Genomic DNA, 142,839 nt, shown 5'->3' on the forward strand with positions numbered 1-142,839 from the left:
CACTAGATACAGAAAAATCTGTGCGTCACTGAGCCAGAGACTGATTGCATACATATTACATCTACAGTCCCACTTGGGCATAGCGCTATTTCCTTTTCGTTCAGTCGTATAAAATACATAAGCACAGGCTGCTGGAACTGCAAGAAGCTTCAGAGCTGATGTAATACATCTGTACCAGTCGGGGTTTCAGGCAGGAGACAGAAACCGATCTCCTTACTGTGAGCAGAAAGGGATCCATCACGGGGAATGATCAGGAGGGGTCAGCAGCGTGAGCTGGGGCGGGGCCTCTGGGAGTAATTCCCAGGGCCACCCAGCATCGTCTTCTGGTCCATTCTGGGAGGTGGGGAAGTAGGGTGCTGCACTGTGGAGCCCGAGTTTAGGGTCACAGCCTCAATCCAGGGGTAAGGGAAGGAAGACGGGGCAGGGCAGTCCGCAGCCTACTCCACGCCGTGCTGGACTTTGGGGTTTGGCTGTTGCTACTGCCTTCACAGTATGTGGGTGTGTGTCCCTAAGTTGTGTCTGACTCTGTGACCACAGGGACTACATACAGCCCTCCAGGCCCCTCTGTCCGTGGGATTTTCCTGGCAAGAATACTGGAGTGGGTTGCCATTCCCTTCCCCTTCTCCAGGGGATCATCCTGACCCAGGGATTGAACCTGGGTCTCCTGCATTGCACTGGCGACCCACTCCAGTGCTCTTGCCTGGAAAATCCCATGGACCGAGGAGGCTGGTAGGCTGCAGTCCATGGGGTCGCGAAGAGTCGGACACGACTGAGCGACTTCACTTTCACTTTTCACTTTCATGCACTGGAGGAGGAAATGGCAACCCACTCCAGTGTTCTTGCCTGGAGAATCCCATAGACAGAGGAGCCTGGTGGGCTGCCATCTGTGGGGTCGCACAGAGTCGGACACGACTGAAGCGACTTAGCAGCAGCAGCAGCAGCAGCAGCTCCTGCATTACAGGCAGAATCTTTACCACTGAGCCACCAGGGAGGCCTATTGTCTTCACTGCTGCTGCTGCTGCTAAGTCACTTCAGTCGTGTCTGACTCTGTGCGACCCAATAGACGGCAGCCCACCAGGGTTCCCCATCCCTGGGATTCTCTAGGCAAGAACACTGGAGTGGGTTGCCATTTCCTTCTCCAATGCATGAAAGTGAAAAGTGAAAGTGAAGTCGTTCAGTCCTGTCCGACTCTAGCGACCCCATGGACTGCAGTCTACCAGGCTCCTCCATCCATGGGATTTTCTAGGCAAAAGTACTGGAGTGGGATGCCATTGCCTTCTCCGATTGTCTTCACTACCTCCCTGTCTTCGATACCTCCCTGTAACTCCCCCTCGGCACCCAGGAAGCTGGGGTCTCCCTTAGACACACCACACCTATCCCAGCACCTCCGGAAGAGGCAGCTTCCAGCAGCTGGGGATAATCCTCCAAGGAGGGAGCTGTGGCTAGGGTGGCTGTCCTGGCCTCGGAAGGGGTCTGGGAGGGGCTAGAGCCCCATTCTGTACTGGCCGCCAGGGAAAAGACCAGCCTAAGTAGCAGAGAAATCACCCCCTCACCCCCACACCCGTCTGCAGTATCACTCCAGTGCAGCCTCACCCGGAGCTCTAACTACAGTGGAGCCTGGGAAACGGGGGGTGCAAGTTTCTAACTTGTGCAGAAGGAGAAGGGAGGAGGTACCAGTGTTGGTTCAACACAGCAGTTACAGGGAAACCAGACTGTGAGATTCGGTGACTTCTGAGTTGCCTTGAGGGGCTGCCAGGCCCAGACCCAGGACCGCCGGTGTTGCGGTCTGATTTCTGGGATGGTTTTGTCTTGGAACCAGGTGACAGGAGGAACTGGTCATTTCACCGAGAATCCCAGATCCCAGTGATTCAGTGAGAAAACCATAGGAGCCACAGTGCTGTCTCTGGTGAGTGTCTTGGGAGGATGTGGGAGGTTTTCCACCAAAGGCTGCCAGCTTCCAGAAGTTTCTGTGACCGCGGGCTCTGTTGGCGAGGGTCTAGATTGTCAATGATTAGTTACAGTTAAATATTACTGAGACCTGGTTCTGATTAAGTAGGGGTTTTAGTTTCTTTACCCTGGAGAAGGAAATGGGAACCCACTCCAGTACTCTTGCCTTGAAAATCCCATGGACGGAGGAGCTTGGTGCAGGCTACTATCCATGGGGTTGCAAAGAGTCGGGCACGACTGAGCGACTTCACTTCACTTTAGTTTCTTTAATGCTTGTTCTAAATGATGCATTGCCATTGCTGTTTAAATAATGTTGATAGTCATTCCTAATACCAAGGAATGTATATTCTCTGTGATTTTGAAAAGAAATAGCTGTATTGGTATTTGAAAAAAGGAACCACTTAATAGGGACACAGAGGCCACACTTGTTCTCTAAACCTCTCTGAGGGGCGCTGCTTGGGACAGAAAGTGGTGAGCGAATGTTCCCTTATTTGCAGCCCGTGACATGCCTGGCAGCAGTGGTTCCTGCGGACCCAGCCAGTGAAGTGGCAGCCTGTGTCCTGGTCCATGGGGCCGAGTCCATGCCAGCACCTCGGAGTGGGGACGCTGGTGGGACATGTGCTCTCCTGTGTGGGAACCCTGTCTGCCCACACGTGACGTGGGCCGTGTTGCTCCTGCTCAGAGACCCCGTTCATTTCTTCTTCCCCTGCAGGAGACAGGCAGGGAAGCATCGCAGTCCAGGTCTTCCTCCCCATCCTGACATTCTTCCAGCCGAGCCCCCGGGGGCGTAGAGAAGGGGTGAGCCTTCCGGTGGGTGAGTGAGGGGGCCCCTGAGCTGCAGGAGGACAGTGGGCACCGTCTCTCCTGTACCATCTTCCCTTCCTCCCTAAATTCAGGAAATCGTCTGGAAAGGAGTTAAAGATACGTTGACTCCCCAGACTTGCTCTGGAAGGATCTCCAAGTGAAAAGTATCCTTCAGATGTCTCGCTTTCTTTTTTTAAAAGATTGTTTATTGAAATATGATTTAAAATGTTAGTTTCAGGTATAGAGCAAGGTGAATCTGACATATATACATATACATATAGCCACTCCTCTTTTTTTTTTTTTAAGGAAAACAGTTCTTTACAAATTTTATTTTATTTTTAATTGGAGGATAGTTGCTTTACAATATTGTGTTGGTTTCTGCCATGCATCAACATGAATCGGCCTTAGGTATACAGATGTGCCTTCCCTCTTGACGCTGCTTCCCTGTCCCGCCCCTCTAGGTTTGAGCTCCCCAGTCATACAGCAAATTCCCTTTGGCTATCTATTTTACATATGGTAATGTGTCTGTTTCCAAGCTACTCTCTCAAATATCCCATCCTCTCTCCCTCCTCCACAGCGTCCAAAAGTCTGTTCCTCGTGTCTGCATCTCCTTTGCTGCCCTGCAAGTACGAGCATTAGTGCCGCCTTTCTAGATTCCATACATATGAATTAATATACATTATTTGCTTTTCTCTTCCTGATTTACTTCACTGTGTGTAAAAGGCTGTAGGTTCATCCATCTCATTAGAACTGACTTAAAAGATTGTTTATTGTTTTTTTATTGTATATTATTTATATAGTCAAGTAATAATCCATTGTGTATATGCACCACATCTTCTTTATCCACTCATCTGTTGGTGGACATCCAGGTTGCTTCCAGGTTCTAGCATTGTAAATAGTGCTGCGACGAACATTGGGGTAGAGGTGTCCTTTTCAATTACGCTTTTCTCAAGCTTTATGCCCGGGGGTGGGATTGCTGGGTCGTATGGTAGTTTTATTCTTAGTTTTTTAAAGGAATCTCCATACTGTTCTCCAGAGTTGCTGTATCAATGTGCATTCCCACCAACAGTGCAAGAGGGTTCCCTTCACTCTTTTTTTTTTTTAGATTCTTTTCCCATACAGATCATTACAGATTATTGAGAAGAGTTCCCTCTGCTATACAGTAGGTCCTTATTAGTTCTCTATTTCATATATAATCATGTGTATATGTCAGTCCCAATCTCCCAACTTATCGCCTCCACCTCCACCCCCTGGTAACACTGTTTGTTTCTGCAGACGTCTCTTGATATTTCACATGACTTTTCAGCAGGGTCACGTGATAGGTGGGCAGTGAGAAGTTTAGGGCTTCCACGGCCAGAATTCTGATCTGAGCTCTGCTACAAAGCCAGGTTCTTCCCATCTGTCAAATGGGACCATAATCTCACTTAAGAAAACATGACCTATATCTATTTCAAAGGTGGGAATGGTCTTGATGCAAGAGATAACACATATCAAAGCACTGTGAACTGTACCAGCTTTGCAGAAACACAGGTTCTTTCTCAAGCGTCTTCCTGTAAATCTGAGCATGATAACACTTCTTGTTCCCCTTGTGTGTGTCCTGGAGTTGGGACCATTAGCTTCATAATCAGAATCATTATATACAGAATGACCAAAAAAAAAAAAAAAGGATGTAGCCTTTTTTTCTTGCCTTTTCACTGCCAAACTGAGCTTTGGTTAGCCGAATGCCAAGGCAATTTTAATGGCTGGTTTTTTAATATCTGAAAGGGGAGGTTATTAGGAGAAGTCTCAATTCAGAAACTTCAAGAAGAAGTGGGAGGGTGTGGTGAGGGTGGACGGGGGAGACTGCATTTCCTGTTTTCCTTTCAGATGGTGTTGGGAAACACTGCTGGAAAACCATGGAGACCCACGAAAAAAATTCCAGAATTCATTCTCCTTGCGGCCGCCGGGGGCCCAGCCCCAAAGGTGATGAGTAGAAGGGGTGGATTTTTTTTTTCAAGAGTTGGGGTTTGCAGGCGTCCAGCTCCGGGCTCATGGGGTGAAGACAGCCTTCCGAGGTGACATCAGCTTGTGGTCCAGGCCAGAAGCGACAGAGCAGGAGTCTGGTTTTCATTTACAGTGTTGGGGCAGGCCCGCTGGGGAGGGGGAGAGGAGGGGGCGGAGGAGGGAGGAGGAGGAGCTGGAGGGAGTCTTGACTGTATCCCTGGGCCCCGTCCAGTTTGCAGCTCAGTCCTCCACCAAAGGCTGCTCAGTTCTCCCGCGCGCCAGCCTCCTGTGAAGACCACGAGAGCAGCTTTCCGCCCGCCCAGGGTCCCCTCTCCCTGCCCGGGGTCCCCCCTCTCCTGCAGAAGGGAAAGGAGACACAGCCCGTGGGGGAAAACCATGCGTCAGAATCGCACATAATTGAATATCGAAGCCCAGGGACGCAGGCTTCTCCAGGTTTGCTCAGGGTAAGTGCCCCTTCGACCCTGTTCCCCCGGTTTGGGGTTTGCGGCCAGAGGGAAGGGCTTCAAACCCCACTGGCCGCGTCTCGATGGCTCTCAGGTCCGCGCCCTGAGAGTCCCTTTTCGGTAGGAGCTGTGGTCTCTGGAAGCCGCAGCCGGTTTTTCCTTTCTCCGTGTGTGCCACCTGGGTCTCCCCTGGCGGGGCCGAGGGCTGGGGCTGCCCTGAGCCCTGCAGTGCGGTCTGTCCTGTCCATCCATCTCTGCTTTTCGGGCTCACGGTTTATTTTATTTGATGTTGCCTCCTCCTTTGAAAGCTCAGCTGGAATCTGAGAATCGGCTTTGTTTGCAGAAGTGCCTGTGCAGGGATCCCAGAGCCACTTTGGGGAGACTCTCTCCGAGGTGGCTGTTGGGGGGGCTGGTTGAGCGCCTCTGTCGCCCACTGGGAGACTGGGGTGACTTTGCTGTCCAGGCAAGGGGCAGGTGGAGGCTTCCTCAGCTCTCACCATCAGGGCTCCATCTTTTCAGGAATCTGAAGTCACTGTTGGTGCCTTGGTCCCCTCTGGGGTTCCCTAAAGGAGCTGCCAGGGTCAGAGGAGGAGAAGGAATTTGGTGTTTGGGCAGCAGGCCCGGTGGATAAGGCAGGGCCCCTGGGGCCACGAGCTGGCCTGCGTTGCCCAGATGTGTGGTGTGTGCCAAGCCCAGAGGCCCTGGGGCCTGTTTCCCGGCCGGGAGGGTGGGGCCCCGGTCCTCTCGCCCAGGATGCAAAGTGTTCCCTCATAGTCACCAGTCTACTCTGGGGACCTGTGTCAGGGGCTACTGTGTGCGGTGGGCTCCCTGGGAGGGCTCAGCGGAGTCCTGGGGGCTGTAAACAGAGATTGCATTTCACAGCCAGCCCGAGGAGTGAGTTGAGAGGCTGGTCTGGACCCCAAGAACAAACTGCTCTAGACACAGGGGAGTGTCCTCCACCCAGTGGGGACTCAGAGGAGCTGGCCCTTGCCAGCTGCTTCTCTTGCTGAACACAGCTAACTCCGAACGAGAACCACTGGGTCCCACAGCTGCAAGGGTGCTTGGACCCCAAAGGGAGAGACAGTTCTCACTCGGGGATCCCCCATCTCTGTAACTTCAAAAGACTGAACAGAAATGACTTTAAAATCAGGTATTTTTTTGGTTCCTAAGCAAAATGTTATTGAAAACCAGCTGATTGTTGGATGCTATTGGAACTCCTGAGCTCTTTAGGTGGGCTAAAGAGAAAGGAAGAGATTCATGGTCGGGAGCGCTGAGGTGTGGTTCCCTGGCTTTAAAGATGTTCTCGGGCTCCGAGATGCTCAGTTACTTGCAGAGGCCATGGCACCAGTAGGTGGCTCAGAGGGCAGTCCAGTCTTTACCATTTCAGGAAGGCAGACAGTCCAACTGTGGAGGTCCCCGAACTAGCTTGCATCGCGATTTGAAACGTGCCATTTGATTCTGTTCTCCCAGAAGAGAATGCCCTCCTGTCATATTCTATGAAAAGTGATGGGGGAATTGGTGTATGCTCCCCAGGGTTCTCCCAGCTAACAGGGAAAGGAGTGCCAGGCGAGAGAGCTGGTCCCCAGAACAGACCTGGGCTTTGCAACCAGAGCAGCTGAGCAGGCTTCCTGCATTCAGGCCACCTCTGCGGACGGGGCCCAGAGGGATGGGACCTGCATTCTGCTCCGTTCCTGCGTGGGCTTTGCTGAGGGTGAAGGCAGAGGGGTGGGAAGGTGTGGGGTGTTTGTAGGAATTCAAGATCTAGGAATGATCATGTGGTCTCGAGCTCTTCTTTGTTGAGGCAAGGGTTTTCCATTACCATAAGCTGTATTTTTTTTTTTTTTTTTTTTCTTTCTCCACTCACGGCAGTGAGAAAATCATTAAGAAGATCCTGGGTGGAGAGGAGGCTTGGGGAAGAGTCTCATCACAGGGTGGTGAGGGTGGCTCTTCTTTTTCCAGTGGGGTAAATGGAGGGTGTTGCCACCCCCAACTTCCTGGGAGGTGGCCAGGGGAAACCTCTAGAATGTTCGCTCTTGGCCCCGGCTCTTCCAGCACTTGGGAGGGTGTGTGCCCCTCCCCACCATGCTTGTGGCCCTTAGCGGGTGGGATATATGGTGAATATCCACACTGGGGGTCTTCAGGATGCTTTGGATAAAGCCAGACAAGCGTCTTTCTGAAGAGGAATTGTTCTTATCTCTGCACCTCCCTTCATTTTCAAAGTGTTGAGGATTCACTGCTTCTCATTCTCTCATCCTAAGTGCCATCTGTGATTCTGTACCTTAGAACCTAATACATCACTGATGATAAAGTAGAAAGAAACCCCCTCTGTTCAATGGACAATTGATGATGGGTTTGTGGCTCCAAGGAGGCTCCCCATCTGACTTTGATTTTAAAGCCAGCTTGAAATCAGACCTCCTGCCTTTTGAGAGTTAGCAGAGTTTCGCCCTGGAGGCTTCATCCATGCCCTCATTCAACTGGTTAAAGTGGTCTTTGTCATTATCCAGTTTTATGTGAAATTCCACATTTAGGATTTAAAATCCACTGGGAGGTCCTGAATTCGTGGGAGGCTGTCTTGCCCGCACGCTAATCACTTTAGGCCAAACGTTTCACTTGAAAAGCAGTCCCTGTCAGTTTCCTTTTTGGAAGGACCCGGGGATCTGTTATCTCTTGGGGAAGAATCTTGGGCGGGTTCCCATCTGAAGGGGACTTTCTGTCCCAGCAGCCTTTCCACCAAAAGCTACAGGAGCGAACTTCTCACTGTGTCTTTGCTGTGGACAGCCCGCTGTAACACCCACCCCACTGCTACATGAATAGCTGAAGACCCGAGGAGCGACCCGGCATTTAAAAAAACCCCATTAGCAGCTCTCACTAAGGAAAGGAACGCTCACAAATGATTCAGGTTTTCAAGCAGGGAAGCTTAAAAAAGCTCCTGCTTCTTCAGACAGTCTTGGGCTGTCTTTATCCACTTTTCTAGATATGGATTCTCTCTTTCCAAACATCTGGGAGATGATCCTACCCTTTTAAGAAAAAAAACACTCTTTGTCCCCTCTGAACCAGGGGTGATGACCGTCTGAAATTCAGGGAGCACCCACAGCACCCCGATTTACAAAGAGGAGTTCTTCTGGGGAATTTGAAAACGTAATTTTAATACCTTTTGGCCTCATCTGTCTGTTTCGGGAAGGACATGAAAAGGCGAATCAGTGTCTTCCTCCTGGGAAAGCTTTTCCTGAACGTGCATTCTGCTTTCTGTCCCCTAGAGGGCGACGCATCCCTCTGAGCCCTGCGCGGTGCAGGGAGTCTGGGGGTCACAGGCAATCTGTTGAGGTACATCTCAGCAGAGCTCGTTGGGTCACTTTGGGACCCACCTAGAGACTGTTTCCATACCTAGTTTAAAAAAAATGTGACTAATATCTGAAGTAAATGTACGGTTAGGATTTTACTATTTTCTTTTGAAGTGAACGGCTGCTTGCAGTGAAGCAGGCTGTATTCTAAAGTACCTTCATCCAGGGGCGTTAACCAAGTAAGAACTTTTAGAGGAAACGTGTTACTGGTATCTACTGAGAAAGAAAGTTTAAATTAACACGACGGTGTTTCAGAACCCAGTCTGCTGTATCCGGGTAGGATCTTTGAATTTTAGAAATAGAAGGGATGTTAAGACGGAACTAACCCAGTAACTCCCAAACTTTGGCCCATGTGTCTCATATTTCTTTAAGCTTAATAAACCCCATTGTGCTCCAGGGCGGGGAACTCTGGGGTGGGAGGAGGGGACAAAAATGACTAAGACTCCGGCCCTGCCCTCGCCTTAGGGCACATTATTGACTTGGCAGGCTATGGACTTCCGTTTGGCTACTTGAAATATCCCCAAATTACTACCTTAGTGGGTGTTCTGCCCACACCCTTGACACCTCAGATGAAGAAATGGAACCCAGAGGGGTGAATGGCTAGTCTGAGGTCCCAAGAGTATTAGTTGCTCAGTTGTGTCCGACTCTTTGTGACCCCATGGGCTGCAGCCCGCCAGGCTCCTCCGTCTGTGAGATGCTCCAGGCCAGAATACTGGAGTGGGTTGCCATTCACTTCTCTAGGGCATCTTCCCGGTCTAGGTCCCAAAGCAGAATCAGCATTTCCTGGACATGCCCGTGTGCTCTCACAGGTGGGTGTTGAGGACCAGGAATATAGAGAGAGAATATATCTTCAGGAGTGCATTTTGGAGTACCACGAGAAGAAAGGTGCTTTTTTTGGCCATCGGCCAATCTTTTATAGAGTATCATATTTTATTTAGCAGAGAGGTAATTGTTGTTTCAAAAAAAAAATCTGGAAAGAAAAAAAAAAAAAGGCAGAAAAATAGGGCAAGTATGAAAAGTTCTGCCAAGCCCTCTCCCGAAGGCTGTTAGTCTTTCGTTGGGGCCTGGCTGCGTTTCACATCGTGTGATCCTGCTGTTCTCCTGAATTTTAAGATGTTTCATCAAGTACAGAGAAACATCTGCAAGGTAGGTGTGGCTAGGGAAAAGTGTGAAAGAAGTGCTTCTGTTCAGTCCCCCTGGTTCGGCCCATATCTTTGGTTTTCACGGACCCAGGGCATCGAGAATCGGCCACTGGAAGGGAGAGCTTGTGCACTGATTTAATCTCAAATGCAGAGCTGAACAGCAGCTGGAGATGACTCAGGTCTCAAGAGAAGCCATTCCAGGAAACGGGTTTTCTCTTCTGCAATCCTCATCAGTTGATTCAGCAGCCCAGAGCCAGCTCAGCCAAGCCCACAGACACCCCCCAGCCAGCACTTGGTGGGCTCTCTGTTTCTCACGGGGGCAGAAGGAAACCCACCAGCGGTCAGAGCCTAGGGCGACAGATGGAAAAGCAGCCGCAGGACCACTGCTGGTTAGAGCATCGGGAGTAGGCCTCATTCTGCACATAAAGCTGGGGCGGCTGGGAGAGATGAACTGACCTTTACTGACTGAGACGGGAATGCAGTAGATTTTTTCCAGGCTATTGTATTAAATCCACAGTGATATTTTATCAGCTGCTTAAATTTAATTAAAAAGAACTATTTAATTATCTGGACTTGGACATGAATCAAATTAGAAAACAAACAAAACTGGTTAAGATTCCCTTACCATCTGAGGACATTTTAGCCGCTTTGTTTGAACAGTTCTACAATGGAACCCCACGGTTTGGAGAGGCCAGTGGGCCATAGTCCCTGGCCAGGGCAGGCAGGGAGGATATACCGGCACCTGCCCTGGAGCCGACAGCACCGTGTGTCACGTGGCAGGAGTGGAACGGGATGTTCATGCAATTCCTTTTGAAGCGTCTTCTAAGGCATTCTCTTCTCTTATGTTAAATCTGAACTAGTCTCTGCCTAACGCTTATCACTAGCAAGAAAAACCTCACATTTAAAAGGGTAGAAACTTATTTACGTGTGCATCGTGGTGTCTAGTTTTTCCAACCACAGCAAATGCGGAACTTTCTGCTTCGTGTTTATTATCTTGGACCCTAACATATGTCTTTAAATACATTTCTGAATATCTGGGTGGTTAATCTGGAGGTTCTTCAAGGTGCCTTTATAGGGAGAGAAGGAAGGTAGCCCCAGATGGTGCTTGGCAGAGCCTCATGGGACCTCGTTCTGGGAGGAGGGCACAGTCCCACCTTTCTTTTCTGGATTGCTCTATTCCAATGTATGAGCTGCTGAACAGACTTTTTTTCCTTTTAACAGATAGGCACTTAAAAATTGAAGTATACTGTTGATTTACATGTTGTGTTTCAGGTATACAGCAAAGTGATTCAGTTATACATACATGTTCTTTTCCAGATTCTTTTCCATTATGTTATTACAAAATACTGAATATAGTTCCCTGAGCATGCATGCTCAGACACTCAGTCGTGTCTGACTCTTAGAGCAACCCTGTAGACTGTAGTCCACCTGGTTCCACTGTCCAAGGGATTTTCCAGGCAAGAATACTGGAGTGGGTTGCCATTTTCTCCTAAAATAGTTCCCTGTGTTATACAGTAAATCCTTTATCTATTTTATATGTGGTGGTGTGTATCTGTTCATCTTAAAACTCCTAATTTGTGCTTTTCTTCCTTGGTAACCATAAGTTTGTTTTCTATGTCTGTGAGTCTGTTTTGTAAATAAGTTCATTTGTATCATTTTTTAAGATTCCACATATAAGTGATATCATATGTTATTCGTCCTTCTCTGCCTGACTTACTTCACTTAATATGATAATCTTCAGGTCCATTCATGTTGCCGCAGATGACATGATTTCATTCTTTTTTATGACTGAGTAATATTCCATTGGGCATATATACCACATCTTTATCCATTTATCTGTCAATGGACAGATAAAAGTCTACAGATAATAAACGCTGGAGAGGATGTGGAGAAAGGGGGAGCCTCCTACACTGTTGGGAATATAAATTGGTTCGGCCACTATGGAGAACAGCATGGAGTTTCCTTAAAAAGTTAAGAATAGGTCTACCATATGATCCAGCAATTCCATTCCTGGTGTATATCTGGAAAAGACAAAAACTCTAAATTGAAAAGATACACGTACCCCAGTGTTCATAGCAGCACTGTTTACAGTGGCTAAGACGTGAACAGACATTGTTTTACATGACATTACCAGGGAGATCCAGAGGTCTTGAATCTGATACTCAGTGTCTGACAAGGAGCCCAGGCTGACACTCAAGATTAGAAGAGTTAAGTTTTGCTATCACAGGACACACCTTCAGAGCCTGGGTCAAGGAGATGATTGCTTACAGATGTGTATGCGTGGCTAAGATTTTCTTCTGTAGCACAGTTTCATGGAATGGAAATGTGAGATTCAAATTGTAAAATAAATGGTACAAAAGAAGCTTTTGATGCATTTCTTTGGAGGGGGTCTTCTTACAGTTGTTCCAAATTGCTTGCTTTTGAAGTTTCCCCCAAAGCTCTTTCAGTAGCAATAATATGTTAAATTCCCATGTCCTCCCTCCCTAACTGGAGGATCTAATAAATCTCTTTTAGCTTCCTCTCTGGGACCAGAATTTTCCCCAAGATTCAGAGAATAAAGAGAAGAAGAAAGAGAAGAAGGACAAGAGAGAGAGAGAACTAGGGTGCTACAAGCTGGAGACCCCTGGGGTTTAGAGAAGTGTGGCTTTTCATCTCACAGCAGATGGCAGGGCTCTCTGGCTGTGGTCTTTCAGTATTCCTGCAGCTCCCACGTAAAATGGGGCAGTCAGGAGTTAACAGAGTGCTAGAACTTGATAGGAGGCCCAGCCTGGTTTTAAAAAGCAGTGCTTGGAGAAGACTAAATAAATGACTTCAAATTGGGAGCTCTGGATACATTTAAGTCTTTGTTGGAAAATGATTTCCTTGTGTGCATGTGTGTGTCTCTTTCTTAAAAAAGATTTCCAGACATGGAAAATGAAAAAGCTTTTGAGTAGACTTAATGAAAATTAATTTCATGAAATTGCAAAATAGCTTGGGAATGTCATTGGACTCTGAATGCAATTTTGAGTTCAAGGGCCATGGAGGGTAATCTTCATAATGAGAGGTGTCTTTATAAGTTCCAAGTGGACAGCTATGAAAAGGAAAAAGGCATCTCAAATTCTTTGTAGAATGAGACCAGTTTAAAAAAAAAAAAAAAGACTTACTAATGCTCAATAGAAAGAGAAAATTGAATGAAGTCCTATGATTGGATCTATTGCCTTTAGGACATAGAATCTATGGCACAAAGCTGCATAACACCCCATCCAATCCAAGGGTCTCAGGCAGCCAATTCTGACTTTTTCATATTTGAGAGAACAGCAGCAGACAAATGAATTCTGTTGATACAGAATCTGTGGTTTGTCACCACCAAAGAAATTAGGTCTGTTCCCACCCCTGCCAAAGAAAAGACATGGGGAGTTTCCTTGAGATTGGGGCCAAGTCTGGCACAGCCTCTTGGCATTTCCTGCCTTTGGGCTTTGGAAACGCAAACCTTCCTTAGGATTCTGGTTCAATCTTGTTTTTAAGTGGCAATGGACAAAACACTTAGTCTCACCTGGGTTCAGTTTCCCAGCTATAAAATGAAGGAAAACACGGCCATTGGACTGTGGGAGGAGGGCATGGGATCCCACCTCTGAGACAAGGGCTTAGCAAATATGACTTGTGCCCTCCTGCCTCTGTTTCTTGGGCGTGGGAGGGAGGGTAAAAGAAGGACAATGAAGGGCAGGGAGTGGCTGCCTTGTTCCTCCTTATTAAAATGGGCAAGCTGGGTGATCATTTAGGGAGATGATGTTTGACATCTTTTAATAATCTAAATGAAAAAAAAAAAGTCTCCAAGATGGGTTGCCAAGAACTTCAGTTTTAGAAAGTGGGATGCCAAGACATGATAAACAATAGGAGAGATTTAACTGCAAACAAAAACATGAACAAATATTCAACAGCTGGGCTGGGCATGCTTGAGCCACATGACTGGCTCCTAAGCACTGCAGCAGGACGAATGTGGGGGAGCTGAAGGCATTCTTCCCACCTGGGAATTCAGCTCAGCCCAACATGTGAGCTCATTAATCATCCATGGAGCCTGGAGTCCTTACCATCCGGCAGACATATCTTCTGTCTTTTGCTGTCAGGGCTGGAAGAGCATCTCCCCCCTGCCCTCTCCTCTCCTCCCCTACGTGTCTTCCCCTCTCTTTCCCTTTCTTCAACATCTGGGTAGATTTTAGGGAAGGCAACTCAACCACACTGTACATATTTTTCATTTCTTTATGTCCCAATGAGAAGCACTTCATTTAGAAGTCTCCTCGACTAGAGTTTAAGATCTCCGAGATAAAAATCTTTACATATATTTTTCAATCAATTTAAAGCTCATTTTCCCTAGAGAATAACGTAAGTGCTAATTAATGCCTCAGAAGATTCCCTGGTGGCTCAGAGGTAATAATCTGCCTGCCAGTGCAGGAGATGTGAATTCAATCCCTGGGAAGATTCCCTGGGGAAGAAAATGGCAACCCACTCCAGTATTCTTGCTGGGATAATCCCAGGGACAGAGGAGCCTGGCAGGCCACATATAGTCCAAGGGGTCTCAGAGTTGCACAGGACTTAGCAACTAAACAACAACAACAAATCAGACTGGACAATTATTTTAGAATTTGTCCACAGAGACCCCACCATTGTTTAAGATATGGCAGAATACATGGGTTCCACGAAGTTAGATCTGATCCTGCTGTAAGATATAGGTCCATGGAATTCTCCAGGCCAGAATACCAGAGTGGGTGGCCTTTCCCTTCTCCAGGGGACCTTCCCAACCCACAGATCAAACCCAGGTCTCCTGTATTGCAGACAGATTCTTTATCAGCTGAGCCACAAGGGAAGCCCAAGATATAGGTAGGGATGGTAAGAAAAAGCAAAACCAGCAAAAACCACTCAACGCCCAGTTCACCCATGCTCTCTGTCAAGACTGTCTGCAGAGACGCCTGAAGCTGGCCCCATCCCACACCCAGCAGTGGCTGAACAGGTCTTGTCTCATATCCTATTTTTTCTTCATGGATTACACTGTCCAGTGCTTTGCAATGAGGTCCTATACTATTTTCATGCCCTCATTCCAAAACAAAAATACTACTTAAAATCCTGCATCTTGAACTGGACCTCCCAGAAGAGTTGCATCAGATCTTTTTCTTGAAGCAGTGGTGCTTAAACTTCAGGGGGCATTAGAAGAGATGTGGCTAGAATCACAGGTGAGCATGGACCCTGCCCCCCGAGACCCCCACATACACAGAGAATCACAGGTGAGCACGGACTGTGCCCCCCGAGACCCCCCCAGACACAGGTATGATGTGGTACACATTTGCGGGAGGTTCACAAGTCCTTTGAAATCTGTGGATCCATATTAAAAAAAAAGATTCTTGACCTATTAGAATATTACAAGTTGTCTTCGAAAGCACAGGCTATATTTCTAGAAAGAATCCAGTAAAATGTAAATAATGTAGGTGCACAAGTTTCCCATGATGATTGTTGCTGATAAATAAACCCAATGTTCAATTTTAATGGAAAGAATCAGGAATAGCAGATGTACCGCGTACTTTTACATTGCTCTAAAGAAAGAAAGGTATGGCAGGATGGAAAGGTCTGGAAGATTCCCAGGGTTGAGGGCCCTGGGGCAGTGCTGGGACAGCGGCTTGGTGGGCCATCCATAGTGTAGAAAGCAGAGTGACCAGCCGTGCGCGGGTTTCTACGCCGCCTGTGGGGATTGCCCTGAGCACTGAGCAGGACTTGATTACGACTTGGGGACCCTGTGGAACAAAAGCTCCGGATGCTGGGGAAATCCCTTCTTATATCACACAGATCCCTGTCTAACACGTGTCAACTATTTGAAACCAAGAAGACTGGGCCGTATTTCTGGAATGTTACCATTATCCCCACTGGGTGTCACTTCACTGTGGAAAGAAATACGTTCTCTTGATGGCTGGCCTTCTGATCATCTTCAGAACAACTGTTTCTTCTCACTGTTAACACGTTTCCAAAAAAACAGTCGTATTGACGGGAGGTTTTGTATTAGCACTGGTGGTGTGTCTTCAAGCTCCTAGAATTTGAATCACAGGGTAAATGTGTCTTATCACAGGTGATATTTTTGGTCAACTTCCCTGGGACATCCAAAGCAACTGCAGGACTTGGAATCCATTCTCTTGTTTACGGTTTTGTCTTTTTCCATCCCACCAGTTTGGCAGGCTGGACTGGCCTGGGGCCCTCACTCGGCTCTTGCTATTCCTCACAGCTGGCCCCGCTCCTCCCTCTGGGCCTGACCTCAGGAAAACCACGAGGCTGAGCCCGCTGCATCCACAACCTTGAGTGAGAGCCCCAGCAAGGGGCTCTGCTCTCCTTGGCCCTCTGTGCTGTCTTGCTACGAGGCCCATCTAGACACCAGTACCCTGCCAAGGCCACGTCTCTAGCCAGACAGACCTTCCTCTGCTGTCATTAGTTCCATTGCTCTAGAATGCAAACATGAGAACCTGAGACCATCCTTAACATTGTCTTCATCAGCAGTAAGGGACAATGGGATTCCTGAATTATGTATACAATGGACAACCATCAATGGAATCACCCAGTCCACGGCATGTCCATGGCAAGAGGAAAGTCAAGGTAGGAAGATCAAGCAGGTGCAAACGCTTAGGCCTTAAGTGGAGTGGATTTCATAGCTCTGATGACACTATTAACAGTTGGGACAGAAATAACTTTTGTTCCAGGTCTCAGTGTTTATATCAGATTCTTTTTCACTTTCCTGAGATTCAAGTCCTCTTCCCCCAGACTTAACGTTTTGCTGGCAAACACTTCGTTTCTTCTTCCTTTCCAATTGTTTTCTAGTGCCAAGGAAATGTTATGTTATTTAATTATAGGGGCACATACATATGCTTTGAAAAGATGTGTAGTCGTATTGTTTTCTTATTTTAGAGAAAACTTAGCTCTTAAAGATTGGTGGTGGTGGTTTGGTCGCTAAGTTGTGTCTGACTCTTGTGATCCCGTGGACTGCAGCCCACCAGATTCCTCTGTCCATGGGATTTCCCAGGGAAGAACACTGGAATGAGTTGCCATTTCCTTCTCCAGGGGACCCTCCCATCCACGGATCGCACTCGCGCCTCCTGCACTGGCAGTGCAGTCTTCACTGAACCACCAGGGAAGCCCATCGTAAAGACCATCACATCCCCAAAAGGAGATGCCACATTTTCACCATTCCTGTTAAATTGGTGGCTACATTATAGGTGTACAGTTCTGTTCAGTCCTCAGTCCTGTCTGACTCTTTGTGACCCCATGGTCTGCAGCACGCCAGGCTTCCCTGTCCATCACCAACTCCCGGAGCATACTCAAACTCATGTCCATTGAGTTGGTGATGCCATCCAACCATCTCATCTTCTGTTGTCCCCTTCTCCTCCCACCTTCAGTCTTTTCTAGCATCAGGGTCTTTTCAAATGAGTTGGTTCTTTGCATTAGGTGGCCAAAGTACTGGAGTCTCAGGTTCAGCATCAGTCCTTCCAGTGAATATTCGGAACTGATCTCCTTCAGAATGGACTGGTTGGATCTCCTTGCAGTCCAAGGAACTCTCAAGAGTCTTCTCCAACACCACAGCCCAAAAGCATCAATTCTTCGGCACTCAGCCTTCTTTATGGTCCAACTCTCACATCCATACATGACTACTGGAAAAACCATAGCTTTGACTAGACAGACCTTTGTTGGCAAACTAATGTCTCTGCTTTTTAATATGTTGTCTAAGTTGGTCATAGCTTTTCTTCCAAGGAGCAAGTGTCCTTTAATTTCATGGCTGAAGTCACCATCCGCAGTGATTTTGGAGTCCCCCCAAAATAAAGTCTCTCACTGCTTCCATTATTTCCCCATCTATTTGCCATGAAATGATGGGACCAGATACCACGATCTTAGTTTTCTGAATGTTGAGTTTTAAGCCAGCTTTTTCCCTCTCCTCTTTCACTTTCATGAAGAGGCTCTTTAGTTCTTACTCACTTCCTGCCATAAGGGTGGTGTCATCTGCATATCTGAGGATATTTGTCCCTGCAATCTTGATTCCAGCTTGTGTTTATTCCAGCCCAGCATTTTGCATGATGTATTTTGCATATAAGTTAAATAAGCAGGGTGACAATATACAGGCTTGATGTACTCCTTTTCCACTCTGTTGTTTCACGTCCAGTTCTGTTGCTTTTTGACCTGCATACAGATTTCTCAGGAGACAGGTAAGGTAGTCTGGTATTCCCACCTCTTTAAGAATTTTCCAAAGTTTGTTGTGATCCACACAGTCAAAGGCTTTGGCGTAGTTAATAAAGCAGATATTTTTCTGGAACTCTCTTGCTTTTTCGATGATCCAACAGATGTTGGCAACTTGATCTCTGGTTCCTCTGCCTTTTCTAAATCCAGCTTGAACATCTGGAAGTTCACGGTTCACTTACTGTTGAAGCCTGTCTTGGAGAATTTTGAGCATTACTTTGCTAGTGTGTGGGATGAGTGCAATTGTGTGGCAGTTTGAGCATTCTTTGGCATTGCCTTTCTTTGGGACTGGAATGAAAACTGACCTTTTCCAGTCCTGTGGCCACTGCTGAGTTTTTCCAAATTTGCTGTCATATTGAGGGCAGCACTTTCACAGCATCCTCTTTTAGGATTTGAAATAGTTCACCTGGCATTCCATCACCTCCACTAACTTTGTTTGCAGTGATGCTTCCTAAGGCCCACTTGACTTCACACTCCAGGATGTCTGGCTCTAGGTGAGTGATCACACCATCGTGATTATCTGGGTCATGAAGATCTTTTTTGTATAGTTCTTCTATATATTCTTGCCACTTCTTCTTAATATCTTCTGCTTCTGTTAGGTCCATACCATTTCTGCCCTTTATTGAGCCCATCTTTGCATGAAATGTTCCCTTGGTATCTCTAATTTTCTTGAAGAGATCTCTAGTCTTTCCCATTCTGTTGTTTTCCTCTGTTTCTTTGCACTGATCACTGAGGAAGGCTTTCTTATCTCTCCTTGCTATTCTTTGGAAATCTGCATTCAAATGGGTATATCTTTCCTTTTCTCTTTTGCCTTTAGCTTCTCTTCTTTTCTCAAGCTATTTGTAAGGCCTCCTCAGACAACCAACCATTTTGCCTTTTTGCATTTCTTTTCTTGGGGATGGTCTTGATCACCGCCTCCTGTACAGTGTCACAAACCTCCGTCCATAGTTCTCAAGCACTCTGTCTATCAGATCTAATCCCTTGCATCTGTTTGTCACTTCCACTGTATAATCGTAAGAGATTTGATTTAGGTCATACCTGAATGGTCTAGTGGTTTTCCATACTTTCTTCAATTTAAGTCTGAATTTGGCATTAAGGAGTTCATGATCTGAGCCACATTCAGCTCCCGGTCTTATTTTTGCTGACTGTATAGAGCTTCTCCATCTTCGCCTGCAAAGAATATAATCAGCCTGATTTCAGTATTGGCCATCTGGTGATGTCCATGTGTAGAGTCTTCTCTTGTGTTGTTGGAAGAGGGTGTTTGCTATGACCAGTGCGTTCTCTTGGCAAAACTCTGTTAGGTGTACAGAATTACCCATAGTTTTTAAAACCACAGGTAACTTCTGTTTTTTTTTTAGGAATTGTAGTAAAACATTCATGATGTGAATTTTGCAATCTTAATTCTTTTTAAGTGAACAGTACATTCGTGTTATCTATATGTATCTTGTTTACAACTGATCTCCAGAACTTTTTCATCTTGCCAAACTGACACTCTTTACCCATTGGACAATAATTCCCCATTCCCCTCTCCCACCCTCTAGTAACCACCATTTCATCTCTGTTTCTCATTTCTTGATTATTTCAGATACTGCACGTCAGTGGAATCTATTGGTGACTGACTCGTTTTTGGCATCATGTCCTCAAAGTTCACTCACGTTGTAGCGTGTGACAAAGCTTCTTCTTTTTATCTAAGGCTGAATACTATTTCTTTATATATACATGCCACATTTCTCTATTCATCCATTTACTGATGGGCATTTCTTTTATTCTATTTCTACCCTGTGACTAGGTGGCACAGTGGTAAAGAGTCCACCTGCCAGTGCAGGAGATGCAAGAGATATAGGTTCGATTCCTGGGTTGGGAATATCCCCTGGAGGAGGAAATGACAACCCATTTCCAGTATTCTTGCCTGGGAAATTCCGTGGACAAAGGAGCCTGGCGGGCTACAGACCAGGGGATCTCAAAGAGTCAAATATGACTGAGTACGCACACATAGCTGTTTCCATCTGCTGGCTATTGTAAATAACGCTGCGTTAAACTTGGGTGTGAATATATCTCTTCAAAATCTTATTTTCAGTTATTTTGGATACACATTCTGGGTACAGAAGTAGGAGTTACCGGTTATATGGTAACTGTACTTTTAACTTTTTGAGGAACCTCCATATAATTTTCTGTAGTGGCTGCAACATTTTGCATTCACACTGACGGTGCCTAAGAGTTCCAGTACTTCTACATTCTCATCAACACTTGTTTACTATCCTTTTTATAGTGGCCACTGCAATGGGTGTGAGATAATATCTCACTGTGGTTTTGATTTTCATTTCTCTGATGCTGAGTATTTTTTCACATTCTCATTGGCCATTTGTATGTCTTCTTTGGAGAAATGTCTATTCAAGTCCTTTATTTTTAAATCAGAGTTTGTTGTTATCATTATAAAGTTGTGGGTGCTCTTTATGTATTCTTGATGTGAACCCCTTATCAGTTATATGGTTTGCAAACATCTTCTCCCATTCTGTAGGTTGCCTATTCACTCTGTTGATTGTTTCCTTTGCTGTGTAAAAGTTTTAAAGTTTGATATAGTACCATTTGGTCTTCTCTCATTTGGGCTTTCCTGGTGGCTCAGTGGTTAAGAATCACCTGCAGTGTAGGAGATGTGGGTTTGATCCCTGCGTCAGGAAGGTCCCCTGGAGAAGGAAATGGCAACCCTTGTTCCCAGTACTCTTGCCTGGGAAATCCCAAGGGCAGAGGAGCCTGGTGGGCTACAGTCCAGGGGCTGCAAAGAGCCAGTCATGATTTGGTGACTAAGCAACAATATAGAACCATTTGTCCGTCCTTGCTCTTGCTGTCTGTGCTTGTGGTATCATATGGAGAAAATCATTACCAAATTCAATTGTATGAAGATTTTTCTCCTATATTTTCTTCTAAAAGTTTAATAGTCTCAGGTCTTACATTTAGATTTTTAATCCACTTTGAGTTAGTTCTTTGTAAGTGGTGTGAAGTAAGGATCCAGCTTCCTTTTCTGTTGTTGTTGCATGTGGATGTACAGTTTTCCCAGCATCATGTGTTGAAGACACTGTCCCAGGCTCCTCCTCTCCCCTCCAGGCTGCTTCGTGGCCTTGGGCAGGGTTCTCTGTGCTGTGCAGTGGGTCCCTGTTGGTTGTTCATTTTGAGCATAGCCATGTGCACCTGTCCACCCCCAACTCCTTTATAAGAGTTTTGGTTTGGTTGGTATTTGTTTGCAGTTTGAACATATCTACTTGGAAGAATGAAAAAAAAAACATAACCGATAATTTTGATTGGCACACCCCTCTGCTCTAATGCCACTACCCAAGCCTCTGACCAGGGAACCCCTGACAAGACTGGGTAGGGGTAAGAAGAGTCATTGACTCACATGCACAGATGCAGCAAGGACCAGCTCCGGAATCTGTGGGCTTGGTGCAAAGTGAACATGAAGGGTCTTTGCCCTGAAGTTATTAAGACTTTTAAGCAACACCAAACCATTACACCAAGCATGGGTTCCTGTGAGACTGCACAGGTCAGATATCCATGACCTAAGAAAGAGTCAGGGGAAACCAGAGCCTTGGATCAAGGGGAAGAGAAAAGAGGTGACGTCTTGCAAGGGCACCTAAGTGGAGAAGACCTAGGCCTGTTCTTTGGAGGGCTGTAAGGAAAAGCTTAGCCCCTCAAGCTGAGCTCACTGGAGACTGGAGGGTGATGAAGCTGACTTGAAGGTGTCTTGTGGGTGGGGGTGCAGTCAGGTGTGGGGTGGGAAGAAGGTGGTGTTTGCTTGAAGGGAAAAGGGAGGGTGTCACAGGCTACTGGGCCCATCCAGACATGAGCCTGGCTGGCTGGATGGCAAGTTTGCAGGAAGACTACGCTACAAGGCTGTCAGCCCTCAGGACCGGCTTCAGTCTTGCTAATTCAGTATCTCTGGACATGCTCCACTCTGTGACTAGAACTGGGCACACAGCAGGTTTTTATTGGAGGAAAAGTGGTAAATAGTAACGGAGAATAAAGGCAAGATTCGAAACGGTCCCAGCTGCTGTGGTTGTGTTTTTGCGCACACTGGGATTCGAACAAAGCCCGTTCTCTCCATGAAGTGGAGCTTCCCGGTGGGATTCCTGTAGATGTGACTGACAGGCTGGGCATCACCGACCTCCCCTTTGTGCCTCTGGGTGCCCGTCCTCCGCACCCTTTGTCATTCTGCCACATGCTTCATGAGACGCTATGGTTACCTGCCTTAACTTGAGAGAAAAAAGGTTGAACTGCAGAGTTTTTTAGCTATGGCCAAAGTCCTACAGTCACTAGATTCAGAGACTCCGTGTCTCTGTTTAGCTGAAACTATTTTCCATCCAAGGGATAAATCCTTGATTCACTCGTCAGTAACTGGACAGTCAAAACCTGATGGCTCTCATCTCCCGCTTTCTCTCGTAGGTTCTCACGTGGCGCTTAGACACAATCAAAATGAGGAAGCATCGGCATTTGCCCTTAGTGGCCATTCTTTGCCTCTTTTTCTCAGGCTTCTCCTTTACTCATGGTCAACAACAGCCAGGTAAGATCCAGAATCACCTCTTCATTTTATTAAGAGGGACAGTGTTCTCTGTTTTAGATCTCAGACATCGTGAGCTGGAGAGACAGCTTAGATAGGCTTGAAGACAGAGCCAAGCCATTGATTACAGGGTGTTCATTTATTTTACAGACTTTCTCATCTCCTCTTTATCCAAGTGTGAGAGAGAGACTTTTTTTAACTGAAACTTGGGTTTGCTGTCTTGGCGGTGGGTTGCAAGTGGTTTGTTTTTACATTGGGTGTGAGCAGAAAGTTTGTATTGAAAATATTTTACCATCGGAAGAGCTTTTCCACATTTCTGGCACTGGTTAGTGTCCCAGCACATAAATCCTGGAGAAGACAGTGATTAGAGTGAAAATTAAATTCTCTGAAAAAAAAATACGAAGATAAATACTAGTCTGTCTCTCTCATTCTGGACACAGAAAAACATTTTTTATTTAGAATCATAAAATCTTTAAAAAATCAGTTTCCTGAAACTGTGTAAAAATAGATCCTACCTAATCTTATTAAGAACTTGCAGAGTTTTGGAAAAATGAGGAATGGTGTATTTATTATAAGCTTGGAAGGTTTGACTTGGGTCCCTCTCCTTGTCTTGATGGGGTTCTTCCTCCAGATCTGGTAGTTCTTAGCAGGGAGGTGAGGACCACCCCCAATGCCAGGGGAACATGGGTTGGGGCATCAGGTCAGCCCCAGGTAAGTAGAGTCCAGGAGTCTGCCGTGCCTAGCCAGCCTGGCCCAGGACAGGAGGGCACTCCCTAGCCACTCACAGCCTGGAACCTGGAGCCTCCTGCTCCTACTTTTGAGAGACCTGGATTCATCTTTGAAAGGGGTGAATACTGTTCAACATCTCAGAGGGCTTAGATGGCTCTGAAACAAGACTTCTTCACTTAAGATGTATTCATGACATTTACTTTTCTTGCAAATTACCCAAAGCATGGGAGACTAGTTCAGGTAAAAAGTAGTATGTTTCAGTATTCCATTTTGCCAAGGCCCCAGACTGAAGAATGAACTTCTAAGGTGATGTTTGGTTATCTGGAGTAGGATATCCTTCCTGTCTGATCAGGTGGGTCTTGGGGTTCAAACTGCCACAAAGAATCATCTAGAGGTAAAGGACACCCCAGGGAATGTTTGTCCCCACACTGGTTCATGTGTGGCAGTCATCGTATATGGAACTTGGGCCAGTGACGGCACCAGCAGCTGCTGAGTCCAGGTGTCCAGGTCCCTGTGTCTCAGGTAAGTCAGTGTCCCCACCTGCCTCACATGTGAGGCGTAAATTATTCAGTCACAGCACTGTAGAAACTGAGTGAGCTGAGGAAGGCTTTGCACTGATGGGAGGTCATTTCTTGAACAAGAGAAACATCTAAACCAATGTCTTCTTTTAAAGATGTCAAAAATGGTGCCGCTGCTGATATAATATTTCTAGTGGATTCCTCTTGGAGCATTGGCAAGGAACATTTCCAACTTGTTCGAGAGTTTCTATATGATGTTATAGAATCTTTAGCAGTGGGAGACAATGATTTCCGTTTTGCTCTGGTCCAGTTCAACGGCAACCCACATACCGAGTTCCTGTTCAATACGTATCGTTCTAAACAAGAAGTCCTCTCCCATGTTTCCAACATGTCTTATATTGGGGGCAGCAATCAGACTGGAAAAGGATTAGCATACGTAATGCAGAACCACCTCACTGAGGCTGCCGGAAGCCGGGCCAGTGACGGAGTCCCTCAGGTTATCGTAGTGTTAACCCATGGACACTCGGAGGACGGCCTTGCTCTGCCCTCAGCGGAACTTAAGTCTGCTGATGTTAACGTGTTTGCAATTGGAGTTGAGGATGCAGATGAAGCAGCCTTAAAAGAAATAGCAAGTGAACCGCTCAATATGCATGTTTTCAACCTAGAGAATTATACCTCACTTCATGACATAGTAGGAAACTTAGTGGCCTGTGTGCGTTCATCCATGGCTCCAGAAAGGGCTGGAGGCACAGAGATCCCCAAAGACATCACAGGTAATGGCAACGCCACCAACCTGCTGCCTGCCTCGCTCTTCTTCTGGAGATAAGCTTGGCAACCGCTGGCATTAAGGCAATCCTCTCGCTAAAAGGCGGTGGGGTGGATTAGGGAAGAGATGCCTGTTCACAGGCCTAAAAACAAAGGTTTGAGTATTCTCTGTCGTCCCCTTCCAAAATAGAGCATTTACTCCCTCCAAGATGAGTTTTGCCTTTGAAACAATTAATATTCCAACTCCAAAAAATACACATCCTGATATTATGACCCCACAGGCAGTGCTTCTTGGACAAAAAGCCTCAGCGTGGCTGGGCAGGACTTTGACAAAAGTCCCTCCATTTGTTCCTGGGAAAGAGTCCATTTCCTTTAAAGAAAGCTCAGGGTCTGAAACAGCTCAAGGGAGAGGGGAAGCGGGCATCCACTTCTGGGTCCAGTGAAGCAACACACAGAGCTCCTCTCTTTGACGCTACAGAATTTATTTCAAAGACTTGATGGACTCAGAATTGTGAGAAGCCTTAGAGATTTGTTGTTTAGTTGCTCAGTTGTGTCTGACTCTTTGCGACCCCGTGGACTGCAGCATGCCAGGCTTTCCTGTCCTTCATTATCTCCTGGTGTTTGCTCAAACTCATGTCCATTGAGTCGGTGATGCCATCCAACCATCTCATCCTCTGTTGTCCCCTTTGCCTCCTGCCCTCAATCTTTCCCAGCATCAGGGTCTTTTCCAGTGAGTCGGCTCTTGGAAGCCTTAGAGATGATCCGGTCCCAATCTATTTTGTAGGAATTGAGTCCAGGAGCTGAAGTCACTTATGTGTTGGCTCTGGATGGGGTTTTCTCACTTCTCCTCCTCACTGACACCATCGTTGTACCCACAGAGATGCTTCTGATTCCAGTGGTTCTTGTCAGTGTCCTGATGATGCAAGGACTTTGGATGTGTGTTCATGTCCAGTGACATGCAGAGAACTAACTGTCTGGCAAGTTACTTAACCAGTCACCTGCATTAGCTTTCTTGCCAGTGACTCATAGGGAAGGAATTCCACGTAAATTTCACACATGTTGCAACACTGCAATTTTGACCAATACCCAGGGCTAGGTTTCCTCATCAGCAACAGGCAGGGTGGAGGGAATTCTAGGAGAATGGGCAGAAAGTTAGGCTGCAACCAAGGGCCCCTTAACTGAGATGAGCTCCAGAAGGAGAGATGTGCATCCCCCAGGATGAAGGGAAAGGAGAAGAAAGGGGTTGTGTAGCTAAGATATTGAAGTGGAAAGGGAAGAAGCTGGGAGAGCTCAGCTTGAGCTGGCATCAGTCATTTCAATAAGAGATGACAAAGCGGGAGACACAGTGGTGTTTGGGAGTGTGGGGTAAGCTGAGCTAATTTTGTCCCAGAAGTTGTGCATAAGATGGTTTCCCCAGGGGTTACCTGTGATGTCAGCTTTGACAGGGGTGGAAGGACTCATGGCGCTACCAGTGGGTCTACTTCTAAGAGAGGAGTGAGGGACAGTCTGGATAATTTGCATTAAACCTGAAGATCATTCCCTACTTCAAATGATGTGTCTCACCTCTGCGTCGTGACACTCGTGTCAATTCTGCCAGATTATAGGGAAAGGAGGTGGGACTCCGCGAGCACCCCAAACCAAACACTGCAGGTTACAAGGAGATTACAAGATGGCAAGTCTAATGACCTTCTGCATTCGCTACAATGTCCTCAGCATCAGTAATTCACTAATCATTGCATTTCTGAATTCAACTCATCCATGTCAAAATCAATGAAGAGGATTAGGAGCGAAATGGAACATCTTCTCTTTATTGATGTTTTGGCCAATTCAGGATAATGGATGGATGAGTTTGCCTTTATGTTTAACCATTATATAAATGGATAAACAATTAGATTACCACATTAATGCAAAATAAGCCTTGATATCAACATAGTCTCTTTCCACACAGATGACAAAACCTTTGTTTTTATGCCAAGAAAGCATCTCTGTCTTCTAGTGCCCAAGCCACTAGCAGCTCCAGGGTGGAATATTAATCCATTTATATTGTCTTTCTAATTAACTTCACTCTGCAATTTCTCTTGTATCATGTTCCGCTGCGTGTTCCACAGCAGAAAAAAAAATTCCTTTCTTAACGTTTTTGGAAAAGGTAGTCAGGAAGCCATTATGGAGATAGCTAATAAGTTAGGGCCATTCCTTTCCATTTTCTACTCACTAGGTAACTTTCCCCCACCAACATACATATGATCATCACTGTTCTTAATGAACTCTACTCAAGCAAGCCCTGAAAGTTGTGCTTTTAAAAATCTCTTTTATAAATGGACAAAGATATAAAAGCTTATACTATAACAAAAGCTAAAAAGGTGACCTACATTCAGTGAGGACGAATTTTCTTTTCTTTACAAAACAAAGATTTAGAAAACTAGCAAAACCTATCTGCGATTTTGTGTTTGCATAGGAAATACAAATATGATCTTTTGTATTTTTTCTTGAAAAAAGGAGCATCCCACTAGCTAAAGAAGGCATTGTGTCCACACCCGTGTGCTCAGGAAAAGTGTTTCCAACAATGTTGAAAGCACCTTCAATTCTTCCACGGATGTTTCGAAACTTTTCCATAGAAAATGCCACTGAGGGTGTGATACTAATACATGAGCCTTAAAAGCAGAAAACCAGACAGTTTCGTATGTTAAGTGCTAGAGAGATCTGACTCCTCTTAGAGTTAATATTGGTCCCTGGTGTGCCCTGCTGTACACAAGAACCCGTGAACGCGTGTCTGTCTGAGGCTTCGGCTCTCCTGGATAACAGCATGCCCTGTGTGTGTCCCATCACGTGCGTAAGAGAACAACGTTGTTTTTTCAGTGATGACAAATTATCCAACATTTTTCTATGACCTGCTGCTGTTCAGCTTTTTAGAAGACAACGCTCAAGGGTTTTCCCTCAGTGTTTGTTTATCTTATTTATTCTACTGTGAACTGCAATCAAAAAGGAAGTATTAATAAGGAATGAGTCATCCTGCAATTTAGGGGTCATTTTTCTTCTATTGATCTTAGGCTCAGAGTTAGTCCTTCCTGAAAAGGTCTTGCTTTGGTAATTAAGGGGTAAATCTTCCTTTGTCCCTCAGGGTTATTGGCTTAGGTCCGGGCAGTGTTGAGGAATTTTGTGGTATGGTTTGTGGAGGCTGGAACTCCTGGGACAAAGTGAGCCATCACTATAGTCTGCAGTGTAATTCACACTGCTGGAGCCACATCCTCCCAAAGGTCCCTCGGGAACCTTGTGGTTCCACCAAAAAGTAAAATGCTCTGGAATTCTTAGCAAAGGCTAAGTTAGTATCTTATACGATCTTACAAGATATTTCCACACTAGTATCTTTCCCTATGCAAGGAATTCCTCTGCAAAATTGTTGTTAGGGGTTTTATGCCTGTAAGCAGAGAAAAAGACCAGTTCTCATTCCAGTAATCCTAATTCCAGCCATTCCTGGTTCAGTTTACCCAAGCAGAAAGCTTGGACAAGAACATCTCATGAGACAAGAGTTGCATTTTGTTTCCATTTGGAAATAAAAGGAATTTTGTTAGTACCAGGAAGAATTAATTTTACATATAAAATGTTCACTGTCATTACAAATATCAGAATGAATGAGTTTACATATAATACAATTATACTCCAAGTATAGCTTCTTAAAATCCAAACTATAAATACTGTCTATGCTTACATAAAATCTCTGCCTATTCCTAACACACACTTAAGTTATTAAAAAAACACTTGCTACAATAATTTTGCTTTTCCTGTGGTTTAAATCAGGCTGATTTAAACGTTCCAGCTGAGGCTTTGAAATATTCCACCCAGGTTGGTAGTTTATTGATTGCAATTCCTTGCTCAGTGCTTCTGTGAAACCCCCATTCTCAGTCACAGAATGGACGTTTCATGTTTGCCATCGTGAGGAGAAAAGAGGTCTCGGTCAGCCTTTTTATGTCCATTTGTCCAAGCCCAGAGCTGATTCTAACTCTGGGTTGCCCAGATCCCCATGGTCCTGTCAGGCACTTGGTCTATGCTAGGTCTAGGGTGTCATAAAAATAAGGTTGGATAATTATGTCATGACTGGTTTCATATCACTCTGCTTAACATTGTTCTGCATTTTGTGATTGAATATAGAGGCAAAGGCAAAAATCAATGAAGAAAACATTCATCCCAACCCCAGGTCTGCATTTGAGTTTTACACAATGAAAACATTATTTGAGAAAAAAATTAACCCAAACGTATCGAATATTTTTGAATAAAAACTGGGGATGTAGTTCTTTTCATATTTCCAAAGTGGAAGGTTCATAGCCATTTTGGTTTCTAAAGAAAAGCAAAGCATAAACAATGGTTGCTCGAGGAATCAAGTATTTAACATACTGGGACAATGAGTCACCGAAGCCTAAATCTGAGATTCTGTTTTGTGCTGTGGATTTATTTGGACAAAGAAAATTCTTGCGATCATTTGAGGATTATAACAGAAATGTCCTGAAATTCAAAATCATCTTTCGACCTTTGTTACTGTAGTCCTTTATTTTCTCCTGTAGGTCAGGTAAGACACAGTTCTGTGCATCTATGGTTCCCTCCAAATTCAGTAGAAAATTTCAGAATATACCCAAGACTTCTCCCAGAAAAGTAAACATGATCTTTTGAAATTTAACTACAAAGATGGTGCAGAGGAAACTTTGCTATTAAATAAATGCCCCTACTGAACACCATCATTTCTGTTAAGAAGCTGCCTCTTATCCATTCAGAATGCAGAACTAAAAGAGAATTTCACGTTCCTTAATCAACATGTGTTTGTTTGTCCATATTTCGTGTTTCTTATTGGTTTCTCAAGAAACATGTCAGAACACCGAACGATGCATGTGATCACTTGTTCTAATGCTTTCACATTTTTTGCATTTCTCTCTTTTAAAGCACAAGACTCTGCTGACATTATTTTCCTTATTGATGGATCAAACAACACCGGAAGTGTCAATTTCGCAGTCATTCTCGACTTCCTTGTAAATCTCCTTGAGAGACTGTCAATTGGAACTCAGCAGATCCGAGTGGGGGTGGTGCAGTATAGCGATGAGCCCAGAACCATGTTCTCCTTGAACAGCTACTCCACCAAGGCTCAGGTTCTGGATGCAGTGAAGGCCCTGGGGTTCATTGGTGGAGAGCTGGCCAATGTTGGCCTTGCCCTGGATTTTGTGGTGGAGAATCACTTCACCCGGGCGGGGGGCAGCCGAGCAGAGGAAGGGGTTCCCCAGGTGCTGGTCCTCATAAGTGCTGGGCCTTCTAGTGATGAGATCCGAGATGGGGTCGTAGCACTGAAGCAGGCTAGCGTTTTCTCGTTTGGCCTCGGAGCCCAGGCCGCCTCCAAGGCAGAGCTTCAGCACATAGCTACCAATGACAACCTGGTGTTTACTGTCCCGGAATTCCGTAGCCTTGGGGACGTCCAGGAACAATTACTGCCGTACATTGTTGGCGTGGCCCAAAGGCACATTGTCTTGCAACCGCCAACCATTGTCACCCAAGGTACGTATGCTTTTCTCACCATCTGTGTGGTAGTGGGTGTTCTGTGTGTGGTTCTGTAGGAGTCAGGCTGGTGCCTTGCTGAATGATTCGCCTCAGGAGAACCTGTAAGTACCTATGGTCCAGTCCTTCCTAGATGAGCTAGCTCTTGGATGTGGTGTCTGGGATGGTTGTCGTGTTCCAGAAAACCCCCAAAGATCTGTGAGTGCATGGAAAGCTCTTGGTGGAACACAAGTTGTCAAGAAAGTGTGCTTTCATGGCTAATTCAACAAACCTGTTACTTTGAGGTTATTCAACACCATCATTCATTCATTCATTCATTTCAGTCGCTCAGTTGTGTCCAACTCTTTGCGACCCCGTGGCGACATCGTTATACCATCTACTTATCAAGAGCTTCCCAGGTGGCTCAGTGGTAAAGAATCCATCTGTCCAGTGCAGGAGACAGGGGAAAGACAGGTTCAATCCCTGGGTGGGAAAGATCCCTGGGAGGAGGAAATGACAACCCTCTCCAGTAGTCTTGTTTATTTAAATGAAACAAGAATTCCATGGAGAATTCCATGGACAGAGGAGCCTGGCGGGCTACAGTTCATGAGGTTGCAAAGTGTCAAATACGACTGCACGACTGAGCACACACACGCAGGAGTGATCTACTCTATTGCACTCGTCTGAAAAATGGATCTCAGTGGATCATTGCGATTATGAGAAAGTTACTGCAGGATAACAGGGTTGAGCGCTGAAAGTCAGACTGTTAGACTGTGCTGGCTTCTGAGAACTGTCTCCCCAGAGTCACTTTAGTGACGGGTAGCAGCAGTGGCACTTCTGGAAGTAAGAAATAACAAAGCTCTCACTTGGGGGTCTTTATGGAACTTTTTTCCCCCTCCTCTTGTTGAACTGAAGAGGAATTCTGTTGATGGAGAGATTCTACACTGAGATGGCGGGCCTTTGGCAAAAATGTCCGATTGGAGTCATGTAACAAAATACATTTCACAAATGTGGGAGGGGGGAGGTATATTTCAAAATTTAAGTAAGAACCCAGTGGCTCTTGATGCAGTGGCAGGTAAAAGTCTGACGGACTCAGGTGCACCAGCTCCCTCCACTGGTAACCTCACCTGTCTCAGAGACTGTATTGCCAGTGGTATTAGGCATATTGTTGGGTGGGGTAAATTAAGATTTGGTGCAAAATTACATCCTGAAAATTCTCTTGATATTTCCAGACACCTGTCTGACTGAAATACAGTATGTTAAGGGTTTTCCCTCAGCTGGCATGCTTTTGGAAACAAATGAACAACTTCCATAGGTTTTGTAAATGCTCAGGAAGTGCCACTGCAGCAGACTGGACCTTTGGTACTGGGTCTTACGTTACCCAGCTGCGTGATCCTGGGCAGGCCACACAGCCTCTCTGGGTTCCAGTTTTTTGAACTGATGACAAAGGATGAAAGTTTGCCCAAAGTTGCCCAAGAGTAGCCTTGAGTCACCCTAGATGGTTGCAGAGGAAGACAGCAGCAAGGAAGGGCTGCGGGGACTGGACATTCAAGGTGACTTTGCTTAGGAGCAAGAGAGAGATGACCACTTCCAGAAGAAGTTTCAGGTTCGTTCTTATCCATGGCAATCCAGGCCCTCATCTCAGCTTTCCTTAGCTAACTCTCACTCCACACTTACAAAAACATCTTTAGTCTCTGCAATTCATTTGTAAACATTCTACAAATATTCTTGGCGATCAGGTATGTGCCAGACACCGTGCCAAGCGTTGGAGACCCCAGTGCTGGTGGACCAGACTGATGTGGCCGCTGGTTCATTACAGTGAAATGGGGAGACAGATCACAAAAGATGAAAAAACTACTCCCAGAGTATGCCAGAGGAGGACATTAAAGGGCGCTGTCTTGGAAAGAAGGAGGGAGAGAGCTGTAGGAGAGTGCCCAAGGAAGACTGATCAGAGAAACTGCAGGACAGAGCAGAAAAGAAGCAGAGGGAATAAGGTGCTAGGGGAGGTGGTCGGTCCTGCAGCGAGAGGGAGCCTGGCCCCACCCAGAACTGTGGAGAGGAGGTGGGCTGGAGTTCCCTGATGCCTGGGCGCCTAGAGAAACCTTTGGTTTAGGGGGTGAGCATCACCAGCTTGGCTGAGTCTTCCAGGGGCTTCTGTTTTCTCAGTGAAGCTCAGGGTACAGGAGCATCTGCTTTATTGGAGGTTGGGGTCCCTGAGTCACTGAAAAGAGTTGCCCAAGAGTAGACTTGAGTCACCCTAGGTGGTTGCAGAGGAAGACAGCAGCAAGGAAGGGCTGCAGGGACTGGACATTTGAGGCGACGTTGCTTAGGAGCAAGAGAGAGATGACCACTTCCAGTCCTGGCTTGTGAGGGCAGAAGGGGACTCGACGTCCTGCTGGATGTCAGTCAACAGGGAGCTGAGGGCTACAGCCGACTGGCTACAGGACCTTCAGGGTCACCTCGACAAGGGGGTTGTGCACAAGCCCCAGCAGAACCTTGTGAAAGAGGGGAGACAGAGCTGCTGGGGCCCTGACTCTCACAGCAGAAAGAGGAAGTCCCTTCCTGGAGCAGGGGGGAGGGGAGGAGATGGGATATAGTCAGCCCGGTGACTGGCAGATGAAGGCATCTGCCTTTCTCTGCATCTGTTCACATGTTCATACATCTCAGTGAGGACAAGAAGCTCTGCATTTATGGTTTCAGCACCTGCACCTACAGTATAGACGGGGCGTGTGTGACAGTGCATGTGTTCAGGTGTGCTTAATGTCTGCGTGTGTCTAGAGGCACACACGTGATTACCTGCACAGCTGAAATGTGGCTTTTATGTACCTGTGGAGAGAGGGAGAGGAAGGAGGCAGGGGATGTGGCTTCACGTGTCTGCAGCCTCCACGGAGAGTTGGAGGACTCGGGATACACTGCTGACACCACAACTTAATGCCAAAGCGGTGGTCCTCATGTGCCTATCCCTGGGTGCTTTGTGTATATGGTACTTTACATGTTTCTTTTAAAGAAGAGACTCTAGACCAATAATGGCAATGCAGTCAAACGTTAAGTAAACTAGGATGTTACACACCATCCACCTGACTGCATGGAGCAAGGAGGCCTCCTCACGTTCAGATAATCATCCAGGAAGCTGCAGACACACCTGCCTCTGCGGGCACCCTTTACCATCTTACAAGTCTCAGAAGCCTGCTCCGGTTTCTGGATCAGGTGCTGAGGTCTGATACGAGCCTTGGTTCCCGAGATTCAGGCAAGTTGCCTGAGAGCTGATACAACAGGTGGACACAAGTTCATAGTCACTTTGAGGCAGTGATCTTGTTGAAGCATTTTTGCTTTGTGATTTGTCTTTGAGTTATCCTAACCTTAACACGTAATGTGGGAACTTCACAACACAGGTCTCTTAAATAAAAATACTTCTGGGCCACTTGCTAGTTTTGACACTTATTTCCTTTTGACATTGATTATGATGCTGAATAATTAGTGTTTTTCTCCTTGACTGCAAACATCAAGGCACAGACCAGAGAAAAGAAGGGACTAGGGTGTTGGTGCTCTTCGAGTTTTGTACTTGATGATAGGTGTTTATGAAGTCAAGGTTGTGAAACACAAGGCCCTCTGAGCAGAAATGGATCACTTCTTTTTTTTTTTTTTAAATTTTATTTTATTTTTAAACTTTACATAATTGTATTAGTTTTGCCAAATATCAAAATGAATCCGCCACAGGATCACTTCTTTAATTACTTGAGCCATGGCTTCATTCTCGCCTCTAAAGCCCCAGCAATGGATTTCTGGCAGAAAAGAGCTTTCTGCCTTTTTTAGTGACAACATACTAAATACATGGTGAATAAAACTACACTGATTTTTGAACGATTGTTTTGTAAAGCATACTAAGAGAAGGTAGGGGGGTTGGGGAGCCCCACCTGCCAGCAGTTGGGAAGGACACGGCTGTTACTCATGTGTGAGTTAGGATAAATCCCTCAGGGGCTCCCATGGACTTGACATTGGCAAGAACAACTGGAGCTCCCCTTGGGTGGAATTAGCTATGTAGAGGGTCATATTGAACGTGATGGGCCAGGCCATTCCACTTACCTTGTCACGTTGCTACCTACAGTCATTGAAGTCAACAAGAGGGACATAGTTTTCCTGGTGGATGGCTCTTCCAAACTGGGACTGACCAACTTCAATGCAATCCGCGACTTCATTGCCAAGGTCATCCAGAGGCTGGAGATCAGACAGGATCTTATCCAGGTGGCAGTGGCTCAGTATGCAGACACAGTGAGGCCAGAGTTTTATTTCAATACCTACCCCAGCAAGAGGGAGGTCATAAACGCCGTGCGGAAAATGAAGGCCTTGGATGGCTCAGCCTTGTACACGGGCTCCGCTCTGGATTTTGTTCGGAACAACCTGTTCACGGAGGCGGCCGGCTACCGGGCTGCCGAGGGGGTCCCTAAGCTTCTGGTGCTGGTTACAGGCGGTAAGTCCCTAGATGCGGTCAGCCAGCCCGCCCAGGAGCTGAAGAGGAGCGGCATCCTGGCCTTCGCCGTCGGGAACAAGGTGGCTGACCAGGCTGAACTGGAAGAGATCGCTTTCGATTCCTCCCTGGTGTTCACTGCCACCGAGTTCCGACCCGCCCCTTTGCAGGGCGTGCTGCCCGGCTTGCTCGGGCCTCTCAGGACCCTCACTGGAACCACTGAAGGTACGAGGCTGGGGAACCAGACACGCGATCCGGGGAGACACACACGTGATAGGGCGGTCTGCAGGGTGGGGGTGGGGAGTCAGACACGTGATAGGGTGGAGACAGGCACGCGATAGGGCGGAGATACACATGTGATAGGGTGGTCTGTAAGGGGTGGGGGTGGGGAGTCAGGCACGTGATAGGGTTGTCTCCAGGCAGAGCCTTTGGGGAATAAGCAAATTTATTTCGTGTTAGACTAAGATCAGACTCTTAAATGATGGAAACTGAAGTCACCAACTAGATCTACTTTGAGTTTCATCATACCCTGACTTGACAAAGACAGGACTTAAAATGCCCTGTGCTACAACTGTGTGTCATAAACTGTCATAAAGTAAGAACGTGTCACTTAAACTGTAGGACCAGGGGCCATCTGTCTTTGGCCAAAGCTTTTGGCCGAGGCGCTCACTTCTCAGTCCTGACCCCTCATGAGGTCCCAGTGTTCTGTCTGCACTGGTGACTCTGGTCCAGCCCCCCGTCTCCCAACCACCAAGCTGTAGCCTGGCTCCTCCCTTCCCAAGCAGATGGTCCACTTGTAAATGGTCTGAAGCTGACCAGTTGTAGAGCATTCGCCCTTTCCTCTCTTGAAGGAATTCCTTCAATGGGGAACACAGTAAGGGGATGAGTATGCAGATAAAAAGCAAGTGGTTCTCCAAACCCCTCCTTTATTACGGTTATCAGTGAACAGTTATTTTTAAAGACACAATAGTGAAATATGAGCTTACAAATTGAATGAGTGCAATTCACCGTCCTTAATGAAGATGGATATCATGGAAACAAGCTTTCCCGGCTCACAACCTTTACCACTGGAAGAATGTTCGATGCATGACCCACGGTGCATGAACGCATGCTCACTCATTAAGCACTCTGGTCTTCCAAAAGCCTCCCTCCCTCTCTCTCTCTCTCATTTCCTTAAAACTTCTAATCTACACTTTCATAGCTGAAGTTCAATTTGATGCAACAAATAGGCTAAAAGTAGTTGTTAGGTCCCAATTTTAGAGAAACATCAGGGAAGAGATGGGAAATAATTTTTTTTTTCCAGTGGCTTGTGTTGGGGAAAACACTCTGATTTGAGAAATACTTTTGATTCTTCAGGCTTCCCTGATAGCTCAGTTGGTAAAGAATCCGCCTGCAATGTGGAAGACCTAGGTTTCATCCCTGGGTTGGGAAGATCCCCCAGAGAAGGGAAAGGCTACCCACTCCAGTGTCAGGAGAATTCCCTGGACTGTATAATCCATGGGGTCGCAAAGAGTCGGACATGACTGAGCGACTTTCACTTTTATTCTTCATGAAGGCCGCCTCGGCCAAGCATAGCAAAGAGTTTCTTTGCATTTTAATGTGTTTCAGTCATCCCGTGATCTCACTCAGGAGGAATCTTCATGGGCACTTGCTGGATTATTGCCTGGCAAGGCCACGACTCCCCGTAGAGGAGTCTCAGTAGAGAATGAAAAATGTACCTTCCTAGGAATGTTTCAAGATGAGAGCAACCTAATTTTATTGCCTTTTTTTTTTTTTAGCCTTAGGGAACTCGTGTTCTCAGGTTAACGTGGGCTAACACTTCTAATCTGTCTGTAAGTGAAAATCTCTGTGTAGATGTGTAGGGGGAATCCTTGGGGGACCCAGTCTCGCCCAGGTAAACCTGTCTCTGTCTGTGGCTGTAAACTGACCGATGCTGAAAGACACAGCACCCTTGTAGCTTTCATTTCCGCAGAAGGAACGCTCCGTTTCAAGGACTCTGATCACTGTGGTTGGTTGCAAACGTTCTAGCTTGGGCACTGTATCACTCTGTGACCCACTTGGGTTTCGTAACCTCGGCTATCAGTACCCCTCACGATCACCAGCCCCCACTGGAGGAAAATATGCAGCCTTCTGCCATATTTTATGAGATGGACGTGCTTGGCCTCACTGGTGTTCTCTGTATTCTACGTGTTGGCATGTGTGCCCATGTGGGCACACATGAGGAAGCCCTCTGCGGTTGTGTGTGTCTCACTGTGTTTTCTGTGCTCCACTGCAGTTCGCGTAAACAAAAGGGATATCATCTTTCTTTTGGATGGATCGTCCAACGTCGGAGAGACCAATTTCCCTTATGTGCGGGACTTTGTCATGAACCTAGTTAACAGCCTTGATGTTGGAAGCGACCACATTCGGGTCGGTCTAGTGCAATTTAGTGACACTCCGGTGACGGAGTTCTCCCTAAACACCTACCCGACCAAGTCAGAGTTGCTAGCTCACCTGAGGCAGATGCAGCTCCAGGGGGGGTCGGTCCTGAACACGGGCGCGGCCCTGAGCTATGTGCATGCCAACCACTTCACCGAAGCTGGCGGCAGCAGGATCCAGGACCACGTGCCGCAGCTGCTACTCCTGCTCACGGCCGGGCAGTCTGAGGACTCGTATTTGCAAGCCGCCAACGCCCTGGCGCGCGCGGGCATCCTGACCTTTTGTGTGGGCACTAGCCAGGCCGATAGGGCGGAGCTTGAGGAGATTGCTTTTAACCCGGGCCTGGTGTATCTCATGGATGATTTCAGCTCCTTGCCAGCTTTGCCTCAACAGCTGATTCAGCCCCTAACCACTTATGTTAGCGGAGGTGTGGAGGAGGTGCCTCTTGCCCAGCCAGGTAAAGCTCTGCGATTGCTCGGGGCTCCCTCTCCCCTACCCCCAGACACCTCTTTGGTGGGCAGGTGGCCCGGGCTGAACTCCAGAGGCTGGCGACGAGCTGTGCAGAGATGATGGGGTCCCTTTGGTTCATGGATTTTTGAAGGGAGGCTCAAGACACTGTACCAGCAAGCTTAGGTCCTCTGTCTAAAGGGTGTTTGTCCTTGAACGTCTAGAAAATCCAGTTTATGTTCTACCCAGGTTATCCCACCCTGGATTCAGAAGCTTTTACTTACTTATTTATTTTTTTTGCCCCAACGTCTCTGAAGATACTGGCGTGCAAATCCGGATGGAAATGGGAGAAAAACAGAGAGAGAAAGCTGGATCCCCTTTTATACATGAGTATACATTGGGAACATTTAAAAGTGGAATTGATTTTCTTGATAGGATGTTTTTATATTCCAAATCTGCTGTATCTAGAAAAATTTTTGTCATAAACCCAACAAAGGCTGTGTCTTTTTGTGATGGTAAAGTGGTTTCCAAAGGCAGCCTAGGTGATGATGATTATGGTGGCAAATTAGTAAGATGATGAGTTATGGACCCTTACTTACACCAGTTGCTGATATCACGCAGATGGGTAGCTAGATAGAGCCCACTGAAGCCTAATCAAAATAGTTCTAAGAGTGGTTTGAACAGAAAATAATATTCACGTGACACATTGTAGCCCCTGACTGGCTGCTGCTGGGTTTTCTGTAGTCTGACCACAGCAGACTGGAAGTCACTGACAGAGATCCTTATCCACAGAGTCGTGATAGACACTATCTTGGGTTCTAACCCATAACCTCAAATTTAATGGAAAGAGAATCCAAATAGAGCATTGATGACACCTGATTATGTGTCAGTTACACTTGGGTGGATAACCCATAGCAGCCTTTGTCACTAGAGACAGAATTGATTTTTAAGCACAAGGATGATAAGTACCATGTTTTCAGAAGTTGGTAACAATTTGAAAACACCATCTGTTCTCCCAGAATGATTGGCACTGATGCTAGAACAGACCCCCGAGGCCTTTCTCTGGCTTGCAGCGTTGAGGAAGCAGGGCACTAGATTGGGCAAACGGTCCAGTGGTCCCAGCCCTGTGCACAGATGCACTGCTTTGAGAGGGGGCATTTGAATGACAGCTGGTGTGGGTTTTCTCTTCCCTTGCTGGTACAGTGAGCATCAGGTGAATTGCCTGAATTCCCATGACTGAAAGCTGGCAGTGCTGGGCTGAAGTCGGTTTGGAGCCTATTGTGTTTTTGTCCCTCACTGTGCCCCACGACCCACTTTTGTTGCAGAGAGCAAGCGAGACATCCTGTTCCTTTTCGACGGCTCAGCCAACCTCATGGGCCAGTTCACTGCCGCCCGTGACTTTCTCTACAAGGTCATCGATGAGCTGGATGTGAAACCTGAGGGGACCCGGGTTGCAGTGGCTCAGTACAGTGATGACGTCAAGGTGGAGTCCCGTTTTGACCAGCACCAGAATAAGCCTGAGATCCTGAATCTCGTGAAGAGGATGAAGCTCAAGACGGGCAAAGCCCTCAACCTGGGCTACGCCTTGGATTACGCACAGAGGTACATCTTTGTGAAGTCCGCTGGAAGCCGGATTGAGGATGGAGTGCTTCAGTTCCTGGTGCTGCTGGTGGCGGGAAAGTCATCGGACCGGGTGGATACACCCGCACTCAACCTGAAGCAGAGCGGGGTGGTGCCCTTCATCCTCCAGGCGAAAAACGCGGACCCTGCTGAGTTGGAGCTGATCGTACCATCCCCAGCCTTTATTTTGGTTGCGGAGTCCCTTCCTAAGATTGGAGACCTGCAACCACAGATTGTGAACCTCTTAAAATCAGTGCAAAATGGGGCACCGGCACCAGGTAAGGCACAAGACATCTGGTTGCTTCTGCAGTCCAGCTCTCCCCAGCATGAGCTGACTCTAGGCTGCTGGCTCCAGGTCTGCAGGTAGAAGCCCTCCTTGGTTTCCAAGAAAGGTCAATAACTTTTGCAGTTGTTCTTTGTTCAGTCCCTAAGTCATGTCCAACTGTTTGTGACCCCATGGGACTGCAGCACGCCAGGCTTCTCTGTCCTTCACTATCCTGGTATTTGCTCAGATTCATGTCCATTGGGTCAGTGAAGCCATCCAACCATCTCATCCTCTTTCACCCCCTTCTCCTTCTGCCTTCAATCTTTCCCAGAACCAGGGTCCTTACCAATGAGTCATCTTTTCACATCAGGTGGCCAAAGTATTGGAGTTTCAGCATCAGTCCTTCCAATGGATATTCAGGGTTGATTTCCTTTAGCATTGACTTGTTTGATTTCCTTGCAATGAAATATGACTTTTTGTTCCCAAGTTGGCTCTCTAACTTCTCTCTAGGGAAAAACAGAAGAATCAGGGTGATCACTTTTAAGGACGTTAGACTGTTTCATCCTAATATGCATTATAAAGATTTAGACATATCAATGATGAAAAATATTTATTTTCCCAAAACCAATACTTTTATTATATGCATAATAAAAGGCATGTAACATGGTTCCATTAGAACTAAGAGTCTTCTTCTTCACATATTTCCCAAATATCTTAAGTGGAGATCACTGTTATAATTCATTCTCTAGTTTCATTAGAAATAGAAAGCATGAATTGAGGCAGGCGCATTCCCATTATAAATGCTATATTAAAGTTTCTGAGTACTAATCTTCGTTACCATGACTTCATGTTTAACCACTTTCCACTGGGTGATAAAAACGTAGTAACAAGCGTAATTAATTTCACATATAATCCCTTTGATTTGAAAATGCAGAACCTAGAGCCTCTCTTCAATGATGATTGGGCACATTTACTGTTGGTTTTGGGTTGTTAACTGGACATCTGGGTTACATTTCCCTCCCTTGACCTGCTGTGACTTGCAGCAACTCATTTGAAATCTCTCATCTATAAGGTGTGATGGTTATGCAGACTCTGCCAACCCATGTCTCTCCCCGCCCCTCAACATTTCTTCTTGAGTACAGCTTTGAATGTTAACGATACTGTTCAAACATACAAAAATTCTAAAATAAGTTTTGATATTTTTATTATTAATAATTTCCTATGCTGCTTTAAAAAATTATTGTGATTTTTGTTGTTGTTGTTAAGTTGCTCAGTCATGTCTGACTCTTTGTCACTCCATGAACTGCAGCAGGCCAGGCTCCCCTGTCCTTCACCATCTCCTGGAGCTTACTCAAACTCATGTTCATTGAGTCGGTGATGCCATCCAACCATCTCATCCTCTGTCGTCCCCTTCTCCTCCTGCCCTCAATCTTTCCCAGCATCAGGGTCTTTTCTAATGAGTTGGATCTTTGCATCAGGTGGCCAAAGTATTGAAGCTTCAGCTTCATCATCAGTCCTTTCAATGTTTATTGAGTTGATTTCCTTTAGAATTTAAAGCCACCAAATTTGACTTAAATGACAAATTCAATGGCTTGAAACAGAATGATTTTACTATCTTAAGTTTTAGAGGTCAGAAATCCAAAGCCCATTTTATTGGGCTAAAATCAAGATGTCAACCTTCCTTTTGGAGGTCCTGGCTGATAACCCTTTTTCTGGGGTCTAGAGGCCACCTGCATTCTGTGACCCACAGCCTCTTCCCCTCCATCTGCAGAGCCAGCAGGGTAGCATCCTGTCTTGTCTCTGACCTCTGCTTCCTTCCTTACATCTTCTCTCTCTGACTCTAATCCTCTTCTCTGCCTTTTAGAGGACATGCGGTTGATTACAGTGGATCCACCTGTATAATCCAGTACATATCCCCATGCCCCTGATCCTTAATTTAACCACCCCTGAACATTTTCTTCTGTACAAATGCCAGGGATTCAGAGTTGGATATCTTTGGGGGCTGTTACTCAGCGTACCACGGTTGGTATGAAATTGTCCCTTTTCTGCCTTGAGTCACAGAGGCGGTCTTCCTTGTAGTTTCAGTTGAAAAGGATGTGGTGTTCCTGATTGATGGCTCCGAGGGTGTCAGGAGCGGCTTCCCACTGCTGAAGGAGTTCGTCCAGAGAGTGGTGGAGAGCCTGGACGTGGGACCAGACCGGGTGCGCGTGGCCGTGGTGCAGTACAGCGACCGGACCAGACCCGAGTTCTACCTGAATTCCTACATGGACCAGCAGAGTGTAGTCGGAGCCATCCGTGGGCTGACCCTGCTGGGCGGGCCAGCCCCCAACACAGGAGCTGCCCTGGAGTTCGTCCTGAGGAACATCCTGGTGGGCTCCGCTGGGAGCCGCATAGCAGAAGGTGTCCCCCAGCTCCTGATTGTCCTCACGGCCGACAGGTCTGGGGATGACGTGAGGGGCCCCTCTGTGGTCCTGAGGAGGGGAGGGGCCGTGCCCATCGGCATCGGCATTGGGAACGCTGACATCACCGAGATGCAGACCCTCTCCTTCATCCCGGACTTCGCCGTGGTCATCCCCACCTTCCGGCAGCTGGGGACCATCCAACAGGTCATCTCGGAGAGAGTGACCCAGCTCAGCCGCGAGGAACTGAGCAGGCTGCAGGCGTCTGTCACCCCCTTGACGACTCCGGGTAAGGAGCCAATTCTCTGGCACTTCCTTCCTTAAAATATCTGGGGCTATTGGGACTGCGGGTTACAAAGGCCTCTCAGTTTTGTTTCCTCCTCCATGGGGTGTGGAAACTAGGCTTACATGAAGAATTAGGAGCCGCTTGGCCTTGGTGGCCAGAAACGACTTGGGGAGAGGCCGAGAGTCGTGTTTTTAGCCAAATTTAAGTCTCAAAAGAGAAGTGGGCTTGGTTTACAGTTCAGACCCCTAACTCTGCATGAAGGCTTCTGTGCTGATAACTGAAGAGAGGGGCCATCTAGTTGATAAAACTCCCATGCAATGCCGGGTCCTCGTTACCCTTGGGGGTTCAGCTGGCAGCCTCCGATGGTCAGGGAAGGTGATCATCCCAGTTGCCTCTGTCAAGCTTGGGCACCGTTTCTGAAATGTTGGTATTCTCAGAGCCCAAGTGTGAAGATGGCATTTGAATTTGCTCAGCGCAGAGAAGGGAGTGTCTGAACTGGCAGGAGGGCCGCCTGGCTCTTCTGACCTCGGCTTATTCTACTTCCTGTTCCGCTTCCCCAGGCTTGATGCAGAAGAAAGGGGGCTTAGATAGGCCCACCCTTCCAAGAAGGCCCACAGAGGAGCTCCTCTCCCTGGGGCCTCGGGTTGGGAGGGCACAGTGGAGAACAGGCACACACAACGTCACCCCTGCGTGGTTCACATGCCTCACAACAGCATCTGCATCCAGGGATGGGGAGGCTGGGGTCAGCAGGCGGGGAGGCAAGAGTGAAAGCAATCGAGAGAAAAGTAGATGCAGGAAACCATTAGGGCGGGTGAGAGAGGGGGCAGCGTCCCCTCGCTGGTGTCCATGCAGAACAGCACTCCCTGTGAGCCTTCCTTGGAATGTTCTACAGGGCTCACCATCCAATAAATTGGGGGAAGCTGTGGGATAAATGCAGTGAGGGTTTTGTTGGCTGTTCCCTAGTTGAAGTGTTTTATGTGTCCCCCATACAATAGGGGAGCACTTTCCAAAACTTGTTTGGCTGCAGGAATCTCTCTCTTTTTTTAGTTTTTATTTTATATTGGAATACCATTGATTTACAATGTTGTGTTTGCTTCAGATGTACTGCGGAGTGATTCAGTCATACATATACATATATCTGTTCTTTTTAAAATCCTTTTCCCATTTAGGTTATCACAGCCTACTGAGTAGAGTTCTGTGTGCTCTATAGTAGGTTCTTGTTGGTTATTTTTTTAAATATAGTGGTGCGTATATGTCAACTCCAAATTCCGACTTTATCCCCCACCCCACCCACCACCTTTTTTGTGGTGCATTTGAGGCAGTGGCGCTCCCAGGAAGGCACTTTGGAAATGCTGGTATCGCGTGTGGCAGCTTCTTTAAACATAAGCACGTTTCTACAGCAGTGTGGCTCCTGGTCCGTTTGCTTTCCCCCTCTTCAGGATAACTATTTTCTACCTTTTCCTCATTCTGCTTCATCTACACCTTTCCCTCTTCAGTTAACTCTGAGCTGGTGATCTTGATTTCCATTTCACTGAGAAAGTATAAGTAAAATCAAAGAACATCTCTGCTTCCTCTAACAGTTTGCCTCCTCCCTATTCAAGAGTGCCTCCTGCAATTCTCCTGTCTCCTGCATCATTGATTCTCCGATGTACTGCATAGATCCTTTCATGATATGTACGCAGTGCCTTTTCTTCTCTCGTAAAAACCCCCTGGATGCCCTGCTCTCCCCTTCAGGAGGGTCCCGGTCTCCTTTTTTTTTTTAATTAAAAAAAATTAATTTACTTCTTTTAATTAAATTGTATAATTTATACAATACTGTGTGGTTTTTGCCATACACTGACATGAATCAGCCACGGGTGTACATGAGTTCTCCGTCCTGAACCCCCCTCCCACCTCCCTCCCATCCCATCCCGCTGGGTTGTCCCCATGCACCGGCTTTGAGTGCCCTGTTTCATGCATCGAACTTGGACTGGCGATCTAGTTCACATATGGTAATATACATGTTTCAGTATTATTCTCTCAAATCATCCCACCCTGGTCTCCTTTATAAGCATCATCTTCACTGCCTATAGTTCTCTCTGAACTTACCCTAGCCTGTTGTTAGCTCTCTCTGCTCCACAGAAAGTGTGCTGGGCAAAGTCCCTCCATCTGGCAAATCCCAGTGGTCAGTGTTGGGTGCTGTTACGCTTGACCCATGAGTGCCATCTGTCACAGCGGTGACCCCCTCCCTCCTAGAATGCCATGCTCCCTCGGTCCAGATTCGGCTCTTGTGTGTCTAGGTTCTTCCTCCTGCAGAGTCATTCTTCCTTATCCTCTGCTGGTTCTTCCTCTTCTCTCTTCCTCTTCTTCTCTTCATCACTGAATTCCCCAGGATCCTCTCCTGGGACTGGTGTTTTAACTTGAATAGTCTGAATTAGGACGCCTCGCCTGCCAGGTGGCAATTCTGTGACAAACTGGGAGGCGGTTCATTCGACACAAAGGCTCTGGTGCCAGTGGAGTTGAAGCCCTACGATAACATTTGATTCACAGTGGTCAGCGGCAAGAGGGACGTGGTCTTTCTCATCGATGGGTCCCAGAGTGCTGGCCCTGAGTTCCAGTACATCCGAACGCTCATCGAGAGGCTGGTCGACTACCTGGATGTGGGCTTCGACACGACCCGGGTGGCAGTCATCCAGTTCAGCGATGACCCCAGGGTGGAGTTCCTGTTGAACGTCCACTCCAGCAAGGACGAGGTGCAGAACGCCGTGCGGCGGCTGCGGCCCAAAGGCGGGAGGCAGGTCAACGTTGGGGGTGCCCTGGAGTACGTGGCCAGGAACATCTTCAAGAGGCCCCTGGGGAGCCGGATTGAGGAGGGTGTCCCTCAGTTCCTGGTCCTCATTTCCTCCGGGAAGTCGGATGATGAGGTGGAGGACTCGGCCATAGAGCTCAAGCAGTTTGGCGTGGCGCCACTCACGATCGCCAGGAACGTGGACCAGGAAGAGCTGGTGAAGATCTCGCTGAGCCCCGAGTACGTGTTCTCAGTGAACACCTTCCGGGAGCTCCCCAGCCTGGAGCAGAAACTGCTGACACCGCTCACCACCCTGACTGCCGGGCAGATACAGCAGCTCCTGGCCAGCACGCGCTACCCGCCTCCAGGTGAGACTGGGTGTTGGCTATTGCTCTTTTGTTGTATCTTCTAAAAAAAAATATATGTGTATATATATATATATACACACACACACACATATGCTGCTGCTGCTAAGTCGCTTCAGTCGTGTCCGACTCTGTGCGACTCCATAGACGGCAGTCCACTAGGCTCCCCCGTCCCTGGGATTCTCCAGGCAAGAACACTGGAGTGGGTTGCTATTTCCTTCTCCAATGCATGAAAGTGAAAAGTGAAAGTGAAGTCCCTCAGTCGTGTCTGACTCTTAGCGACCCCATGGACTGCGGCCCACCAGGGTCCTCCGTCCATGGGATTTTCCAGGCAAGAGTGCTGGAGTGGAGATGTATATATATATATATATAGGCTCAAAGGCCATGGTGCTCAGAAGTAAAGCTAAGATGACAGACACCTGTGATGGAACCAGTTGGGACTGTGGCTTGTTGCAGGGAAGAAGGGCATCAGGAAGGCTGACGGCAGGATTTGAATTTGCCAAAGGTGGTTTTGTGGAAGGCTTGAGCAAATGGGACTTTGCCCTGGACTGGATGTTGTTGAGAAGGGGGAGTAGTCCTTTGGGTGTCTTAGTAACTCTCATGGCGTAAGTTGTAATTGGTAGAGAAACAGTGGTCACACCTGTGATCCAAGATGGGGGGCGGTATTTGGTTATTTTGTCTTCTTTTCGTCAGTGTTCAGACACAGAAAGAGCATGGCTTTCCCTGATGTTGTTCTGTGAAATCTTTTGTGTTCCACTGGAGAACCCAGGGCCTGGCTGTGTGTGCTGGGGCAGCTTTTCTGTTCTCAACAAAAAATGGTTCTGTTCCACGACTTGCTCAGCTTTCGCTGTGCTGTTTTTCCACTAGAAGTGGCCAGTGTGTTATGAGGCAAAAGGTTGAATTTGTTGAGAGGCAAGATGTGAGCTATTTAATAAATGACATCCAGGAAGTACCTAGAAATCCAATTAATAGGAAGGTATGGTTTATCTTTCCTGAAAAGTGAAAATGTTAGTGGCTTAGTCATGTGACCGCATGGACTGTAGCCCACTAAACTCCTCTGTCCATGGAATTCTCCAGGCAAGAATACTAGAGTGGGTTGACATTTCCTTCTTCAGGGGTTCTTCCCACCCAGGGATCAAACCTAGATCTCCTGGGGTCTTCTTTACTATCTGAGCCACCAGGGTTCCTTATCTTTCCTAGGACTTTTGTTTAATTGTATAGTGAAAAAACTGATTCATGCAAAGAAGACAGGGGAATAATAGCTAAAATGAAAACTTTGTATAAATGCTAGAGATATGTGAGGAAAAAGAAATACTGTGAATCAAACACCCTGGGAGAGAGTTGGGTTTCTCCTGGCTGTCACTAGCTAAGTGGTGGCCTTTGTCCTCAGCTGTCTCTCTTTTCTTGCGTAATAATAAGAGATGTTGGTCTGGGTGATCTCAGTCTCTGCTGGTAGTAACAGGTCATGATTCATAGATTATGGTCACCCAGGATTTGTTTCTAAGCGCTATTGATTTTGAAAGAAGTTGTAACCCAGACTGCAAAGCCACCATTAAACTCAGAAAGGGGAAGTTTTGGAGAACTAACAATATTTCAAGAAGCAGAAATTGTTTTGATGCAAAAGGCCCAATATGTAATGATTGATAGAAAACCTGGGAGACAAAGACATGCACGTTGGCTGGTAGTTTTCACGTTTAATTAGCATGATGGTGTAATGGAGTGCGAAGTTCAGAAATGAAACCAGATGCGCGCCAGTCCTGTGCTGAGCTTTCCTTTTCCTCACCCGCAGCTGTGGAGAGCGACGCTGCGGACATTGTCTTCCTCATCGACAGCTCTGATGGCGTGAAGCCGGATGGCATCGCACACATCCGGGACTTTGTTATCAGGATCGTGCGGAGACTCAACGTCGGTCCCAACAAAGTGAGAATTGGGGTCCTGCAGTTCAGCAACGACGTCTTCCCAGAATTTCAACTAAAGACCTATAAATCCCAGGCCAGCGTGCTGGATGCCATACGTCGCCTGAGGTTCAAAGGGGGGTCTCCTCTCAACACTGGCAAGGCTCTGGAATTCGTGGCAAGGAATTACTTTGTCAAGTCTGCCGGGAGCCGGATAGAAGATGGGGTGCCCCAACACCTGGTTCTATTTCTGGGTGGAAAATCCCAGGATGATATTTCCAGGTATTCCCAGGTGATAAAATCTGCAGGAATTGCGAGCTTAGGAGTTGGAGACCGAAATATTGACAGAACAGAGCTGCAGACCATCACCAGCGATCCCAGGCTTGTCTTCACGGTGCGGGAGTTCAGAGACCTCCCCAGCATAGAAGAAAGGATCGTGAATTCCTTTGGGTCCTCCGGGGTCACCCCTGCACCTCCGGGAGTGGACACACCCTCTCCTTCAAGGCCAGGTATGTGCTTGGGCCCTGGGACTACAAAGTGGTTATTATTTTATTTTTATTCAGTTTTAATTGAAGGGTAATTGCTTTATAATATTGAGTTGGTTTTTGCCATGTATCAACATGAATCAGCCATAGGTATACACACAGCCCCTCCTTCTGGAACCTCCCTCCCACCTCCCACCCCGTCCCACCCTTCTGGGGTGTCACAGAGCACCGATTTGAGCTCCCTGCTTCATACAGCAAATTCCCACTGGCTGTGCATTTTACATATGGTAATGTATTTGTTTGCTACTCTCCATTTGTCCCATCCTCTTCTTCCCCTCCTCCGCCCCGTGTCCCTCTGTTCTCTGTGTCTGTGTCGCCATTGCTGCCCTCCAAATAGGTTCATCAGCACCATCGTTCTAGATTCCACGTATATGCATTAGTATATGATATTTATTTTTTTTACTTTCTGGCTTACTTCACTGTGTATAATAGGCTGTAGGTTCATCCATCTCATTAGAACTGGCTCACATGTGTTCCTTTTTATGGCTGCGTAATATTCCATCGTATATACATACCACAGCGTCTTTATCCATTCATCTGTCAATGAACATCTGGGTTGCTTCCATGTCCTAGCTGTTGTAAATAGTGCTGTGATGAACATTGAGGTAACATATGTCCTTTTCAATTATGGTTTTCTCAGGGTATATGCCCAGTAGTGGGATTACTGGGTCGTATGGTAGTTTTATTCCTAGTTTTGTAAGGAATCTCCATACTCTTCTCCATAGTGGGTGCATTAATTTACGTTTCTACCAACCATGCAAGAGAGTTCCTTTTCCTCCACACCCTCTCTAGCATTTATTGTTTGTAGATTTTTTGATGGTGGCCATTCTGAGGGAACACGAACTATTTTTTAATTGAAAAAAAGCAATCAGCATTCATTTTAATGATTTTCTTCTCTCAGATTTGTGGCAGTGATACTGTTAGAAATTAAATGTTTTTTTAGTTGCTAAGTCATGCCTGAGTCTTTGTGACCCGCCCTGCCACCCCCCCCCGCCCCCCCGCCATGGACTGTAGCCTGCCAGGGTCCTCTGTCCATGGAATTTCCCAGGCAAGAATACTGGAGTATGGTGCCATTTTCTTCTCCTGGGGATCCCCACTCAGGGATCGAACCCAAGTCTCCTACATTGGCAAGTTTATTCTTTATCACTGAGCCATCTGGGAAGTCCCTAGAAATTAAATACAAGAAGAATAACTCAGTTGAAATTGTAGGAGGAATAGAAGGAACCATTTCAGAAAGCAAAAGGTCCTTGCTTCTTCCATGAGTTTCCATGAGACTAGCTGTAGCCCTATTGAGATGCTCTGTAATAGTGCATTGAGGGTTAGCCACAGACTCATTGGCTCTCAGAATAAAGTGGCACCATTGAAGTTGTCCAGTCCATGCCCCTCCAAACATGATTGAAAGGCAGCCTCTGTCCTAGGTGGGACAGAGGCAACCCTCCTTCCTTGGGCTGAGTGCACCTCCCTGGGGGAATTGAGAGCTGTCCACCTATAGCTTTGACCTCATGCTCCTGAATCTGACCTTGGGTGCTGCCAAGAGCAAGTTGGGTTCCTCCACCAACCCATGTCTTTCTCAGCTCCTCCGCAGGTGATGGCCATGCAGACATCTGAGCAAACGATTAGGGTTGCTTACCATGAGGCATCACATTCCACTTAGCTCTTTCATATCCTCCTTCTGTGCTGGTGGTGGGACATTCCACACTGCCCTGGATCTCCCTTCTCTCAATTCCATTCTCAAATCTTGGTTAGAATTGGGAAATTCTCTCCAACAAAGCACTGGCATGCTGTCTAGCAGTGCTCCGAAGGTGCATGCGGTCTGCTTCCTGTTTCCCAGTCTTTCTCCAGCCTTCCCTCACCTTGCCTCTAGGACATGTCCCCCCTACTGCCAGACACTGTCCTTTCTTTTGACCAGGGAGAAAGACTCCAGTGGCATAAACACTTGATACCATGGACTGGTGAATCCATGGCATAACCCCATTTTGCATGGGATAACTGGGGATCTGCTGAGTTCTCACAGCTCCTTTCCTTTCATTTAGATAATTTATCATTTATCTTCTTGTTTTGGGCATGATGGTTTGAGAGCTGTGAATCTGGTAACTATAGAGTCATGGACTAGAGCCAAGGTGTTCACGGTGAATGAATGACAGAAAGGCCTTATTTTAATCATTTTCTGCTTGGTGATTTTGTTCTGGGTATGGAAATTGAATTTCCCCTTTTCTCATTGTCATCAACTTTAGAGAAGAAGAAAGCCGACATTGTGTTCCTGCTGGATGGTTCCATCAATTTCCGGAGAGACAGTTTCCAGGAAGTGCTCCGTTTTGTGTCAGAAATTGTGGACACGGTTTATGAAGGGGGCGACTCCATCCAGGTGGGGCTGGTCCAATACAACTCTGACCCCACCGACGAGTTCTTCCTGAAGGACTTCCCCACCAAGCAGCAGATTATTGACGCCATAAACAAGGTGGTCTACAAAGGGGGGAGGCACGCGAACACCAAGGTGGGCCTGGAGCACCTGCGGCGGAACCACTTCGTGCCCGAGGCGGGCAGCCGCCTGGACCAGAGGGTCCCGCAGATCGCCTTTGTGATCACGGGGGGCAAATCGGTGGAGGACGCTCAGGAGGCAAGCATGGCGCTCACGCAGAGAGGCGTCAAGGTGTTTGCGGTGGGCGTAAGGAACATCGACTCGGAGGAGGTTGGGAAGATAGCGTCCAACAGCGCCACGGCCTTCCGGGTGGGGAACGTCCAGGAGCTGTCGGAACTGAGCGAGCAGGTTTTGGAAACTCTGCACGATGCAATGCATGAAACCTTATGTCCAGGCGTGACTGACGTTTCCAAAGGTAACGTCCTTTAGGTGCATATATTCAATCTTGTCTTTTCAATGCTGGCATGTTATCTGGTTGCCCAGATGCCCAGTGCTGGCCTTGGGTCTCCTGCAGCACCTGCTGCTTCTGGGACTGACTTACATCCATGTGGTTGGGTCCTGGTTGTCACCTGCCTCTGAGATAGGATGTGTTTCCCGGATAGGAGTGGATGTCTGTCTTTTCTTGCTCTTACCAGATTTACCCGTCCTGTCTAATCCTCTAAATAATTCAGACTGATTGATGTCTATTTCAATTTGTAGGTTCCTTAGATTATTTGAGACCAGAGTGTTTGAATTCTCAAGTGTGTTTAATATAAAGCCGACACTTGGGATGCATCTAGACACTGGCTATATTCTGTGCTAGGGCTGATTAAGTCCCCAAAGCCAACATACTAAAATGCCAACAGTTTTGGTTCCTAAGAGTCAGTATGCATTTTCCCGGTGAGAGAGGCAGATCCAGTTGCTTCTCAGAGTTCGTACACAGACGATCTCATCTTGCCCTTGAGTGAGCGTGTTCCCGGTCCGCGTCCCCAGCTGTGCCTGTACGTTGAAAGCGTCTCAGCAGCTTGACTTTGAGCTCATGGCCTGCTTCTCCCTTTATAGCCTGTAACTTGGATGTGATTCTGGGCTTCGATGGTTCAGGAGATCAGAATGTCTTTGTGGCTCAGAAGGGCCTCGAGCCCAAGGTGGACACCATCCTGAGGAGAATCAGTCAGATGCAGAAGATCAGCTGCAGCGGCAGCCAGCTGCCCACCGTGCGGGTGTCTGTGGTGGCCCTCACGCCCTCGGGCCCTGTTGAGGCCTTTGACTTTGCTGAGTACCAGCCGGAGCTGTTTGAGAAGTTCCAGAACATGCGTGCCCAGCACCCCTACGTCCTCACTGCGGACACGCTGAAGCTCTACCAGAACAAGTTCCGGCAGGCCTCGATGGACAACGTGAAGGTCAGGGCGGCCGCCGCGTTTCTACTTCCTGTGTCACCTCTCAGTTTTACTGACGCCCTGAAAGCCCCGTCCCCAAACTGTTCTTCTTTGGATGTTCTTCATGTTTGGTGGGGTTGGTGGTGCCTGTGTATAAGAGTCCTTTATCATCAACTGAGCTGAAATGAAATATCTTTGTTTTACTAAAGCTCTTAAAAAAAACACAAAACTTGAAAATCAGTAATTAAGCTTGAATGAGTTGAATTTGTGACTAATGCATGTTTAACCATAGCCCTGCCCTCTAAATATGTTATGTTCTCTATTTGTATATAATTTTATCTCTCTTTCTATGTTTGTACACACACACACACACACACACACACACACATCAGTTCTCCAGGGCTGCCATAACAGAGCTCCGCAGGCGGGGTGGCTTAAACAACAGTAATTTGTTCTCTCGCAGCCTGGGAGGCTGGAGGTCTGGGATCGGGGGGAGGCAGGGTAGTTTTTTGGGAGGTCTCTCAACTGGGCTTGGAGATGGCGTTGTCTCTTCTGTCTCCATGTGGTTTCCCCTCTCTGTGTCTGTGTCCCATCACCTCTTCTTAGAAGGACACTGGCCACATTGGATGAGAGCCCACTCTGATGACCTCATTTACTTCATTGCCTCTTTAAAAGCCCCGTTGCCACATACAGTCACACTCTGAAGCACTGAGGGTTAGGACTTCAAACTGTGACTTTCAGAGGGACGCAGTCCAGCCCACAACACACATGCACACCCCTTCCCCCCACACACGTGTGAAGCTATGTCCCCTAAATAAAGAGGATGAGATAAAATTTTTATTTCCATTGTTGCTGGTGCTTTTTAATAAATCAAGCCCTGCAACATACCCATTTATTTTATATCCCATCTATTGCACAGTATCAAGGAACTATGAATAGGGGGTAATTGGTTTTCAACCTTGGCCCCCTGTTTCCTCCACCGTGAGGTGAAAGATTTTAACTGGCTAATGTTCCTTGCAAGGGTCTGTGATGTTTCTTTTTAATTTCAGCTGGGTTTTCACACATCTTTTATCTTCAGGTGGTCATTCATTTTACCGATGGAGTGGATGGGGATCTGGCTGATTTACAAAGAGCATCAGAGGAACTCCGACAAGAAGGTGGGTTCTGGGGGGTTTCTACAAATGGGAAGCAGGTGTACTGCTGGGCTGGAGAGTTTGCTAACAGACCCTGTGGGGCAGCGGCTTGTCCTGCGGGCACCTCTGTCCAGCATCTTGGTCCTCTTTCACCTGCCTGAGGCCATGGGATGAACCAGCAAGTACCCCTCACATAGACCAAAGTCCTGATACAGACCCCATGGTGTCCTAGGCTCATTCATGTGGTACAACATCTAGAAAGCTTGATGCTTTTGCAAAATAACATGAAGTTTTGATTCATTTGGCTGTATCGTTTAACTTAGGAATTACTGTGTTTTGGGTTTGCAGTTATCACAGCTCAAAAATAGTATAATGTTAGGCAAAGTTAACATAAAATAATGAAAGCATACTTCCCAAATTTATTGTGACTGGTTTGCAGTGGTACCTGTTACCAGATGTACTATTTGATCATTTGCTTTGGAATTTGATAGCACTGACGATCGAAAAAGTAAGTGCCAACGTCAGAGGTTTAAGAAGAATTTATGGAAGCATGACTTAGCTCAGGAATGTTCAGCTTATTAGCTTGCTCCTCCAGAGCAATGGAGAGGAAGCTCCTGTCATCTGATTTTGGAGGCGTGGGATTTCAGCCTTCCCACGGCACATCTGTGTTAGGTGGGACCGGAACTTGAGCATTTATGTGTGTCATAAAGGACAGTGTCGCTTCCTATAGTCACGTCCATCAGTGTGCTTTTTGACACCTTGGGAACAATTGCTCAGAGGAGTACAGAGTTCTAGTATTGCAGCTCTGCAGAACAGCCAATAGTGTGATTACATGCATGTCAGTTAAAGGTCAACCTTTATTTATTTGTTTTATTGTGTTTAACTGGAGGATAATTGTCTTACAGTGTTGTATAGGTTTCTGCTGTACACCACCACGAGACCAGTCATAGTCATATACATATTCCCTCCCTCTTGAACCTCCCTTTCCCTTCCCATCCACCCCTTCAGGTCATCACAGAGCGCCAGGCGGGGCTCCCTGTGTCATACAACAGCTTCCCACTAGTTATTAATATCTATTTTACACGTGAGAGTGTGTGTATCAGTGCTACTTTCTCAGTTCGTCACACCCTCTCCTTCCCTTGCTGTGTTTGTAAGTCCATTCTCTATGTCTGTATGTCTCCATTCCTTCTCTGCAAATAGGTTCATCAGGGCCATTTTTCTAGATTCCATATATGCGTGTTAATATACGATATCTGTTTTACTCTTTTTGACGTACTTTCCTCTGTGTAACAGGCTCCAGGCTCATCCACCTCACTACAAAGCCAAATGTTTATACTGAAGTTTTCTTTAAAAAATAGAGGTGGGAGGAAAGCGCTGTGTTTCTTGAACGCCCACGTGAGCAGTCTTAAGTGGACCTGTCCCTGCAGGTGTCCGAGCTCTGATCTTGGTGGGCCTCGAACGCGTCGCCAACTTGGAGCAGCTCATGCAGCTGGAGTTCGGGCGAGGGTTCACGTACAACCGGCCCCTGAGGCTGAACTTGCTGGACCTGGACTACGAACTAGCCGAGCAGCTTGTGAGTGTTTTGTGTGTCTGTGTACATGTTGGTCTAGATGCCGCAGGTTGGGGCATCCCAGGATAATACAGTCCGTTATCACCAGGCAAATGGAGGAGAGACTCCTGGGTGGGCAGTTTAACTCATCTGATTCACTAGGGACCTGCTTTGTTGCCACCACACGAGTCCTCGGAAGGGAACTCTCTGAGGACTGGAAAGACGGCCACCTGGGAGACGGGTGTCCAGGCAGCGTTGCCTCAGAGTGGCCTCTACGTCGTGAACGAGGCGTTTTCCCCTTTATAAGACGGCTGAGAAGACGTAACATTGAGATCAACCCGCTCCAAGCCAAAAACAGGGAAGACAAGAGTAGGCAGGAAAGAGAGATCATCTCTGGGTGGAAAGGGGCTTCTGTCGCCTTCTCTTCTAGTTTTCTTTGCTGCAAATGAGGACAGACCATGAGGCTTCCTAATCCCCCTGAGTTCAACCTCTCAGCTGGTGGGTTTAACTCCTGGGCTAGGGGTGAGCCTGGGGGTTTTGGGATGTGGGCCTGAGTGTTCAACTCAGAGACTCTTTGGCGGAGGCAGCAGTGAACTGCAGAATTCAGTGACTCTGCCCATTCTTTCCTTCCTGCCTTCTTCCTAGGACCGGAGTTAGGATTTTTTTTTTTTTTTTTGAGTGGAAGGAGGTTAGTAGACAAATTTTGGACTTGGGAGAGCGTGAGAATTCCAGGAAATTCACTACAAGCAAATGCATTGACCCTCATGAGTTCAGCAGGTGGAAATATGTCCTGGGTGTGCGCTTTCCCACATGAGGCCAGGGGCTGCGCTGGGAGGTCGTGTCCAGGGTGTCTGATGGATGTTGGAGGCCTTGGTGACCAGAGGTTGGGGTGCTCATGGCTCAGGCAGGGACCCCACCCCATGGCCACTCCTAGGCCTTCTCTCAAGGCAGGTACCCTGTTCTGTGACTCTGCCCAGGGCTCAGGGAAAGACATTTGGTCTGCTCTAAAACCCTCTTCCATCCTGGACGTCTGCAAGGGTTTGTTAGGTTTTGCTTTTTGCAGCTTAAAAATGTCTATGTTATACTTAGCAACTGAAGCTTGACTGTCTATGCTGGAAACTTTAGAAGTAAGGCCCAGCCTTAGGTGAATATTTTATGAATAGGATGTATTATCTTTGGTGGCTCTTCAGACTCTGTTTGTGACATCCCATAGCATGCTGAAGGCTAAGTCTTCGAGGAAATGCCACTGGGAGTGATGTCATTTCTTGCTGTGAATGCCACATTCCTCAGACTTACGATTTTTTCCTAGGCAGTTACTGAGGGGTGAACTTTGCCTTTTGTCTCGGTAGGACAACATTGCTGAGAAAGCCTGCTGTGGGATTCCCTGCAAATGCTCTGGACAAAGAGGAGACCGAGGGCCCATAGGCAGCATCGGGCCAAAGGTAGGTGGCTTTACCCTCTTTTTCACCTGAGACTAGCTTCAGAGCTGGCACTGCTCCGGCTGAGAGATTTCTCCACTGTCGCAGCAGGGAGATGGAGGGGAAGGAACAGGAATAGCTGTGCTGTAAGACGGGGGGTCTGAGGGGCAGACCCTTCCCCGTGTCTGCTCCTGCTTCCCTTTCCATAGGGTTCAGTTCTGCATTGTAGCTTTATTTTATAAAACCATGTTGAGACCAGGGGCATCATTGACTGGCAGCCTCACTATGATGGTCAGCACGATTCTTTGCATTTGCTTCTAAGTTACAGGACTTCACACAGTATTTCTTGGTAGATCAAGAACCTTAAAGATCCTGATAGAATAATTGCACTGAAATAATGTGTAGAAAGCTGTCACGTTCAAGGGACACCTAACACATGGCTCTACTGCGTGAAGGAGGATCAGGGAGATGCTTAAGTAGGAAACAAAGAAAACCACAGCTCTTAACCAAGGAACTGGTGACTTTGTTCTAGGGCATTCCTGGAGAAGATGGCTACCGAGGTTATCCTGGTGACGAAGGTGGACCTGTAAGTCAACGTTGCTTTATTCCTTAAGTCTTTATTCCCTCCTTGTTCCTTACATGTTGGGACTGAATTGTGGAGTTCATCTCTTTCATGTCCAATCTTTTCCACTGGGAAAACCATGAATTCCTATCTGTCTTAACAACTCGACTCGGAGTTCTGTGCTACAGGAACTGGTCTGATGCATGTGGGTATGAAGTGTAGGTCTTCACTTGTTCCATCTCAGAAGGGGGACAGAGTGGCTTTGGAGACAGAGGGCCACTGGGGATACCAAACCCAGCATCTACCAAATTCAGATACCCAGGCGAGAGGTGAGGGGGGTGGATTGGGGTGCAGGAGAAACCTTGGCAGGATTTTAGGGGTGGCACCCTTTGAGAGGAGTCTCCCCGAGGGCGGTTGGGTTATCAGGAGCCAAGGCGTCCAGTGGGGGTGGGTGGAATCTGCAGCAGGGCCTTTGGGAAGCAGAACCTGTCCCAGAAGTGACTTGAGAGGTTTTTGAGAACCGACAAGGCCCAGCCTTGGGATGGAGATAGAGAGCTCCTGGTGGGGATAGAGAGGTCCTGGGGTGGGGATAGAGAGCTCCTGGTGGGGATAGAGAGCCCCAGTGGGAGGGCTGGAAGGTCGTCCCAGGAAGGACAAAGGTCTGGAAGGACTGGAAGCCACCAAGGTCCCATCAGCAGAGCTGGGTGTCAGCGCTGGGCCTGGACTCATTGGAGAACTGAAACCAGGGACCACACTGAGGAGCAGCCAGCCTGAGGGCCCTCCACGGGGCCAGTCCTCACCAGATGGAGCCCCCCAGGGCCTACTCGTCCTCTACCCGCCAGGAGGTGCCCTGTGCTGCTGACTGCCCCAGACCGTCTCCCTCCGGGGCAGGGAGCTGCAGGTTCCAGGCCCAGTGCAGCGAGGCTGGAGGCCCGCCTGGCACGTCACCCATCAGCCCCGCCTAATGCAAGCCCTCCTCAAGGATGCCCGCTCAGTGGGCACACTCGACAAGAAGTTCCAACCTGCAGATCCCCTTTGTATCTCCCCACAGGGTGAACGCGGTCCTCCTGGCGTGAACGGCACTCAAGGTTTCCAGGGCTGCCCCGGGCAGAGAGGAGTCAAGGTAGAGTGTGGGTGCCCCTCGGTGTGGGGAGGGGACCCCTGCAGCCCCGCACGTGTGCAGAGGGAGACAGCTCCTCCCAGAGCCTTCTGGGGGAGGAAGATGCCCGCCCGGCTTCTCCGCTCAGCGCTGGGCAGCCAGTGGCCTCGCATGGAGGCGGCCCCGGGCCTGGCGGGTTCAGGAGCACAGGCCACGTTGGGAGGGGAACCTGAGGTTGGAGAGACAAGTTGCCTGTGGCAATGTGAAGCGACCAGCAGGTACTGACAGGACAGAGAGAACCTGGGCTGGGCAGAGAGAGGGCCAGTGCCCAGAGTCTGTAGAGCCCTGGACCTGGGGGGAGTGAGGGAAATGGGGGGCGGAGCTTGGGAGAGGACTCCCGTGCTGGAAGTTTCTGTGTGTGAAATACTTGGATCAAGGGCAGATGAATCTTCTCCATCTGCTGGAGTTTGGGAGCCTGTGTCAAGGGACCGGCCCCCACACTGCAGGGCTACCAAGGGCCTCCTCGGAGCTCCTACCCCTGGCCTGCAGTGCCCCTGCTCCCGGGGGGCCAACAACACCCACGTACTCAGGTCCAGGCAGGTTAGCCTTGTAATCCCCTTGTGATGGAGAGAAAGCTATCCCAACAGGTGAATCTCTAACACTGAATTTTTAGAGCCCGCGCTTCGTGTTGGGGACGGGGGAGGTCAGCCCTTAGCCTGCTCTGGCCTACCCTCTCCAGCCTCCAGGAAGGAGCTCACTTTCCTTCTTCCCTTCCCTTCCAGGGCTCTCGTGGATTCCCGGGAGAGAAGGTACTTCAGCCTGGTTTTCTTTGTATGTTTAAAACTTTCCCGGTATTCTGCCAGATTTTGCACTCACTCGTGTGTCTTGTCCCCTGACAGGGTGAATTAGGAGAAATTGGACTGGATGGTCTTGATGGTGAAGATGTAAGTGAGTTTCCACTCTTAAGTCCAAACCGCTTGGGCCTGAAGGTGCTGGTGACTGATCCATCAGCCTACAGCAGACACTGCACCAGGAGTGACATTTTATTGTTGTCTTTGGCAGGGCGACAAAGGGCTGCCCGGTACTTCTGGAGAGAAAGGGAGTCCAGGAAGGAGGGTAAGCATATGTCTAGAGTGTGGCTGTCCTGGAAAAGCGACAAATATTTCACTCAACGATGATTTCTTTTACTTGTGTATAAGACCGCTTCCTCTGGGCAGCCTTCCCTGACCTCCTCTTGGGGTGCGTTCTTGGCATCTCCTAGGTCCCCTGTCAGTCATGACATATTTATATTGTCTTTTCTTGTTTGGAGAGTATGTCCCATGGGGCAAGACCTGAGTGTGTTTTGTTGAAATAAGTCCCCACCACCTGATGCAGCGCAGGTCCCCATAAGTACTTGGGGGTTACCTGAAATGCTTGGGGACAGTTTTACCTTTGTGGAAGATGAGTAAATGGTAAATGCTGCAACATTGTTCAGTTTAAGATCTGTGGTGGGATGAACGCAATTTTGAGGGCGAGATGAAAATGCAAGACTGATTCTCAGGCTCTGCTTGTGGTTCTTATTTAGGGCGACAAAGGACCCAAAGGCGACAAAGGGGAGAGAGGTGACGTCGGGATCAGAGGCGACCCGGTAAGGGACGCTGCTCTTCATCACTCATACGGGACTTGAGCCTGGGGAAGGGGGTGTGGGATGTCGGGATCGACCCGGTAAGGGGCGCTGCTCTTCATCAGTCATACGAGACTCGAGCCTGGGGAAGGGGTGTGGGGAGAAGGGATCAGAGGCGGCCCGGTAAGGGGCGCTGCTCTTCATCACTCATACGAGACTTGAGCCTGGGGAAGGGGGTGTGGGATGTCGGGATCAGAGGCGACCCGGTAAGGGACGCGGCTCTTCATCACTGATGCGAGACTTGAGCCTGGGGAAAGGGGTGTGGGGAGAAGCGGATTGAAAGGAAGGATTTCACTGCTGAAATTGCTTTAAAGCATGCTGGCAAAATATGTGGTTTGTCCTTTTCTTAGAATTTTGGGGTGGCTAGATATGTCTCTATTCTCTAACTGCAAGATAATTCTTTGCAAAGCCTCTCCTATTAAGACCCAAGAAGCTTCCCTAAAGTGTGGTCTTGGGATGCTTTAAGTTTGGGTTAGAGAAAGAGAAGCGTTTACAGCTTTTCCTGTTTTATGGGGCTATAAAACCTGTCAGCAAGTGACCACCACTGAGCCAGCCTCTTGGGGTCCAGACAGGATGAGGCAAGTGTGAACCTGGCCCCCATCCTCCCCAGGAGAAGGAACAGGGAGGAAGAGCCATCATCCCCCACCCCATTTGGGGCTCAGAGCGATTGCTGACCCCACAGCAAGCTCTGTCGGGTGGGATGGGCATTACCTGAACGGGATGTGGCTGAAGCACTGAGTTGCAGACGTCACTGCAATTTTCTTGGTCCCTGGCCCCCCGCAGCAGTGGCTTTCTGTATATGTGACTTATTCCCCACCTGTGCTCTTTTCAGGGCAATTCAGGACAGGACAGCCAGCAGAGAGGAGCCAAAGGAGAAACCGGAGACATCGGCCCCGTGGTACAGTGCTCTGCACACCTAGACCCTCCCTGCGCTGCGGGCCCGGGGGGCTAGCCTCGTCCTGGGTCATTGCCAGCCCTGGGGGCTGTGGATGGGGGCCTTGAGGCTGTGGGTGCATAAGGTCGAGGTCGGGAGCAGAGAGCCTGGAAGCCAGCATGCGTGCTTGAGAAGGGGTCTCCGAGGGGAACCCAAACAGCCCCTCCCAAGAGGGGCTTCTTCTGGGCGGAGTTTGTGCCCCCTAGATGTTTCCAGAAAGTACACGTCAAGCCAAAGCCTCGTGGGGGGCAGAGGGCACCTGTGTCTGAGGCATCTCTGGCATGGGCGACCGGCCCTCTCTGTATGCACCCCGTCCCCCGGCGTCTTGGGCAGAATTTGAGTTACACAGTCTTCTTTGTGGAGAATCTTACATCAGTTTTCTTTCCCATGCCAGGGTCTCCCTGGGAGAGATGGGGTGTCTGGAGGGCCTGGAGAACCCGGGAAGAGCGTGAGTGTCTCCTGGGGCTTGGGGTGGGGGGGACTTTGAAATATTTGCCTAACTCTGCCAGACTTCCTACTCAGAGCTACTGAGCAACTTTTTATTGGGGGAATTAAGGGATTTTGGAAGCCACCTGTTGCTGCTTCTACATACCCTTTGTCATTATCATTTACTCTTGACCCACCCCGAGTCTGCTTCCCTCCCCTCCCAAAACAGACCAAAGGGTTAAGTCACTCAGTCCTGTCCGGTTTTAGGGACCCCACGGACTGTAGCCTGCCAGGGCCCCCTGTCCGTGGGATTCTCCAGGCAAGAGAGAATCTCCCACTGGAGTGGGTTGCCATGCCCTTCTCCAAAACAGACCAGACACTTTAAAAAGTAATAACTTTGCTGCTTTTGACTATTCGGCCAGGCTTTATCCCACTGAATAATTAAAAAATCCAAACAGAAATACAGAAAGAGTGAGGGGATTAGGGGTAGGGAGGCAGACGGGGTGTATGTTTATTTTGTTTGATAATTGTTTGTTGTTCTTCTGCTGCTGTAAGTCAAGCAGTGAATCCAGAGCCAGATTTCCAGTGAACTGCTTCTCACAGCTGCTTTTCCAAGGCATTTCAGAAATGCCTGTTGCAGACCACTCACTGCCTCGTCTTTGTCTTAAAGAATTGCTGAGGTCAGAGGGGGATGGATGATCATTGAGAAGCCATTTGAATGCCTCCAGGGCCCAGGGGGTACCCGGAGCTTGGACCCTCTAGCTGGAAGAAGATGGTCCAGAAGCTTGTGAATCCTTAGTCAGTTCAGGGTGCTGGTGGGTGCCTGAGACAGGTGTTTGCTCAGCATCTTGCTGGGGATGGTGGTGGGGGGGTTGAGATCGGGGCCCCCTCCGCTGTGTCCCCCGGGGAAGTCACACACTGCGGGATCCACAGCTGGATCACCCAAGGGTGTCTGCTGACAGCGGCTTTTAAAAGAAACAACTCTTACCTGTAAGCAGATGATACGCTATGGGCATCACCTTACTTTTAACGTTCAGCAGAAAACTTAAATTTTGAAAACTGCTCTCTTAGAAGGCTCGAGTGTAATTTTTGAGTAATACTGTTGATCTATACAATGGTAAGCAGTGAGGAAACACTCTACTGTTGGGCTGTCCAGCTCTGTGAACAGAGGCAAAACTTGTTTCCATGATGAGCACAGAACTCAGTTGTATTTCTAAGCATGGGTAGAAACTTGGGGTTTGAGTTCTGTGTGGTCAAGTTGGGACTTGTTTTGGGAGCTCCCCAAGTGAGGCTCACACTGAGATGAAAGATGTCCTCTCCTGGGCTGCCTCCTGTCCTTTGAGGCCCGAGCACAGGTGACCTCCGGTAATACTCAGGGATGACTGTGAGGAGTGAGCAGATTGTGCCCTGTGGAGGCCTGGCTGCACCTCTCCCACCTGTCCATGTTTCGTCCCTAGACGGAGGCTCAGGTCTTCGCTAGAGGAGCTGCCATTGCAGTGAGTCACGGCAGAGCGGTGGCCCCAGAATATCACCGCACTGGTCCACGGCGGACAGTGGGCGTGCTTCTTGGGTTGAGGAAGCAGACGGGCCATGCCCGTCACAGGCTGGCTGATGACAGGCTCTGGAATTCCACCTCCTAACCTCGCAAAGATGTGTCCAGGATGGGTGCCCACCCCAAACCTTTCCACCAAAAAGGAAGAAGTCACAAGCGGGACTTCTTGGAGCACGCGCAAGCGCGGCCACGGTTATTTGAACTAAGGTTCGCTTCTGGAGCGTCGGGGAAGATGCTGCCAAGTCTTGGGCTCAAACCGAGACAGCCGGGCTTTTAGGTCAGCGCACATGTACTCCGGACACGTTACTTAGCCGAGTGTGTGTTATAGTTGGCCAGGACAGTGTGGAGAGTCTGGGGCTTCCTTCCATTATAATTGCCATCTTACCTCTCCCTCCAGTTAGGAAAATGCAAGAAAAATAGCCAGGTCGGCATTCCTGTTTTCTTGAAACTGGCTGGGGCCACGTAGCCCGAGGACTCCTTGTTTTGCTTGGCAGGTCTGAAGTCACTCTCAAATCTTCCATTTAGATGATTGACAAGGGCAGCGTGGGAGCACAGCTTTCCCTCGGGGAGGGCTGGCGGGTGGGGAAGGTGTCACTTGGTGAGAGTTTCCTGCGGGCCGGTAGGCACAGCGTCTGGCTCCCAGCGGGTGTGGTGAAGGTGCCCAGTCTCCCCCAGCCTCTCTGCCTCCCCCTCACAGTTGTGTGGTTTTTCCCCAGGGTGGCTTTGGCCGAAGGGGACCAGCAGGAGCTAAGGTAAAGCCTCTACGCCGCCGTCTCCTTGATGTCATCTCCGTATAACTCACCGGGGGCTTCCAGGGGCTGGCCCTCCCGTCCCACCCAGAGGGGGGGACTCTCTCTTTCACCATCGAGGCTTGTGGCTCCAACAGCAGCTTTCCTACCATCTCCTTGAATTTAGCCTTTTCTGCAAAGGCTTGGGAAAATCTTGATGATGCAGTGAGAATGATTATCAGAATGAAAGTGGCTGTGGGAACGGGGGATGGAGGCGAGGGAACAGAAAAGAGGCAGGAGGCCGTGTCCTGGGTATCTCCTGCTGGGGATGTGCCCACTTACTGGCCTCGGTGGCTCTGCCTCTCAGCTGTCTCTGTGAGACACGTACGGGCCGAAATAGCTTCATGTCATGAAGTCATCTTGAGGAAAAGGTAAGATGAGCGGGGCAATCAATTCTAAGGGTGCCAAGTGACAACTGGCTCCGTGTGTCCAATGCCTCTCCCTGGAGCTGCAGTGTTACTTCTGACCCCCCGCAACCACTGGGACAGTTCCCTGCACCCTCCTCCAGATGTGACCGGAGCACAGATGGCTGACCTCTCCCTGCCTCTTCTCTCCTCTCAAAGGGCAACCAGGGCGGCCCCGGCCAGCAGGGCCCTGTAGGAGAGCAGGGGACCAGAGGCGCACAGGTCAGTACCCCGGCATGCCTGCGTATCCTGTGATACGTTCCCAGATGTCTTGCTGTTGTTGTTTAGTAGCTAAGTCATGTCCGACTCTCGGCGACCCCATGGACTGTGGCCCATCAGGCTCCTCTGTCTGTGGGATTCTCCAGGCAAGAATACTGGAGTGGATTGCCATTTCCTCCTCCAGGGGATCTTCCCAACCCAGAGATCAAACCTGCGTCTCTTGCATTTCCTGCATTGGCAGGTGGATTCTTTACCACTGAGCCACGTCTTGCCGTGTATTTTTTTTTAATTGAGGTGACAATCAGTTTGCAAAATTGAACACAAAATTTAATCTTTTGAAGGGGCACTGAGAGCATTCCCAGCGTTGCCCAAGCAGCATCTCTATCAGGTTTCAAAGCATGATTATTGTCCCTCAGGGAGACACTGTGCCCGTTAAGCAGTCATGCTGCATCCCGCCCTCCCAGCTCCTGGCAACCACCAATTCCCTTTCTGCCTTGGCGGACTGGCATCTTCAGAACCTTTTATACAAACAGAAGCATTTACCAGGTGGCCTTTTGTGTCTGGCTTCCTTCACTCAACATTGCGTTTTTGAGGTTTATCCACGCTGTGGCCTGTGCCAGGGAGCCGTTCCTTCCTGTGCAGAGTAACCTCCCGTTGTGTGGGTCCTGTGGTGGTCGTGGCGGGTCACCTCCACGCAGCACTTATGTGGGCATCTTACTTCTCCAGGGTCCGCCTGGTCCCACCGGTCCTCCAGGCCTGATTGGTGAACAGGGCATTCCCGGACCTCGGGTAAGTCTGGCTTGGACCTTGAGTAAGTCCGTCTTGACCCCTCTTTCGCTAAATGGCCAGCATGGATAGCCCGTGTTTCGTGGGTGGTAGGACCCCTCAGCCCGACACTTTCGTAACACAGACCTCAGTTCTCATAGCAACTGGCTCATCCGCCCTGAGGAAGTTAGATATTGTTTTTCTTGGGACTCTTTGGGCTAAGTCCCAGTGGACATAAGCTGGGTGGGTATCCCTCACTGCAGAAGTCTTAGGGTGGACTCAGGAAGTCAGATGAATCTACTAAGATGCTCAGATTACACCGTACTGCTGGAAATTATTTCTGTGCTTTGATATTCTGTGTAAGGAAATCCCCCTACCCTTAAGTGTGATGTGGAAGGTGGTCCTTAAACTTGCCACCACGGCAGACGTCAGCATCTGTCTCAGCTGTTAGCGATGATGAGCAGAAGCAAGTTGGTGTAGCTGAGGCTGGCCCGGCTGCCCTCACACCCACACTGTGGTGTCCCTGGGGTCTGCTGTGATCCTGAGGGAGCCATCCTACTGTTTGTTAGAGAAAATAGTCATGACTAACAAAGCGACGAAGAACTGACCCCAGGCTACGTAAACGCCCAGAAGTGTTTTACAGGGGCAGCAGGAACTTCGTGAGAACCGCTATTTGCTTGGGAAGTCTTTCCTCAATTTGAAATCTGATAGATACCTATTTTTAAAGCTTGTGTTTTCTCTAACATATATTTAAGCTCTGATTAGTCAATTCTTTTTTGATGATGCAGAGGTGAGGTGAAACTCTTCAAATAGCAAGCAATACGAACAGCCATCACCATCTGGATTTGCTGGGCCCGGCAGGGTCATTTCTGCCTTGCATTTTGAGGGCTGTGTCCCTTTGTTGATGTATTCTCACTCGATGTTCGAGTGAAGTCAGGTGCTTGTGGGGAGGTGTGGAAAGCGAGAGGAGGGAATGCCACATACAGCTGCATGTTTGTCCCTAGTTGGTAACTCAGGAGGTGACCGTTAATTCCTGGGATGTGTGCACACATGTGAAAAGAGGTCACGCTCAAATTTTAGGTTGGCACAGGCCCTCTCCATGCACGTTTGCACGGGGCCTCCAGGGCTGGAAGTGGCAGAGAGCTGCAGGTTCTGACCTCCATGCAGAGGCAGAGTGGGGGCCGCAGGAGGTGGGATTCGGACCCTTTGGCTTTGGAGGGGTGGGTGTCTCACTGCCTGTCTCCCCTCCTCCTGCTCTAGGGAGGCGGGGGAACCGCAGGTGCTCCTGGAGAACGCGGCAGAACCGGGCCCCTGGGAAGAAAGGTTTGTCTGGACAAGGGCAATGCGTGTTTCTGGAGGCCAAGCCGCCCCTCCCCCAAACACCCCATCCTGACTCCCTCGTCTGTCAGTCTGTCCAGCTGCTTGGTGTGCACATCCTTCTCCTCCCCTCTGGTCTCTTCCACCCGCTGCCCCCGCTGACAGCAGCTGGGCCGGGGGGATCACTGTCCCCGCCTCGAGGGTGTGCATGGGCTGTGAGCAGTGGATTGGTGTGTATTCGCATAGCTAGGACACCAGCCACTGCTGGCCTGCCGCATCTTTCCAAGTCCGGGCTCGTGAGGATGGTTCAGGGAGCCCAGGGCACGTCGGCAGCCCCCAGGACTGCCTCCAGACGCTCTGAGTGTTCTCCAGATGGGCCGGCAGCCTCGCTGGCCGCACGCAGCTGGTCCAAGGGCCCCAGAGCCCGGCGGCTTTGGGTAACAGCAGCTTGCTGGATGCAGGCTGACGGTCTGTAAGCCCCGGGAAGAGCTGCTGTCCTTCGTCCGAGACGCAGCATTTCTCAGGGAGAGCAGTGAGTTCAGGCAACTCAGACTCACCTCTCTGCCCCGGATATGGCCTCGGGGTTTCGCTGCTGACTCCACGCAGCCCTCTTTCCTGTGCCTGCCTCTCTCTCCTCCCCGGCAGCCTGTCCCCTTGCTGTGATGAGGGAAAGAAGAAGCATGGAAGCCTGCCTGGATTCTCTTCCAGGCGTTCACGCATGAGCCCTGCAATGTAAAAAACTCACTAACCTCAGAATCTAAAAGGTGAAGCTGGCAGCTTGTGACAACCTGCCAGTGACATCACCCAGAGCAAGCGCAGTCCTGAAACCACAGTTTGAGTCGTCTCAGCCCTGTTTCTCATGTCTAGGGTGAGCCCGGAGATCCAGGACCTAAGGGGAGCATCGGGAACCGGGGTCCTCGTGGGGAGACGGTAAGGTCGCCACGTGCATGGGGCCCTGGCTTCTGTCGACTCTGCTGAGATGCTTGGGGAGCAGGGAGTTGGGCCTTGGGCTGGGCTGGGCTTTGTCATTGCTGCTTAGGTTGGTTCCACGCAGAGACAAGCTGCTTCTTATGTAACTGGGGATGTGATTGAAAATAGTGAAACTTGGTGCTTATGAGTTTCAAAATACTTCTTATTTCATTGGAGGGATAGTGAATAAAGGTAGTTTTTCTAGATTTTTTTTTCCTTAGGAGTGAATGTGGCGGTGTCTTGACCCTCGAACCACCTTCATTTCAGGACTTGCAAATGCTTTTCAAGTCCAACTAGATGGAGCTTTTCTGTAAAGAAATAAATGTCCTTGGTTTAAAATGGAGTGAGCTTTGATAAGATCTCAGTTCAGACTGAAACAGTTTGTTTTGAATGAGATATGAACGTGAAAGTGTTAGTTGCTCACTCCTGTCCGACTCTTTGCGACCCCATGGACTATAGCCTGCCAGGCTCCTCTTGCCATAGAATTATCCAGGCAAGAAGACTGGAGTGGGTTGCCATTTCCTTCTCCAGGGGACCTTCCTAACCCAGGGATCAAACCCGGGTCTGCTGCATTGGCAGCCAGATTCTTTACCATCTGAGCCACCAGGGAAGGAATGAGATATCCCAGAATGGAAATTTTTACTTTGAGAATTCATTTTAAAAATATTTAAAAATCCTCTAAGTGCTTACTTACAATAATGTTGTAACATATATTTCTATCTAGGGAAAAAAAAAATATCTCCAGGACATTGGGGAGTTTCCTAAGATGAGTTATGACACCTAAATACTACATACATGGGCCAGGTTGATTTGACCCGTGATCCCAAAGCTTGACATTATTATTCTTGTGTTTGTAATTTCTCTATAGTGAATGGCAGTTTAAAAATCCATTGCTATTACTTCGTCTCAGAAGCAGAGGGGAAAAATAAGATCAAACTTTAAAAACTACTCAAATCATTGAAAAAAAATCTCTTCTTGTTTCTGTTTCTGTTAATTTGGGGCAACAACTCTTTAGTTGTTTAAAACTGTAAATTAACTAAGGAGCATGTTCTGCATGTGTTTTAGAGGTATTATTGTATATTTCAAGTACATTCTTCTGATTCTTTTGGAATAATGAACAGTGTCCAGTTCAGAGAGCCCCCCAGGAGAGAGTGACAGGGACAAATCTCTGAGTATAGGGAGACGGGTTTTGGGAAGAAAGGAAATCTAGAGATGTGACCTGGAAGGAAGGGAAGGAGCGCCCAGGAGAGGGGAGCAGGGGCTGAGCAGAGAAGACTCAGGAAGGTGTAGGTTGAGCCCCGTGTTCTTTCTTTGAAGTAGAATCAAAGACTCATGGGGCTTCCCTGGTGGCTCAGTGGTAAAGAATTTGCTTGTCACTGCAGGGGATTCGAGTTCAGCCCCTGGGTTGGGAAGATCCCCTGGGGAGGAAATGGCAACCCACTCCAGTATTCTTGCCTGGGAAATCCCATGGACAGAGAAGCTTGTGGGCTACAGTCCTTGGGGTTGAAAAAGAGTCGGACATGACTTAGCAACTAAACCAACAACAACAAAGACTCATAGATCCATAGGTCAAGGTGACCTTCAAGAGTCCTGTCGACTCTTAAGATTCCCTGGCTCCATGACTCTTTGATTCTACATCCAAACAGCATCGTTACCAATAGCTTGTAGCAGTTTTTCACATTGTAGTCCACGAAGCTCACCCGCCTATAGACACGGTCTAGTTCACACTGAAGGGTGGGTGGGTGTAGGAACTTTCCCTGAACTATACCCTGATCTGACGCACTGCTCAGGGCTTTAGACAGAGAAGGTCGTGGAGCGCCTGACATGGGCCCCTGCAGCAATGCTGTCTTTCCGTTCTTTCAGGGAGATGATGGGCGAGATGGAGTTGGCAGCGAAGGTCGCATAGGCAAGAAGGTATGTATCTGCTGAGGAGTCTGGAACTCTGACATGTTGTAGTTTTAAAGATTTATCTCACAAAATTTAATCGTAACATGGTGAACTTTTTCTCTTGGTGACACTGGATCTATTTCTGTTCTGCTTGAGAATAATTTATGTTAGATGATTTTAAGCTGGGACCCAAATATTGAGTCATTTATTTATCTTTTATAGGGAGAAAGAGGATTCCCTGGATACCCAGGTCCAAAGGTAAGCATTCCCCTAGTGGGTAAACATCTTCATTGTTTTGAATGAGTCTGATGGGAGCACGGCTGAAGGTCACTGTATCTCGGGTCCAGTCGTGGGTCAGACACTAACTGAGTGACCCTGGGAAAGACCCAGCTTCTCTAAGACCTTCCTTCATCAGTCAGATGAAGATGACAATATGCACTTGGCATGGCCCTTGTGAGGATTAAATAATGACACTGCAATAAAATATAAACCTTAAGATGCTATAATCTATACACATGGATGCGTGCATGCTGAGTCGATTCAGTCATGTCTGACTCTGTGTGACCCCAGGGATAGCAGCCCACCAGGCTCCTCCGTCCACAGGATTCTCTAGGCAAGAACATTGGAGTGGGTTGCCATTTCCTTCTCCAGTAATCTATATAATGCTGTCATTAATGTGAATTCTAAGTTCAATAATGTTAGACTAAGTCTATACTGGTAACTCAGTGGAAAAGTCCATCAAAGTCCAGCCAAATCCATTTGGCTTCCCTGGGTAGTGTGATTCGGAGGTCCCCAGGGACCCTCAGTTGGACTTGCCACTCCAGAGCTTAATGTGCTGCTTCCTGGCTGTCTTCCCAGGGCAATCCTGGTGAGCCAGGGACAGACGGACCACCGGGACCCAAAGGCATCAGAGGCCGAAGGGTAAGTTTGCCTGCCCCTTGGCCGAAGGTGGAGAGCCAGAGCCTTCGTGGCAGCAGGCCTGAACCCTGAAGACTCCATTGCTTCTTTCAGAGTTACCCTTCTTCACCTGTGACCCGGCTGGAGATTGTGGGGGTGGGAGTAGAGGAGCTCTAACCCTGGGCTGACGTCCTCCTGACCCCCTGCAGCTGTGTCGGTGCTGTCTCCCTTTGGTTATGCTCCCCTGCAGGGAGGCCTGGAGGGCCCCCTCCTCTGATACATCTCGAGGGTCACTAGTCCACGGTCCACTCCATGCATGGCACCAGGGGACTCAGAATGAGTGATGTTGAAAGTCTATGTGGACACAGTCATTGGTCATGCCCATTGGATGTTGCAGACACGATTTCATGAGACACACAAAGTGCTCACCAGGGTTCCAGGCTCGGGTCGAGCAAGGCTGAGACCCTGTATTCCCTCGTCTCCCCATTGTGCTAAGGCTCCTCTTTCTTAAGCTACTTTTTGTTGTGTGTTTTTCTCCCTAGAGGATATTTACTCATCCTCTAAAATTGCACTGAGTCTTGAATTAGCAATTTGTGACCTAGAAACAGGGAAAGGCGTCTAACAGGTATTTTTAGCTTAAAATCCAGTTAAATTCATCATCATCATCCAGTTAATTTGCTCAGTGAGGACATTCAAACTAGATCATATACTACTCACGATGGAGTCTGAAAACACTGGATTGGTTCTCTACATTCGAAGAGTGAGCTCACGATCTGTCAGTTCCTGATTTCTTGCACATCCATTGTGGTCTTATTAAAGGTTCCGGCATCCTCTCCCCTTGACCTGCCAGAGAACAGAGTTTGGGGAGATGCACTCTGTTTTGCTAGGGCCACTTGTCCCCACACTGAAGGCCTCTTGAAATGAAAGATTCCTCTTGGTGATGGGGAACGTCAGACAAGATCACATCTACCACCCCGTCCAACTGTAGGAACTGAGAATTCTCCCTTTTCTGTCACAACTGAGCCATGTGTATTCTGCTTCTAGGGAAACTCGGGACCTCCAGGGATAGCTGGACAGAAGGGAGACCCCGGTTACCCAGGGCCATCTGTAAGTACCTACCCATTCCCAGTCGAGCTGCCTGAGGGCTGGGAGCCTTACACGTGGCCCTTGAAGACTTTCCACTATCTCCTTTCCTTACGAAAGAGTTGTCTGCATTTTTGTTGTTTATTTGGCTTTTAACCAGTTCCCTTTTTGATATCACAATGAAGAAAAGACTTTTTGAATTTTAGAGTACCAAGACGATGGTAAAGCAAATTTCATGCGAAATTCTGTAATCCAGGGTGTATTGTAAGTTGCCTTTAAAATTTCCTAGTGTAGGTTTTGAGGTTTGTGTAGAGGGCAAAGAAAAGTAAACACATCTAAATACCTCTTGATTGCATCTTGAGGAAGTTTAGTAGAGATCTCGGTTTGGAGGAGACTCCCTTTGGGCTATAAAGTCCCCAAGGGGTTCATAGTTGAAACTCCACTAGTGACCTGCCACCTGGAACCGTGAGGGCGCCCTTCTCCAGCCCTTAAACATCCTTCATTACAAACGTCTTTGTTTCCTTGCTTGAATTTCTCCTGGTACTGTCTTCTGACATTGAAATTGATGAAGTTCAAAGAAGAGTGGGGAAGATAAGGCAGGAAGGAAAATAATCCCTGAAAGAACATGTTGAAGGGTTGGGCTGGTTGAACCAGGAGAAGAAGGCAGAGTTAGGGGTTTAACTAAGGGGAGTATTTAATGGGCGATGGTTAGTCCAGTGACGGTGAGAGGCGAGCAGGCACAGCTGGACGGAAAGATGCTGGCTAGCCCACGAGAGGACAGCCTGACCCTCGGCAGCCACACACTGGGATGAGATGTCGAGGGCAGCTGTGGGTGTATCCTGGGGGTGGAATCCAGCCAGGATGCTTGGACCTGGAGCCTCACAGTAGCTCTCTTGACTTCCGGGTGTCCCTCCTGCAACAGGACGTGGGAAGCTAGGGGCAGAGTCGGGGGGGAAGGCAGATCTGTTCTCCTTGGGGAAGTGGCATTTAGACTCAAGCTCGAATGTGTGGTTTACCCTGATTGGTGATGAGCATCCTGGTTTTCAGGACGCAGGGCTGATAACCTCAACTGGAGATACTTCTGTCTCTCTTTTGCTCCTGGAGCAGTTAAGTCAAATTTAGAGGGAGAGCCTGTGAAGGATCAAGGCCGGCCAGGGACCACCTCGCTTCCTCTGGTGTGCGTCCATGGGCCCGGGCTCTTCCTCTGCGGGACGCTCCACACCTGCACGTGTGCGAGGTCTCGCCCGTCCTTGTTTTGCAGGGTTACAAAGGCAGCAGAGGCGACTCAATGGACGTAAGTTGCATGCGTGCTGCATGAGCCCTTGCCCTGTGAGCCTCCTGTCCGCCTTCTTACGTCTTCTCTCCTTCCCTTTTTCAGCAATGTGCGCTGGTCCAGAGCATCAAAGATAAATGCCGTAAGTACGCTATTTTCTGCTGTCTGCACCGCGGTTTTATTCTTGTGTGTGGAATCTTGCGTGTGGAAGCCCGGTGAACATGGCTTTCATGCTCCTCTGTTCTTTTCCAGCTTGCTGTTACGGTAAGTTAGCTCGATGACTGGATTTCCTTCTGAGGGAAGCAGAAGTCCCCTTTTCTGGTAAGTAGTGTGTCTGTGAACCTCCCTCCCCCACTTCCCACAGGGCCCCTGGAGTGCCCCGTCTTCCCGACGGAGCTGGCTTTCGCCTTGGACACCTCAGAGGGGGTCACCCAGGACAGGTTCAGCCAGATGAGGGAGGTGGTCCTCAAGATTCTGGACGACCTGACCATCGCTGAGAGCAACTGCCCGCGGGGGGCCCGAGTGGCCGTGGTCACTTACAACAACGAGGTTACCACGGAGATCCGCTTTGCCGACTCCAAGAAGAAGTCCGTCCTCCTGGACAAGATCAAGAACCTGCAGGTGTCGCTGACCTCCAAGCAGCAGAGCCTGGAAACCGCCATGTCCTTTGTGGCCAGAAACACGTTTAAGCGTGTGCGGAGCGGGTTCCTGATGAGGAAGGTGGCAGTGTTCTTCAGCAATAAGCCCACGAGGGCGACCCCACAGCTCCGGGAGGCTGTGCTCAAGCTCTCAGATGCTGGGATCACACCCTTGTTCCTCACAAGCCAGGAGGACCGGCAGCTGATCAATGCCCTACAGGTCTGTGTTCCGGGCATCCTGGGCTCTGAGAAGGCACTCGGGCACATCCGTGCCCAAATCTGGGACCAGTTTGCACCCTATAGCTTCTCAAAGTGTCTAGATGAGGCTGGTATCTAAGCTGGGATTTCTGGAACATCCTGATGGCTCTGGACATCCAAGTGCCTGTGACTTATTCCCACCGGGTCCCTCCTTGAATCTTGGAAGAGATGCTCCCAGGCTGACCCTGGGAGCCCTCCCTCCCCTAGGGACATCAGCGAGCCAACCCCCAGAATGCATCCGTATTCAGGCGTTTCTCAGCCATTGTTAATTGCCATCTAACAATTAAACAAGTCATTTAAACAAATAACACGGAAGCTTTAGCTTCTGCCTGTGAAACAGCTAAGCACTCCCTTGTCATTTGCTTAAATAACTTGTATAATTGTTATAATGATAGATAATATATAAAATAATCAATTATTGATCAATCAATAATGATCAATCAATCAATATATAAAATCAGTTGATCAGTTGATCAATTTAATCAGTCTTTGCTCAATGCCAATCCTGGTTGTGCTGTCCAGGATGGGTGAATGATGGTCAAGACGGGAAACAGCGGGACCAGGATCTTGGCTCTAGTTTTAATTCAGTCACCTTCTGGCTTCAAGTCACTGAGAGTAACATGGCCCTCCCCCTTATCTCTCTGTGGCTCAGGTTTCTCAGCTCCAGAGGGGTGAACTGGTCTCTAACATCTTCCTTTCCAAACCAAGTAGTCTATGGTTTTATCACTGCCACATCAGCCAGGGAGAGTTGGGTCACTGGTGCCATCTCTCAGGGTTTGTTCTGCCAAACTTCAGGCCAGTTTGAGCACCAGGTATTGGGTTGAGTCTCTGCCTTTGGTTTACCAGCTGTATGTTCCTATCAGGGTCTCATGTATGTACATCTCCCCTTATGAGGGCCAAGTGATCCAGAACCTTGCATGTTCCTTTTTACCTGTTTGTTTATTGGCCTCACTGGGTCTTTGCTGCTGTGCACGGGCTCTCTCCAGTTGCAGTGCTTGGGCTTCTCACTGCAGTGGCTTCTCTTGTTGCAAAGCACGGGCTCTAGGTGCACAGGCTCAGTAGTTGTGGCACACAGGTTTCGTTGCCCTGAGGCATGTGGGATCTTCCTGGTCCAGGGATTGAACCTGAGGCCCCCTGCACTGGCAGGTGGATTCTTAACCGTTGGACCCCTAGGGAAGTGCCACCACGCATGTTTCTCAAAAGGATAGTTTCAGGCAGTCAGTTATTCATGCATTCAATTATTCACAAAATGAATCATTACTGATGGTGTGTCAGAGGCTGTGATTGGCAGGACTTTTAAAATCTTCTGGAAGTGATTGCTTGTTTTGTTGTTAAATCCCTTTCTGGACCTGGGCACATGAAAGAGGGATGGAGCCAATGTTGGCTAGTTGCTATTATTGTTGCTAGAAATAACAGTTAACATTGAGGACCCTGCTGTTTGCTGGAGACTATACCAGGCACTTAAGCTTCATTACCTAATTTAATCCTCCAAATAACTTCATGGGTATCTACCATTAATCCCAGATTGCAGCAGAGGAAACTGAATTCCAGAGAAGTTAAATAGCTTTGCTTCAGGTCCAGCAGAGTGCAGGAGAGGGGTTTGAACTCCAGCTCATCTCGTTGGAAGAAAACCTGTGCTTTTCTATTATAATCAGTGCCTTCCTTCCTAACCCCACTTCCTAAGAAAGAGAAGCTATTGGGGGGTTATTTAATTGATGTGACTCTAATGTTTTCTTCAGCTGTATTCTCAAATGGTAATGTCCATTATATTCCTCCTGAACATTTCTTTTTGTTTAAACCAGATCAATAACACAGCGGTGGGACATGCCCTTGTCCTTCCTGCTGGCGGAGACCTCACAGACTTCTTGAAGAATGTCCTGACGTGTCACGTCTGCTTGGGTAAGGTGCTTCTCCAAGAGGAAAGCCTGTCCAGCGGCAATTACCAAAACACACCGTCCACAGGGGGACACTGAGTGAATAATCACCATGTGTACAAAAAGCCTGAGTTATATGAAGATTCACGTGGCCCTGTATTTACCGGTGTAAATGCTGCATATGTACTTTCCATGCCTGAAGCGGACTCGCCCCAAACAGAGCCTGTCTCTGTTAGGAGAGCGTTGGGTTCCATAGGTAATAAAGGAGTAAGTGGGCTCTGCTTATGTTTTGACCTTGGAGTCCAGAAATTAATAATCTGGCTTTGTGACTTTCTGGAAAACACTCTTCAAGGAGTGGCAAAGAAGTAAGGTGTTTTTCTTTCCTTCTCCGCCCTTTGTACTCTTTCATTATGCCAAAAGTGTTCATTGCTTAGTCGTGTCTGACTCTTTTTGACCCCATGGACTATAGCCTGCCAAGCTCCTCTGTCCATGGGATTCTCCAGGCAAGAATACTGGAGTAGGTTGCTATGCCCTCGTCCAGGGGATCTTCCTGACCCAGGGATCGAACCCAAAGCCATATTAAAAAGGATTTTAGCTTGCTGATTAGTTTCCCCTGGTAAGTGTTAATGCTAAGTCACTTCAGTCGTGTCCGACTCTGTGCAACCCCATAGACGGCAGCCCACCAGGCTCCCCGTCCCTGGGATTCTCCAGGCAAGAACACTGGAGTGGGTTGCCATTTCCTTCTCCAGTGCAGGAAAGTGAAAAGTGATGGTGAAGTCGCTCAGTTGTAAGTGTTAGGCGATGAAAACTGAAATCTGGCCACGATAATGTCAGCAAGGTATACATAGTTGTACATTATGTGACAATTTTAATGACCCCAGACCCTCTGCAGACTGACGTGCAGTTTCTCACTCTGAGAGTGACAGAATAAACAGGCTGCCATGCTTCTTTCTAGACATCTGCAACATTGACCCATCCTGTGGATTCGGCAGCTGGAGGCCTTCCTTCAGGGACCGGAGGGCAGCAGGCAGTGACGTGGACATCGACATGGCTTTCATCTTAGATAGCTCCGAGTCCACCACCCCGTTCCAGTTCAACGAGATGAGGAAGTACATCGAGTACCTGGTCCGACAGCTGGATGTGAGCCCAGACCCCAAGGCCTCCCAGCACTTTGCCCGCGTGGCGGTGGTGCAGCATGCGCCCTACGAGGCGGTGGACAACGCCAGTGTGCCGCCTGTGAAGGTGGAGTTCTCCCTGACCGACTACGGCTCCAAAGAGAAGCTGCTGGCCTTCCTTGGCAGCAGGATGACCCAGCTGCAGGGGACCAGGGCGTTGGGCCGCGCCATCGACTACACCATTGAGAACATCTTCGAAAGAGCTCCCAACCCCCGGGACCTGAAGATCGTGGTGCTGATGCTGACGGGCGAGGTGCAGAAGCAGCAGCTGGAGGAGGCCCAGAGAGCCATCCTACAGGCCAAGTGCAAAGGCTACTTCTTCGTGATCCTGGGCATTGGCAGGAAGGTGAACGTCAAGGAGCTGTACAGCTCTGCCAGCGAGCCCAACGATGTCTTCTTCAAGCTAGTGGACAAGTCGACCGAGCTCAACGAGGAGCCCCTAATGCGCTTCGGGAGGCTGCTGCCATCCTTCGTCAGCAGTGAGTCCTGTGTGCCCTTGGTTTGGGAACGATAGCTGGTGTGCCCACGTCGACCTGTCCGTTCATTCAGCCGGTGTCTACTGGCATCTCCCGCGTCCCAGACACCCTGGTAGGAGCTGGGGTTGCAGTGGACGCAGATGGGAATCCTGCCTTCTCCCACTTGTTTGTTCAACCGGACTTGACCGGGCTTCTCCCAGCCGCAGGCTGTGCTCCTGGGGGCCAACGGTCCAGGCGGGCACGGGGCTCAAGTGCACATTTATTACGCCCGACACTAAGCATGCTGGTCACACTGAAGTGTGTCCCCTGGGGGACCAGGGAAGCTTCTAGAAGGAGCAGAGTTGATCTGATTCACCCCCCAACCCCACACTTGGCTGCTTCCAAGCCTTTGCTGTTGTGGCTCTCGCTCGTTGAAATGCTCTCCACCCTGCTTTAGCAGTGAACCCACGTTCATCTTCAGAAATTCCCTCCATGTGCCCCTTCTCACTGGGGTGCTCCCCACGCCCAAGGCTTGAGCATCATTAATCTGGATGCTGTACTTACTGCATCTGTTACATGGCCTCTTGTCATTCATTTCTGGATCTGTGGTCCCCGTAGACCACACGTCCTGGGGGAGGTGTAGCATTCACCACTGCCTTGTCCAGAGTCAGCACAGGAACGTCTTACAAACAAGGGAGCTTTATAAAGTATACTCTGCACCACCCCACCCCACCCCCCATAAAATTTTAGGGAAAAAAAATGTAAAGCAAAGCTGGGCTGGCAAGTTCACGCAGGGGTCACTATTTCTGTCTTCAGAAGTTTAAAAACAGAAGCTTCCTTAAATAGCATTGAGAAAATGTTGACAGTAATGTCAGCATTGTAAATGTTGATTCTAATCTGACGTTCAAGAGCTTGGAGCTTACTTAGCTCTGCACTTGATTTCTCCTCTATTCCTGTCTTCCTGCACACTGAGTAAATGTCACCTTTAACCTAATCACCCAAATATCGCCAAATAGAAGATACTGATTTAAGGTGCTTTATGGACTGAGGACCGTTACGCTTCATGTTTCAAATCACTGGATTTAGATCATCTGGAAGAATGAATTGATTCAACAAGTGTTTATGGACTACCTACTGTGTGATCCATTTAACTCCTTAGCAGAGTAATTTTAATTTGGGTGTGGTTCACATGCACTTAAATTTTTTTTTCCCTCTAGGTAAAGATGCTTTCTACCTGTCCCCAGATATCAGGAAACAGTGTGATTGGTTCCAAGCAGACCAACCGGCAAAGAATCTCGTGCAGTTTGGTTACAAACAAATGTAAGTGATGATAAGAAGTGTCTCAGAAGTGAGAGTGCTAGAGGGCACGCACAGGTCCTTTAGCCAACACATAACTTTATGGGGTGAGGATGCTGAAATCCAGAAAATGGGACTTCCCAGAGGTCACGTGGAGCATTTCCGGAGAAGAATCTGTCGTCTCCATTGGTTTTTGCTGTGTAACGAACTACCTGAAGCTTAGTGACTGACAATAACAACTGTTTAATTTGCAATTCTGTGGGCTGGCGGGTTTTGTTTGGGCTCAGCTGGGCAGTTCTTCTGGCCTCTAAGGGGCTCACTTAACATGCTTGTGATCAGCTGCTGGTCGGCTGTGGACTGATGGTCTGGGGTAGTCTGACATGGGTCACTTGTCTCTGCTCTATGTGGCAAGCCTGGATTTGTACCCAGGGAGACTGGGCAGGGTTCCAAGAGAGATGAAAGTGGGCAAGCCCCGCTGAGGTCCAGGCTGGAGCTGGCGCACTGTTCCCTATGCTCTGCTCCACTGGCCAAAGCCAGCCTTGCTAGATTCAAGAGTGGTGAGCTGGACCTGTTGGGGAGACCTGCCACATCACATTGTTAAGAGCATGGGTACAGAGAAAGGTGGGCCTTTGGGCCATATGTCCCAGCAATCTAACCAGTGTGCAATGATTTCCTATAGAAGGATTAGACACATGAAGCAAAAAATGGACTCCAGTCTTCTTAAAAGGATTAATGCTGTACTAGCATAGGTGATGGTGGTTACTGAAGGAGGCGACATGTATGATCTCCTGGACGGAGCATGAGGGGGTTGAGAGGTGGGTAGGGCTGCGGTGCTCACAGTGATGCTGGCCACTTGGCACATGCTCTGTGGTCTTATGTCCAGTGCTGTTGTTGATGTCAAATCCAGGAACAGAGAGGAGAGCAGTATGGCTGTGTGATGGGGGGACTGCAAAAGGGGGGCATGGTGACAGGAACTGGGGCCAAGCACTGTGCCAGCAATTCATGCCCTCCAAGAGAGGATGGAGTGTCACACTCTGGGGAAAAGGCAGGTTTTGGCTGTTGAGTCCAAATGAGATGCAGATTCGGGTTAGCCTTGCAAAGTGACTTCTTGGCTTCTCCTAGCTGACCCCCAGGTGGCCTCTTCCTACCACCCTTACGTACTTCTCTCTGTATCCCTTAACTCCTTCAGCTCTTGCCTCTGTCCTCACAGGGAGCCTTTATGTCAGCCTCAGTTCAGTTCAATCACTCAGTCATGTCTGACTCTTTGCAACCCCATGGACTGCAGCATGCCAGGCTTCCCTGTTCATCACCAACTCCCAAATCTTGCTCAAACTCATATCCATTGAGTCGGTGATACCATCCAACCATCTCATCCTCTGTCATCCCCTTCTCCTCCTGCCTTCAATCTTTCCCAGCATTGGGGTCTTTTCTAATGAGTCAGCTCTTCGCATCAGGTGGCCAAAGTATTGGAGTTTCAGTTTCAGCATCAGTCCTTCCAGTGAATATTCAGGACTGATCACCTTAGGATAGACTGGTTGGATCTCCTTGCAGGCCAAGGGACTCTTAAGAGTCTTCTCCAACCCCACAGTGCAAAAGCGTCAATTCTACATCACTCAGTCTTCTTTATAGTCCAACTCTCTCATCCATACATGACCACTGGAAAAACCATAGCTTTGACTAGACAGACCTTTGTCAGCAAAGTAATGTCTCTGCTTTTTAACATGCTGAGTAGGTTTGTAATAGCTTTTCTTCCAAGGAGAAAGTGTCTGCAGTGATTTTGGAGCCCCCAAAATAAAGTCTGTCACTGTTTTCATTGTTTCCCCATCTATTTGCCATGAAGTGATGGGACCAGATGCCATGATCTTGGTTTTCTGAATGTTGAGTTTTAAGCCAACTTTTTCTCTCTCCTCTTTCACTTTCATCAAGAGGCTCTTTAGTTCCTCTTCATTTTCTGCCATACGGGTAAAAGTGTGGTAAGCCTGGTAAGTTGAAAATCATTCCTAATCCAACAGTGACCGTCCTCTGGTGCTGTGATGCTCATCCTGCTAGATTTGGGTCCACAGGTTCTATTTTTCTAGGTTTTTAATATGATCTGTCTAATTTCCCTTGAATATTCCATCACGTTGGCTCAACTTTATCTTTAGGAAAACAGAATGAACAAAACAACGTAGGGTTTGAAGTTTTATGATATCAACTTGAACAGAATATACTGTATATGCCATATAGCATGACACTTCTATAAAACAATAACAATCATCTCAGCATAAGAAACAAACAAAACTGGGTCTGTGCTGTCGTGTCTGCTGGTTATGTTGTTATTCTTTTTAAGGATTCAGAATAAATTAATAAATTGTGAGAGAAACAACTACACACACAGAAATTAGTACAAACAAAAATACACAGTGAGTACTGGGACTGAACTTATATGTCGACCTCATAGTTTTCCAGCTCAACACGGCATCTTGCTGCGTGGATACCTTCTTACAATGAGAGTAGCTGTTAAATGAGCTTAGTTTTTGGAGTGTGTTTTTCAGTTGGTCAGTTTTTATAATTAGTCTGTTGTTCAGTTGCTAAGTCATGCCTAACTCTTTCTGACCCCATGGATTGTAACATGCCAGGCTTCTCGGTGCTCCACTGTCTCCTGGAATTTAGAGTATTATTTAAATATTATTTTATTTTTTATTATTCATTATTGATAAGTATTATTATAATGACAATATTTATTTTTGTTTCTTTACTCTCTCCCTGGTTTTACTTTATACATTGAAAATAAGATGACAAGTATATTTATAGTACAATTGAAGTTTCACTTCTAATAATTCTATTTTTTATATGCTGTTAAATGTCTTTTCTGTGGCACAGATCCTAAAAGGACACATTTAGTATATGTAATATCGTATGTAATATTGTATGTAATATATATAAACTACTGCATGTGTTTGCTGAGAGAGCAAATTTTACATAGCACATGGAATTATGTCTTTGTCTGTTTTAAATGGCAGGAGAAAATATGTACAAGTCAAAATAACATTTAATATATTTTAACAGAAATGTTCCTAATAACGTTACTTCAAGTCCTACATCCAAACTGGTGACCACAACGAAGCCGGTGATCACCACCACCAAACCGATCACAGTGGTGAACCTGCCAGCCTCAAAGCCAGCTGCCACGAGACCTGTGGATGAGAGACCCGCAGCTGGGAGATCCGTGGCCACCAAGACGGACAGTGCCAGGCCCATGGCCACCAAGACCGAGGCCACCAAACCTGTGGCCACCAAGATTGAGGCCACCAAGACCGAGGCCACCAAGACTGAAGCTGCCAAACCTGTGGTCACCAAGGCTGAGGCTGCAAAACCCACAGCCACCAAGACTGAAGCCACTAAGACTGAGGCTGCAAGGCTCATGGCCACCAAGACCGAGGCCACCAAACCTGTGGCTGCCAGGCCCGAGGCGGCAAAGACAGCCACAGCCAGACCTGCAGCAGCCGTGAAGCCTGCAGCAGCCAAACCTGCCCCTGCCAGACCCCCCGCTGCTGCCAGATCCGTGGCCACGAGGTCCGAGGCCCCCAGGCCCCAGGCAGTCAAACTGGCTGCCAGCAGGCCCGGCGCTGCTAAGCCCGTGGGTAAGAAAGCTGCCAGCTTGTGCTCTTCTCATTTATTGTGTCCAGGGCTTGTCCCCGGAGCCTGTTACAAGGCAAACCAGACACAGTCCTTGATCTGGGATCTGAGATCTAGATGCAGTATCTTGTAAGGTGTTGCTCTGAGCATAGAATTACCAGAACATTGCTTATTTTCTGTATTCAAAAGCAATCTTTCTCTCCCCTGCCGCGCACCCTGCAAGGCTGATGAGTTCCATGCAAAGAGCAAGTGAAATAAATCCCCCTGCCTTTGCTGCCTGTTCTCCCACACTCCCCACCCCAACTCCAAGCCCGCACCAGGGGAGCTCGGGAGTGACCCATTCTCTCCGGGATGTAGCATGTGGCCAGCCCCCAGCCCAGCTGGAGATGCTGTTGTCTTAGGCTAAAGGGAGAAGTTCTAAGCCGATGTAGAGTTTTAGACCCCTCCGCGGGAGTGGGAGAAGGATAAAGCCTGTTGTCAGCACTTAGGCAGTGAAAAAGATGTTTCTAGGCTTTAGTTCTGGAGCTAGACCTCCCTCCCTCAGACTGTGACCCCCAAAGTTCTGGATGGAGCTTTGCAGTTACAAGCCTTGTCCCCGCTGTGAAGCTCATAGCCACAGAAAGGAAGCCCAGGCTTTGTGCTCTGCTTATCTTGGGCCATTTTGTTTAGCAAAGAGGAAAGTTAGAGCCAGACCATCCGTCTGTCCCTGCAGGCTGGACGGCATGCTGGTACTGCCCCAGGGAAGAGTACATTCCAGGCTGGATTTGATGATCAGGGGCAGGTGGGCTTCACGGGACTCAGACTGTGCTGTTTTATTTTTCCCTCAGAGAAGACGCTTAGAAGTTCCTTTGGAGTCACAAACTGAGTTGAAAAGTGAAGGCAGGATGTTTGTGCTCCTGAAAAAGTGGACATTGTCTTCATTTTATGAACAGAGAGAGAGCAGGGATTCCTTCAAAGAATTTCAGGTCATGCCCTGAAGTTCCATGATGTGTATTTAATAGACTGTAAATTATGGGGCTTATTCTGTCTTGAAGATTTCAGATTAAGCACGCTGGACTGTGCATTTTCAAAGTATCTTCTTAATTAGATTTTCAACAGAAAAAAAAAAAAGGTAGTGTTATACCTGGTGGATGAATGATGAGATTTTTGATTAATGTGAATTTCACATTTCGCATATGCTGGTAGTTACATCAGTCTTTCTCAGGAGCTTAAATGAGAAATTACTCCTCTGCCTCCCCTAAGCTTCAGATCAACTGTCTACTGGTACATATCTTTAAGATTTCACCTTTGGCCTATATGTTACAGTCATTTAGGGTTTTACTTTTTATCAATTAATTTTTTAAAGTTTTTTTTATGAAGATCATTTTAAAAACTGTGCATCTATTTAATTTTGTCTGCGCTGGGTCTGCGTTGATGCCAGGGCTATTCTCTAGTTGCAGTGGGCAGGGCTCCCCTTGGGTTATGGTGCACGGTTCTTAGCACCATGGCTTCTCTTGTGCAGAGCGTGGGCTCTAGGTGCACGGCCTCCAGGAGTTGCGACGCACCAGCCCCTTGGCATGTGGGATCTTCCTGGACCAGGGATCGAACCTGTGTCTCTTGCACTGACAGGCAGATTCTTATCCACTGTGCTACCAGGGAAGCCCCTAGGGTCGTATATTGTATCTCATGCTCTCTACACTCTGCTCTATTCCGCAGTGAAGGCACCTCGCGAGATCCATGTGTCTGAGGTCACAGAGAACAGCGCCAAGCTGCACTGGGAGAGGCCCGAGCCCCCCAGCCCTTACTTATACAACCTCACCGTCACCTCGGCCCACGATCAGGCCGTGGTTCTGAAGCAGAACCTCACTGTCACGGACCGCGTCATCGGGGGCCTGCTCCCCGGGCAGACTTACCACGTTACGGTGACCTGCTCCCTGAGGTCTCAGGTCAGAGCCATCTACCAAGGCAGCTTCAGCACGAGTAAGTGCAGGGTCGCCTTAAGGACAGTCGGTACCCTTCTCTGCACAGGGTATCAAATGGGGTGGTCAAGGGAACAATTCCGATTCACTGGACCTTGTCCTGAAAAACAGCAACAAGGTTGCAATGAGATCCTGCACATCCTGGTTGTACCAAAGTTGATAAATTAACAAAACGGAAACTGGGCAACTACTGTGAACTATTACCCTGCCTTTGGGGTCCTGGGCTACTTGATGGAGGAAACCTGATCCATGGGGCCCGAGTGTAGCCACTTCCCAGGGAGGAAGAAATATGCCCGTGGAACCTGGCTGGGTCTCAGCCACCCACCATGCCTGAGCGTCGGAAGCACGTTTCCTTGTTCAGTGAACGGAAAACACCCTGAGTCACCCTCCGTAGGGAGTAACCAGGGAGCCCTTGGAGTTGCGCCATCCCAGGACCGCGGGACGTCCGCAGCCCTGCAGAAAGGGCACCGGCGTGCCCCTCCCCTGGGCCCACAGTGTCCTGCCCTGCCCTCTGCTGTGTGGGCCCCGTGGTTCCTGTGCTGCCCCGGGGTTTGCCCATGCATGCTTTCCCGGTCTCTGTTCAGTACTCACGCCCCACCCTCCAAGTTCTCCTGGACCGCCCCCTTAACCCCGACTCTTCTCCACCCCTGCTGCTCCTGGGACGTGGAAGGGGAGGCTCCCACTCTTTTCTCCTGGGCCAGTGTCATTCACATCAAGGAACCATGCGTGAGGATGGGCAGTTCTCATCTGTTACCATGCAATGCAGAAAGATGTGAATCCAAAGACCATTCAGCCCCAGGGCTCTGTTTCCTAGGACAGAAACAGCAGAAATTATGTGGAAACTGTGAGGACCTGTTCCAAGTTCAGAGGTTTTCTCTGTTTGCTTGTTGAGATGAATCAGATATGTAGACAATTAGATAGGAGTTGTGTGTGTAGAGACTTCTTGGGGCTCTGTGTTTCAGTGGCCCACCATGATCCAGAAAATCAAGCCTGCCTCAGTCTCTTACTTTTCTGAGTTACTTACTAGGGGTGAATCTTCTTTTTCAGAGAAAATTCAGCCTCCACCTCCACAAACAGAGCGATCAGCCTCTAGTGCAACCATCAACCTAGTGGTGAGCGCAGACCGGTTGGCTGGGAGTAAAGCAGGTGAGCCGCTGAAAATCTTAGGTGTGTTGCAGCACTAAGAAAGCATTCTTGGGACTACGCTGGCGTGTCCAGTGGTTAAGACTCCGTCTTGCCATGGCAGGGGGCATGAGTTTGATCCCTGGTTGGGAAGCTAAGATCCCATGTGCTATGTGGCGAGGCCAAACGTTCAAAACAAAAGCAGAGCTAAAAGCAGAACTCCACAGCCCATTCACACTTAAAAGGAGAAAGTCCAGTAAATTATACTATTAAAAAAAAAAAAGAAAGAATTCTTCCAAACAGTTTAATCTGCTGGGGTTCTAATTCTCAGACCAGGAGGGACTTGTATGGGGAATGTTCCAAAGTGGCTCTCTGTGGTCCATCCTGGTCTTAACTTCCATATTCCAAGTTCCAAATGGTGGCTTACCTTGCCGGTCCCGAGGTTCTTAGAAAAAGCTGACCGAGGGCAGCTTTGGGGGACTGTAGCCAGGACTCAGGAGTCCCTTAGTCATTTCCCCGGTGCCTCGTCTTGGGACTTGAGTTTATTTGTGGTCTGTGATGCAGCACAGCATAGGGTTTCATCCACTCAGTGATTTAATTTAGTAAGAAACGACTCAGAAGAACACGAGACAGCTCAGTTTGGAATCCATGAAATTCGGGGGTTTGGAAGTGACTCACGGGATTGATGCTCTGGTCCCAGTTCCTCAGCATATACCCTGGCTTAATCTAGCCTGCCCTTCTCTTGGGCCTGAGCCGAGCATGTGCATGTTCTATGTGAAATCTGTGACAAGTTAGATGTGTTTCTGGAAGTGACAGCTGTTTGTTGTTTTTGTTCCTGGGCAGTGGAACTCTGGGCGACCCATAACCTCTCCTCCAGGGGAACGTGAGCTGTGATTGTTGATCTGTGGGAAACCAGTTATTGAAATGGCCAATATGCTTTGCTTAAGAGTATTCTGCCAAAGATATTGGTATTAATTCCACAGTCAAAATTCCATGGGATTTAGATATCTTTTTGGTTTATAGACCCCAAAGCAAAGGGTTTCCACTAATTATGGGGACGGTTTGTTAGTTTTGAAATTAATATGTTGGCTCCAGAGGGTGAGATAGTTAGATAGCATCACTGACTCAATGGACATGAATCTGAGCAAACTCTGGGAGATGGTGAAGGACAGGGAAGCCTGGCGTGCTGCAGTCCATGGGGTCACAAAGAGTTGGACAGGATTTAGCCACTGAACAACAACCTATTGGCCCCAGTCAGGAGGAGGGAGGTGTATTTCTTTACAGAGTTTGTTTCTGTTATGGATTAGGGCGAAAGGCATTTCCTGGGTGCTGAGCCACTTTTGTGGATCCTGGATGTTCAAGCAGCTACGCTTTCCCACTCTGTCCTGTATCATCAGAAGCAGCAGCACGCTCATTTTTTGAGCTGTGAGGATTCCCCATTTTACTCTTTCCACTGCAAGTTTTAAAATGATCCTTGTTTCTCCACCTCACCCTTTTTGTAGCGTCTGTATCCTAGCTCTGCTGCTGCTGCTGCTGCTGAGTCGCTTCAGTCGTGTCCAACCCTGTGCGACCCCAGAGACAGCAGCCCACCAGGCTCCCCCGTCCCTGGGATTCTCCAGGCAAGAACACTGGAGTGGGTTGCCATTTCCTTCTCCAATGCATGAAAGTGAAGTCGCTCAGTCGTGTCCGACTCTTAGCGATCTCATGAACTGCAGCCCACCAGGCTCCTCCGTCCATGGGATTTTCCAGGCAAGAGTACTGGAGAGGGATGCCATGGCCATCCTAGCTCACCTGCGTTTAAATGAAACTGGGTGGCTTCCTCCTCCACACCTCCATCTCCTTGGGCCTGCTTGGAAATATAGGACTTGGTTCTTTTAGTTGTTTCTGGAGGAGTCTCGTCTGTTACTAGAATAGTATTTTATTCCGCTGATGGACTTTCCCCCTGTCCATGTATACATGTGTATATCTACATCTGTATTTTCACATTTATCTATCATCTCTTAATTCAGCCATAACCCATAATGACTTTTGACATAAGGAGTTATTACAGAGAAGATAATAAAGTCAATACAGGAATTATGAAACGATTACATACATAGATGTTTAATGAGGGTCAGCAAACCAACTACTTATAAAGCTGCAAAACGTTTCAAAATAGTTTATATTTGGAAACAAGTTTAGGAATTGGTCTGTGATAGAGGTTGTTATTCAGCTGCTAAGTTGTGTCCGACTCTTTGCAACCCCACAAACAGAAGCACGCCAGGCTCCTCTGTCTCCACTGTCCCCCGGAGTTTGCTCAAACGTGTCCATCGAGTCGGTGATGCCATCCAGCCGTCTCATCCTCTATCGTCCCTTCTCCTCCTGCCCTCAGGCTTTCCCAGCGTCAGAGAGCCAGGTGTGTTTCAGGCTCCTCTGGCCTTTCCAAGTTCTTTCCTGACATAAATGTATGGGAATAACTCAGAAATTCATGTTACATTGGGTAATTAAGTTTCAACTTCTTAAGAGTCGTGTTAAAAAACTATAAAAACTCTCAATGTTACGACTTTTAACTTAAACTAAAAAAATGGCAGTAAGGATGTGGCATAATGCTTTGAGATGTAGGAGGAAATTGAAGTCTCAATGCCTTGGGTTTTTTTTTTGAAATATATTATTGAAGTATATATATTTGGAGTCATTGAAGTATAGTTGAATTACAGTTTACAATGTTGGGTCGGTTTCTGATGTACAGCAAAGTGACTCAGATATACATATATATTCTTTTTCATATGGATTATTATATGACATTGAACATAGTTCCCTGTGCTTAACAGAAGGGTCTTGCTTATCTATTTTATGTGTAGTAGTTTGGATCTGCTAATCTCAAACTCCTAATCTCTCTCTCCTCCCTTGCCTCCTTTCCCCTTTGATGCCCATCGGGTTTGTACGCTTCTTTTCTATGTCTGTCTGTAAGTCTCTGTTTCATAAGTTCATTTGTATCATACTTTAGATTCCACATATAAATGATATCAAACGGTATTTCTATTTCTCTGACTTAATTCACTTAGTAAGATCATCTCTTGGAGAAGGCAATGGCACCCCACTCCAGCACTCTTGCCTGGAAAATCCCATGGGTGTAAGAGCCTGGTGGGCGGCAGTCCGTGGGGTCGCTAAGAGTCGGACACGACTGAGCGACTTCACTTTCCCTTTTCACTTTCATGCATTGGAGAAGGACATGGCAGCCCACTCCAGTGTTCTTGCCTGGAGAATCCCAGGGACGGGGGAGCCTGGTGGGCTGCCGTCTGTGGGGTCGCACAGAGTCGGACACGACTGAAGCGCCTGAGCAGCAGCAGCAGCAGCAGGACCATCTCTAGGTCGGTCCATGCTGCTGCGAATGGCACTCTTTCATTCTTTTTTTTTGTGGCTGAGCCGTATGACATGGTGCGCATACCCCACATCTTCTGTATCCATTTCTCTGCTGATGGACACTTAGGTTACTTCCATGTCCTGGCTATCGTAAATAGTGCTGCCGTGAACATTGAGGGGCATGTACCTTTTCAAATTAGAGTTTTTCCAACCCCTTTGATTTCTGCTCATAATCAAGGGACCATGGATCAGCTTTTGTCTCTTCTCTGGGGGTTTTCTGCAGCCCGTAGCCCACCCAGCATGGTGCTTGAGTTCAGAGAAGCCGTAAGGGACTCACTAGGATTTCACCAAAGATGGGGTCAGGACTGATGACATTCTGACTTCAGAGTCCCTGAGATCTGTGCATATTGTCGCCACTCGTTGGTAACTTCATAGAGTGTGGGGAATGTGAAACTTCTAGAAAATTTGATGCTTCATTGAGAGAAAATAATTGGGAATAAATTGCACAGTGAGATTTGGGGATGTGTTTGGTCTTCTTATGTGTGGTCCAGAAGGGATAAGAATATATAAACAGTGTTGAGTTAATATAAACAACACAGTCTTTAAATAGGCATCTTGCTGGGCTGTCTTGTTTTTTAAGACTGAGTCACAGATTCAGAAGTAGGAAGGTATTCTCAGTCCACACCTTCAACGCTTAGGTCTCCTCTCTTTACGTGACAGAGAGAAAAGAGATGTTAAAACCGGGGCTTGTGTGTCTTTCAAGGTGATGACTGGTAGTTAGATTTGTATGAACCCAAAACCTTTCTCCTTCCTTCTGACCTGTACAGAACCCTCAGCCCCAGGACCTGAGTGCTGTTTCACATGTGTGTGTGTGCACAAGTATGTATATTTCCCCCCAGTGATTCAAGTCAGTCTGAAAGTATAAATTACTTGCTCTTCTTAACAAGGTTCTGCATAACTGATCTCTAGCCCACAAGTAACAAAACAGTGCTGTGCCTGGAGAAGTCACTTAGTAAACATTTGCTCGTGAACATATGGAGTTACACGCACATACACATACACATACCCGGTCTTGAAAGCTCTTCTTGAATTAATTGGGTATTTACTTTAGAATGTATAAATTCAAAATGCATAAACAGATCAGGAGATGAAAGCTTGCTTTCCTCCCTCCCAATGCCTCCCTTCCCTCTCTCCCATATAATTAAGATGTTTTAGAAATTCCTCAGGGGGTAAAACATTTTAACAATATTCATGTTTTGGCAGAAAGAAAAAAGAATAACAACAAATCATCGTTTATAAGTAACTTTACAAGTACAGTAACTGTATTCTTCCTCTGTAGTTGTATGTATATTTCACATCTAAGTGTCAATTGCCACAATATGCATTCTTTCTGCAAACCTGTATTTTCTAGGCAATTCAGGCAAGTATCAGTTTTAAAGCCAGCATTTTTATGTGAACATGAATACAGGTTGATTCTTTTTGTTTTTTGCAGCTCCAGTTCACTAGAAACATGGTTTGTGCTTGCAGAGATGTGGCCCTTTCTTGTATAGTAAATGCTAGACACTTTTGTCTGTGTGCCTTTTTTACCACATGAATAAAAGATTTCCTAGGTTTTGATTCTGTCTTTAGGAACTGAATTTTGTCATAGTTAGCCACTCTGGGTTTGGGGAGCATGGTGACCAGTGTTTGAATCTGTGCAGGAATCTGTGGGCCAGAATCCTGTGAAATGAACAAGTCTCTGATCCGTGGCATCCAGTGACGGGGAGGAAGACTGGACAGTACTAATACCTGAGTTTTCGTTGGTGTTTGTTAATGTTCGCCGCTTTGGAAATGCACATTTGATAGGTACTTCTTTACCAGAAGTGTGACACAGGCCCAGAACGTGAGGACACCCTAGCGAAAGGATTCTTTGTCTCCCCTGATGAGGCCTGGCCCTGTTTTGCATGGAGTGTGAGCTGTGGCATCAGTGTGAGGTGGAATGTGAGTAAGGCAGCAGTGTGAGACGAAGGTTGACCACAGCAGCAGACCAATAGCATCAGGATTCCAGACTTTGCAGTCCTACACGATGCATAAATATTACTTATTTATTTTTAGCTGTGCTGGGTCTTCGTTGCTATGCGTGGGCTTTCTCTAGTTGCGGCACGTGGGGGTCTATCCTTCCTTGCGATGTGCGGGCTGCTTGTTGCGGTGGCTTCTCTTGTTGCGGTGGCTTCTCTTGTTGCGGAGCACAGGCTCTAGGTGTGTGGCCTTCAGGAGTTGTGGTGCATGGGTTTAGTCGCTCCGTGGTACATGCAACTTTCACCGACTGTGGACTGAATCCAGGTCCCTTGACTGGCAGGCAGATTCTTAACCACTGGACCACCAGGGAAGCCCCATGATTCCATTTTAAATGGTTAATCCTTTTTTTTTTCCCTCAACAAAATATAACAAGCCCTGTGAAAAGAGAAAAAATCCCTGCCCACTTTTTGCTTTTCTCAGCATCTAAAAGAAACACACCCACTTTTCTGGGATGCATTTGCTGCCTGAAAATGGCATTTAGTAGCAATTAAATGAATCTTCCAGTGATCATCACAGTCTTAAAGCACAGACTACGATAGGTGTTTCTGTAGTGTGCTTCACTCCTGCTGGTTTGGAGGATACTGTATTTGTATTATGTTTCTGTCACCATCTCTCTCTTGTTTCTCTTATTTTTGGCTGAAGAAGCCTTGGAAATATATTTTATATGCATATGATTAGTAAAGCAAAGATTCTGAAGGTTTCAAAGAGCAAAAAAAAAAAAAAAAAAGACCTCAGAAAATTTGCTTTTTTAGTGTTATACAATGAATCCTAAACTATTGACCTACCTATGTATGAAGAGATGTTTTGGTGCAAAAGGGAGTCAAATAACTAACAAAATCTGTAGCATTCATTTTAGTTACTCTAGAAATTAGCAGTCTGTAGAAATGACCATGCTTTGTCTGAGCGGGCATTTCTGGGTCAGTTACACAGCTCAGAAGGAAATAAGTTCACCACTGTTTTGCCTCCTTTATTGATTCTAAGATGCACAGATTTTCCCACCATAGTACTTCCAAAATGGAAATGTGACTTGAAGTTGATGACATGTTGTGTCTTATTGGCAGCATTTTCTCTTACTTAGCGGAATATAAAACAATCATGCATCATAAAATTAAGGTATCTTAGATTTGATGAAATCCAGTATTTGTGTGTTCTACCATGAATATATAGCGTTGGCTGCCATAAAATGATGTGATGTGGAAAATATATGATTTTATGTTGATAATAATTTAAAGAACGAGCTTAACCCCACAAACTGAGGTACGTTAAATAGCTACAAACACTTTCTCTCCTTGGTTGAAGAGACATAGCCATCTTCAAGGCAGTGTGTTTATTGCTGCGTGAGAAGGTAGCTAAGTCAGCTACCATGTTTAAATCATGAGGGGTCCCCAAGGGCATTTGGCATTTTTTTTACTGTGAAGCATAAAAGTCTTATGAAATGATACTTTGTTGGTTAAGACCTGAAACTACATTTAACATACAGCTACAACTACATTTAAAATAAAGTCAAAAATGCAGAAAATATTTCCTTGGTAATTCTGAGTCAGTAATCAAAATATAGACGTGGGAAAGTTTTATTTATTCCAGCCAGTTGTATCTGCTTCAGAGGTTTGGAAGCACTTCACATCATGTCAACAGTGTCTGGTCCGAAGGCAATTAAACCTTCTTGTTTTGAAGCCGTTAAACTAATAAGGAACATAATTGCACGTATTTATATCTGTACCATAAACACTTTCCACTCCTCTTAAGCCCCACAGTTTTGCTTAAGAAAGTACTGAAATATTGATAACTTGCTGGCTTGGAAAATGTCAAAGATGATGCCTTTAAAAATGCTACTTTTAGACACTGTAGAAATCTCAACTGATAAAAGACAAGAATTTCCAATTTAACATGTTTTCAGTTTTAGATACCTTTTTCTAGTAATAAAACAATAGATACTCATTGTGAAGAATTCAGAACATACCGAAAAATGTTAGAACATAAAACCTCCCATTTTGATGCTTGAGAACCTACTATGGATCTCCACTCAGTGCTCTGTGGTGACCTAAATGGGAAGGAAATTAAAAAAAAAAGAGATATATATAATCTATGGCTTCCCTGGTGGCTCAGATGGTAAAGGATCCACCTGCAATGCCAGAGACTTGGGTTTGATCCCTGGGTTGGGAAGATCCCCTGGAGAAAGGAAAGGCTACTCTACTGGAGTGAGTAGAGAAGAGGAAAGAGAAAAGGAAAGGCTACTCTACTGGCCTGGAGAATCCCATGGACTGTATAGTCTATGGGGTCACAAAGAGTCGGACACGACTGAGTGACTTTCACTTTCATACTTTTCAGGGTTTGATCTCTGGGTAGGAAGATCCCCTAGAGAAGGAAAGGGCTGCCCACTCCAGTATACTTGCCCAGAAATCCCGTGGACAGAGCACCCTGGCAGGTGACATGTCCACAGGGTTGCAAAAGAGTCAGACGCAACAAATATGTGTACTATGGTGGACTCACTTTGCTGTACAGTAGAAACTAACGCAACATTGCAGAGCAACTATACTCCGATACAATTTAATTTAAAGAAATGGAGAATCCCAGGATTTTGTCTTTAGATACTACTGAGGCCCATGTTAATTTATTTCTCTTGGTTCTTCAAGTGTCTGTGTGTCCAGAGTGGTCGTGTCCTGATAGCTCATTAGTAAACCTTACAGGTCTTGGCAGTGACTCCTGCTGGAATAAAGGATGTAGAATGCAAGAGCTGTGGTTTAGTGCTGGAGAGCAAAGGTGAAGATCAAAGGAAACTGGAAAAGCCAGTGGGTCAGGGAACACTGTCCTACTGCAGGACTGCCTGCAGGCTGGGCATCCTCGGGTCTGGGAGGACTTTTGTCTGCTTCAGAAAGCACAGTCCAGTAGGACCTAAAGAGCGAAACACGGTGGGCCAGGATGGGAATGCACTTTGAATAAACAACGTGGAACCGACCTGGGCCCCTGGGGGATGCTGTAGGGAAGAAAGAGGAGGGGATGAGGTGACCATTCGGCCAGGTTCCCACACTAATGGGGACCCACTGCTAAACAAGGGATGTGTGTTTGTGGCTGAATGGTCTTACTTTGCTCAGTCCCCTCTTTCCTTAAAACCAGGCCTTCTGCCCCAGTGCTGGCACTTATAAGAGGAGGAACATTGGTTTTGTGAGTTATCATCACTTTATCCTGGCCTCCTCAGGTCTTCAAAAAGCTCTGGGTAGCATTGCTGGCCTTCTGGGCCTCTGAAAAGTCTGCAGCTCAGAGATGCTGTAATTGTGGGGCCACCTTCCTCCTGCAGGTGTGATCGCCTCCCCAAAGTCACCAGGCAGTGTCTTAGACCAATTCTGAGCTTCAATCCTGTGCCTGCAAGTCTGGTCCCTTATGGCTGACCCAAGCTTTGGTTTTCTATCTGAAGACCCAGGTCTTTCCTTTAACTTCTTAGTATCAACCAGCATTTGCAGAAGCTCACCACCCCTGCCACCCCTGCAGCTGGGGAGAAGGCCCCCAGAGATGTGAGCCTGGTGTGTGTGTGTGTGTGTGTGGGAAGGGGGGAGCAGTGATTCACACATGTAGTTACATAAACAAGTAGCGTTGTCCACTCCACGGGCTTTGTTTTACGTTTCTCAAATTTTCAGATAACAGTTGATATTAATATTAATGCGTCTCTCTCCCAGCCAGATCTAGAGTTTGCCAAAAAAACTCTGTAAACAGAAGTTTTACTGTGTGTGAACTGTAGACTTTTCTCTCCAGGCATGGTGGAAAATGTAGCTTTCACTCTGCAGCTGGGCTGTATCAGAAGCATGCATTTAAAATGCATTCAAAACATAAAAGACTTCCTTAACTGGCAAAAGAATGCTTCTCTGTCTTCAAAATAGCTTTACTAGGTGACATTTTCGCTGTTGTGAGTTTTACATCAGTGTTAGCACTTCTTTTGGCTTGTAAACTTTGGCTGGTCACAAAGTTAGTAGCTACACACACACTTGTATGCATATACGCACATACTCATAAAGGATTTTCTTTTCCCACTTTGACTTTTGTTTTTCATCAACTTGGCTTGTAGTGAAATGGAGAGTCTTGTTTTTGAACAATGTTCTGACAGAATTTAATTGCTATTTTGCCAAGGAGTAGAAAACTCCAAGGTTTTAAAATTTAAGTTGCTTCTCTGGGGGTTGAGCATTGAAAGAAATGTAGACTAACTGACTCAGTGATTGGAAAGGGGAAAACAAGTTCATTTCATCTGAAATCATCCGATAATAGTTGCCAACATTTGAGATTCCAAGTACAGTCTGTGAAGCCCTTTTATTGATAGGACTGTATTTATTGCTCTTGAAGCTGTAGGTGATTATTATGTCCCCCTGACAGTATGGATATCGAGGCTCTGGGGGGTAAAGGAATTTTTCCTTCTGGAAACGCTTTCTGCTTTCTTCGTCTGACAGCACTGAGATTAGACCTTCAGCTCCTCGTGCGAGAAGCAGAGTCACTTACACATCCGCATTAATCATCTTTCCCCATCTTGTTCCTCAAGATATATGTAAGTTGCCAAAGGACGGCGGAACTTGCAGAGAGTTTGTATTAAAGTGGTACTATGATTCCGTAACTGAAAACTGCGCCCGATTCTGGTATGGAGGCTGCGGTGGAAACGAAAACAGATTTAATTCACAGGATGAATGTGAAAAGGTTTGCCCTCCTGGTAAGTGATTCTGATCTTGTGTTCGTGGTTTTTGTAGATAAAGGATCCAGGCCGAGCATTTATCTTTTAAAGATGTTTAATGATAATGATGCTGATAGATTTGAAAAAGAAGGTAAACTGGATTTTCGGATGAGGAATTGTACAAATAAAATGCATAGTATTCATTTTCTGAGTTATTATTATCTCCTAAAAGCGTTTTTGCCAATGAGGAAACATGGCTAACCACTCCTCACCCTTTGGAAATATTCCTAAGCTGCTGGGACTTCCCTGGCAGTCCCGTGGTTAAGACTCCATGCTTCCACTGCAGAGGCTGTGGGTTCAACCCCTGTTTGGGGAACTAAGATCCCACATGCCACCCTGGTGGCTAAAAAAAAAAAAAAGAAATATTACTAGGTTTCTGGTATTCATAAATATTGTAACAGAAATGATTATTGGGAAAATAATGTAATGAAAAATTAATAATAACCTCTATATAGTCTGTGTGCCAAGTTGCTTCAGTCGTGTCTGACTCTGTGTGACGCTATGGACTGGAGCCCATCGGGCTCCTCTGTCCATGGGATTCTCCAGGCAAAAGTACTGGAGTGCGTTGCCATGCCCTCCTCCAGGGGATTTTCCCGACCCAGGGATGGAACCCACGTCTCTTACGTCCCGGTATTGACAGGCAGGTTCTTTTCCACTAGTACCATCTGGAAGCGCCTATGTATATAGTCTGTGCTAAGTCCCTTCAGTCATGTATGACTCTCTGCGGCCCCATGGACTACAGCCCACCAGGCTCCTCTGTCCATGAGATTCTCCAGGCAAGAATACTGGAGCGGGTTGCCATGCCTTCCTCCAGGGAATCTTCCCGACCCGGGGATCAAACCTGGGTCTCTTTTGTCTCCTGAACTGGCAGGCGGGTTCTTTACCACTAGCACCACCTGGGAAGGCTCTGTATAGTCTATTCATCTTTAGATAATCCTGCTTCCTCTAAATAATAAAGTTGACAGCAAGGCCATCTGATAGCTCTATTGTGTTAGGCAAGTTGATTGATAATAAAGTCACAACAGCTACACAGGGAGTCTGGGGCCAGTGCCGAACGGGAGTGTTGGATTTGCTTAACGGCCAGGCGGGTGATACCAGGAGATAGAAAGGGCTCAGAGGACACAGAGAACCCCGAAGTCCAAGCTAGGAAACTCCAGGGAGCCGTTGAAGGAAACGAGCTGACGAGTGAGATTGATGGTGAAAGCCAGAGGCCATGGACCATTTTCATGAGAAACACGATATTCTTGTGGGTCAATCATGTGACTTTCCCCCCTCTTCTGCCCTTCCATCCTCACCCCCTCCCCACCCCTCCAGTGCCCATCAAGCAGCCCGGAGTTATCGCCGCGATGGGGACCTAGGCGTGGCCGACCAGTGACACATACCTCTTGAAGAAGAAGGAGTCAGCCATCGCCGTCGTCTTTGTAGGAGCTCTGGGTGTAGATTCCCTCGCACTGTACGTCTCATGCTTTGATTTACACCCGGACTTGGGAGGAAGCCTCTGCCGCGTAACCTATCAATATGGTGCTACATGTGTCTGTGGACCTGACCCTCTTCGTCTCCGGGCGATTCCATCGTACACTCTGAACGTTATGTAACCCACTGCTGGCGTTTATGTGAACGTTCCCATAGACTCAACTTCCCTCTGGAGTTTCACGTTATGCCTCTTTCAGGCAAGTGTAAGATCTAGAAAATAAGCCCCTGACTTCACAGCTACCCTGTATACTTCTGCTTGGTTCATTTTCTCGCCTCTTTATTAAGCATGACTTTAGATGGAAAGCCTGTGTATGGAGAAGAAACAAGAATCCAGCTTTTTCATCCCCCCCGCCCCCAATCTCCTGAAGTAGATTTCAAGCTGATTTTCTTTTTCTAAAGCTTCTAACAAACTAGTTAGAAGGAAGCAAAATCCCTTAACCTTGGCGCACTGTTGTGGGACCAACGCCTTAATTAAAGAATGAAAAGAAAGTCACGATAGAGAAGATTTGTTGGCGTTCCTCTAATGTTGTGTGTGTGTTAAAAAAAATTTTTTTTTTTTTTGTGCGGGGGGGTTTAATTTTAATTTTAAAATTTTTAGGAAATTTATACAAAGAAACTTTTTAATAAAGTATATTGAAAGTGTGGGTTTGGCGTTCTTGGTTGCGTTGTTTCTATATAGCATCTGTCGTCAGAATCTCCCCAGGCCGGGGGAACTGGGCCCTGTCCAGGTGCATAGTCTTGCACACCACCCTCTGATGTCCAGTGAAGGGCAAAGGTGCTCTATCTGACAGAGCGTGGGAGACCCGGGGGGTCCAGCCCACCTGCCCTCCAGCGCTCCATGACCAGGTGGATCACAGTCTTTGCTTAGGGCCCCTGGAGTCTCCCTGGCCTGGCCTTCACGCCCCACTCTGACTTGTAGCTGTGTCCCAGAAACATGGCCTCCCCCACTGCCTCTTTGATAACTGTTTCATGGGGGCTCTGTTTGCTTCCATCCAGAGGCTGAGAAGTGGGAGGTCTCTGGCCCAGGACTCCCCAGCCCCTTTCCGGAGTCTTAGACAGACCATAAAGTATCTTTTTCCTTTAAAGACCCCCTTTCTCTTTCCTTCAGAAATAACACAAGAAACAAAGAAATACATATTTAGGCGTTACCTCAATTCCACTTAGGAAGGAAAGTGAATTTCTATGATGAAGTACAAGGACACAGGCAAAGGCTTTTGGTAGAGCTCCTTGGGTGGGGACAGAACTGCTTTATGTAAGACGGGGGACGGTCTGTCAGTTACTCTGTTGATGGAGGTGAGAGAGGACGAGTCAGTGCTTGTCACGAGCCATGGAGATGGGTGGGGAGAGACTGGGTGGTCACAAAGACCCCTCACTCCTTGTGATTTCCACCCAGATCTTTAGGTGCAATTTCTAAATTCACCAACGCACTCAAAGCGAGCACATTTGCCTAGCACCTGGAGGAAGAACTGAGTTTTGTCCCTGAGTACATCTGCCAGAGCAGGTAGACCAAGAGTCAGGGATGGAGGGGAGGACCATGTGGACAGAGGAGAGCCCTGCTGGAATCTGCAGGAATTCGGGGGAGGACTTGGCACTTCACAATCCATGACTCTGGGGATTTGAGTTTACCTGCAACTTGCTGGGGCAGAGAGCCCAGGTGACCATCAAGGCAACTTTGGGGGCGATTGCAAAGCTTTGAGGACTCCCAAGAAGCTCTCATGGTTGGGGGGGGCCCTGGACCACCCCTGCCCTCTAGGGCACACTGCCTGCCTCCCCATCTTTGTAGGGCCTGCCTTTTAGCCCAAGGCCAAACCAATGGAAGGACCAAGAGCCCTGTGATGGCCATGATATCCAGAGGGATGTTCACCCAGGGTGGAAAGTGTGGGTTCTGCGCCTTTCTCAGCCAGCCTGCCCAGAGCCCTCCAGCCCCAGAGGATCACCCCCCTCCATACAAACTGGTCTGCCTGCCTCCCCTCAGGTGTGTAGTCAAGCCAAGTTCATTACATCCCAATGGAGCAAAGAAACATTTGCAGTGGGGGTCAGGAAAGGGGGCCTCACTGGAGTAGTGGGCTGGACAGTCTGTGTGCATTTCCTGGGGCTATGTGGTACTTCCATAACCAAGTACCACAAACCGGGTGGCTTCAAACAACAGAAATTCATACTCTCACAGTTGTGGAGTCTGGAAGTCCAAAATCAAGGTGTCGACAGGGCCATGCTGCCTCAGAAGCCCACAGCGCAATCCTTCCTTGCTTTTTCCTACTTTCTGGTGACTCCTTGGTTTGTAGGCACGTGAGTCCCATCTCTGCCTCTGTCCTCACATGGCCATCTTCTTATAAAGACGCCAGTTACGTGGGACTAGCACGTGTGTGTGCTAAGTTGCTTCAGTTGTGTCTGACTCTTTGCCACCCTATGGACTCTAGCCTGCCAGATCCTCTGTCTGCAGGATCTTCCAGGCAAGAACACTAGGGTTGGTTGCCTTTTCCTTCTGAGATCTTCCCGACCCTGGAACTGAACCCGGGTCTCTTAGTGTCTCCTGCATTGGCAGGCGGGTTTTTACCACTAGCACCACCTGGTAAACCCACACGAGACCAGGGTGTATAGCCTCACCTCACCTAACTATATCTGCAATGGCCCTATTTCCAGATAAGGTCAGATCCTGAGGTCCTGAGGGTTAGGACCTCAGCATATCTTTTTTTGGAGGGTGGAAAGAAAGACAGTGAAGTCGCTCAGTCGTGTCCGGCTTTTTGCGACCCCATGGAATGTAACCCACCAGGCTCCTCCATCCATGGAATTTTCTAGGCAAGAATACTGGAGTGGGTTGCCATTTCCTTCTTCAGGGGATCTTCCCGACCCAGGGATTGAACTTGGGTCTCCCGCATTGCGGGTAGGTGCTTTACCATCTGGTGGATGGCTGGGGGACACAATTTAAGCCATCCCACATCCCACAGAGGTGGGCTCCAATTCCAGCTCCCACCTCTGATGTAGAGGCCCTGCCAACAGGAGGGCAGCAGCTGCAGTGAAGAGTGAGTCTTCTTTCTTATCAGAGTGAGTCAGTTTCTTATCAGCCCTGGCTACTGAAACAGTGGCTGCGGGATCCTCAGGCCACTCCTATTCATTTCACACTCGCATCCCGGATGCTGCTCAGAGCCTTTCCCCTGTGGTCCAGTGCTGGCTGGACACCTGGCCCCAATGACCGGAGCGGAGAAGCCCTTGGCTTGTTTCCGCCCCACTTCCTCTTTACTCTCCACATTGGAGGGGTTTTCTGGGCTGGAGCTCTGTCCTGGGCTCCAGAGGTGAACTTCCCTGTTGGTCTCCGTTGTTCTCTCTCACCATTCCCCCCCACCCTGGTCTCCCTTCTGCTGTGGGGTCCCCTGCTGACTCTGTCTTGGGGTATAGGTTGTCAGTTCTCTGGAGGAAGCTGGGGAGCCCGCTCCTGGGCAGTCTGGCTTCTGTGAACCTCCTCTTCCTCCCCCACAACCCCCTCCTGGGGATCACCTTCCCCACAGACCCTCAGCACTGGTGTCTTTAAGCAGGAATGAAACCTCCTGACGAGCAGTGGCAGCCAGGTGGCTTGGGTCCAGCCAGATTTTCAGGTCACTTAATCTACAAGAGATTTGCATGACCTTGCCACACTGACTGCCACATCCTTCCTTTCATTCAGCCAGGGGTCAGGGTCCTAGGGCCCAGAGGTCAGGCCCATGGTCAGTTGAGATCTGGTCTCTGGCCCCTGACTTGGTGGTGGTGGAAAGGAATGATCAGACCCTGGTCTCCAGCCCTGGGTGTTTCTCTTAGGGCTTTTGGATGGGAGCTGGTCCCCATCAGCAGGGATGGGGCTGGTCCCTGTGGACAGGTGGATGTCCTTTCCCGATGCCACTGAAGTGGGTCCCTTCCTTCCCGCCCCCCCCCAGGAGGTGAAGGAAGAGCACGATGTCTTCATAAGCACATTGTTGTCCCCGAAAGGCCCCTGACCCATCCCCTGGCCCTCATCTATGCCATCAGAGACTGGGGCTACCCTGCAGTCGCTCTGAGCGGGGCCCCCAGCCATCAACTCTGGGAAACAGGGTCCACCGGGCACTTGACACCAGCCTCTTGCAGGAACCTGAGGAGTGAAGCGCTCTGAGCCCCAGACCCCTAGTGCAGGCTGAACACTGCTCCGCCCACACCCCTGGATGTCCCAGGAGTGAGCCTTGGCACCCCAAGTCACCCCACGAGTGTGTGAGCTGGCATCAGCACGCGTTAGTGGCAGGCTCCTTGAGGGGACGGGAGAAAGCTCGTCACGTGTCCATGGTTTGACTTCACAGGCACGCTCTTGAACAAGTTGCCTTAGCCCCAGAGTTCTCCTCCCCCAGCCACCACTGCAAGTCTCCCCTCCCCTTCCCTCCTCCAGCTGCTTAAAATCCCCTCCACCCTCACAGTGGTTTTCAGATCTTCCTCTTGGTGGGAAGGAATGCTTAGACCGAGAAAAGCAAAACCCGAGAGACGGCGGAGTGGTGGACCTCTTGTTTCCTGCATGGTACACATGGGGTCTGTTCACCCATCGCATTAAAAACAATCAACTTTACATAAGGTAAAATGCATCCCCTTCTGTGTGTGGCTTGATGAGTTCTCACAAACGAGTGCACGCAGGCAACCCTCACCACGTGCATGGTGGTCATCACTCCCACAATCCCACCCGGCAGCATGTATGTGTAAATGAACAGCAGTTAAAGTGTTCCTGACTTTTCTCCCAGTAAATTTGCAAATAGAGATTTATCCCAAGGAAACCGTCAGAGATGCACAAAAATCTATGTTCGAGGATATGGCATTAGGTGCAATGACAAAAATGTATTAGAGATTATCAAAATGGCCAAGAAGAAAAGGATGCTTAATCAACAAAAGAAAAATACAGCCATTAAATATGTCGTAATGCAGGTAAATGGTCCTTGCAATTAATCAATTGATGTATATGATACAATGTTAAAAAATATAAAGATCTGTATATTTAATATGATACTTTCATATACATGTGTACATGCACACATGTGTACTTCTCTTTGGTGAGAAAAAAATAAAAAATACAACAAAATTTAAGCAGTGGTTATTTCTGGCGTGGCGATTTAATGTTCTTTAAATGTTTCTACACTTAAATTTTTTTCTAAAATAAACGTGTATTACTCTTATCAAGCAGTTATTTTAAAATGGAAGATATTTTTATATACAAATGACACTATTTGAAAATTTTAATTGTTTTATAATCTGTGTTGTATGGACGTACTTAACCACCTATCATCATTCTTTCTTTTGTTCCATAAGTGCTTACTGAACGTGTATCATGTGCTAGACCAGGTCTAGGCACTAGAAATGCAGTTCTGTTGGAACTGACCTAGTTGGGGGAACCAGACAATACAAATGCAGCTATAAAATGTGAGGAGGTGGGAAGAGAGGAGGAGAAAAATAGCCATGGCCACCTTTCCGATTCCCGTGGTGCCATTAGCATGTAGGGATGCCCAGGAAGAGAAAACGTGGTCTTTGGGAGAGCTTAAATCAGGCCGCACACATCACTGCAGCCACACCTCACACTCACACCAGGGACGCTCAGATGTGCAGAATCAGGCCCAGCTGGAGGGAGAGCTGCCGTCCTGGGGACCCCATTCAGCCACCAGATGTGTGCCCTACTCAGCTGTGGCACTTTCCCTTCCCAACGTCCAGACCTCATCTTGAAGCTGCATTTTACCCCAAAATTAGTTATAAAAAGAAGTAGAACAATCATGAATGGGTTCAGTTATCCCAGATTTTCAGTCTCACATGAAGATCCCATTTTCACATAATTCTGCCTTGTTAGTGGAGACAATTAGCTAATTAATTCATATGACAGCTGAGCATATTGTATGTGTTCCTCTGGGCTTTTAGGGTGAAGTAGAGAACAGACCAGACAGGATCCCTCACCACACAGGGCTTATGTCCTCCTGGCGGGAGACACACAGAATGCAAGGACCAAGATGAAGAAGGATCAGTTCAGCTCAGTCACTCAGTCGTGTCCGACTCTTTGCGACCCCATGGACTGCAGCACGCCAGGCCTCCCTGTCCATCAACTCCCAGAGCTTACTCAAACTCATGTCCATTGAATGGGTGATGCCATCTAACCGTCTCATCCTCTGTTGTCCCCTTCTCCTCCTGCCCTCAATCTTTCCCAGCATCAGGGTCTTTTCCAATGAATCAGTTCTTCATATCAGGTGGCCAAAGTATTGGAGTTTCAGCTTCAGCATCAGTCCTGCCAATGAATATTCAGGACTGATTTCCTTTAGGATGTGAAATGTTGTTGCTGAACCACAAAAGATGCTGGGATTCTTGGCCTCCGGAGGAGAAGAATTCATTCAGTCAGGGGCCAGAGATGAGGCTTGATCACTCAGAGCTTTTGTGTCATAAAGTTTTATTAAAGTATAAAAGATATAGAGAAAGCTTCTGACATAATCAGAAGGGGGCAGAAAGAGTGCCCCATTGCTAGTGTTAGTAGTGGAGTTATATACCTTTTAATTAGCTATTACAATGAATCTACCAGACCACCTGACCTGCCTCTTGAGAAATCTGTATGCAGGTCAGGAAGCAACAGTTAGAACTGGACATGGAACAAGACTGGTTCCAAATAGGAAAAGGAGTACATCAAGGCTGTATATTGTCACCCTGCTTATTTAACTTCTATGCAGAGTACATCATGAGAAACCCTGGGCTGGAAGAAGCACAAGCTGGAATCAAGATTGCTGGGAGAAATATCAATAACCTCAGATATGCAGATGACACCACCCTTATGGGAGAAAGTGAAGAGGAACTCAAAAGCCTCTTGATGAAAGTGAAAGTGGAGAGTGAAAAAGTTGGCTTAAAGCTCAACATTCAGAAAACGAAGATCATGGCATCTGATCCCATCACTTCATGGGAAATAGATGGGGAAACAGTGGAAACAGTGTCAGACTTTATTTTTGGGGGCTCCCAAATCACTGCAGATGGTGACTGCAGCCATGAAATTAAAAGACACTTACTCCTTGGAAGGAAAGTTATGACCTACCTAGATAGCATATTCAAAAGCAGAAACATTACTTTGCCAACAAAGGTCCATCTAGTCAAGGCTATGGTTTTTCCAGTGGTCATGTATGGATGTGAGAGTTGGACTGTGAAGAAAGCTGAGTGCCAAAGAATTGATGCTTTTGAACTGTGGTGTTGGAGAAGACTCTTGAGAGTCCCTTGGACTGCAAGGAGATCCAACCAGTCCATTCTAAAGGAGATCAGTCCTGGGTGTTCATTGGAAGGACTGATGCTAAAGCTGAAACTCCAATATTTTGGCCACCTCATGAGAAGAGTTGACTCATTGGAAAAGACTCTGATGCTGGGAGGGATTGGGGGCAGGAGAAGGGGACGACAGAGGATGAGATGGCTAGACGGCATCACCGACTTGATGCACATGAGTTTGAGTGAACTCCCAGAGTTGGTGTTGGACAGGGAGGCCTGGCGTGCTGCAGTTCATGAGGTCGCAAAGAGTCAGACACGACTGAGCGACTGAACTGAACTGAATCCTTAGTACAGAGTTTAAACTGAGTTGTTTGTTGTGTAATCATCAGTTCCAGGCTTAAAGATAAAAACGTTTTATGTGACTAAGGAATGTAGAGGGAAAAAAAAATGTTTGTCCTTTCCTCCTCCTCGAGAATTCCAGACCCCTCTCTCCTTGGGGACCCCCGGACTTCTTATCAACCTGCCTAAGAATTGACTCTCAGATGGACTGGTTAGATCTCCTTGCAGTCCAAAGGACTCTCAAGAGTCATCTCCAATGCTGCAGTTCACGGGCATCAATTCTTCGGCACTCAGCTTTCCTTATGAAGATGTATATGCAGAATCTAAAACAAATGATACAAGTGAACTTATCTACAAAACAGACATAGAGTCAGATATGTAAAAACCATCTGGTTACCAGAGAGTGAACGGGGGATGGGCTGGGAGACTGGTATTGACATACACACGAATGTATATAAAATAGGTAAATTATAAGGACCTACTGTATAGCACAGGGAACTCTACTCATTGGGAAAAGAATCTAAAAAAGTGGATGTATGCATATGTGTAACTGATTAACTTAGGTGTTCAGCAGAAACCAATGCAACATTTTAAATCAACTATATTCCAATGAATATTTTTTAAAAAAGAAGCAAAACGTGGACTTGATTTTGCAGGAGGTGACCAGGCTGTGGAGCAGGAGGCAGGTAGTGCTGTGCTGGGGTGGCTGCCATGTTTCAGGAGTGGGAACACCATGGGCCTCATTGAGAAGTAGATGGAAAAACACCTGAAGATGGTGAGGGAGACAGCCAAGGGGGTAACTGAGGAGAGAGTTTGGGGCAGGCAGGGCTGTGAGAGCAAAGGGTGTGCATCAGATGGAGGAGAATGCCATGAGCTGGGCTGTGCTGCATGAGAGCAAGGGGCTGGGGGACCCTTGGGAGCCCAGATCACCCGACTAGTGACATGGAGCCATTGTTCAGCAGCTCCATCCAGGGACTGACAGCAAGGTCCTTGACCTCTACAGGATCCACTGGTTGCCATGTGTAGACCAGACATGAGGTCAACGAGGGGCTGACACCAGTGATGGGGTGGCGACATTGTGGTGAGGCTGCAGCAGAAATTCACATGAGAGGCGGTGGTGACAAGGACCGAGCAACAGCAGACAGAATGAAGGGGGAACTCCAGGGACACTGATCTAAAATACGAAAGAATTGATAGTAGCGTGGAACTACAACCAGCCCCCCGCTGTTAGATCATCCGTCCTGACTTTGGTTCAGCAAAGTGTGGTCCCAGCTGCAGGACTTCTGCCTGGAGACAGATGTGGACCTCTTTCTGAAAACTGTTCTTTGCCAGACTGTACCGTGGACTCCAGCCTCACTCCTGAGCTGTGCCCCTGATTCAAGTGTCTACCTAGTGCTTTCTGGGGCAGCTGCAGACAACCTCCAGCCTGGCTGTGTGGATGGAGGTGGCTCGCCGTGAAAGAGCACCTGTTTAGAATTTTGTGAGCAAGAACTAAACTTCGACTGGAGTGATGTGCTGAGGTTTGGGGCTGTTCTAGAAGACAGTACAGTCTTAATGAACACAATTGACTTCTGTCCAGCAGCAGCTATGTGTCAGGCTTCACACACATTATCCCAGGCCGTGTTGTCTGGTGGTGGTCACTATACTAGCTGTCCAGTTGATGAATCAGAAGGTCAGAGTGGTCCAGGTCACCCAGCTATGACCTAATAAAGGCTGCATCTGACAAAGTCTTTGTGACCCAGAAGTCCTCCCCGAGTTCCCAAAGATGTGCTGGTTCCCAAGGGACCTTTACTCTCTTTATCCAGAGGCTCTTTGGCAGGAAGTTGGTCCAAGTTCTGACTCCACGTCTTCTTCCAGCACAAAGTTTGCCCTTCTCAGCTCACTTTTCAAGACCTTCTGTAACTCTCAGTGGAAAGAAATTCTCTCTATCCTTCCCTTTTCCTTTAATGACAGTTTTCCCATCATTCTTTTCCATTATTCAGAGCTGCTCTGGCTCAAGAAGGACTCAGAGAAGCTGGATATTCTGGTCTTGTGCCTGGTTCTCTGGGGCTGGGTCATTGGGACATCTGTTTGGACGGTACTATTAGCACATTTCAATCATTTCATCAACTTGACTGCATTTGGGAATATAAGTGCCTCCCCCACCACCTTTAGAACTGTCTATATAGTTAAAAAAAAAGTCACAAAGAGTATGACTGGGTGCCCGTCTTTCTGTAGGAAGCCAAGATCCCGAACCCTTGAGATCAATTTGAAATTCTCCCCTACAGCGATTCAGTTTCAGGGAATGGTTCAGATTTTGCTGCCAAATTTCCCTTGTTGTCAGATTTCCAGCTGGACCTGGCTGTCTGTCAGGAGTCAGGTTCTCTGAGTCCAGCCGTCCGGGCGTGGCTTCCGGAGAAGATGGGTGCTGCTGATGGTGCCAAGCCACGGGGCTCTGGTCCAGGGGGTGTCCAGGGGTCCACGCCTGCTCCAGTTGCGGTTCAGGCCTCTGGTCTTTGATGCTGCCTGTGCCTTCTGCCTCCACCTGGAGCCGAAGTGCTGTCCTTCACGCCATCAGATTCTCAGGGAGGTCTTCTTGTTTGTTTGGAATCCCAGCTTCAGATTTGGACCATCCTTCAGAGATCCTGCAGCCCAGCCTGGAGCCAGTTCAGAGATCCCTTTCCGTACTATTCCTGACTCTGCGACCCCAGGGTGGGCATGCAACTGCCCAGGAGTGAAACACTGGAGAAAGAGTATTTAAAAATCCAGTCATGACAGCCCAAGACACTTGGTAGCTGGTGATGGGAAACAAACAAAGTAGAAAGGACCTCTGTGCATAATTGGGACACTGCCCAAGTAAGACTCAACCTGGAAAATAGATAGGATTTTCCTGCCTGAAGTCAGAGGTGTCTGTGAAAACCTTCAGGCCGCTGGTACAAAAAGTCAGCTAGTGGAAAGGATTTGGGTAGCTGCAGGGCGAACCAGCCAAGCGTGTTTGAATTCCAGAGGAATTCTAAAGTTCCAGCGTCCACACGGATTTTCCAGGAGATGTTAGAAACAGAAATTAGAAGATGTTAGAAACAAGGCTGAAAAGTTGGGGAACCTCTATATACGTAAGGAGGAAAAAAAACAAAACTCTGTTTTTAAAGATTCAAATTAGAGAAGCTGAGCTGGATGGCAGCTCTGGCTTAAGGACTTGCCAGGTCATTTGTGGAACAGTCCTGGCGTGGGTTCTTCTAAAAGCAGACCCTAAGTTTTGGCTGCAAGTCACTTATGTGGGAAGGTAGGTGAGAAACACAGATGTGGGCCTTGAGAAGCAAGACAGAAAAGTCGAACAAAAGCGTGTCAATCTGAGCAGGTCACTGCTGTGGTTGCAGTGGGGGTGGGTGGTGGGGCTGCAGCTCGCCAGGGCCCGGGCAGGAGGTGGGGAGAAGGTGATGGAGAAGGGGAGCTGGTGCTTATCTCCTGGTGCACCTCCTTTTTTGTGGGGCTACTGTGGGGCAGGGAGGAGGGTTGTTAAGGCCCAGCTGTTCCAGGCTCCCTGCCCACACTGTTAGAAACAATTCTCAGCCCAAGAGACTGGGAATCGTGGAAGCAGAGAGCTGTCAATGTGCCTGCAAACACCATGTCGCTGCCTGTGCGCTCAGAGATGGGCTGCGGAATGTGGCATAAACAACACAGCTACCTGCCCGTTTGGACGTGAATCCACGGGAACGGAGGTCCAGACATAAAACCCAGCTGATGAGAGAGTGCTGTCTGGAGAGGACAAAGACACTGCACATCTGGTTACTCCAGTGGGGAGAGAGGAGGAGATTCACTGACTCAGCAGATAATCTGAGCTCCTACTGTAAGCCCACTGTATGCCCAGCAGACGGGGACTGGCAACCTGCTTTGGTAAAGGACCAGCCTGTGTCCTGTGGTTCCCCCTGACCTGCCGTGGTGTGAATTTTGGCTGTGCCTCTGGTTGCTTAGCTCCCTGGGTCCTGTCCTTTTTTGAAACCAGACCTGGTTTTCCAGTCTTCCCTTTGTGTCTATCAGCTACTCAGCATCCTCCCAAGAAAATAATTTTCTGCAGGTTTAAGCAGAGAAGTTTCTATCGCTACTTAGAACCTAGACTGGTACACACTCCATCATTCAATCACATGTTACAAATGTTTGTTGAGCACCTAACGGGCCAGGTATTGTACGAGGCACTGGGATACGGGGTGAAAAATACACATACCCCACTTGCATGGATCTGATGTGGCAGGGGGGATGGGCAGATCTCACAGTAAACGAGGATGTACCTGCAGGCAGAGGGCATCTGATGAGCTTTTGGGTGGTTAAGGCAAGTCCTTCTGAGGAGTTGATTTATAAGTTAAACCCCAAAGGCAAGAGGGAGCTAGGCACAGGGAGACCTGAAGGAGGAGGAATCCGGGTTGGGAGGAGAGCTGGGTCAAGGGCTCTGCTGAGTTTGACATGCTGAGTCTGGCGTGTTGGAGAAAGAGAGAGATCGCTGGAGGGGCTGGAGCACACGGGAGCGGGTGGTTAGGAAATGCAGCCCTGGAGCAGACAGAGGACACGGAGAAAAGAGGGTGTGTTTGGACTTCTTTGAATCAGTAAGTCAATAAGCAGAGTCAGAAAGACTTGCTACGAATCAGACACAGGGCTAAGGAAAGGGAGTTAAATGGTTGATGCCTTTTACTGAGACGAGAAACAAATGAGGGATAAATGATGTTCTTGGGGCGCCATTTGCTTCTTTTTACAAATGAGTGGTGGAATCAAGGATTCCCTCGTGGGCTTTGTCACGTGGGATCCTGTTGAATTTTCAAGTCAACAGTATCAGAAGGGTGACTGAAGTTCAGGGCAGTGTCTGGGACCGGAGGCATGGATCGGGCACTTTGGGGGAATATATGATACAAAGAAAGTCACAGATTTTCTAGACAACTCTAGACACATCTAGGATTCCCTGGTGGCTCAGATGGTAAAGCGTCTACCTGCAATGAGGGAGACCCAAGTTCAATCCCTGGGTCAGGAAGATCCCCTGGACAAGGAAATAGCAACCCACTCCAATACTCTTGCCTAGAAAATGCCATGGATGGAGGAGCGTGGTGGGCTACAGTCCATGGGGTCACAAAGAGTCAGACATGACTGAACAACTTCACTTTCACTTTTCTAGACACATCAGAGTACAACTACCAAAAGTCAAAGAATAAGACATAATTTTAAAAGTAACCAAGTAAAATGGTGTAGGCTTCCCGGATGGCTCAGCAGTGATCTGCCTACAGTGCGGGAGACATAGGAGACGCAGGCTTGATCCCTGAGTCAGGAAAATCCCCTGGAGGAGAGTATGGCAGCCAACTCCAGTACTCTTGCCTGAAAAATCCCTTGGACAGAGGAGCCTGGGGGACTACAGTCCATGGGGTCGCAAAGAGTCAGGCACGACTGAGTGACTAAGCCCATGATGCTTTAAGTCACAAGTCCAGATGAGATACCCTAGTCTGTGAGTGTAGACAGAGAAGGGAAAGCAGCTTAGGATAGACTTCTCAGCAAACTTAGAGATTAGGGGTTGAGCAAAGGAAAAGGACCCAGCTAAAGAGTCTGAGAAGGAGCAGCTGGAGCAGTTAGAAGACAAGCAGGAAAGAAGGCTATCTTGGAGAGAATGGAAGGAAACTCTTTCAAGAAAAGAGTGTGTGCGGCTGTGTTGAGTGCTGCTGAGATGAGGGCAGGGAGGTCTCGAGAAGGTTTGCACAGTTGCTGACCTATGTGTGAGGTGCCCTCTGCAGCCAGGAACGGAAACCCTGTCTCACACTGGCTTTGCCTGTAAAGACAATTTTTCATTCCCACCTCACAGAAAATCCAGAGCGTGCGCTGCGGGGTCCGTCGGTTAGATGGTTAACTGATGTCATCAAGGACCAGGTGCTTTTCATCGCTCTGTGCTGTTTTCAGTATGGGCTCTACCTTTATGGTCCCATTTGGACCTGGCAGTATTTACAGGAACAGGAGGCCCGTCTCTTTCTGTGGCTCTCTCAAGAGGGATGGTGTGTTTCCTAGCAGCTTCCCAGCAGGCACCCCTGGAACTCTGACGTTTAGAATGGGCTCAGGTGGCCTTTTCTGGGGGGTACTTCCCAGGTGGTAAAGAATCCACCTGCCAATGCCGGAGACGCTGGAGATGTAGATCTGATTTCTGGGTCAAGAAAGTCCCCTGGAGCAGGAAATGGCAACTCACTCCAGGATTCTTGCCTAGAGAATTCTATGGACAGAGGAGCCTGGCGGGCTACAGTCCATGGGGTCACAAAGAGTCAGACATGACTTAGCGACTGAGCATGCACGACCTTTCCTAATCTGAACACTGGCATGATAACTCTTAGACAAACGAGCCCACCTCCATCTGGGCCCAGGGCGAGAAGGTCAGTGGGATTCTGGTCAGGGGGCTGGGGGCTGGCTGTATCCATTGCTGTATGTGCATAGGTTTCTGTATGTGTGTGTCTGTGACATAGTGACATGTGCCATGTAAAAAACGGTGTGTCCTTCCCCCAGGGGTGTAAGCTTTATTCAAAGGGAAAAACCAAACAGCAGAAACAAAACTTTATAGTGTTTGTTAAAGAGCACTCGAACCAGTGGGGCTAACTGACATTTCGTGTCTACTGTGGTCCCTCCCTGCAGTCGCTCTCTGTGGTCCAGGAAAAGCCGAGATGTCAACTCAACTGCTTCAGTGAGGCACCTGCTGTGTTGCATCTCAACCTGGATGACGGTGGCCCTTGCCTGACACTCCCGCCCATGCCTAATTCCCCACCTTCTCAATTTTTCTGGTTTCCTTCACTCATCCCAGGGCCAGCACTATGCTTGTAACCCATGGCAGTGCTTGGAAAACAGCAATTAAAAAAAGACTTTGATTTGTCCGCCTTTGTTTGTTTGTTTGTTTTTGCACTTTCATGGGCAAAAGAGAGATTCAATGTTTGAGTGCTTGGCCTTTGTTTACATATAATAGCTTGTCGAATTTCCCACCCCATCAAGGGAATTTAGGCTACTCGAGATAAGACACAACTTTGGCATAATAAAAATAAGGATTAACCATTTCCACAAGCAAAAAACGTGTGCATGCTTTCTACTATTTAGAGTAAGGGTGTCAAATTAGAGTACATACTAATTCCGTTCCATTCTATTCTACTCTGCTCATTATATTCTATGTTAAAATATATTCAGAAAACCGTTTCCTTCTGTGGGATCACCCTGGGAAAGGTTGGAGTAAGTCCCGGTCTGTTTAGCATCAAATTTGAACCAAACGGCCAAACAGCTTTGGTTTGTAAAGTAAATGTCTGAGGGGAATTTATATGAGTGGGTCTCTAGTCTTGCCGCAGATGAATCACACTGGGATAGTCTTTCCTCCGATGACCAGAATGTAATGTATATCAGCTCAAATCCTTGCCTTTATTTGAGTTTCAAAATAAAAACCCCTTTTCACTGAAAGGATGCTCACACTCAGGCTCTTGTCGGTTTCCTTGTCCCTGAAGAGCCCTCTAGGATGGTAATTCGCCGGCCGCTTGGGGTCCATGCTCCGGTCCCTGTGGCCGTCAGATTGGACATTCTCCTGCCTTTTAAGGAAACGCACAGCCGCTGGGAGCGGGCCAGCCTGCACACCCGGATCCCATTGCCTGCCGTTAACAGCAGAGCCTCGCCAGCGTGGCAGAGAGGAGGCTAAAAATAGCAGGCAGGGTGCAGCAGTCTTCCCCACCACGGCCGCTCTCGTCTGCTGTAAAAATATAGGAACCGTCTGCTGGGTCTCTCTGGGCCTCTGTGCTTCCCTTGTTTGGCAGAAGTTGCAATGCCAACCCCAGCCCAAATTAATTTTTGCTTTCAGAGAGGAGCCCCACCAGCCTGGGGCTTTCAGGCCAGGCCCTCTTGTGATTGCCCTGACACCCAGGCTCACGCTTTCCTGGTGGGCCCGGGGTCCCCACCCTTCAGAGTGGACAGAACGGGACGGTGCAGAGGAGAGGTGTCAGCAACCAGAGCAGGCTCCCTGATGCACCAGAGACCCGCCCCCGTCTTAGCGCCCGAGTCTGGAGCTCATGCAGTGTGTGGGGTGGGTGGCCTCTCAGACCCAAATCTTTCAAGGGCCTGGCAGACTTCCTAGATGAGCAAGGCTGGGGAAGGGACTGCTAAGGGCTTGTGGTACAGCGTGGGGAGAGGTCCATCGGATGGGCATTCAGGTTTAGTCAATGTCCCCCAGGCACACCAGGCCCTCGGGCCACCAGTTTGCAGTCTCAGGTGCTGCGCGGAAATTCACTGATGCTGTGTCTGGTCTGCAGCAATGCAGAGCTCTGACTGTGGCCTGGAAGTAAAACCCAGCTTGACCTCAGAATCACTGGATGTGACCCCCAACAGAAGATTAGAGCAAATGATAAGGTCTGCAGGTCTGATGGTAAATACATGCCTGACTGTGAGAGTTGCCAGGGTTGTCTGAAGAGCCATTGTGTCCAGCAAGGGTGTTTCCAGGAAGAGTAAACAGAATCTGTGATACAATGCAGGGGGTGTCCTGAATGTGCTGGGCACTCAGGGTCACGAGGAAAGAGGAGGCTGACCTGTCTTGTGAGCCAAACACTCAAGATGTTATCATAAATGAAGTGCCTGGAGGAAGAAGCTTCTGGAAGAGAAGGTCAGACCACCTCCTTCTTCTCACTCCAGCCTCGGGGATTTGGCCGTTTCTGGGCATTGTCGTATCTGGTAATGACAAAATCCAGACAATGTTAAGAACAGTCATGCTGGCATGCCTGAGGGTGTGTGTGAGCCCGGCAACTCTTTTGATGTGCGGTACCAGACACTTCGGGCCGGGGCTTGTGTGTGCCCCACCCAGATGGACTCTGTTAATCACTGGGAAAACGGTACAGTTGGCCTCTGTCTGCTCGAGTAGGGGAGACAGACACGCACACAACAATCAGAGGGCAAATGAACTTATCCTCAAAACAGAAGCAGAATCACAGGCGTAGAAATCAAACTTACGGTTCCCGGGGCAGGGAAGTGAAGGGGAGGGATAACTGGGAGATTGGGATTGACATATGCACACTACTATATGTAAATTAGATAACTAATAAGGACTACGGTACAGTTCTACTCTACTGAACACTCTGTAACGGCTATATGGAAAAGAATCTGAAAAGGAGGGAGTACATGTATGGATTTCCCTGGTGGCTCAGTGGTAAAGAACCTGTCTGCAGTGCAGGAAACAAGGGTTCAGTCTCTGCGTTGGGAAGATCCTCTGGAGAAGGAAATGAAAATCCACTCCAGCATTCTTGCCTGAAAAGTCCTATGGACAGAGGAGCCTGGCGAGCTACAGTCCACGAAGTCATAAAAGAGTAAGATACAACTTAGCAACTAAACAACAACAGGTATGACTGATTCACTTTGCTCTCACCTGAAACTAACACAGCGTTGCAAACCAGCTGTACCCCAATAACGTTTGTTTCAAAGACTGCAGTGCGATACAGCAAGAGCTTCGATAGAGGGATGCCCGAGGCAGGGCCACCACTGCCAAATGAGCCTGCGAAAGCCCGCAGGGATGAAAAAAATGAAAACTCTCAGCCCCACCTCTTAAATAGCTTTAGAGGCCAATGTACAGACAAGGAAACACGATCTTTGCTCCAGTGGAGTGAGGATGAGGGGAGTCCCTGAGCACGATGGCTTGGTGGTTTTGGAGAGAAGCAAGTGTTCAGGAGACGTGAATTTTGTTACTGCTGGACCTGCCTGAGATGGTAGAGATGATGCTGGAGTGAAAGCCCGCTCACGGGTCTTCAAGGGCCTTACTTGTCATGCAAAAGGCTTGTGCTTAATACCTTGAAGTCAGAGGGACATTGACAGGCAAAGGACACAATTGTATCTCAGCGCAGCTGGACAATCTCCTTCCACTTTCTGTCGTTATGAACTGTTGAGTTTACGTCAAGGGGAACAGGGAGGTTGGAAAGGAGCCTATTAGCAGCTCTTGTTTTGTAGGCAGGGCACTGGAGGCTCAGAGAAGATTTGAGCCACATAGCTGCTGGTGGACAAATTGGCCTTTGAATTCAACATGGCCTGAACGTCTTTGTTCATGGCCTTGACTTCTTTGTCTGTTTTCCTTTTGGCCTATTTATTGTTCTGTTTGAAAGATTACTTAGTAAATGATTTTCACAAATATTGTACATTTTTAAAGTGCATACCATTTTCCTTTTGTTTACAAGACCTTACATTTTTCTGAACTAATATCTGCTTCCTTGGTGGCTCAGACGGTAAAGAATCGACCTGCAATGCAAGTGACCAGGGTCGGGATGACCCCCTGGGGGAAATGGCAATCCACTCCAGTGGTCTTGCCTGGGGAAGCCCATGGACAGAGGAGTCTGGTGGGCTACAGTCCATGCAGTTGCAAAGAGCTGGACATGACTGAAAATTCATATCTAATGTCCCCCCCCGCCGCCTCCGCAACAATAAACTTTTTCTCTGCTACCAGCCTTCCAAATGCAATCTCTATCTCCGGTTAAACAACGGTGTGGGAGATGCAGCTTGACCATCTGCACAGGCCCCGGACCCCTTCTCTGACAACTGCCCTGTATCTCCTACCAGACAGTGTCAGAAGTCATGTCTCACTCAAGGAACCACAGCAAAGGGCGAAATCCCCAGGTCAGCTGTTAATCCACAGAAGTGAGCTTTCACAGTCCCTAGGCAGTCAGGAGACCTGGGTTCCATCCCTGAGTTGGGAAGATCACCTGGAGAAGGGAACGGCTACCCACTCCAGTATTCTGGCCTGAATTCCAGACTGTATAGCCCATGGGGTCATAAAGAGTCCTACGTGACTTTCACTTTTTGGGGGCTTCCCTGGTGGCTCAGCTGGTAAAGAATCCACCTGTAATGCAGGAGTCTTGGGTTCGATCCCTGGGTTGGGAAGATCCCATGGAGAAGGGAAAGGCTACCCACTCCAGTATTCTGGCCTGGAGAATTCCATGGACTACATAGTCCATGGTGTCGCAAAGAGTAAGACACGACTGAGCGGCTTTCACTCACTCCCTCACTCAGGCATTGGGGTCTTAAGAGTGGCTGGCCTGGGGATGCCAGGCTGTGGCACAGACATCATGGGCACCACCTGCTGAAACTGAGAGGTGGCTCACCAAGGGTCTGTAGCCAGGGAAACCTCAGTGATTGTGAACGGAGGCCTCAGGTTCCTCAGCTTCTCAGGTCATCCTTGGGCACAAAAAGCAAGTGGCCGACCCCAGCTCTAAGTGGCCTGAGCAAGAATAAAGAGGCCTCTGTACATGGGCGCACAGCAGCGGTACCGCTACAGCATCACGTGGCACCAGCCGCGGCCTCGCCCCCGCTGGCCGGATGCCCAGGCCAGCTGCTCATCTCCCTCTTTCCTTCAGGCAGAACACAGGAGAAGTGGCCATTGGTGCTTTGCTCATCTTCTGCTTCTCAATTCTGACCCCCAGAGGTTTGGTTTCTTTTCCTTCTGGTAGGGTCTGGAAGAGTGCCTTATTTGGTTGAAACATGCAGGGTGAGGAGTATTGACTGAGGCTGCTTGTAAGTTTCACAAGCCGCCCAGAAGCCCTTCTGCAGAAGCTCTGGACTGGCTGGTACATGAGGGTGCTTTATCCTTCACTGCAGCCTGCAATCATCTCCCACGTGCTCTCTACACCACCTAATTAAGATTCTCCATCCTCCACTTCTTCCCTGCTTCCCAAACTTTGCCCCTGAGCCTTCTGAATCACCGCTGCCATCAGCAAACTCCCCTTACATCAATAAATTTTTCAGAGTGATCTTTTCCCCTTCCTATTTGCCTTGCTTGAGAACTAGCTTTCCGCCCCCGGGGAATGCCGTCTGCTTCGGCCCTTTGAAGGGTTTTGCCTTGAAGCCCATTGGTGCCGGTGCCGGAGGGTGGGTGTGCCATCTTGCTCCCATCATCACCTCCCAGAGCCGTTACTGCCCCGCACCCCCACCCAGGCCCCGCGAAAACTCTTGCCTCCCAGTGGTTTGCCATCATCTGCCCGCCTCCTTATCACTGTCTTCATTACCGTCTCCTCCATCACAAGAAGTGTGACCATTCTCAGAGATGGCAGAGTTGGTCCCCAAGACATGTCCCAATAAATAACCTTTCTGCACCCAAATCTCCATCTCAGGGGCTGGTTTGTTGCCCCTGACCCGTGGCAGGAAGGATGTACCCCGTGGCTGCATACCACTAGAGGCCTGGTGAGCGGCATCTGAATTTCTTAGTGAAATGCTCTATCTGTAATATATTGTCTCCTATGAGCCCCAAACTTTTGAATAGTTAGTTGGTTAGTGTTAGTTGCTCGGTCGTGTCTGACTCTTTGTGATCCCATGGACTGTAGCCCACCAGGATTACTGTATCCCGCCATGGGATTTCCCAGGCAAGAACACTAGAGTGGGTAGCCATTCCCTTCTCCAGGAGATCTTCCCGACCCAGGGATTGAACCCTGATCTCCTGCATTGCAGGCAGAGTCTTTACTGTCTGAGCCACCAAAAAGGGACTTTAACTCAAATTTGTTTGTGGACCCAAGGCAAAGTCATACCACGCAGACGGGAAAAGATCAAAACTGAAGGTCACTGGGCAAAGAAAACAGACGTTTGGGTCTCAGTAATTTTTGTGGATAACTTTGTTCCTAAGTATCCCACGAGTCTTCGGGAGCCAGGGTCTGGATTAGCTAGTGTGTCCCTCAGGACCCACAGGACCTCTTACCAGTGCATCTGCCTGGATGGAGAGTGAATGTGTGGATGCTGGCCGCTTGGCAGTGAAGGCTGTTAGGACGTCTCTTGGGACCCCCGTGGCCATGTGCCAATGTCCTGCTGAGGGCAAAATGGCTTCAGCCTCCAGGCGTCCAGCTCCCGAACCCGTGCTTGAATAAGGCAGGGAGCCACACATTCGCTTGGATGCCAGCTCGAGGGCCCTGCCTGGTCTCCCCTCTAAACAGAGGCAGGGGGTCCATGTAGACCACCTGAAGGGTCCTTTCACCTTCGTCAAGAGAAGCATTGGAATTCAAACTGCCATCTCATTCCAACACTGTCTTTCTGCCCGTTTCAACTTTATTCCCTAATCATTCATCTTTCTATTGTTTTTTACTTTCTTCCTCTTGAATCATTTTAAAACTTTGTGTCATCTTTTAATCCTCTTTAATAGCTTCTTGGGTGTTCGGGATCTCAGTTTACGCGGCTTCATTTTTCCTTTTCGAATGTGCAAGCTTCTTAGGTTGTTTACTTATGCTTTTCATTTCTTCCAAAATTAAACTTTGTGAACTTCAGGCCTTGGATCTTCTAAATTTATTTTTACTGCTATTCGCTTATTTTCTTTGAAGGCTTTTGAGTTTATCATAAGACAGACACAGGGAGCCAGCATACAGGGACCAGCTGTGGTTCAACAGTCAGTCTTCCCCAAATTGTCCATGGACGTGAGGGAATTGTGAGGAGCCAGGATGAGCCCCCTGGTGGATGGCATCACCGCAGAGTTCTCATGGAGTTTGGAGTCGTCCATTCGCTCTTGACAATGTAGAGACTCTCCTTTGGAAATAGCTCTTGCCATGGTACTAAGCGCAAGGTCCCCAATTATGAACCAGACGCTACCCGACCCACCAGCCACCCGCCTAGCCACGTGTGCTCAGCGCCACTCCATCATTCAGTGGAAGGTCCAGGTCAGAGCGAGCAGGGTCTGCAGACCCCAGGACCTGGCCTGAGCAAGTAGCTCGCATTCCCACTTCTGTCACAGTGCCACCAACTCTTCAGCCCGCGTCGGTAACAGTTCATGGAGAAGAAAAATGGAACAGGATGTAAAGATGCTTCTGCAAAAAGAGTCTGTGCCACGTGACAGTAGACCGATGCTGAGTTCAGCCCTTACTCAGGGCCTTCAGCAGAGAAGGGAAAACTCCCTGAAGGCAGAGCTCCGAGCCTTTATCTTATCCACCTTGCAGGAAGTCATCCTAACAGGGAGGGAGTAACCACCAGCAGCTGCATGTTAGGCACCACCTTCTCACATTTACTCCTTTTGTGATAACCAGAGGGGAGAAACAGCAAGAGATGAGGCTCTACACTGGCTCCTGGACGAGAGTCAGGGACTCAAAATGAGCAGCACTGAAAACCAGATCCGTTGGTTTGTTATGTTAAATGGTTGGCCTATCAGTTCAGGTCAGTAGCTCAGTCGTGTCTGACTCTTTGCTACCCCATGAATCGAAGCACGCCAGGCCTCCCTGTCCATCACCAACTCCCGGAGTTCACTCAGACTCACGTCCATCGAGTCAGTGATGCCATCCAGCCATCTCATCCTCTGTCATCCCCTTCTCCTCCTGCCCCCAATCCCTCCCAGCATCAGAGTCTTTTCCAATGAGTCAACTCTTCTCATGAGGTGGCCAAAGTACTGGAGTTTCAGCTTCAGCATCATTCCTTCCAAAGAAATCCCAGGGCTGATCTCCTTCAGAATGGACTGGTTGGATCTCCTTGGAGTCCAGGGGACTCTCAAGAGTCTTCTCCAACACCACAGTTCAAAAGCATCAATTCTTCGGCGCTCAGCTTTAGGCTATGTCAAATTCTCTTAGCCAGTGACTAAGAGATGGTGCTCTTTCTTCTGAAGTTAATATATATGACTCTAAGAACAGTCATGTGAAAAGGGATATGCAATTTCCCACAAGTTTCTCTAATGACCTGACTGCATTTTTTGGGGTTGTGTTACCATGACTCTGGAATATTCTCGGTTAGAGAGGTCAGTGCCCTGGGAAGAGCTGAGATTTCCAGTCTTATAACAATGAAGCATCCAGTGAGTAGGAAATGCTGCTGCTCCTTGGCCATTCAGCGTTCCTCATGCTACTGGATTAAAGCAAAAAAAGGGTTACAGTGCCCACGTGCCTCTGCACAGCAGAGCACCCTATGGCCTTCAACCATACTCCTCTTCACTCAGTTTGCAGCAAACAGTTTTTTACCTTTGAGGCTCGGGATCCACTGCAGTCTTGGCTGAGGTCTGGACTCCTGTCTGACTTCTGCTCCCTCTAGGAGTGCTGGGTCTTGGATCCTCTGCCCCAGTCCCTGTCTGCAGATGACCCGAGCCAGGTAGTATACAGGAACTCCAGATCCTCCTGATTCATATGTGGACCAACCTGATGGCTGTTTCTCAGTATCGTCACCCACTTGGGTTCATCTTATGGTTGTTCCCACTTGGACATAAGCCATGGGGGTCCTGGCTTCCTCCAGCCATGTCTCATCGTCCCTAATTCAAAGCCTGTTTGACTCAGACTCTCATCTCCAGCATGTCCTGTTCCCCAGTTTCCTTGACCACAACCAGAAAGGGAAGTATCAGTGGTGTGAGCTCAGGGAGGCAGTTCCAGAAGGTTGATGAAAATCATCCAGAAGTATTCTATAATAGGAATAGAACAGCGTTTTATTTGAGACGAGTCGAAGACTAGAGTCCAGAAGCCAGCCTCTCCGATCACTTTGAGGAACTTCTGTGGAGAAGCACAGCTTTCAGCACGGTTTTATATCTTGTCAGAACAAGGAACATCAAACAAGACATAGAAACAGCCTAGGTGTCCATCAACAGGGGAGTGGGCAAAGAAGATGTGATATATACATGCACACACACAACGGAATGTTACTCAGCCATAACAAAGAATGAAATAATGCCATTTGCAGCAACATGGACTGACCTAGAGATGATCATACCAAGTGAGGTAAGTCAGACAGAAAAAGCCAAATATCGTATGATATCACTTATATGTGAGCCCCAAATATGACACAGACGAACTTCTATACAAAGCAGAAACAGACTCACAGACTTAGAGAACAGGCCTGTGGTCGCCGAGGTGGGGAGGCCCAGGGGAGGGATGCAGCAGGAGTTTGGGATTAGCAGATGCAAACTCTTTTATATAAAACAGATGAACTAACAGGTCCTACTGCAGAGCACAGAGGCGAAATTCAATGTCCTGTGATAAACTAGAATGGAAAAGAACATGAAAATAAAGGGGGAAAAAACTAAACAAGTTGCAGATGTGTTTCTTTAAGGTTTCAAAACAAGACCAGATTAGCACGTACACGGCGACTCAGCACGTCCATGTGCCATGGACGCAACCTGGGCACCTGGGAAGGCGCTCTTAGCATCGAAGGAGGACCAGCATCAGTGTCCCACGGCAGGAGGCATTTATTCTTTTACTTCTGCTCAATGTGCCCCTTTTTAAAAAAAATTAATTAAAGAAGATGCACAATGTATGTTTGATAGGCTCCTTTGGTCGGCGTAAAATTCAAGTTATCTCATGTATAAGCCAGAATGACTTCCTTAGACCTCAATATGTAAACATATTGAGCATCCTGTATATCTTTTCTCAGATAATTGGGAAGAAAGTGGCAGGAGGTGAACTAAGAACGTGGAGGCAGCTTGTTTTGCTGGAAAGAGTCTGCAGTCAGACAAAAAAGGCACACACGGTGGAGTGGAATGGATTGGACTTGAATCTCTGCTTGGGCCCAGAACATCTGTGTAGGCAGAGGAAGCTTCCTAACCACTCTAAGCTTCAGTTTTCTTGTCTGCAAAAATGGTTCACTGAGCTAATGTCTGTGGAAGATTCCTAATGTATGTGCACAGTTCAATACATATTTTTTGTTTTAAATCTTTAGTATTAACTATTCTACTCCAGGGCTTCCCTGATAGCTCCACTGGTACAGAGTCTGCCTGCAATGCAGGAGACCCTGGTTCGATCCCTGAGTTGGGAAGATTCCCTGGAGAAGGGAAAGGCTACCCACTCCAGTATTCTGGCCTGGAGAATTCCAAGGACACTATAGTCCCTGGGGTCACAAAGAGTCAGACACAACTGAGCCACTTTCACTTTCTGCTACAGAACACTTTTTTCTTTATTATCAAAAGGTATTATAGACTGTTGTTGTCATTTGGTCTCCAAGTCGTGTCTGACCATTTGCAACCCCATGGACTGCAGCACGCCAAGCTTCCCTATCCTTCACTGTCTCCTGGAGTTTGCTCAAACTCATGTCCATTGAGTCAGTGATGCTATCCAACCATCTCATCCTCTGTGGCCCCTCATACACACTGCTGCTGCTGCTGCTAAGTTGCTTCAGTCGTGTCCGACTCTGTGCGACCCCATAGACGGAAGCCCACCAGGCTCCCCCGTCCCTGGGATTCTCCAGGCAAGAACACTGGAGTGGATTGCCATTTCCTTCTCCAATGCATGAAAGTGAAAAGTGAAAGTGAAGTTGCTCAGTAGTGCCCAACTCGTAGCGACTCCATGGACCGCAGCCCTCCAGGGCTCCTCCCTAACCAGGCTCCTCCATCCATGGGATTTTCTAGGCAGGAGGACTCATACACACTACTATATATAAAATGGGGCTCCCAGGTAGCACCGTGGCAAAGAACGTGCCTGCTAAATCAGGAAATGCAAGATACATGGGTTCAACTCCTGAGTCAGGAAAGATCCCCTGGAGAAGAGAATGGTAACCCACTGCTGTATTCTTGCCTAGAAAATTCCATGGACAGAAGAGAGAGACACAGTTCATAGGACTGCAGAGAGTCGAACACAACTGAAGTGATTTAGAGTGCACACATGTACGGTACGGGGAACTTTCCTTAATACTCAGTGACGGCCTATATGGATAAAGCATCTTAAAAAAGTGTGCGCGTGAGGGCTCAGTCGTGTCCGACTCTGTGTGACTGCATGGACAGTAGCCTGACAGACTCCTCTGTCCATAAGAGAATACCGGAGTGTGTTGCCATTTCCTACTCCAGGGGATCTTCCTGACCTAGGGATTGAACCTGTGTCTCCTGTATCCCCTGCATTGGCAGGCAGATTCTTTACCACTGCGCCCCTTGGGAAGCCTGTAAAACTGATTCACTTTGCTTTACACCTAAAACTAACACAATATTGTCAATCAACTATGCTCTAATAAAAAAAATTTTTTTTAACTAAACACGGTATTGTAAATATTACCATTAAAACTCCATTTGCATTTCTGTTATTTTATATCCCAGTTAAAAGTGAACGGTCTTACCACCCCCAACTTTTAAAAGACTTCTTACGTTTGGGCTTTTGTTATTGCAAAGGCAGACAAGTTCAGTTTATTCGGAAGTGTTCATACATTATATAACGTTGTATTTTCACCCAAAGCGCGTTTGCTGAGGATTGTGGTATACTGACTGAAAGCTCTGGCATCATACTGAATGTGAAGTTTGAGATCAAAGGCAAAGTTCGGTCATCCATGGCAGCTAGTCTTGTGTGAATTAGCCATGATTCATCTCAAGGCAAACATTTGTTGCTATGTTAGTCACAGAAAATCCTGTGGTCTAGCCTGGCTTTGGAGTGGGCAATGTCATATACATTATTTCACTTAACCCTCACAACAGTTCTGTAATGGAGACACAAAGGCAGAGAAGGTGAACGCACTTTACAGACAAGGGAAATTAAGTTCTGAGACTTGAGTGGGGCCGGGTCAAGGGCACACACTTGATGAATGAGGGCTGGCCTTTCGTCTGTCGCGTTTGTTTGCTCCCACTTCGCACACTTCCCGGCTGCTGCTCTGTGTGTTTGAATGACAGTTGGAGAAAACGCACCCTCATCTCTCCTGTTGGTCCTCTCTCGGGTTATTGCATGGCATCAGCTAGCAGGTGTGGGCTGCCCAGGCGGTGTGCATGGTTAAGAACTGCCTGCCAATACAGGAGAAGTAAGAGACATGGGTTTGATTCCTGGGTCAGGAAGATCCTCTGCAGGAGGGCATGGCAACCCACTGCAGTCCTCTTGCCTAGAGAATCCCACGGACAGAGGAGCCTGGCGGGCTACAGTCCATGGGGTCACAAAGAGTCAGACACAACTGAAGCGACTTAGCACGCACAAGTAGCAGGTGTGACCAAATGTGCCTGAAAGGTATCCTTTCAATGTGGTTGGTCAACTCTTCTCTTTGGACAAGTCATCCCAAAGATGCCAGACTATAGAAATGAAGCACTTTCATATGAAACTTGATCTATTAAAACAAAGCAGGATTGCCTTCCTCTTGGTATTAGTACTATTAAAGTTTCCAACTAAATGAATTGTTCTTTTTTAAATTGAAGTATAAGGCAATGCGGTAGAACTGGGTTTGATCCCTGGGTTGGGAAGATCCCCAGGAGGAGAGCATGGCAACCCACTCCAGTATTCTTGCCTGGAGAATCCCATGGACAGAGGAGCCTGGCCGACTATGGGGTTGCAAAGAGTTGGACATGACTGAGCAACTAAGTACACATAGTTAATCTACAACCCTGGGTTAGTTTCAAGTGTATAGCAAAGCGGTTTGGTTATACATATAATATCATATCTATATATTCTTTTTGCAGACTCTTTTCCATCTAGGTTATTGCAGAATGCTGAGTGTAGTTCTCTGTGCTATACAGTAGGTCCTTGTTTATCTATTTTATATGCAGTAGTTCTAGTCTCAATAAGTTCCTTAAAAATATACCTTTGCTCTGCTGTGCTCAGTTGCTCAGTTGTGTTCTACTGTTTGCAGACTGTAGCCTGCCAGGTTCCTCTGTCCATGGGATTTCCCAGGCAATAATACTGGAGTGGGTTGCCATTCCCTACTCCAGGGGATTTTCCTGACTCAGGGATCGAACGCACGTCTCTTGTGTCCCCTGTATTGGCAGGTGGATTCTATAACACCCTGCCACCAGGGAAGCCCCAAAATGCACCTACTACATATGAGTAGTTTGGAACTTAAGGACAATTCATATATTTTATTTTTAATTATATGAATGGCTCTTCAATTCCAAACTGTCCATACACAGAAGGTGCATTTTTAAGGAACCTCTTGCTGCTGTAACTCCCTTGAGGTTTGTATCCATATGTAGACATTCCTGAGCTGCTTGAAGATATCTAGGCAGGGCCATGAAAGGTATTCTTGGATGATGTCAAGATCACCCTGGGCTTCCCTGGTGGCTCAGCAGGTAATGAATCTGCCTGCCATTCCGGAGACTGCCCGCATTGCAGGAGATGCAGATTCGATACCTGGGTCAGGAAGATCCCCTGGAGGAGGAAATGGCAACCCACTCCAGTATTCTTGCCTGGGAAATCCTCGGATAGAGAAACCTGGCGGGTTACAGTCCATGGGGGTCACAGAGTTGGATACAACTTAGCGACTAAACCACCATCCGCAACATCCCATGAAATGTATAGTGCTGCAGCTTTCAAAGCATAAGTTCATCATCTCAGCTAAACTGATACTCACCATAGCCCTGGGAGACGGGCAGAGCAGACCCTGTGTTCATTTCACTGGAACACGGACGTGCCCAAAGGCATCAGAGGGAAACCTGCCTCCATGACGCTGTTCTTGGATTCTATCACTTACATGGTGTTAAAGAAGATATTTGCCATTTTATGTAGGGTAACTGGTTTGAAAACATTCGTACACTGCATTTTGTTCACTGGAAGATCTGGGGAAAGGAACTGCTAGCAGTACAGCTGCCACTACCTAGCTCTCAATTCTCTCTTTCACCAGAGTTTAGCTGGGAAATGCGGTCAGCACAGTGAATCATCTCTTCCTCGTCAAGGCATTTGACCAGCTTTTTAAGATCTCCTTGTGGACATGCTGGAGAAATATGAGGTCGAGCCTGGGATGCTGAGATGAATTACTAGCTGGCTAGCGGTGTCCAAAGGGATTGTCCAAAGGTGACTCAGTCACCCAAAGGTTTTTGGTCTTGGTGTTGTAGAGCTCTCTCCAACTCTAGACTGTCCAGCACTTTTATCAGGCCCATGAACAGAAAGGCAGAGCTCACTATTCTCGCATTTACAGATAGCATGAAGGGCTTCCCTGATAGCTCACTTGGTAGAGAATCCACCTGCAGTGCACTGGGAGGGGGACTGATAAGAAGTTGATTGACGGGGGCTGAGTCTGTAAAAATCCACTTTTTAAAAAGTCTATTTATTTTTAAATGAAGGATAATTGCTTTACAGAATTTTGTTGGTTTCTGCCAAACATCCACATGAATTAACCATAGGTGTAAAAATCCACTTAGATAGCCATAAATGTGAATACTTCTGTTTGGATCTGCTCACCCAAATCCAAGAAATGAACTACCTTCCAATATAGGGTAAAGAAATAATAGATTAATAGTAGGGACTTCCCAGCTGGTGCTAGTGGTAAAGAACCTGCCTGCCAATATAGGAGATGTCAGAGACACTGGTTAGATCCCTGGGTCAGGAAGATACCTTGGAGGAGGGCATGGCAATCCACTCCAGGATTCTTGCCTGAAAAATCCCATGGACAGAGGAACTGGGTGGGCTATGGCCCATGGGGTCACAAAGAGTCAGACATGACTGAAGTGACTTCACAGGCACTCAGTCAAATATGAGTAAACACTGTTAAATATCCATTGAAAAGCTTGTTTGATTTCACTTGAGTTTATGGAAATTTGGTGTCTAGGTGGAGGTCTGGTGAGACCACACCAAAGGAACTGCTGCTCCATAAGAAGCCCATTGGGAAACGTGTGTGCAGGAGAGGATGCTCACGGTGGGAGGTGGCATCAGCCCCTGACCGTGAGGATGCTTGAAGGAAGCAGAGCTCTTCCAGGAGGCAAGGGGAAGATTCGGGGTGACAGGTCATTGGTTATTTCCTGCAAGTGTGAGAAGCTTTTCTGTAGAAGAGTTCTTTTCAGTCCTAAGACTTCAAACCAGATGGGTAGATGGTGGAAGATGAAGTGGGCTGCATAAGGCTGGGTTCCAGTTCTTCCAGACTCTGCAAACACTTGGAAGGGAAGATTACAGATGGGAGTTTGACCAGGGCTTTGATGCTCCCTGGGAGAACTTTACTCAGGAAATGCTTCCTGGTGGAGATGAAAGTCACACTGAGCTTTGAAGAATGAAGAGGTTTGGGATGCAGGCTTGAAGTGTCCCAAGAAGTCATTCCAGGGGCAAAACAAGCAGCAGGGTAATCAGATGAGAGGCAAGAGAATGTGACAGTTATGCCTGTGAGTTCTGTTATCTGCATGCAAACTCTGCTACTTGTTAACTCTGCAACCTTGATTCAGATAGAAGCGTGGATCCCAACGGTGGCCACATCCCCATGCCTGGAACCTGTGATTACGTTACATTACATGGCAGAGGGGAGTTGAGTTTGCAGATGGGACTAAGTTTGCTAAACAGCAGACAGGGGATTATTTTGGATTATCTGTGCTCAGTCTCTCAGTTGTGTCTAATGCTATGTGACCCCATGGACTGTAGCCCACCAGGCTCCTCTGTCCATGGAATTTTCCAGGCAAGAATACTGGAGTGAGTTGCCATTTCCTTCTCCAGGGAATATTCCAGACCCAGAGGTCAAACCCATGTCTCCTGCATCTCTTGCATTGGCAGGCAGATTCTTTATCACTGAGCCATCTGGGAAGTTCTTTGAATTATCCAGATGGGCCCAGTTTAATCACAAGAGTGCTGAAAAGTGGTAGAGGCAGGGCAGAGATCAGAATCAGAGAGTGAGGCATGAAAATGGAAACAAGGTCAGAGAGAGCCTAGGTGGTTGTCTTTGACGGTGGAGGAAGAGGCCCTGAGCCAAGAAATGCTGTGCTTAGTCACTCAGTCGTGTCCGACTCTTTTTGATCCCAAGGTCTGTAGCCTGCCAGGCTCCTCTGTCCATGGGATTCTCCAGGCAAGAATAGTGGAGTGGGTTGCCATGCCCTTCTCCACCAACCCAGGGATCAAACCCAGGTCTCCCACATTGCAGGTGGATTCTTTACCATCTGAGCCACCAGGGAAGCCCCAAGAAATGCTAGCAGCCTCTAAAGAAGAGGGCAAGGAAAAGGACTCTCTTCTCGAGCCCCCAGGAAGGAACCCAGTCCTGTTCACATCTCAATTTTCACCTAGTAAGATCCGTTTCAGACTTCTGGCTTCCAAAACTATGCAATAAAAAAGTTTGTATTGATTTAAGTTACTGCTGTTGTATATATGTTATAACAGCAGCAGAACTCTAGATCACTTGGGTTAGTTTGACAGCTCAGAGCCAGTTTTTTAAATGTATAAACTAGGATGTTTATAATATCTACTTCTTAGAATTCTTGCAAGTAAAGTAACCAGTACCCTACTTGACATATTGTGTGTTTTCAGTAAAAAGTCACCATCATTGTTATGAAAGACTGCTTTATGGTGACATCATTCAGCTGTCACAAGACCCTATAACCAATCCATTTCTTCCTCAATCACCTTGCAGGAACTCCTGACACAACCCTCACTTGCCTAGCATTGGAAAACATCACCCCTCTGCTACCCAACTCTCCCATTTCAATTTCTAGGGAAAGACGAATTGGCCTAGCTGTCCAGTTTGGGTCAAGGACCTACTTATCCAATCGTGGTAAGATTGACTGTATGGATAACAGGAAAGAAGTTTCTAGAAAAGTGGGGCTTAGCAAGTTCTCCAGTCCAGAGTCCACTGCTTGGCTGTGCATGAGCACACGCGTACACACACACACAGTCATTGTATCCAGAGCTGCCACTGCTCTCTGAGCATAGGATCGCTGGTTAAAACTATTTCTTCCCTTGCATGGTCTTGATATGGTGTAGATACTTGTCCTCACAACTTGCAATGTGGGTCCTAAATGTGTGCACGACCGATGTGAACTGGAGGAGACAGAATAAGATGGACATTGGGAAGCACCATCCATTGGTCAACTGGGTGCTTCAACACATGTTGTTTCAACACATGTCTGTTTGCTGGCACGTTGCCATGGACGTGGACTGAACAAAACGGATTTCCTGATGTGTGCGTGTGTGTGTGTCTGTGTGTACCTTCTTATCAGTCTAATCCATTCCCTGGGTACATTTAAGATCAAGAAAGATGTGGGTGAGTCCTGAATGAAGGAAAAATCCTGAGACTCTCTAAAGCTGGAGAGTCTTAGTGACCTACCTGCTTAAAATATTGCTAGGGTTCCTTTCTCTTCTATTTTTGAGGCGTACATTTGTAAGTCTTTAATGCCAGACATTTTGGATATCATGATTTTTATTCATCAGGCCCACTAAAGGAAACTGCGACTTTAGGACTCTTTAGTCTCCTTAGTTCTGAGGTTAATGATCTGCAGGAAGTAGACATGGGGAAATAAACAGGAGTGTGAGTCTTAGGGACTTTGTTCTCAAATATGCCCTGAACTGTAGCTCAAGCCTTCTCAGATTACCTTTAAGTCAAGCTTGCCTATGATCACATTTTCCCTTCATTTAAAATGAATTTATTGAGTGTCTAATATGTTCTAGGCATTGCCCTAGGCACTGTGAATGTAAAGTTGCTGGTTTCATGTAGCTTAAATTTTAGTGGAAGAACATTCCCTAGTGGTTGTACGCTGTTCAGCAAAACCCAGTTTCCTCTTTGGTGGACATACACCAAAACTCTACTTCCCAAGTCCTGTAAAGTTATGTATGGACATATGGCCAAGTCCTTTCCAGTCAAGAATTAGTGCAGAACTCAGTGCCCTTTGCCTTAATTCACATGTTCATTTTCTTACTTAGATTCTTCTGAAATCATTGTGACCATAGGAAAAACATCTAATTGACTCTGTCTACTTTTAGGTAAAAATATTTTGATGTTCATTTTATTTCCCTTATGAGATGTTTGTTAAGAGAAATCTATGCATCACATGTGTCTATGAAAAATATAAAAATGGGACTAGCTTTGTCAGCTTCATTCTACGGAGAAGACTTAAAAGAGTTCTTTGAAGTTTACTGTGAACTCAGACAGTAAAGCACTAAAATATACAAGTACGAAAAAAAGGTGGCACAGTGATAAAGAATCCACCTGGCTGGCAGTGCAGGGGATGCGAGAGAGGCAGGTTCAATCCCTGAGTTGGAAAGATCCCCTGGAGAGGAAACGGCAAGCCACTCCAGTTTTCTTGCCTGGGAAATTCCATGGGCAGAGGATCCTGGTGGGCTACAGTCCATGGGGTCGTGAAGCCTTGGTCATGACTGAGCGTGTGCACAGGTGCATGAAGGAATGAGATAATGTTTAAAGAGATTTGAAAATAGCTATAAAGCTTTCGTTACTTGGCTTCTCTGTGCTTCAGTTTGCTCATCTGTGAAATGGGGATACTTTTACAGATGAAAAAAACTAACAGGCAATTGAATTAGGCGCCTAGTTTCTGGTGCCAGACTGTCTGGAGTCTCTTCAGAGGACTCACTCGATGTGTGGGCAACATTTGTCTGGATCTCAGTTTCCTCATCTGCGAAATAGGGTTAATAGTACCTGTTCTGTAGGATAGTTAGGAGAATTAAATGAGTTAACATTCCAAGCACCACCTGGCACATCGCTATGATCATGTGCTAACTCCTGACAATTTTAGTTAAGATATCAAATATCCTATTTTCTTAAGACAATATACACAGACCTCCAATTTTTCACTACTTTTATTATCATGAAATCTCACATTTTACCAATCTCAAATTTTGCTACAATCTGTTTCAATGTCTCAGCACAGGAATTCCCCTTTTATCTACCTTTTGAAAATAAAAATTGAGGAACTTGTCAACTTGGGATATGGCAGCCAGCTGCAAACGATGGGGAAGGGAAGCAGTTCTTCTAAAAAAGGAGATACGCTGAGTAAACAGTCCCCAAAGCAGTCCTGAGTGTGTTCCAGATGAGTAATGATTTATGAACAGGAAATCTGGGTCGGCGGGGCTTCAGTTAAACAGTGTGAGGAGATGGAAACCAGATGTCTAACCTTCCTCGCAGAGGAGGCCCGCAGAGTGAGGCAGCGGGAAGAGGCCCGTGGAGGCGGGAGGACAGGGAGGACCGCAGGGAGCACATGTGGCGGGGGGGGGGGGGGGGGGGGGGAGGGGGGTGCTAGGAAGGAGGGGGCGGGGGGCGGGGCCGCCAGGCAGGCCCTGATGGACTCGGACTCCCTCCAAAGTCAACTCATAAAGTGTGTCACCAGCCAGAAAACCCAGCGCTTGTTTAGGATATACATTTTGTTTCAAGCCACATTCCCATGGAAACCTGGACACCAGCTGGAACCGCTCAGACGTTTTTGTTAACAGAGATGATGTGTGTATGAGTGTGTGTAAATGCGATGTATTTCGGAAGACACTTCAATGAAATACCTCTCTTCTTCCAATTATAGCTCTGAAAGAGCCTAGTTGCCTGAAAACCTAAAAGCAAGACTGACTTTTAACGTGAGCAAGGGAAGAAAGTGTAAGTGGGTGTTCTTCCTCATGTCAAACTGTCTTGATACAAAGAGAAGAAGAGTTTAGGAGAAGGGTCAGCAAACTATAGCTTGTGGTCTATTTGAACCCACAGACTTTCCATACAGCCCCCAGGTTAAGAGTCTAAAAAAAAAAAGATTGGTGAGCAAAAGAGAGGAATATGAAACAGGATTGTGTGCAGCCCACGCAGCACAAAATACTTGCCATCCGGTCATGGACAGAAAAGTTCGCTGACCCTGATGTGAAACACAGCGTCCTGGCAAATGAAACCAGCATATAAGATAAGAGGTCAGCCTGGTAATTGCTACAAACAAAACGATCTGAGCCCTGTTTTTGTAGCCCCATGCAGCACTGGTTGAGTTAAAGTTCACATGTTCACTTCACGCGAACCCCCTGGACCCTGTCCTCAGAAATGGGCCAAGCTGAAAAGCAGCGCACACGGGCGGAAAAGCAGGCCTGGAAAGGGCCTCTGGCTGCTTCTCGGGGAAAGCACATGATGTTTCTGGGTCTGCACAGAGCTGCGCAGCCGCCAAGTTCAGAGCTGGCACTCACCTTCAAGCCTCAGGACAGACCATGAGCAGGGAGGGAAAGTTATAGAAAAGACCTGGAGAAATAAGGCAAAGAGAGGCAGGTACCCAATTATACCTTTGCTTAGATATTAACGAAAGTGACTCTGATCAAATAATTATGAAAATAGCAGTGCAATAAACAAAAAGTAATAATAGTTAAGCTAGTTGCAGCTACAATTTATTGAGTGTTTATAATGTGCCAGACATTGTGCTAAGCATTTCCCGGGAATTATATTTAATCCTCATAATAACTTTCTGAAGATGAAGAAACAGACTCACAGGTAAAGGAACATTTCCAAAGTCAAAACTGTTAGGAGGCAGAGCCGTGGACTGAGAAGAGTCTTCACCACTGTCATTAAGGCATTTTTGTTTGTTTGTTTTTGAGCCGTGCAGCAGGCGGGATCTCTGACCAGGAATTGAACCTGTGCCCCCTGCACTGGGAGCTCAGAGTCTTAACCTCTGGACCCTGTTATTGCTTCTCTAACGTAGAAAGACTCAGGGTGAAGAGCCTGAATATAAATAGGTAGGGTCTAATGGAACTGACACATAAGTTTTTATTATCCATATCTTATGTCCCTTTTCTTTTAAAAGCCAGGATAATAAAACCCTAATCACTGAGGTGTCACAAAACTTCATTCTAGGTTTTATTTCCCATGGAGTCTGAAATGTGCTTTGTCGGGCCAAACTCAGCACTCTGGATGGAAAGACATCTCCTTCCAGGATACTCTGATTCTTGTCTTTTTTTCCTTTTGGAAAGTCTGTTCTTTTGTGCTCAGGTCAGATGTTGTTTTAGTCGCTAAGTTATGTTCAACTCTTTTGCCATCCCATGAACTGTAGCCAGCCAGGGTCCTCTGCCCATGGGATTTCCCAGGCAAGAATACTGGAGTGGGTTGCCATTTCCTCCTCCAGAGGATCTTCCTGACCCAGGGATAGAACCTGTATCTCCTTCACTGGCAGGTAGATTGCTTACCACTGAGCCACCAGGGAAGCCCCCAGGTTAGCTGACTATATAGTGTATCTTGACTTGACCTCACCTGGAAATGAAATTTAGTTATCAACATAGGCCTTTTCTCCTGTAACCCTTTCAGAATGCTCCCTTATCAAATAAGTGTGCAAAAGCCCACTTGTGCTTCCCCTCCGTGGGGGAGTCACTCTGCTTGAGGAGGGGTGAAGCTGGTCACTTGGTCAGAGCCAGGCATCAGCTTGGCACACAGAGCTTTGCTCAAAGAGGGAGAATGGTTGTCGGCTGTGACAGTCGAGATCAGTGTGTGTCTTACTCTCTGGTGCTTACCTTGCACGATTTTTAACAAGAAGCCCCTAACAGATCCTCATGTTTGTCCTTACGCTGATAATGCGTCTGATGCCTCCAGGCTTTTTTGCTTATTTTCACTCGTGGCCCCCTTTACCCTTGCAGACATTTCCCTGGTAAATCTCCTGCACATCCAGTCCCACCTTCTTAGAGGGCCAACACAGAGGTCAACGCCATTAACTAGAGCACGTGACCCAGGGCAACAGGAACAGCTCAGGCAGGAGTGCTCCAGGCAGAGAAAGAGCAAGTCCCATCAGCAGGGAGGATGCTCAAAGATCTTCCAAAGGACAGAATGCCTACACACCTATTCAAATGGCCCAGATCCAGAGCTGAGAGCCCCAAATGCCATCGAGGATGTGGGGCAACAGAAATCCTCATTCACTGCGGATGGGGAGGCAAAATGATACGGCTACTTTGAAAGACAAGCTCACATTTCTTTCAACACTAAACATACTTATACCACACGTGTGTGTTAGTCTCTCAGTCACGCCCGACTCTTTGCAACCCCATAGACTGTAGCCTGCCAGGCTCCTCTGTCCATGGAATTCTCCAGGCAAGAATACTGGAGTGGGTTGCCATGCCCTTCTCCAGGGAATTTTCCCGACCCGGGGATGGAACCCAGGTCTCCCTCATTGCAGGCAGATTCTCTACCATCTGAGCCATCAGGGAAGCCCCACCTGTTGTTACACATTAGTGCAAACCCATTGAGTCTAAAACACGAAGAGTGAATCCTCATGTAAACTGTAGACTTTGAGCGCTAATGGTGCATCCGTTTTTATCAGGGAGTGGCTTTTATCACATGGGTTTTATCACGAGTGGCTTTAATAGAGGGAGAGGCTGTGCCCCAGTGGAGGCAGGGGATACATGAGAGACCTCTGTACGTTTCTTTCAGTTTTGCTGCAAACCTAAGACTGCTCTAAGAAGTAAAGTCCATCTCCACCACTGCTCAATCTAGAATGCTTGCAGCTGAGTCAGTGAGAAAGATGAGAACAGGGAAAGATCATCTACCATCCTAAGGATTTTGGTCTCATTCGGAAACAGTGGTAACGCACTCAGTGATCCTATGGAAGGAAGTTATGTGGACCAATTTTCATTTTAAAAAGCTCTTTGCAGATGTGATGATTAGAATAACTTGATAAGAGGACAGAGGGAGGCATGGGACCCACTGAGGAAGCTGTAACAGAAGTTTCATGCAGAGATGGTGATGGATGTGGGAGAGACGGAATGTGCAACACTGGAGAAATACATAAAGGTTAGAATATTGAGAAAATTCAAAGGAATCTTCAGATTTCAGTCTTCAGCATGTGGCTTATGACAGCCTCATCTACCCACATGGCCCCACGGGATAAAAGCAGGTATCTTTGGGGAAGTTGGGGGGTTTGAGCGTGCTGACTTGGGGTACCATGGAAGAATCTCAGTGGACCTGTCAGGAAGATAGTGGGATGCTTGTGATTCTGGGGCTCAGGAATCAGTGTGGGAAAGAGTTGACAGTTTTAGGATATTTGGTCCATAGATGGTGTTTGATGTCATGTCATGGATGGGATTGCAAAGACAGAGAGTTCAGCATGAAGAGGCATGGGCTGAGGCACACTGAGTGACTTTGGCATTAGGGTTAGTAGAAGGCAGCTGGAAAGGGAGGTTGCCAAGGGGCGGAGAAGATCGTGAAGGGAGTGGGTGTCCTGCAGGCGGAGGGATCATGAGAGTGCAGGTGGGGATCCCGAGTAACCACCTTGAGGGGGCACAAGAAATCTGTAAGGGTCTTTAAGGTGGTGAGGGAGCCACCTCAGCACAGACGCATGATTTAGGCAGAGGCAATAGCACGTATGAAGCAGAGCTGGGAATGGTCATGTGGGAAACTGCAACACAGAAATGATGGGAGAGCTCGGTGCTGGAGGAGGAACCTGGAGCTAGGGCTGAAGGAGCGATGCAGGGACGATCCTAAAGGGATCTCTGTCCATTTGGGAAGGCGTGGGCTCTGTTCTGAACTCTGTTTTATTGGCATATTTCAAGCAGGGAATCTGCTTGATCCAATTTTCATTTTGGCAGGCTCAAGACCCTGATGCTGGGGAAGGCTGTGGGCAGGAGGAAAAGGGGATGACAGAGGACAAGATCGTTGGCGGGCATCATGGACTCAATGGACACGAGTTTGAGCAAGCTCTGGGAGATAGTGAAGGACAGGGAAGCCTGGTATGCTGCAGTCCATGGGGTCACAAAGAGTCAAACACAGTTGTTCAACTGAACAACAATGACAATCCTGGCATTCGTTCCTGTGGCTTTGATATGGGAAGGATTGAGACCCAAGGGCAAAAGGAGGGTTGTGCTGGAATCCAGGCTGGAAGTGAAAAGGGACGGGGTGGGGGGTGGGGAGGGACTCCAGAGATTTGTAGGAAACAGCCTGGGTAGGGATTGTAGTTAGATATCTAACACCTTGAAAAGTTCAACTTTTAAAATTTCCATCATGTTAGCATTATTCTTGGAGAAATAGGTCTTTAATTAAAACTCATTAGTGACCGTCCAGATATAAATTGTGGAAATGTCGTTCCTTGCAGGATGTTGAATGACATTACATGTTGGTGCCACTCCACCTCCTTTGGGAACCACCGCTCATCTGTCCTCATCTCATGCATCTCGTACACCAGGCATATCTGCACTTATTAAATGTTTTCCCTCAGCCTCTGAGTACAATGGTATCTGTCTCAACGCCATTAAAAGTCGGTTGTCACTGAACACAAACACACTGGTGATTTGCAAGTTTACTAAAAATTCTGCCTTCCCAAGTTACAAGCACCAATCAGCACAGCTAAAACTCGAGCCATCAATGCTTCCAAACCGGTCATCCTAATGCAGCCCAATTCCATTTTAAAAATGTAAAAATCCAGTGTGATTACACCAGAAGCACAGAGTGTGGCCTTAACGAAGCTGTGATGACTCACCGTGGAATTTCCTACGGCACTGCAGTGCTAGTGGTAAAGAATCCACCTGCCCGTGCAGGAGACAGAGGGTTTGATCCCTGGGTCAGGAAGACCCCCTGGAGCTGGAAATGGCACCCTACTCCAGTGTTCCTGCCTGGCGAATCCTTGTGGACGAAGGAGCCTGGTGGGCTACAGTCCATGGAGCCACAAAGAGTCAGACACGACTGAGCGAGAGAGCACAGACAGTAAAGTGTGGTCACCTGCCAGGATTTGCTGCTAAGAATTCTGGGACATTTCCTTATACACCAAGGCGTGTTACCGGATTGCTACAATCCTTAATGCTTCCTTCTTTCCTTTCTTTCTCCCTCCCTCCCTTCCACAAATATTTGAACATCTTATGTACCAAGTACTTGGGACACACCATGAAAGCCCTGCCCTCATGCAAGTTTTATTCTATTGATACTATGGGAAACCATTCAATGTGATCATTAAATTTAGTTGTTTGTTTTTTTTTTTCCCCCTTGTGATGGATCCTGAAGACCTGCATTAAAATCCTTACTCTGGTCACTTTCTGTATAATTTAATCACTCCACATCTCTGAGCTTTAATTTACAAAATTCTTGGGAGGATGAACTGCCTTTCACAAAGTATGCCCTGTCCCACACATTAATATATGATTATCCCTGTAGAGGTAACTGAAACTGCAGATCTAGCAGGCTTTTGGCATTTAAATGGTGGTTGGATTTGTAAATCCTCTAATCTGTATCCCTGTGTGTGGGCTCCTTTGTGTTTGAGATGAGATAGGAGAGATTTGCAAATTAAGGTCAAAGAACTTGGAACACATTTTCTGGGATCTCCCCCAAACCAGCCTGTCTTTGAGAAATCCTACCATGGATAAGTGGCTGAGTTTCTGCCTGGACTGTGGTCACGGAGGCCTCCAGTTCTATTCAATTTACTCCCTGGGGCAAGTGCCAAAGACTCAGCCGCAGCCTTACCATTACCACCTACGCTTTCAGGGAGTCAGATCCTTCTGGAAGCAACCCAACATTACATTTTACACTGAATCTTTGTTAATAAAAGGAAATTTAAGTGATTCGAGGCTAAGGCAGGGTCCCTTTCATCTGCACGTTTAGGGCATCTTTTTGTCGTCGTTGTTTCGGTCTCGTTGTTTGGAAGTTGCAGTAATTTCATCATGACTTTGACTGTACAATATTAGAAGATGGAGACATGTTTGTCTAGGTCTCTAGAATTTGCTTGCTGAGGAACTTCTTTTGTCCTAGACTTTTCTAGTCTTCATAGTTAACTTGACTCATCTCTCGTTTATATTTATTTTTCAATGTGCACCATTTTTTAAAGTCATTATTGAATTTGTTAAAATATTGCTTCTGTTCTGTTTTTTTTGGCCATGAGGCATGTGGAATCTTAGCTCCTTGACTAGAGATCGAACCCAGGCCTGCTGCATTGAACACAAAATCCTAACCGCTGGACCACCAGGGACGTCCCTGACCCATCTCTTTGATGTTCGTCCTCTGCCTGCTTTCTCCCACAGCACACCAAAACAATGAGAGCCTCCGGGCTTTGCCACCAGGATGACAGACATTAGGGTTTATTGCTTTAAAAGGTTCTTAATTCACTTTATGTTCTAGTTGCATGTAGACAAAACAATCTGTGGTCATTTGGTGAACATTCTGATTTTCCCTTTAAAGATAATTATTATGTCATGAAGATAGTAATACGCTAAATTATTTCAACCAATTAAAATATCGATCCTATTCATTGTTATCTATTTGGAAGAAAAAGAAAGAAAAGCAAGACTGATATCAGGAACTTCTCCATGCAACAAATACTTATCTTGTACCTCCTGAAGATAAGATACTGTGTTGGATCCTGCTAGGAATGAGGCAGCCACTGCTGCTGTCTCTGTAGACCTTGTGTCAGCCGGGAAATTGATTAGAAATGAGACATGTTTACTAATGGAGCCAATATCCTTCCTGTTCAACTCCAACCTTTCACCTTTGACCCTGCATCCCTCAGCCAAGGGGGCTGGGAGTTGCCTCCTAGATGGTGTTATTAAAGAATGGACATGAACAAGCACTTCAGACACTTCTTAACATAGGTTGAAACAAAAATGTATTTGGTTAACCTCCAAATTCAGTCAACTTGAAACCCATTTAACCAATTTAATTGAGGTGTTACACATACTTTAGAAAGGGTAAATATACCTTTAGAGAGCTTCCAGGTTTGCAAAGACTCATCAGTATCTTTGCTTTGTGCCTTTGATAACCTGGTGAGGTTATCACTAGATGCTATTGGTCTTATAGTCAAGTAGAAACATGCGAAAGTGTTAGCTGCTGTCGTGTCTGACTCTTTGTGAGCCCATGGACTGTAGCCCGCCAGGCTCCTCTGTTGGTGGAATTCTCCAGGCAAGAATACTGGAGTGGATTGCCATTTCCTCCTCCAGGGGATCTTCCTAAGCTAGGGATTGAACCCAGGTCTCCTGCATTGCATGCAGATTCGTTACCATCTGAGCCACCAGGGAAGCCCAGCTTTAAGTATTTTCTGTGTGGAGGACAGAGGAGCCTGTGGGCTATAGTGCATGGATCACAGAGTCAGACATGACTGAAGCAACTTGGCATGGACACACAGACGGCTGTCTTCTATCTGCCCTGGAGGCTTAAAAATGAAACTGAGGTGAAAAATTATTGAGTGACCTTCGGATAGAGAAGAAGAAATATTGTATGATATCCCTTTTGTATGGAATCTAAAAAAAAAATGGTACACACGAACTTATTTACAGAACAGAAAGAGAGTCACAGACTTAGAGAACAAACTTACGGTTGCTGGGAGAAGGATGGGGGGGAAAGATAGTTAGGGAGTTTGGGATGGACATGTACACACTGCTATCCTTAAAATGGATAACCAACAAGGACCCACTGTGTAGCACGGGGAATTCTGCTCAGTGTTGTGTGGCAGCCTGGATGGGAGGGGAGTCTGGGGGAGAATGGATACATGTATATGTGTGGCTGAGTCCCTTTGCTGCCCACCTAAAACTATCACAACATTATCAATCAGCTATACCCCCATACAAAATAAAAAGTTTGTTTTTTAAAAAGAAAGAGAAAAAATTCCTTTTTTTTTAATAAAGAGAAAAAAAGTAAGTTGGGAAAACAGTTCCTGAATGACCTAGATTTTGTTGCTGAAGTCAGTCTCAGCCAGTTTAAGAGCACAGATGTAGATGGTCCACAGGGAATCTCTCCCAGCGAGGGCCTGTCAGCGTGACCTCACCCAGAGGCTGCAGGTCAGCTGGCTTCTTGGGGCCAGTTTTTCATCTCAAGCCACTGGTGTGAGTGACCACAGGAATTTCTGCAAGATACAGATGGTGGCTGACTCTCATGACTTTACTGGGTGCTACTGAAGATGTTTCTTTTCTGGATGATTCAGTGGGAGAATTTACTCTGATGTGGGGTGGAGGCCAGTGGTCCCTGGTGTTTTCATTTACGGGAACTTCCCAATAGATCAACCCCCACATGGACAACACTAGCTGTCAGATTTCCTCTAATTTCAAACGTTTTCGGAATTTTTTTTTAAACTTAAGTTCATACAGAAATTCATATCCATCCCCTTTAAATTCCAGCTGGGTAGTCTGGGTTCACTCTTCTGGCTTCCTGCTCTGTGCAATGAGGGGATCAGACTGGAGCACAAAAGCCTCTGCAAATCCTTTGACTTTCTTGAGTGCTGAATTGCTAGATTCCTGCCATGTCACAAGCCGAGACAGGAAAGGCCATGTGAGATGCAGACAAGATCTCACTCTGGAACCATCCGGTGGGTGAGGACAGCAGAAAGCTCAGCAATAGGAATCACCTCCTGCTTTGAATTCAATGTGTGGTGAAGTTTCTGGCTCAGAACCACAGAATGTGTGAACAGCCAACCCCATACAGATGCAAGCCACTCCAGGATTCTTGCCTGGAGAATCCCATGAACAGAGGAGCCCAGCAGACTAGAGTCCATAGGGTCACAGAGAGGCGGACGTGACTCCTGCTGACTCCAGAGCTGACATACAAGATAGAGGCCACCCTGGCGCCCTGCCACCATCCACCGCCATATTGATCTCCCTGGCTCCCCACCTGTAGATCTTTGCACCTCTTTCCATCTTTCCCCACTCAGCTGACAGTGGTGCCCTGCTCCTACTAGATGGAGAGCTGGCCATCTGTGTTCTGACTCCTCTCCTCTCTTCCTTCTAAGGACTTTGATCTTACAAATCTCTCTCTCTTCTGTGTCATTGGAGAAGGAAATGGCAACCCACTCCAGTACTCTTACCTAGAAAATTCCATGGATGGAGAAGCCTGGTGGGCTATAGTCCATGGGGTCACAAAGAGTCAGACACAACTGAGCGACTTCACTTTTTCACTTTCTGTGTCATTAGTCATTTCTTCTACACCATTTTCTCAGCAACATAAGCTTTACTATTTCCTGTCCTAAAACAAGGGCTTCCCAGGCAGTACTAGTGGTAAAGAACCCACTTGTCAATGCAGGAGATGTTAGAGATGTGAGTCTGATTCCTCAGTCGGGAAGATCCCCTGGAGGAGGGCATGGCAACCCACTCCAGTACACTTGCCTGGGGAATACCACGGATAGAGGAGCCTGGTGGGCTACAGTCCATAAGGTCGCAAAGAGTCGAACATGACTGAAGTGACTTCCTGTGCACGCATGTCCTCAAACAAACAGCAACATCACCAATTAAAAAAAAAAAATTCCACGAACTTGTGCAGCCACCTCGCTTCTCCGCTCTGTCCTGGTGAAGCCCCACTTCTGTTGGCTGTAACGGAGCCACTCTAATCAGGCTTCTGCACCCACTGCTTTTGCCTTTCTCCCCAGACCACTGATGCCCTCTGTGTTGCCAAGTTCCATGGCCCTGACTCTGCTGTCATCTTACCTAAACCGCTGGGGCTTTTAGTACCCTGGACCTCCTTGAAAACCTTTCTTCCCTCAGCTGTCAGGACTCTGCTGTCTCCTGGTTTTCCTCCCACTGGGGTCCTGCCTAATCTGATGTGAGTCTGTGTCTCTGGTTTCCTCTCCTTCTCCCCTTAATGTCTCCCGCTCCCCCGGCCCCTCTCCATCACACACACAGATGGAGGGTGCACACCATAGCTATGGCTCTGGGGGTCTTGGGAGGGGTGATGGTGACGCTGGAACCAGCCTTCAGATCTGACAGTCAGTAAGTGGCAACATGACAGGGTCTCTGCCTCCAATCTAAAGTCAACAAGGCACAGACTTTGCAGGTGGTCCAGTGGTTAAGAATCCGCCCGCCAGTGCAGGGGACATGGGTTAGATGCCTGGTCTAGGAAGATTGCATATGCCTTGGAGCAACTAAGCCCACATTCTGCGACTACTGAAGCCTGCGTGCCTAGAGTCTGTGCTCTGCAATAAGGGGAGCTGCTGCAATGAGAGCCCACGTGCCACAAGCAGAGAGTCGCACCACAAGCAGAGAGTCGCCCCTGCTTGCTGCAATTAGAGAAAGCCCACATGCAGCAACAAAGATCCAGCAGCGCCATAAATAAATAAAATTCAAAAAAATAAGTAAGTAAACAAGGTCTTAGCAGGGACAGCAGGATTTCTGCGTGGAAATACAGGTCACAAATATAATTCAGGCAATGAATCAAAGGCTCATTCAATATTTAAATACACTGCAAAGCAATTCTAAAGCAAAGTCACCAGGTTATATTCACAGTGATAGCAGGGTAGGCAATCTTTTTTCTTTAAAATTGTTCTCTCCAAGGTGGGTCATAAAATGGATCATGGGTCAGCACTCAGCCGATCACCAGGTGGAGCATCTCTGGGCAGCAAGAGGCACTGGCTTTACTTGGAAACCAGGGTTAACTTGACTAAAACCAGGCGAGGCAGCCTGTGAACAGCTGTGATGGAGTTCTGGGAGATTAATGTCCCATGAAGGGATTTTACAGATCAGATCATGGCTCAGAAAGCCTGGTAGTCAAGTAGTGAGAGCTGTCAAAACAAAGGGATCAAGAGTCTAGGGCTGCTGCTGCTGCTAAGTGGCTTCAGTCGTGTCTGACTCTGCAACCTCATAGACGGCATCCCACCAGGCTCCCCCGTCCCTGGGATTCTCCAGGCAAGAACACTGGAGTGGGTTGCCATTTCCTTCTCCAATGCATGAAAGTGAAAAGTGAAAGTGAAGTCACTCAGTCGTGTCCGACTCTTAGCGACCCCATGGACTACAGCCTACCAGGCTCCTCCGTCCATGGGATTTTCCAGGCAAGAGTACTGGAGTGGGGTGCCATTGCCTTCTCCGAAGTCTAGGGTAAGACTTTGCAATTTGGTTCACTGAACTAGCTGGGCAAAAAGTGACTCCATTTGATTAGGAATGATGAATTTGTCAAATTTGTATGAATATTGTGTGATAACCTGTGCTAAGTCACTCAGTTGTGTCTGATTCTTTGTGACCCCATGGACTGTGGCCCACCAGTCTCCTCTGTCTATGGGATTCTCCAGTCAAGAATACTGGAGTGGGCTGCCATGCCCTCCTCCAGGGGATCTTCCTGGCCCAGGGATTGAACCTGTGTCTCTTACACCTCCAGCGTTGGCAGACAGATTCTTTACCACTAGCACCACTGGATCACCTATAACAACAAAACTCTTCTGCTACTTACTTGGAGGTGATTTCTTGAATATGACACTGAAAGCAAAAGCAACAAAAGCAAAAATAAACAAATGGGATGATGTTGGTTCTAACACTGGATGGAGGATAGAATATCCTTTCTATTTACTGTATACCTCTTACTAAATATGGTATTTAGTTGCTGTTGTTGTTGTTGTTTGGTTGCTAAGTCGTGTCTGACTCTTTGCAATCCCGTGGACTGCAGCATGCCAAGCACCATCTCCCGGAATTTGCATAGACTCATGTCAATTGAGTCGGTGATCCTATCTCTCTCTTCCTCTGCAACCCTCTTCTCCTTTTGTCCTCAATCTTTCCCAGCATCAGGGTCTTTTCCAATGAGTTGGCTCTGTGCCTCAGGTGACCAAAGTATTGGAATTTCAGCATCAGTACCTCCAATGAATATTCAGGGTTGATTTCCTTTAGGATTGACTGGTTTGATCTCTTTGCTGTCCAAGGGACTCTCAAGAGTCTTTTCCAGCACCACAGTTCAAAAGTATCAATTCTGCAGGTACACAGCTTTATTCATGGTCTAACTGTCACATCTGTACGTGACTACTAGAAAAACCATCTGGACCTTCTTTGGCAAAGTGATGTCTCTGCTTTTTAACATGCAGTCTGGGTTTGTCATGGCTTTTCCTCCAAGGAGGAAATGTCTTTTAATTTCATGGCTGCAGTCACCATCTGCACTGATTTTGGAGCCCAAGAAAATAAAATCTGTCACTGCTTTAACTTTTCCCCTTCTATTTGTCATGAAGTGATGGAACCAGATGCCATGATCTTAGTTTTCTAAATGTTGAATTTTAAGCCAACTTTTTCACTCTGCTCTTTCACCTTCATTAAGAGGCTCTTTAGTTCCTCTTCACTTTCTGCCATTAGAATGATGTCATCTGCGTAACTGAGGTTGTTGATATTTCTCCTGGCAATCTTGATTCCAGCTTGTGATTCATCCAAGTGATATATCTACTAAAAATGTAGAGAGGGGATATTCCAGATTTAATCCAGTGTCAAGACTGATAGAAGAGAGATGAACACCACCAGTCAATTATTAAAATGATTAACATGAATGAATAGCAAACACAGATCAACACCCCAAACACAGAGCAACCGTGTGGCAGGTTTCCTATAACTTTATTGTGTTTAGTAGTTGGAGGAAATGAAGGGCTGGTCAAAGAGCACATTTTCAAATATCTATCTAACTTGTGGAATTTTTGCAAATATTTTCATCATCTGATATAAGTTCCTGGGGCTGGGGGTGGTGCTGAAGACAATTATTCCATGTGTTTGGCTTCATTTAAGTCTAAGGATCTATAACCACAAACTAATCACCCCATGGAGTCAACATTCCAGCTCCCAGGAGCAGAGCCATGTGAGTTCTGAACAATCTTGAAGTCTTGCGATTTTACTCTGTGACTTAGGGCTGCAGGTCTGCATCCAGTCCCATCGTCTAAACATGTCCAGGTTCCTTTCCTTAAGTCTTGAGTTTGGGTCCAAAGCCTCACAATTGAGGCAACTGTCATTACTCCTGTGGGCGGAGGGTCAAGCCAGAGTTTCTGCCCTCTGCAGAAACAGGTCGCAGGTCTGTTCATATGAAAGTTTCCAAGGTGAGAGAATGAAAGCGTAGGAGTTTCTGTATACTGAATCTGATCCTGCATTCTCTGTGAAAATAGAAAATGTGATGGATAGATAATCAAGAGATCTGAATGGATGATGGATGGATTGGTGGGTTGGTGGATTGGGTAGATGGATGGATGGATAGATGGATGGGTGAATGGATGACAGAGTGGGAGAGGGATGGACAGACAGACAGATGAATGAATGGATGGATAGATGGGCAGACAGATGGTAGAGAGATGGATAGATGCAAAACTTGGGATGAGTTGGGAGAAAAACCCACTTTTGCCCTTTCATTAAGGTAACATTTTTATTGATTTTTCTCCCCAGGGATCCTCTGATTCATGCGCTCAATCGCGTCTTCCTCTCCGGCTGCTGGAAGGAGCAGACACACATTTAATCTAATCTGTATCAGGTGTGGAGAAGGCAGTGGCACCCAACTCCAGTACTCTTGCCTGGAAAATCCCATGGATGGAGGAGCCTGGTAGGCTGCAGTCCATGGGGTTGCTGAGAGTCAGACACGACTGAGCGACTTCACTTTCACTTTTCACTTTCATGCATTGGAGGAGGAAATGGCACCCCATTCCAGTGTTCTTGCCTGGAGAATCCCAGGGACGGGGGAGCCTGGTGGGCTGCTGTCTATGGTGTCGCACAGAGTCAGACACGACTGAAGTGACTTAGCAGCAGCAGGTGTAAGGTCCTCACAGGCTGCATCTTGGATGCTGGCTTCACTCCTGGATCATGGTTTTTTTCTTTATTATCACTATTGTTACTCCTGGGATATTATTATTATTTTTTCCCTCCCATACTCAACTTTTGTTTTAATCTAACCTAGTGTTTACTTTTACAAACTGCATCTTTTTTTTTTAAAGGGAAAGGAGTTGGGAGGAGAGGCCAGGAGTGCTGGAATGTGGCAGGAAGGGAGATGTCTGGTGAGGGAGGGAAGGAGCTGCAGAAGGACTGGCAGCCGCCACAGGCAG

The 142,839-nt window shown here is 47.6% G+C and overlaps 1 protein-coding gene and 1 long non-coding RNA gene across 9 annotated transcripts; both read left to right on the forward strand.

The window, feature by feature from the left end:
• The first annotated feature begins 4,623 nt into the window (after nt 1-4,623).
• Nucleotides 4,624-95,791, forward strand: COL6A3 (collagen type VI alpha 3 chain). 8 transcript variants are annotated; one of them, XM_086376562.1, is made up of 43 exons: nt 22,351-22,468; nt 23,868-24,485; nt 29,407-30,009; nt 34,094-34,678; nt 36,729-37,328; nt 38,644-39,216; nt 41,283-41,891; nt 44,418-45,023; nt 46,810-47,424; nt 49,695-50,294; nt 50,921-51,258; nt 52,313-52,391; nt 53,795-53,940; nt 55,266-55,358; nt 55,867-55,920; nt 56,948-57,019; nt 57,778-57,804; nt 57,895-57,939; nt 58,058-58,111; nt 58,560-58,622; nt 59,491-59,556; nt 59,987-60,040; nt 62,287-62,322; nt 62,922-62,984; nt 63,708-63,770; nt 65,007-65,069; nt 65,931-65,993; nt 67,896-67,946; nt 68,142-68,177; nt 68,778-68,840; nt 69,861-69,923; nt 71,161-71,193; nt 71,278-71,314; nt 71,425-71,436; nt 71,537-72,030; nt 73,871-73,967; nt 74,898-75,596; nt 76,790-76,892; nt 79,917-80,491; nt 82,182-82,445; nt 83,492-83,590; nt 93,489-93,653; nt 94,989-95,791. In XM_086376562.1, exons 1-43 carry the CDS (start codon nt 22,381-22,383, stop codon nt 95,030-95,032), a joined length of 9,711 nt encoding a protein of 3,236 aa, XP_086232688.1. In that variant the 5' UTR covers nt 22,351-22,380; the 3' UTR covers nt 95,033-95,791. The 8 variants fall into 8 exon arrangements, with proteins under 8 accessions (XP_086232625.1, XP_086232634.1, XP_086232642.1 ...); XM_086376499.1 differs by lacking the exons at nt 73,871-73,967; nt 74,898-75,596; nt 76,790-76,892; ... (3 more) ...; nt 93,489-93,653; nt 94,989-95,791 and adding exons at nt 4,624-4,713; nt 4,967-5,198 and having other exon boundaries at nt 71,425-71,553; XM_086376508.1 differs by lacking the exons at nt 36,729-37,328; nt 73,871-73,967; nt 74,898-75,596; ... (4 more) ...; nt 93,489-93,653; nt 94,989-95,791 and adding exons at nt 4,624-4,713; nt 4,967-5,198 and having other exon boundaries at nt 71,425-71,547.
• Nucleotides 95,792-107,120: 11,329 nt separating this feature from the next.
• LOC147374877 (uncharacterized) lies at nt 107,121-109,543 on the forward strand. The gene is made up of 2 exons (XR_015161384.1): nt 107,121-107,260; nt 109,308-109,543. It is a non-coding gene; the product is annotated as an uncharacterized LOC147374877 (long non-coding RNA).
• The last annotated feature ends 33,296 nt before the right edge of the window (nt 109,544-142,839 follow it).

Source organism: Bos grunniens, chromosome 3 (genome assembly GCF_055505025.1).
Source record: "Bos grunniens cultivar Pamir isolate PY7600 chromosome 3, Bosgru_T2T1.0, whole genome shotgun sequence".
In the NCBI taxonomy this organism is placed as follows: Eukaryota; Metazoa; Chordata; class Mammalia; order Artiodactyla; family Bovidae; genus Bos; species Bos grunniens.

Excerpts from the sequence above, each read along its gene's own strand:
- COL6A3 (XM_086376562.1), top strand. The coding sequence starts at position 22,381 with ATGAGGAAGCATCGGCATTTGCCCTTAGTGGCCATTCTTTGCCTCTTT. Across the intron at positions 34,679-36,728 it reads CCTCACTGGAACCACTGAAG|TTCGCGTAAACAAAAGGGAT; the intron begins GTACGAGGCTGG and ends GCTCCACTGCAG. Across the intron at positions 68,178-68,777 it reads CTGGATACCCAGGTCCAAAG|GGCAATCCTGGTGAGCCAGG; the intron begins GTAAGCATTCCC and ends CTGTCTTCCCAG.